Source organism: Chiloscyllium plagiosum, unplaced genomic scaffold (assembly GCF_037043375.1).
Source record: "Chiloscyllium plagiosum isolate Xiang-an unplaced genomic scaffold, Cpla_swu_hap1 HiC_scaffold_37, whole genome shotgun sequence".
NCBI lineage: Eukaryota > Metazoa > Chordata > Chondrichthyes > Orectolobiformes > Hemiscylliidae > Chiloscyllium > Chiloscyllium plagiosum.
Window position 1 is genome coordinate 94,838,084 of NW_028270175.1, and position 144,179 is coordinate 94,982,262.

Here is a 144,179-nt window from a genome sequence, read left to right on the forward strand (position 1 = left end):
CCTCACCGCCAACCACACACAGCCACCAGCCTGATACCCATTGCCATCAACACACCGCCCCCAGACAGACCCTCATTGATGTCGAACACAGCGACTCCAGCCTGACCCTCACTGCAGTTCACCGACCACAGCCAGCCTGACTTCACACCGTCCACACGCCGCCACCAGCCTGATCCTCACCTCTGACCACCACCCGCCCCCACCCTGACCCTCACCACATGCAATACTGCCCCAGCCGGACCCTCAACGCCGCCCACACACCGTCCTTAGCCTGACCCTCACCGCTATTCCCACACCAACCGCAGCCTGACCCGCACCACCGCATACACACCACCCACAGCCAGAACCTCAGCAATGCCCACACACCGCCCACAGCCTGAACCTCACTATCATCCACACACCGTCTCCAGACTGACTATCAATGACGTCCACACACCGCCCCCAGCCTGACTATCAATGCCGTCCACACACCGCCCCCAGCCTGATGCTCACCACTGTTCACGCACCAATCCCAGCCCGATCCTCAACGCCAACCAAAACTGACCCAGCCTGACTCTCATCCCCGTTCCCACACCGCACGGACCTTGACCCTCACCACCGTCCACACACCACCCCCAGCCTTACCCTCACCACCGTCCACGCACCACCCCCAGCCTGAGCCTCACCGCTGCCGACACACCGCCCCCAGCCTGATGCTCACCGCCCTCCAACACTGATACAACCCTGAACCTCATCTTCGTCTACACACCTTCCCCAGCCTGAGCCTCACTGTCGTCCACACACCGCACCAAGCCTTAATCTCACCGCCATCCACATGCTGCCCACAGCCTGAACCTCACCGCCCCCCACACACCGCACCCACCCTGACCCTCACCGCCGTCCCGAAACTGCACCCTGCCTGACCCTCACCGCTGTCTACACACCACTCCTACTCTGACACCCACCTCCCTCCACACACCACCGTCCACACACCGCCCCCAGCCTGAGCCTCAACGCCGTCCACGCACCACTCCCAGCCTGATCCCCACCATCGTCCACACACCGCCCCCAGCCTGACCCTCAACGCCATCCAACACTGACCCAAGCCTGACGCTCACCACCGTCCAACACTGACCCAAGCCTGACCCTCACTGCCGTCCACACACCGCACCCAGCCTGACCCTCACCACTGTCTACACACCGCTCCTAGCCTGACCCTCACCGCCGACCACACGCTGCCCCAGCCTGACCCTCACCACCATCCACACACCACCTCCAGCCTGACCCTCATCGACATCGAACACACTGCTCACAACCTGACTCCCACCGCCACCCACCAACCCCGCCGCCCACACACCAGCCCCAGATTGATCATCACTGCCAACCACACACCACCCCTAGCCCCTTAGTGGGCGGCACGGTGGCACAGTGGTTAGCACTGCTGCCTCACAGCGCCAGAGACCCGGGTTCAATTCCCGCCTCAGGCGACTGACTGTGTGGAGTTTGCACGTTCTCCCTATGTCTGCGTGGGTTTCCTCCGGGTGCTCCGGTTTTCTCCCACAGTCCAAAGATGTGCAGGTCAGGTGAATTGGCCATGCTAAATTGTCCATAGTGTTAGGTAAGGGGTAAATGTAGGGGTATGGGTTGGTTACGCTTCGGCGGGGCGGTGTGGACTTGTTGGGCCGAAGGGCCTGTTTCCATACTGTAAGTAATCTAATCTAATCTAATCTAATCTAATCTAATCTAATCTAATCTAATCTAATCTAATCTAATCTAATCTAGCCTGACCCTCACCGCTGCCCACACACCGCCCCCAGCTTGACACTCACCGCCTTTCAACACTGACCCAAACCTGGACCTCATCGCTGTCGACATACCGCCCCCAGCCTAACCCTCCCAGCCGTTCACACACCACCCCAAGCCTGACCCTCACTGCCGACCACACACCACCCATAGTCTGACCTCACTGGCGTCCACACACCACCCCCAGCCTGACCCTCACCGCCGACCACACACCACCCCCCGCCTGACCCTCGCCATCATCCACACACTGCTCCCAGCCTGACGTGCACCACCGTCCACACACCGCCCCCAGCCTGACCCTCAATGCCATCCAACACTGACCCACACTGACCATCACTGCCGTCCACACACTGCACCCTTGCCTGACCCTCACCGCTGTGCACACGCTGCCCCCAGCCAGACCCCCTCCATCGTCCACATACCGCCAGCAACTTCCCCCAGCCTGATCCTCACCGCCGACCACACACCACCCAGAACCTGAACCTCATCGCTGCCCACACACTGCGCCCAGCCTGACCCTCACTGCCGTCCACACACCACCCCCAGCCTGTCCCTCACTGCCGTCTACACACTGCACCCTGCCTGACCCTCACCGCTGTCCACACTCTGCCCCCAGCCTGACCCTCATCGACGTCAAACACACCGTCCACAGCGTCACCCTCACTGCCATCCACCACAGCCCACAGCCTGACAACCACCTCTGTCCACCAACTGCACCTTGCCTGACCCTCACCACCGTCTACACACCACCTCCAGCCTGACACCCACTGACGTCCACGCATCACCCACAGCCTGACCCTCACCGCCGTCCACGAACTGCACCCTGCCTGACCCTCACCGCTGTCTACACACCACCCCTAGCCTGATCCTCACCGCTGTCTACACACCACCCCTAGCCTAACACCCACCTCCCTCCACACACTACCCCCAGCTTGACCCTCACCGCTGTGCACACGCTGCCCCAAGCCAGACCCCCTCCATGATCCACTTACCGCCAGCAACTTCCCCCAGCCTGACCCTCTCCGCCGACCACACACCACCCATAACCTGAACCTCATCGCTGTCCACACACTGCGCCCATCCTGACCCTCACTGCCGTCCATACACCACCCCCAGCCTGACCCTTACTGCCGTCTACACACTGCACCCTGCCTGACCCTCACCGCTGTGCACACTCTGCCACCAGCCTGACCCTCATCGACGTCAAACATACCGTCCACAGCGTGACCCTCACCGCCATCCACCACACACTGCGCCCAGCCTGACCCTCACTGCCGTCCAGACACCACCCCCAGCCTGACCCTCACTGCCGTCTACACACTGCACCCTGCCTGACCCTCACCGCTGTCCACACTCTGCCCCCAGCCTGACCCTCATCGACGTCAAACACACCGTCCACAGCCATCCACCACAGCCCGCAGCCTGACAACCACCTCTGTCCACCAACTGCACCTTGCCTGACCCTCACCACCGTCCACACACCACCTCCAGCCTGACACCCACTGACGTCCACGCATCACCCACAGCCTGACCCTCACCGCCGTCCACGAACTGCTCCCTGCCTGACCCTCACCACTGTCTACACACCACCCCTAGCTTGACCCTCAGTGCTGTCTACACACCACCCCTCCACACACTAACCCCAGCTTGACCCTCAACGCCATCCAACACTGACTCAAGCCTGACGCTCACCACCACCCAACACTGACCCAAGACTGACCCTCACTGTCGTCCACACACCGCAGCCTACCTGACCCTCACCACTGTCTACACACCGCTCCTAGCCTGACCCTCACCGCTGACTACACGCTGCCCCAGTCTGACCCTCACCACCATCCACACAACACCTCCAGCCTGACCCCCATCGACATCGAACACACCGCCCACAGTCTGACCTTCACCGCCGACCACCAACTGCACACAGTCTGACGCCCACCGCTTTGCACATAGCGCCAGCAACTGCCCCCAGCTTGACCCTCACCGCCAACCACACACCACCAATAGCCTGAACCTCATCGCTTCCCACACACTGCACCCAGCCAAACCCTCACTGCCGTCCACACACCACCCCCCGCCTGACCCTCACCATCATCCACACACCGCTCCCAGCCTGACGCACACCACCGTCCACACATCACCTTAAGCCTGACACTCAACGCCATATAACACTGAGCCAGCCTGACCCTCACCTCCGTCCACAAACCCCACCCACCCTGACCCTCACTGCCGTCCACAAATTTCACCCTGCATGACCCTCACCACTGTCTACACACCGCTCCTAGCCTGACACTCACCGCTGTCCACACGCTGCCCCTAGCCTAACCCTCATCAACGTCAAACACACTGTTCACAGCGTGACCCTCACCGCCGTCCACCACAGCCCCCAGCCTGACAACCACCTCCCTCCACACACCAGCCCCAGCCTGACCCTCACCGCCGACCACACACCACCCCCAGCCTGACCCTCACTCACGTCCACACACCACCCCCAGCGCGACCCTCATCGACATCGAACACCGCTCACAGCATGACCCTCACCACTGTCCACAAACTGCCCCCAGGCTGACCCCACCACCGTCCACCCATCTCCCCCAGCCTGAACCCCAACCGCCGTCAAACACTACCACAAACCTGACCCTCACTGCCGTCTACACACTGACCCCAGCCTGACCCTGACCACCGTCCAACACCGCCCTCAGCCTGTCCCTCACTGCCGTCCACACACCGCACCAAGCCTGTCCCTCACTGCTATCCTCACAAGCCCCCAGCCTGACCCTCACAGCCATTCACAGCCCGTCCCAGCCTGTCCCTCACTGCCGTCCACAGCCCGTTCCCAGCCTGTCCCTCGCTGCTATCCTCACACGCCCCCAGCCTGTCCCTTACTGCCGTCCACACATCGCCCGCAGCCTGACACTCACTGACGTCCACACACCTTCCCCAGCGTGACTCTCATCGACGTTGAACACACCGCTCACAGCCTGACCCCCACCACCGTCCACCCATCGGCCCCAGCCGGACCTCAACCGCCGTCAAATACTACCACAAACCTGACCCACACCGCCCCCAGCCTGACTCCTACCGCCGTCCACACGCCACCCCCAGCCTGACCCTCACAGCCGTCCACACGCCACCCCCAGCCTGTCCCTCACTGCCGTCCACACGCCGCCCCCAGCCTGTCCCTCACTGCTATCCTCACACGCCCCCAGCCTGACGCTCACAGCCGTCCACACCCCATCCCCAGCCTAACTCTCATGGCCGACCAGCACTGCCCAATTCTGACCCTCACTGCCATCTACACACCACCTCAAGCCTGACCCTCACAGCCGACCACACACCACCCATATCCTGAAACTCTTCGCTGCACACACACTGCGCCCAGTCTGACCCTCACTGCCGTCCAAACACCACCCCAAGCCTGATCCTCACTGTCGCCCACACACTGTCCCCAGATTGTCCATCAATGCCGACCACACACCACCCATATCCTGAACCTCATCGCTGTCTACACACCGCCCCCGGCCTGAACCTCACTGCCGACCACACACCACCCATATCATGAAACTCATCGCTGCCCACACACTGCACCCAGCCTGAACCTCACAAACGCCCACACACCACCCCCAGACTGACCCTCACAGCCGTCCACCCACCACCCCCAGCCTGACCCTTACCGCCGACCACACTCCACCCATATCCTGAAACTCATCGCTGCCCACACACTGTCCACAGACTGACCATCAATGCCAACCATACACCGCTCCCAGCCTGATACTCACCACCGTCCACACACCACTCCCAGCCTGAATTCCACCGACGTCCACACACTGCCCCCAGCCTGACCCTTACGCCATCCAACACTGACCCAGCCTGATCCTCACCGCCGTCGGCACACCACACCCTGCCTGGCCCTCACCGCTGTCCACACGCTGCCCCCAGCCTGACCCCCTCCATCGTTCACATAGCGCCAGCAACTGCCCCCAGCCTGACCCTCATCACTGCCCACACACTGCGCCCAGCCTGACCCTCACTGCTGTCCACACACCACTCCCAGCCTGACCCTCACCATCATCCACACACCACTTCCAGCCTGACCCTCACCATCATCCACACACCACTCCCAGCCTGACGCACTCCATCGTCCACACACCACCTTAAGCCTGACACTCAACACCATATAACACTGACCCAGCCTGACCCTCATCACCATCTGCACAGTGCACCCACCCTGACCCTCATTGCCGTCCACACACTGCACCCTGCCTGACCCTCACCGTTGTGCACACGCTGCCCCCAGCCTGACCCCCTCCATTGTCCACATAGAGCCAACAACTGCCCCCAGCCTGACCCTCACCACCGACCAAACACCACCCTCGGCCTGACCCTCGCCATCATCCACACACCTTCCCCAGCCTGTCCCTCAACGCTGTCCACACATCACTCCCAGCCTGACCCCCATCATAGTCCACACATCGCCCCCGGACTGATCCTCAACGCCATCCAACACTGACCCAGCCTGACCCTCACTGACATCCACATACGGTACCTTGCCTGACCCTCACTGCTGTCCACACTGCCTCCAGCCTGACCCTCACCACCGTCCAACACTGACCCAAGCCTGAACCTCACCGCCGACCACACACCACCCATATCCTGAAACTCATCGCTGCCCACACACTGCGCCCAGCCTGACCCACCACCATCCGCACACCGCACCCACCCTGACCCTCACTGCCATCCACACACTGCACCCTGCCTGACCCTGACCCTGTCTACACGCTGAGGCCTGACCCCCTCCATCGTCCCCATACCGCCAGCAACTGCCTCTAGCCTGACCCTCACCGCCGACCACACACCACCCAGAGCCTGAACCTCATCGCTGCCCACACTCTGCGCCCAGCCTGACCCTCACCACCATCCACACACCACCCCCAGCCTGACCCTCACCGCCGTCCGCAAACCGCACCCACCCTGACCCTCCCTGCTGTCCACAAACTGCACCCTGCCTGACCCCCACCGCTGTCGACACACCGCTCCTAGCGTGACACTCAGCCGCTGTCCACACGCTGCCCTCAGCCTAACCCTCATCAAGGTCAAATACACCGTCCACAGCGTGACCCTAAACACCGTTCACCACGGCCCCCAGCCTGACAACCACCTTCGTCCACCAACTGCCCCCAGGCCTGTCCATCACCACCGTCCACGCATCACCCCCAGCCTGACCCTCACCACCGTCCACGCATCACCCCCAGCCTGACCCTCACCACCGTCCACCACCGCCCCCAGCCTCACAACCACCTTCGTCCACCAACTGCACCCAGCCTGACACCCACCTCCGTCCACGCACCACCCCCCGCCTGACACTCACTGACGTCCACGCACCACCCCCAGCCTGACACCCACCTCCGTTCACGAACCACCCCCAGCCTGACACTCACTCACGTCCACGCACCATCCCCAGCGTGACCCTCATCGACGTTGAACACACTGCTCACACCCTGACCCTCACCACCGTCCACCAACTGCCCCCAGGCTGACCCCCACCACCGTCCACCCATCGCCCCCAGCCTGAAACCCACCGCCGTCCATACACCGCCCCCAGCCTGACCCTCAATGCCATCCAACACTGACCCAAGACTGACTCTCACCGCCGACCACCAAATGCCCCCAGGCTGACCCCCACAACCGTCCACCCATCTCCCCCAGCCTGACTGCCACCGCCGTCAAACACTACCACAAACCCGACACTCCCATCCTGACCCCGACCGCAGTCCAACACCGCCCTCAGCCTGTCCTTCACTGCCGTGCACACACTGCACTAAGCCTGACCCTTACAGCCGACCACACCCTGTCCCCAGCCAACCTCTCACAGCCGTCCAGCACCGCCCCAGTCTGACCCTCACCGCCATCGACACATCGCCCCCAGCCTGACCCTCACCGCCATCTAAACTCCACCCTCAGTCTGACCCTCACCGCTGTCAACACACCACCCCCAGCCTGACCCTCACCACTGCTCACACACCGCCCCCGACTGACCCTCACTACCGCCTACACACTGTCCCCAGCCTGACACTCACTGACGTCCACACACCACCCCCAGCCTGACACTCACTGACGTCCACGCACCATCCCCAGCGTGACCCTCATTGACATCGAAGACACTGCTCACAGCCTGACCCTCACCGCCGTCCACCAACTGCCCCCAGCCTGACCCCTACCACAGTCCAACACCACCCCTAGCCTGACCCTTACTGCCGTCCAGACACCGCACCAAGCCTAACCCCTACCGCCGTCCAGATGCCGCCCCCAGCCTGTCGCTCACTGCTATCCTCACACGCCCCCAGCCTGCCGCTCACAGCCATCCACACCCCGCCCCCAGCCTAACACACACGGCCATCTACACCTCGACCCCAGCCTGACCCTCACCGCCATCTAAACACCACCACCAGCCTGACACTCACCGCTATCAACACACCGCCCCCAGCCTGACCCTCACCAACGTCCACACACGACTCCCAGCCTGAACCTCACCACTGCCCACATACCGCCCACAGCATGACCCTCACCACTGCCCACACACTGTCCCCAGACTGACCCTCACCACTGCCCACACACTGTCCACAGCCTGACCGTCACCGCCGTCCACACATGACCCACAGCCTGACCCTCACTGCTGTACACACACCATCCCCAGCCTGACACTCACCGCCGACCACACACCTCCCATATCCTGAAACTCATCGCTGCACACACAGCGCCCAGCCTGACCCCCTCCATCGTCCACATACCGCCAGCAACTGGCCCTAGCCTGAACCTCACTGCCGTCCACACACCACCCCCAGTCTGACCCTCACCGCCGACCACACACCACCAATAGCCTGAACCTCATCGCTGCCCCCACACTGCGCCCAGCCTGACCCTCACTGCTGTCCACACACCATCCCCCGCCTGACCGTCACCATCATCCACACACCACCCCCGCCTGACCCTCACCATCATCCACACACCGCTCCCAGCCTGACGTGCACCACCATCCACACACCGCCTTAAGCCTGACACTCAACGCCATATAAAACTGAGCCAGCCTGACCCTCACCGCCGTCCACAAATTGCACCCTGCCTGACCCTCCCCACTGCCACACACCACCCCTAGCCTGACCCTCACCGCTGTCCATACGCTGCCGCCAGCCTGACCTTCATCGACGGAAAACACACCGTCCACAGCGTGACCCTCACCACCATCCACCACCGCCCCCAGCCTTACAACCATCTTCGTCCACCAACTGCCCCCAGCCTGACCCTCACCACCGTCCACGCATCACCCCCAGCCTGTCCCTCACCACCATCCACCACCGCCCCCAGCCTGACACTCACTGATATCCACGCACCATCCCCAGCATGACCCTCATTGACGTCGAAGACACCGCTCACAGCCTGACCCTCACTGCCGTCCACCAACTGCCCCCAGCCTGACCCCCACCACCGTCCACCCATCGCCCCCAGCCTGACACCCACCTCCCTCCACACACCACTCCCAGCCTGAGCCTCACCACTGTCCACGCACCACCCCCCAGCCTGACGCTCACTGATGTCCACGCATCACCCCCAGCGTGACCCTCTTTCACATCAAACGCTCCGCTCACAGCCTGACCCTCACCACCGTCCACCAACTTTCCCCAGCCTGACCCCTACCGCCGTCAAACAGCGCCCCCAGCCCGTCCCTCACTGCAATCCACACACCGCCCCCAGCCTGTCCCTCACTGCCATCCACACACCGCCCCCAGCCTGTCCCTCACTGCCGTCCACTCCCCGTCCCCAGCCTGACTCTCACGACCGTCCAGCACCGCCCCAGTCAGACTCTCACCGCCATCTACACACTGCCCCCAGCCTGACCCTCACCACCATCTACTCACCACCCCCAGCCTGACCCTCACCGCTGTCAACACACGACCTCCAGCCTGACCCACACCACTGCCCACATACCGCCCACAGCATGAACCTCACCACCGTCCTACACGACCCCAGCCTGACCGTCACCACTGCCCACACACCGCCCACAGCGTGACCGTCACCACTGCCCACTCACTTTCCCCAGACTGACCCTCACAGCCGTCCACACACAACCCCCAGCCTGACCCTCATTGCGGACCACACACCACCCATAACCTGACTGCCACCGCCATCCACACACCACCCCCAGCCTGACCCTCACTGCCGTGCACACACAACACCCAGCCTGACCCTCAACGCCATCCAACACTGACGAAGCCTGACCCTCACTGTCGTCCGCACACTGCACCCACCCTGATCCTCACTGCCGTCCACACACCGCACCCGGCCTGACCCTCCCCACTGTCTACACACCGCCGCTAGCCTGACACTCACCGCTGTCCACACGCTGTCCCTAGCCTGACCCTCATCGACGTCAAACATACTGTCTACAGTGTGACCCTCACAGCCATCCACCACTGCCCCCAGCCTGACAACCACCTTCGTCTACCAACTGCCCCCAGCCTGACACCCACTTCCCTCCACACACCATCCCCAGCCTGACCCTCACCGCTGTCAACACACTTCCCCCAGCCTGACCCTCACCACCGTCCATACACTGCCCCCAGCCTGACGTCAACCGCTGCCCAACACCGCCGCCAACCTGAACGTCACCACCATCCACATACCGCACCCAGCCTGACACTCACCACCGCCCACACACCGTCCCCAGACTGACCCTCACCACCGCCCACACACCATCCCCAGACTGGCCCTCACCACCGTCCATACTACCGTCCACCAACTGCCCCCAGCCTGACCCTCACCACTGCCCACACACTGTCCCCAGACTGACCCCCACCGCCATCTATACAACACCCCCAGCCTGACACTCACTGACGTCCACGCATCACTCACAGCATGACCCTCATCGACGTCGAACACACCGTTCACAGCCTGACCCTCACCGCCAACCACCAATTGTCCCCAGGCTGACCCCCACCACCGTCCACCCATCGCCCCCAGCATGACCACCACCACCGTCAAACACTACCACAAACCTGACCCTCACCGCCGTTCATACACCGCACCCAGCCTGACCCCTCCCGCCGTCCAACACTGCCCCCAGCCTGTCCCTCACTGCCATCCACACACCGCACCAAGCCTAACCCCTACCACCGTACACAGGCCGCCCCCAGCCTGTTCCTCACTGCTATCCTCACACACCCCCAGCCTGATCCTCACAGCCGTCCACACCCCGTCCCCAGCCTAACTCTCACAGCTGTCCAGCACCGCCCCAGTCTGCCTCTCACTGCCATCTACACACCGCCCCCAGCCTGACCCTCACAGCCGTCCGGACCCCGTCCTTAGCCTAACTCTCACGGCCGTCCAGCACTGCCCCAGTCTGAATCTCACTGCTATCTACAAAACGCCCCCTGCCTGACCTTCACCGCCATCTACACACCACCCCCAGCTTGACCCTCACCACTATCAACACACCGCCCCAGGCTGACCCTCACCAATGTCAACACACCGCCCCCAGCCTGACCCTCACCACCATCCACACAAGACCCCCAGCCTGACCCCCAGCACTGCCCACACACCGCCCACAGCGTGACCCTCACCACCGCCCACATACCGTCCCCAGACTGACTCTCACATCGATCCACACACCACCCCCAGTCTGACGCTCACTGCCGACCACACACCACCCATAACCTGACCCTCACTGCCGTCCACACACCACCCCCAGCCTGACCCTTACTGCTGACCACACACCACCCATATCCTGAAAGTCATCGCTGCCCACACACCACCCCCAGCCTGATACTCACCGCCATGCGCACACCATCCCCAGCCTGACCCTCACTGCCATCCACACACCACCCCCAGCCTGTCCCGCACCACCGTCCACACACCACCCCCAGCCTGACCGTCATTGACATTGAACCCTGCGCCTCCAGCCTGACCCTCAATGCAGTCCACCGACTGCAGCCAGCCTGACCCTCACCACCCTCCATACACCATCTCCAACCTGACCCTCATTGACGTCGAACACATCACCCTCAGCCTGACTCTCACCGCCGTCCACGAACTGCACCCAGCCTGACCCCCACCGCCATCCAACACTGCCACAAGCCTGACCCTCACAGCCGTCCAATACCGTCCCAGCCTGACCTTCACTGCCGCCCACACACCGCCCCTAGCCTGACCCTCACCGCCGACCACACACCGCCTCCAGCCTGACCCTCACCACTGCCCAGACACCGTGCCCACGGTGGACGGTGGTAGGGGTCAGCCTGGGGGCAGTTGGTGGACGGCGGTGAGGGTCAGGGTGTGAGCAGTGTGTTCGACGTCGATGAGGGTCACGCTGGGGATGGTGCGTGGACGTGAGTGAGTGTCAGGCTGGGGGTGGATCGTGGACGGAGGTGGGTGACGTTGAACACACAGCCCCCAGCCTGTCCCTCACTGCTGGCCACCAACCGCCCCCAACCTGACCCACACCACCGCGCACACACTACCCTCAGCCTGACCGTCATTAACGTCAAACACACCGTCCACAGCCTGACCCTCACCGTCGTCCACCAACCGCCCCCAGCGTGACACCCACCTCCATCCAAACACCACCCCCAGCCTGACCATCTCCGCCAACCACACGACATGCCAGCCTGACCCTCATAACCACCCACACACCGCCCCAGCCTGACCTTCACCGCCGCCCACACACCATCCCTAAATTGACTCTCACTGCCATGCAACACCGCCCCCAGCCTGACCCTCACCACCGTTCACACACCACCCAGAGCCTGACCCCTACCATCATTCACACACAGATCCCAGCCTGACCGTCCCCTCCGAACACACACCGTCCCCAGCATGACCCCCACCGCTGGCCAACACCGCCCCCAACCTGAACGTCACCACCGCCCACGCACCGCCCCCATCTTGACCCTCATCGACGTCGAACACACCGTCCACAGCCTGACCCTTACCGCCATCCACACACCGTCCACAGCCTGACCCTTACCGCCATCCAAATACCGTCCACAGCCTGATCCTCACTGCCATCCACACACCGCCCACAGCCTGACACTCACCGCCATCCACACACCCACTCACAGCTTGACCCTCACTGCCGTCCACACGCCGCCCCCAGCCTGACCCTCACTCCCATCCACACACTGCAACAAGCCTGACCCTCACCGCCGTCACCAGGCCACCCCCAGCCTGACTGTCACTGCCGTCTACACATCACCCCCAGCCTGACACTCACCGCCTACCACACTCCACCCCCCGCTTGACCCTCATTGCCATCCACACACCGCCCACAGTCTGACCCTAACTGCCATCCACACACCGCCCCTGCCTGACCCTCCCATTGCTCACTTACCGACCCCAAATTGACCCTCAGTGCCATCCAACACCGCCCCCAACCTGACCCTCACCTCTGTCCACACAACACCCCCAGCCTGACCACTACTGTCGTTCTCACACCGACCCCAGCCTGACCCTCCCCTCCAAACACACACTGCCCCAGTCTGAACCCCACCATCAACCAACACCGCTCCAGCCTGAACCTCACCACCGCCCACACACCGCCCCCAGTGTGACCCTCCCCTCCGCCCACACACCACCCCCAGCCTGACACCCACTGTCGTCCACAATTTGCTCCCAGCTTGACCCCCACGGCCGTACACACACTGCACCCAACCTGACCCTAAATGCCGTCCACACACCGCCCCCAGCCTGACCCTCACCGCCAACTACACACTGCCCCCAGCCTGACCATCTCCACTGCCCACACACTGCTCCCAACCTGAACCTCACCGCTGCCCACACACTGCCCCCAGAATGACCCTCACCCCCGTCCACACACAACCCCCAGCCGGACCCTCACAGCCGTCAACACACTGCCCCCAGACTGACTCTGACCGCCGTTCACACACCACCCCCAGACTGACGCTCACCAACTGACCACACACCACCCCAGCCTGAACCTCACCACCTTACACACAGCGTCTCCAGCCTGACCCTCATCTTCGCCCACACAACGTCCCCAGACTGATCCTCACCGCCGTTCACACAACTCCCCAACCTGAACATCACCACCGTCCACACACCGCCCTCAGCCTGACCTTCATTACCATCCACACACCAACACCAAATTGACCCCCACTGCCGTCCACACACCGCCCTCAAGCTGACCCCCACCATCGTTCACACACCGTCCCCTGCCTGACCGTCCTCTCTGAACACACACCGTCCCCAGCCTGAACCCCTCCGCCGCCCACACACCACCCGCAGCCTGAACACCCCCCGCCATCCACACACCGCCCTCAGGCTGACACCCACCGCCAACCACACACCGCCCCCAGCCTGAACCTCACCGGCATCCACACACCTACCTCAGACTGACCCTAACTGCCGTCCACACACAGCCCACAGCCTGACAGTCACTGCCATCCATACACCACACCCAGCCTTACCTCAACGCCGTCCACACACCGCCCACAGCCTGACACACACCGCCATTCACTCACACACCCCAGCCTGACCCTCACCACCACCCACAAACCGCCCCCAGCCTGACCCCAAACACAGGTCACACACCGCCTTCAGCCTGACACTCACGCCGTCCACACAGGGCCCCCACCCTGAAAGCCACCGCCGTCCACATGCTGCATCCAGCCTGACCTTCTCCACCCCCATCCTGTCTCTCACTGCACTCAACCTGACCCTCTCCCACATAGCCTGACCCTCACCGTGTCCAACACTGCCCCAGCCTGACTCTCACCACTGCCCCAGCCTGACCCTCACCGCCGCCCACACACCATCCCCAGCCTGACACTCACTTCTGTCCACACACCATCCCCAGCCTGACCCTTAATGCCGTCCACACACCGCCCCCAGCCTGACCCTCACTCATCCACACACCGCCCACAGCCTTACCCTCGACACCATCTACACACCAACCCTAACCTGACCCTCACTGATGCCCACTCACCGCACCAGACTGACCCCACCACTGCACAACACTGCCCCCAGCCTGACCCTCACAGCTGCCGCACATCGCCCCCAACTTTGCCCTCACCACTGCCATCAACACACCTCCCCCAGCCTTGCCCTCACTGCCTTCCACACACCTCCCCCAGCCTGGCAGTCACCTCTGTCCATGCACCGCCCCCAAACTGGCCCTCACTGCCCTCCAACTCCGCACCAGCATGAACCTCACTGGCCCTCCACACACCGCCCCCAGCCTGACCCTCACCACTGTCCATCACTGCACCTCCAGCCTGACCATCACCACCATTCAAAACCGCCCCTAGCCTCGCCTTCACCGCTGTCCACACACTTCCCCAGCCTGACCCTTCCCTCTGCCATCCACACACACACTGCCCCCAAGCTGTCCCACCCCTCCGCCCAACACCACCCCAGTCTGACCCTCCCCGCCATCCTACATCACCCTCAGCCTGACCCTCACCGTCCACAACATAACCCACACTGCCGCTCACACACCGCACCCCAGCCTGACCCTCACCACCTCCCACACCACGCTCTCAGCCTGATCCCCATCACCGTCCAACACTGCAACCACAGCCTGACCATCGCCACCATTCAACACCACCCCAACCTGACCCTCACCGCCATCCTACACCACCCCCAGCCTGACCCTCACCGTCCCCAGCATGACCCACACTGCTGCTCACACACCGCCCCCCAGCCTGACCCTCACCACCGAACACACACCACCCCCAGCCTGACTCTCACTGCCATTCACACAACACCCCAGCCTGAAACTGACCACCGTCCAGACACCGCCCCAGCCTGACCTTCATTACCGCCCACACACCGACACCAAATTGACCCCCACTGCCATCCACACACCTCCCTCAAGCTGACCCCCACCATCGTTCACACACCGACCTCATGCTGACCGTCACGTCCGAACACACTGTCACCACTGTCAACACTGCCCTCAGTCTGACCCTCACAGCTGCCGCACACTGCCCCCAACTTTGCCCTCACTGCCATCAACACACCTCCCCCAGCCTTGCCCTCACCGCCTTCCACACACCTCCCCGAGCCTGGCACTCACCGCTGTCCATGCACCGCCCCCAAACTGACCCTCACTGCCCTCCACACATCGCCCCAGCCTGACCCCCACCACCGTCCGTCACTGCACCCCCAGCCTGAACATCACCACCATTCAAAACCACCTCTAGCCTGGCCCTCACTGCTGTCCACACACTGCCCCCAAGCTGACCCACCCCTCCGCCCAACACCACCCCAGCCTGACCCTCACCGCCATCCTACACCACCCCCAGACTGACCCTCACCGTCCCCAGCATGACCCACACTGCCGCTCACACACAGCCCCCCAGCCTGACCCTCACCACCGCGCACGCACTGCCCTCAGCCTGACCCCAACCACAGTCCACACACCGCCCTCAGCCTGACCCTCACCGCTATCCACACACCGCCCTCACCCTGAACTCCACCGCCATCCACACACCACCCCCAACCTGACCCACTCCCACTTAGCCTGACCCTCACCATGTCCAATACTGGCCCAGCCAGACTCTCACCACCGCCCCCAGCCTGACACTCACTGCTGTCCACCAACGCCCCCAGCCTGACCCCACCATCGTTCACACACCGACCTCAGCCTGACCGTCCCCTCCGAACACACACCGCGCCCAGCCTCAACCCCGCCGCCGCCACTCACCACTCACAGCCTGAACCCCATTGCCATCCACACACCGCCCTAAGTTTGACACCCACCACCAACCATACATCCACCCCAGCCTGAACCCCACCGCCATCCACACACCAACCTCCGCCTGACCCTCACTGCCGTCCACACACCGCCCACAGCCTGACAGTCACCGCCATCCACCCACACACCCCAGCCTGACCCTCACCATCGTCGAACAACGCCAGCAGCCTGACCGTCACCTCCGTTCAACACCACTACCAGCCTGACCCCCACTGCTATGCACACACTGCCCCCAGCCTGACCCACACTGCCGTCCACACACTGCCCCCAACCTGACCCTCCCCTCTGCCCAAAATCACCCCCTGCTTGACCCTCACCGCCATCCAACACCGCCTCCAGCCTGACCCTCACCACAACCCACAAACCGCCCCCAGCCTGACCCCAAACACAGTTCATACACCGCCCTCAGCCTGACCCTCACCGCCATCCACACGCTGCACCCAGACTGACCCTCACCGCCCCAAGCCTGTCTCTCACCGCACCCAAACTGACCCTCACCGACCCCAACCTGACCCTCTCCCACTTAGCCTGACCCTCACCATGTCCAACACTGGCCCAGCCTGACTCTCACCACCACCCCCAGTCTGACCCTCACTGCCGCCCACACACCATCCCCAGCCTGACACTCACTGCGCTCCACACATCGCCCCCAGCCTGACCCCCACCACCGTCCATTACTGCACCCCCAGCCTGAACATCACCACTATTCAAAACCACCTCTAGCCTGGCCCTCACTGCTGTCCACACACTGCCCCCAAGCTGACCCACCCATCCGCCCAACACCACCCCAGCCTGACCCTCACCGCCATCCTACACCACCCCCAGACTGACCCTCACCGTCCCCAGCATGACCCACACTGCCGCTCACACACAGCCCCCAGCCTGACCCTCACCACCGCCCACACACTGCCCTCAGCCTGACCCCAACCACAGTCCACACACCGCCCTCAGCCTGACCCTCACCGCTATCCACACACCGCCCTCACCCTGAACTCCACCGCCATCCACACACCACCGCCAGCCTAGCTTTCACAACTGCACACACATCGTCCCCAGCCTGACACTCACTGCTGTCCACACAACGCCCCCAGCCTGACCCACACCGCCCTCCAACAGTGAGCCCCAGCCTGACACTCACTGCCATCCGAATCCGCCTCCAGCCTGACCCTCACCGCCACAAAACACCGCCCCCAGCACGTCACTCACTGCCGTCCACACACCGGCTCCAGCAAGAACCTCACTGCCGTCCACACACCGCCCCCAGCCTGACCCTTACTGCTGTCCACACACCGTCCCCAGCCTGACCCTCACTGCTGCCCACACTTCTCCCCCATCCTGACCCTTACTGCCATCCACTCACCGCCTCCAGACTGAACCCACCACTGCACAACACCGCCCACAGCCTGGCCCTCACCACCGTTCAACACCATCCCCAGCCTGACCCTCACAACTGCCCACACACCGTCCCCAGCCTGACCGTCACCCCGCCCATACAGCACCCCAGCCTGACCCTCACCGCCCCAAACCTGACCTTCGCCACTGTTCAACAACGTCCGCAGCCTGACCCTCACCACCACCCGCGCACCGCCCCCAGCCTGATACTCATCGCCGTCCGCACAGCGCCCCCAGCCTGGCACTCACCGCCGTCCAAATCTGCCTCCAGCCTAACCCTCACCGCCACAAAACACCGCCCCCAGCCAGTCACTCACTGCCGTCCACACATCGCCCCTAGCAGGAACCTAACTGCCACCCACACACTGCCTCAGCCTGACCCTTACTGCCGTCCACACACCGTTAACAGCTTGCCCCTCACCGACGCCCACACACCGCCCCCAACCTGACCCTTACTACCGTCCACTCGCCCCCCCAGACTGACCCCACCACTGCACAACACCGCCCACAGCCTGACCCTCACCACTGTTCAACACCATCTCCAGCCTGACCCTCACCACCGCTCACACACTGCTCCCAATCTGACCCTCACTGCCGTTCAACAACGCCCCCAGCCTGACCCCCACCACCACAAACACCGCCCTCATCCTGACCCTCACTGCCTTCCAACAACGCCCACAGCATGACCCCCACCACCACCAAACACCGCCCCCAGCCTGACCCTCACTGCCGTTCACACACCGCCTCAGCATGAAACTCATCGCTGTCCACACACCGCCCGCAGCCTGTCCCTTACTGCCGTCCACACACTGCCCCCAGCCTGACTCTCACTGCCGTCCACACAGCGCCCCCAGCCAGACCCTCACTGCCGTCCACACACCACCCCCAGCCTGACCCTCACTGCCGTCCAAACACCACCCCCAGCATGTCCCTTACTGCCCTCCACACTACGTCCCAAGCCTGACCATCACCGACGCCCACTCACTGCCCCCAGACTGACCCCACCACCGCACAACACCGCCCACAACCTGACCCCAAACACAGTCCACACATCGCCCTCAGCCTGACTCTCACCGCCGTCCACACAGGGCCCCCACACTGAACGCCAGCACCATCCACACGCTGCACCCAGCCTGACCTTCACCGCCCACATCTTGTCTCTCACTCCACATAGCCTGATTCTCACCGTGTCCAACACTGCCACAGCCTGACTCTCATCACCGCCCACAGCCTGACCCTCACCGCTGACCACAGTCTACCCCCCGCTTGACCCTCATTGCAATCCCCACACTGCCCCAGCCTGAACCTCACTGCCATCCACACACCACCCCAGCCTGACCCTCACCGCCGTCCACACACCGCCCCCAGACTGACCCTCACTGCTGTCCAAAACCGTCCCAACCCTAACCCTCACTGCCGCCCACACTCTGCCCCCAGCCTGACCCTCACGGCAGCCCAAACACCGCCCCAGCCTGACCTTCACCGCCGTCCACACACCGCTCCCAGCTTGATTCTCACTGATGCACACTCACCGCCACTATCCTGACCCCACCACCGCACAACACCACCGCCAACCTGACCCTCACCACCGTACACACAACGCCCCGACCCTGACCTTCAAAGCCATCCAACACCGCCCACAGCATGAACCTCACTGCACCTCCACACACTGCCCCCAGCCTGACCCCCACCACAGCCCAAACCTGCACCCAGCCTGACCCTCACCAGCATCCAACACCGCCAGCTGTCTGACCCTCATCGCTGTCCACACACAGACCCCATCCTGATCTTCAACGCGGTCCAACACCTCCCACAGCATGAACCTCACTGCCCCTCCAAACACTGCCCCCAGCCTGACCCCACCACAGTCCAAACCAGCACCCAGCCTGACCCTCACCAGCATTCAACACCGCCACCTGCCTGACCTTCACCGCCATCCACACACTGCCCCAGCCTGACCCTCACTGCCGTCCACACAGCACCCCCAGCTTGACCCTCACCACCGTCCACACACCACCGCTGACCTGAACCTCTCCGCTGTCCACATACCGCCCCCAGCCTGACCCTCACCGCCGTCCAACATGAGCACCGCCTCCCGCATTCAACACCACACCCCACACCTAAACCCATGCCCGCTGCTCCCATCCAACACTACTACAGCACCACGAACCCACTCCCGAATCCCATTCAACACCGCCCCCCCATAACCCTGTCCAATACCGCACCCTCCCCAATCCCGTCCAACACCTCCCCCCCACACAACCCTGTCCAACACCGCCCCCTCCCCAATCCCGTCCAACACCGCCCCCGTACAACCTTGTCCAACACCGCCCCCTCCCCAAACCCGTCCAACACCGCCCCCACACAACCCTGTCCAACACCGCCCCCTCCCCAATCCCATACAATACCGCCCCACCACAACCCTTTCTAAATCCTACTCCCTCCCCATTCCGTCCAACACCGCCCCCCCCACAACCCTGTCCAACACCGCCCCTTCCCGAATCCCGTCCAACACCGCCTCCCCCACAACCCTGTCCCAACACGGCCCCCTCCCCAATCCCGTACAACACCGCCCCCTCCCACAGCCCTATCCAACACTGTAACATCCCCAAACCCGTCCAATACCGCCTCCTCCCACAGCCCTGTCCAACACTGTCCCCTGCCCAATCCCGTCCAACACCGCCTCCCCAACAACCCTGTCCAACACTGCCCCCTCCCCAATCCCGTCCAACACCGCCCCCTCCCACAACCCTGTCCAACACCGCCCCCTCCCAAATTCCGTCCAACACTGCCCCCTCCCAAATCCCGTCCAAAACTGCCCCCCCACAACCCCGTCGAACACCGCACCCTCCCACAATCCCGTCCAACACCGCACCCTCCCACAATCCCGTCCAACACCAACCCCTCCCACATCCCCGTCCAACACCACCCCCTCCCACAACCCCTCCAACGCTGCCCCATCGCCCAACTCTTTCCAACACCGCCCCCTCCCCCCAACCCCGTGAAACACTGCCCCCTCCCACAACCCCGTCCAACACCCCCTCCCACAACTCCGTCCAACACCACTCTCTCCCCCAACCCGTCCAACACCGCCCTTTTCCCCCAACCCTGTCCAACACCGCCCCCTCCCCAAATCCATCCAAAACCGCCCCCTTCACCCACCACGTACAACACCGCCCCTTCACCCAATCCCGTCCAACATCACACCCTCCCACAACCCAACCCAACACCGCACCCTCCCACAACCAAAACCAACACTGCACCCTCCCCAATCCCGTCCAACACCGCCCCCCACACAACCCTGTCCAACATTGCCCCCTCCCCAAACCCGTCCACCACCGCCTCGCCAACAACCCTGTCCAACACTGCCCTCTCCCAATCTCGTCCAACACTGACCCCCAATCCCGTCCAACAGCGCCACCGCCACAACAATTTCCAACACCGGACTCTCCCCAATCCCGTCCAACACCGCCCCCCCACAATCCTGTCCAACACCACTCCCTCCCCAATCCCGTCCAACACCGAGCCCCCACAACCCTGTCAAACACTGCCCCCTCCCCAATCTCGTGCAACACTGCCACCCCCACAACCATTTCCAACACCGCCCCCTCCCCAAACCCGTCCAACACCGGCCCCCCCACAACCCTGTCTCACACTGCCCCCTCCCCATTCCCGTCCAACACCGGCCCCCACAACCATTTCTAAATCCGACACCCTCCCCAATCCCGTCCAACACCGCCCCCCCACAACCCTGTCCAACACCGCCCCCTCGCCAACCCGTCCAAAACCGCCCCCAACACAACCCTGTCCAACACCGCCCCTCTCCAATCCCGTCCAACACCGCTCCCCACACAACCCTGTCCAACACCGCCCCCTCCACATTCCCGTCCAACACCGGCCCCCACAACCATTTCTAAATCCGACACCCTCCCCAATCCCGTCCAACACCACCCCCCCACAACCCTGTCCAACACCGCCCCCTCGCCAACCCGTCCAAAACTGCCCCCAACACAACCCTGTCCAACACCGCCCCTCTCCAATCCCGTCCAACACCGCCTCCCCCATAACCCAGTCCCAACAGTGCCCCCTCCCCAATCCCGTACAACACCGTCCCCCACAACATTGTCCAACACTAGCCCCTCCCCAATCCCGTCCAATACCTCCCCCTCCCACAGCCCTATCCAACACTGTCCCCTCCCCAATCCCGTCCAACACCGCCCCCTCCCCAATCCCGTCCAACACCGCCTCAACAACCCTGTCCAACACTGACCGCTCCCCAATATCGTCAAACACCGACCCCCCCAAACCTGTCCAACAGCGCCACGGCCACAAAAATTTCCAACACCGCATTCTCCCCAATCCCGTCCAACACCACACCCCACAACCCTGTCCAATACCGCCCCCTCCCACAACCCCGTCCAACACCACCCCGCCACAATCCTGTCCAACAAAGCCCCCTCCCCAATCCCATCCAACACCGCCCCCTCCCACAACCCTGTCCAACACGGTCCCCTCCCCAGTCCCGTTCAACACCGCCCATCCCACAACCCTGTCCAACACCACCCCCTCCCCAATCCCGTCCAACACCGGCCCCCGCCAACCCTGTCCAACACTGCCCCCTCTTCAATCCCGTCCAACACCGCCCCCCCACAACCCTGTCCAACACGGCCCCCTCCCCAATCCCGTACAACACCGCCTCCTCCCACAGCCCTGTCCAACACTGTCCCCTGCCCAATCCCGTCCAACACCGCCTCCCCAACAACCCTGTCCAACACTGCGCCCTCCCCAATCCCGTCCAACACCGCCCCCTCCCACAACCCTGTCCAACACCGCCCCCTCCCAAATCCCGTCCAACACTGCCCCCTCCCAAATCCCGTCCAAAACTGCCCCCCCACAACCCCGTCGAACACCGCACCCTCCCACAATCCCGTCCAACACCGCCCCCTCCCACAATCCCGTCCAACACCGCCCCCTCCCACATCCCCGTCCAACACCACCCCTTCCCACAACCCCTCCAACGGTGCCCCATCCCCCAACTCTATCCAACACCGCTCCCTCCCCCAACCCCGTGAAACACTGCCCCCTCCCACAACCCCGTCCAACACCCCCCTCCCACAACTTCGTCCAACACCACTCTCTCCCCCAACCCGTCCAACACCGCCCTTTTCCCCCAACCCTGTCCAACACCGCCCCCTCCCCAAATCCATCCAAAACCGCCCCCTTCACCCACTACGTACAACACCGCCCCCTTCACCCAATCCCGTCCAACATCACACCCTCCCAGAACCCAACCCAACACCGCACCCTCCCACAACCAAAACCAACACTGCACCCTCCCCAATCCCGTCCAACACCGCCCCCCACACAACCCTGTCCAACACTGCCCCCTCCCCAAACCCGTCCAACACCGCCTCCCCAACAACCCTGTCCAACACTGCCCCCTCCCAATCTCGTCCAACACTGACCCCCAATCCCGTCCAACAGCGCCACCGCCACAAAAATGTCCAACACCGGACTCTCCCCAATCCCGTCCAACACCGCCCCCCCACAATCCTGTCCAACACCACTCCCTCCCCAATCCCGTCCAACACCGAGCCCCCACAACCGTGTCAAACACTGCCCCCTCCCCAACCTCGTGCAACACTGTCACCCCCACAACCATTTCCAACACCGCCCCCTCCCCAAACCCGTCCAACACCGGCCCCCCACAACCCTGTCTAACACTGCCCCCTCCCCATTACCGTCCAACACCGGCCCCCACAACCATTTCTAAATCCGACACCCTCCCCAATCCCGTCCAACACCGCCCCCCCACAACCCTGTCCAACACCGCCCCCTCGCCAAAACGGTCCAAAACCTCCCCCCACAACCCTGTGCAACACCGCCCCCTCCCCAATCCCGTCCAACACCGCCTCCCCCACAACCCCGTCCAACACCACCCCGCCACAACCCTGTCCAACAAAGCCCCCTCCCCAATCCCATCCAACACCGCCCCCTCCCACAACCCTGTCCAACACGGTCCCCTCCCCAGTCCCGTTCAACACCGCCCCCCCACAACCCTGTCCAACACTGCCCCCTCCCAATCCCGTCCAATACCGCCCACCCCACAACCCTGTCCAACACCGCTCCCTGGCACAATCCCGTCCAACACCGCCCCCTCCCATAACCCTGTCCAACATTGCCCCCTCCCACAATCCCGTCCAATACCGCCCCCTCCCACAACCCCGTCCAACACAACTCGCTCCCCCAACCCATCCAACACTGCCCCCTTCCCCCAACCCCGTCCAACACCGCCCCCTCCCCAAATCCATCCAACACCGTCCCCTTCTCCCACCACGTCCAAAATCGCCCCCTTCCCCCAACCCCGTCCAAGACCGCCCCCTTCCCAACCCTGTCCAACACCGCACCCTCCGCCAACCGAATCCAAAATCGCCCCCTCCCACAACTCTGTCCAACACCGCCCCCTCCCAAAATCCCATCCAACGCAGCCCCCCCACAATCCCGTCCAACACCACCCCCTCCCCAAACCCATCCAAGACCGCCCCCTTCCCCCAACCCTGTCCAACACCGCCCCTTCACCCAACCCCGTCCAACACCACTCTCTCTCCCAACTAGTCCAACACCGCCCCTCCCGCCAACCCCGTCCAACACCGCCCCCTTCGCGCACCACGTCCACCACCACCCCCTCCCCAATCCCGTCCAACACCGTCCCCTCCCACAACCCTGTCCAACACTGCCCCCTCCCCAATCCCGTCCAACACCGCAACCCGCACAACCCTGTCCAACACTGCCCCCTCCCCAATCCTGTCCAACATCGTCCCCTCACACAACCCTGTCCAACACTGCCCCCTCCCCAATTCCGTCCAACACCGGCCCCCCACAATCCTGTCCATGCCTGCCCCCTCCCCAATCCCGTCCAACACCGCACCATTCCGCAACCCCGTCCAACACCGCCCCCTCCCACAATCCCGTCCAACACCGCCCCCTACCAGAATCCCGTCCAACACCGCCCCCTCCCCAATCTCGTCCAACACCACCACCCCCACAACCCTGTCAAACACCGCCCCCTCCCCAATCCCGTCCAACACCGCACCCCCAACAAACCAGCCCAACACTGCCCCCTCCCCAATCCTGTCCAACACCGCATCCCCAACAACCCTGTCGAACACTGCCCCCTCCCCAATCCCATCCAACACGGCCCCCCCACAACGCGGTCTAAAACTGCCCCTCCCCAATCCCGTCCAACACTGCCATCCCACAACCCTGTCCAACACTGCCCCCTCCCCAATACCGTGGAACACCGAACCCCCCACAACTCTGTCCAACACTGCCCCCTTCCCAATCCCGTCCAACACCGCCCCCCCACAACCCTGTCCAACACCACCCCTCCCCAATCCCGTCCAACACCGCGCCCCCACAACCCTGTCCAACACTGCCCCCTCCCCAATCCCGTCCAACACCGCCCACTCCAACAACCCTGTCCAACACCATCCCCTCCCCAATCCCGGCCAACACTTTCCCCTTCCACAATCTCGTCCAACACCACCCCCTCCCACAACCCTATCCATCACCGACCCGTCCCCAATCCCGTCCACCACCGCTCCCTCCCACAACCCCGTCCAACACAGCCCCCACTACAATCCCATCCAACACCGTCCCCTCCCAAGATCCCGTCCAACACTGCCTCCTCACCAAACTCGTCCAACTCCGCCCCCTTCCCCCAACCCCGTCCAACAACGCCCCCTTCCCACAAACACGTCCGACACCGCCCCCTTCCCCCAACCCCGTCCAACACCATAGTCTCCCCCAACCCAATCCAACAGTGACACCTACCCAATCCCGTCCAACACCGCCCCCCGCACAACCCTGTCCAACATCGCCCCCTCCCCAATCCCGTGCAACGCCGTCCACCCAACAACCCTGTCCAAAACCGCCCCCTCCCCAATTCCCGTCCAACACCGCCCCATTCCACAACCCTGTCCATCACTGCTCCCTCCCCAATCCCGTCCAACACGGCCTCACCCACAACCCTGTCTAAAACAGCCCCCTCCCCACTCCCGTCCAAGACCGCCCTCCGCACAACCCTGTCCATCCCCGCCCCCTCCCCAATCCCGTCCAACACCGCCCCCTCCCACAAATCTGTCCAACACTTGCCCCACCCCAATCCCGTCCAACAGCGCCCCCCACAACCCTGTCCGACACTGCCCCCTCCCCAATCCCGTCCAACATCGCCCGCCGACATCCCTGTCCAACACTGCCCCCTCCCCAATCCCGTCCAACACCGCACCCCCCACAACCCTGTTCAACACCGCCCCCTCCCCAATCCTGTCCAACACCACACCCCCCACAACCCTGTCCAACACTGCCCCCTTCCCAATACAGTCCAACACCGTCCTCCCACAACCCTGTCCAACACCGCCCCCTCCCCAATCCCGTCCAACACCGCCCCCTCCCACAACCCTGTTCAACACTGCCCCCTCCCCAATCCCGTCCAACACCGTCCCCTCCCACAACCCTGTCCAACACTGTCCCCTCCCACAACCCCGTCCAACACCGCACCCTCCCACGACCCTGTCCAACACCGCCCCCCCACAACCCTGTCCAACACTGCCCCCTCCCCAATCCTGTCCAACACCGCACCCTCCCACAACCCCGTCCAACACCGCCCCCTACCCAATCCGGTCCAACACCGCTCCCACCCACTGCCCCGTCCAACGCCGCCCCCTCCCACGACACCGTCCAACACTTCCCCCTTCCACAATCCCGTCCAACACCGCACCTCCCACAACCCCGTCCAACACTGCTCCCTCCCACAACGCCGTCCAACACCCACTTCACACAACCCCGTCCAACACCGCCCCCTCCCACAACCCCGTCCAACACTGCTCCCTCCCACAATCCCGTCCAACACCCCCTTCACACAACCCCGTCCAACACCGCCCCCTCCCACAATCCCGTCCAACACCGCCCATTCCCACAATACCGTCCAACACCCGCCTCCCACAACCCCGTCCAACACCGTCCCCCCCACAACCCTGTCCAACACCGCCCCCTCCCCAATCCGGTCTAACACCGCTCCCACCCACTGCCCCGTCCAACACCGCCCCCTCCCCAATCCCGTCCAACGCCGCCCCCTCCCACAACCCCGTCCAACACCGCCCCCTCCCACAACCCCGTCCAACACCGCCCCCTCCCGCAACCCCGTCCAACACCGACCCTCCCACAACCCCGTCCAACACCGCCCCCTCCCGCAACCCCGTCCAACACCGCCCCCTCCCACAACCCCGTCCAACACCGCCCCCTCCCGCAACCCCGTCCAACACCGACCCCTCCCACAACCCCGTCCAACCCCGCCCCCTCCCGCAACCCCGTCCAACACCGCCCCCTCCCGCAACCCCGTCCAACCCTGCCCCCTCACAGAATCCCGTCCAACACCGCCACCTCCCACAATCCTGTCCAACACCGCCCCATCCCCAACACTGTCCAACACTGCCCCCTCCCACATCGCCGTCTAACACCACCCCCTCCCACAACCCCGTCCATCACCGCCCCCTCCCACAACCCCGTCCATCACCGCCCCCTCCCACAACCCCGTCCAACACCGCCCCCTCCCGCAACCCCGTCCAACCCCGCCCCCTCCCGCAACCCCGTCCAACCCTGCCCCCTCCCACAATCCTGTCCAACACCGCCCCATCCCCAACACTGTCCAACACTGCCCCACAAACCCGCCCAAGAGCACCTTCTCCCACAACCCTGTCCGACACTGCCCCCTCACCCAACATTGTCCAACACCGCCCCATCCCACAACCCCGTCCAACAAACCCCCCCACAACCCCGTCCAACACAGCCCCCTCCCACAACACCGTCCAACACTGCCTCATCCCCCAACCCCGTCCAACACCACTCTCTACCCCAACCCGTCCAACACTGTCCCATCCCCCAACCCCGTCCAAAACCACCCCCTCCCCAAACCCATCCAACACTGTCCCATCCCCCAACCCCGTCCAGCACCAACCCCTCCCCAAATCCATCCAACACCGCCCCCTTCCCGCACCACGTCCAACACCGCCCCCACCCCATTCCCGTCCAACACTGCCCCCCCACAACCCTGTCCAACCCCACACCCTCCCCATTCCCATCCAACACCGAACCCCCACAACCCTGCCCAACACCGCCCCCTCCCAAATCCCGTCCAACACCTACCCCCCCACAACCCTGTCCAACACCGCCTCCTCCCCAATCCCGTCCCACACCGCCTCCACCACAATCCTGTCGAACACTGCCCACTCCTCAATACCGTCCAATACTGCCCCCTCCCGAATCCCGTCCACCACCGCCCCCCCACAAACATGTCCAACACCGACCACTCCCCAATCCCGTACAACACCGCCCCCCACAAGCCCGTCCAACACTGCCTCCTTCCACAACCCCGTCTAACACTGCCCCCTTCCACAACCCCGTCCAACACTGCCCCCGCCCACAACACTGTCCAACACCGCCTCATCCCACAACCCCGTCCAACACCACTCACTCCCACAACCCAGTCCAACACCGCCCCCTCCCACAATTCCTTCCAATGCCGCCGCCTCCCAAAGCCCCGTCCACCACCGCCCCCTCCCACAACCCCGTCCAACACCGCCCCCTCCCACAATCCCGTCCAACACCTCAACCTCCCACAATCCTGTCCAACACCGCCCCATCCCCCAACACTGTCCAACACTGCCACCTCCCACATCGCCGTCTAATACCACACCCTCCCACAACCCTGTCCACAACCGCCCCCTCCCACAACCCCGTCCAAAACCGCCCCCTCCCACAAACCTGTCCATCCCCGCCCCTCCCCAATCCCGTCCAACACCGACCCCTCCCACAACCCTGTCCAACAATGCCCCCTCCTCAATCCCATCAAACACCACACCCCCACAACCCTGTCTAACACTGCCCCCTCCCCAATCCCGTCCAACACCGCCCCCGCAACAACCCTGTCCAACACTGCCCCTTCCTAATCTCATCCAACACCGGCCCCCACAACCCTGTCCAACACTGCCCCCTCCCCACCCGTCCAACATCGCCCCCTTCCACAACCCTGTCCAACACGGCTCCCTCCCCAATCCCGTCCAACATCGCCCCCTTCCACAACCCTGTCCAACACCGCTCCCTCCCCAATCCTGTCCAACATCGCCCCCTTCCACAACCCTGTCCAACACCGCCCCCTCCCCATCCCGTCCAACATCGCCCCCTTCCACAACCCTGTCCAACACCGCTCCCTCCCCAATCCCGTCCAACACCGCCGCCCAACAACCCCGTCCAACACTGCCTCCCTCCACAACCCCGTCTAACACTGCCCCCTTCCACAAACCCGTCCAACACTGCCCCCTCCCACAACCCTGTCCAACACCGCCCCATCCGACAACCCCGTCCAACACCACTCACTCCCACAACCCCGTCCAACACCGCCCCCTCCCACAACCCCGTCCAACACCGCCCCCTCCCACAATCCCGTCCAACACCGCCGCCTTCCAAAACCCCGTCCAACACCGCCCCCTCCTACAACCCCGTCCAACACCGCCCCCTCCCACAACCCCGTCCAACACCGCCCACTCCCACAACCGCGTCCGACACTAACCCCTCCCACAATCCCGTCCAACACCGCCCCATCCCACAACCCTGTCCGACAATGCCCCCTCCCCCAACATTGTCCAACACCGCCCCCTCCCACAACCCCGTCCAACAACCCCCTCCCACAACCCTGTCCAACACCGCCCCCTTCCACAACACCGTCCAACACCGCCTCATCCCCCAACCCCGTCCAACAGCACTCTCTCCCCCAACCCGTCCAACACCGTCCCATCCCCCAACCCTGTCCAACACCACCCCCTCCTCAAACCCATCCAACACCGACCCCTTCCCCTACCCCGTCCAACACCGCCCTCTTCACCCACACCCGTCCAACACCACGCCCTCCCACAACCCCGTCCAACATCGCCCCCTTCACCCAAACCCGTCCAACACCGCCTCATCCCCCAACCCCGTCCAACACCACTCTCTCCCCCAACCCCGTCCAACACCACCCCCTCCCCAAACCCATCAAACACCGCTCCCTTCCCGCACCACGTCCAACACTGCCCCCTTACCATTCCCATACAACACCGAACCCCCACAAACCCGTCCAACACCGCCCCCTCCCAAATCCCGTCCAACAGCGCCCCCCCAACAACCCTGTCCAACACTGCCCCCTTCCTAATCTCATCCAACACCGGCCCCCACAACCCTGTCCTACACTGCCCCCTCCCCACCCGTCCAACACCGCCCCGTCCCACAACCCTGTCCAACACTGCCCCCTCCCCAATCCCGTCCAACACCGCTACTTCCAACAACCCTGCCCAACACCACACCCTCCCCAATCCCGTCCACCACCGCCGCCTCCCACAACCCTGTCCAACACCGGCCCCTACCCCATCCCGTCCAACACCGCCCCCTTCCACAACCCTGTCCAACACCACCCCCTCCCCAAACCCATCCAACACCGCACCCTCCCACAACCCCGTCCAACATCGCCCCCTCCCAAAACCCCCGTCCATCACTGCCCCCTCCCACAGTCCCGTCCCACACCGCCCCTCCCAAAACCCCGTCCAACACCGCCCACTTCCAGATTCCCATCCAACACTGCCCCCTCCAACAACCCTGTCCAACAGCGCCCCCTCCCATAATCCCGTCCAACACCGTTCCCCCCACAACCCTGTCCAATACTGCCACCTTCCCAATCCCGTTCAACACCGCCCCCCCACAATCCTGTACAACACTGCCCCTGCCCAATCCAGTTCAACACGCCCCCCGACAACCCCATCCAACATCGCACCCTCCCCCAACCCCATCCAACATCGCACCCTCCCACAACCCCGTCCAACATCACCCCCTCCAACAATCCCCGTCCAACACCGCCCCCTCCTACAACCCCGTCCAACAGGGCCCCCTCCCCAACCCCGTCAAACACCGAACCCCACAACCCCGTCCAACACCGCCCCCTCCCACAACCCCGTCCAACACTGCCCCCTCCGACAATCCAGTCCAACACTGCCCCCTCCCACAATCCCATCCAACACTGACCCCTCCCAAAATCCCGTCCAACACCGCCCCTCCCACAACCCCGTCCAACACTAACCCCTCCTACAATCCCGTCCAACAGCGCCCCATCATCCAAACCCGTCCAAAACCGCCCCCTTCCTCCAACCCCGTCCAACACCACACCCGACCCAACCCAATCCAACACAGCTCCCTCCCCCAATTCCGTACAAAACTGCCCCCTCCCACAACCCCGTCCAACACCGCCCCCTGCCCCCAACCCCGTCCAACACCACACCCTCCCACAATCCAAACCAACACCGCCCCCTCCCACAACCGTGTCCAACACCGCCCCCTCCCAAAATCCTGTCCAACACTGTCCGCTCCACAATCCCGTCCCACACCGCCCCCCCACAACACTGTCCAACACCGCCCCGTCCCCAGTCCTGTCCAACACCGCCCCCACACAACCCTGTCCAACACCAACCCCTCCCCAATCCCGTCCAACACCGCCCCCTCCCACAATCCTGTCCAACACTGCCCGCTCCACAATCCCGTCCAACAGCGCCCCTCCCACGACCCTGTCCAACACTGCCCCCACCCCAATCCCGTCCAACACCGCTCCCCCACAACCCTGTCTAAAACTGCCCCCTCCCCAATCCCGTCCAACACCGCCCCCCCACAACCCCGTGCAACGCCGCCTCCTCCCACAACCCTGTCCAACACTGCCGCCTCCCCAATCCCGTCCAACACCGCGCCCCCACAACCCTGTCCAACACTGCACACAACCCTGTCCAACACCGTCCCTCCCCAATCCCGTCCAACATCGACCCACGCCACAACCCATCACAACCCCGTCCAACAACCCCCTCCCATAACCCAGTCCAACACCGCCCCATCCCACAACACCGTACAACACCGCCTCATCCCCCAACCCCGTCCAACACCACTCTCTCCCCAACCCGTCCAACACCGACCCATCCCCAACCCCGTCCAACACCACCCCCTCCCCAAACCCATCCAACACCGCCCCCTTCCCGCACCAAGTCCAACAACGCCCCCACCCCAATCCCGTCCAACACCGCCCCCCACAACCCGGTCCAACACCACACCCTCCCCAATCCCATCCAACACCAGCCCACCCACAACACTGTACAACACTGCCCCCTCACCATTCCCATCCAACACCGAACGCCCACAACCCTGTCCAACACCGCCCCCTCCCAAATCTCGTCCAAAACCGATACCCCCACAACCCTGTCCAACACTGCCTCCTCCCCAATCCCGTCCCACACCGCCTCCCCCACAATCCTGTCCAACACTGCCCCCTCCCCAATCCCGTCCAATACTGCCCCCTCCCACAAACCCGTCCAACAACGCCCTCGTCACCCACACCCGTCCAACACCGCCTCATCCCCCAATCCCGTCCAACACCACTCTCTCCCTCAACCCCGTCCAACACCACCCCGTCCCCAAACCCATCTAACACCGCCCCCTTCCCGCACCACGTCCAACACCTCCCCCACCCCAATCCCGTCCAACACCGCACCCCACAACCCTGTCCAACACCACACCCTCCACAATCCCATCCAACACCGGCCCACCCACAACACTGTCCAAAACTGCCCCCTCTCCATTCCCATCCAACACCGAACCCCTACAACCCTGTCCAACTCCGCACTCTCCCAAATCCCGACCAACACCTACACCCCCACAACCCTGTCCAACACCGCCTCCTCCCCAATCCCGTCCCACACCGCCTCCCCCACAATCCTGTCCAACACTGCCCCCTCCCCAATCCCGTCCAATACTGCCCCCTCCACAATCCCGTCCAACACCGCCACCCATCAACACTGTCCAACACCGCCCCCTCCCCAATCCCGTCCAACACCGCCCCCTACAACCTCGTTCAACACTGCCTCCTTCCACAACCCCGTCTAACACTGCCCCCTTCCACAACCCCGTCCAACACTGCCCCCTCCCACAACCCTGTTCAACACCGCCCCATCCGACAACCCCGTCCAACACCACTCACTCCCACAACCCAGTCCAACAACGCCCCCTCCCACAATCCCGTCCAACACCGCCCCCTCCCACAATCCCGTCCAACACCGCCACCTCCCACAATCCTGTCCAACACCGCCCCATCCCCCAACATTGTCCAACACTGCCCCCGCCCACATCGCCGTCTAACACCACACCCTCCCACAACTCTGTCCACAACCGCCACCTCCCACAACGCCGTCCAACACCGCCCCCTCCCACAACCCCGGCCATCACCGCCCCCTCCCACAACCACGTCCAACACCGCCCCTTCCCACAAACCTGTCCATCCACGCCCCTCCCCAATCCCGTCCAACACCGCCCCATTTCCCAACTCTGTCCAACACTGCCCCCTCCCCAATCCCGTCCAACACCGACCCCTCCCACAACCCTGTCCAATACTGCCCCCTCCCCAATCCCATCAAACACCACACCCCACAACCCTGTCTAACACTGCCCCCTTCCCAACCCTGTCCAACGCTGCCCCCTCCCCAATCTCATCCAACACCGGACCCACAACCCTGTCCAACACTGCCCCCTGACAATCCCGACCAACACCGCCCCGTCCCACAACCCTGTCCAACACCACACCCTCCCCAATCCCGTCCACCACCGCCGCCTCCCACAACCCCGTCCAACACCGCCCCCTCCCACAACCCCGTCCAACACCGCCCCCTCCCACAACCCCGTCTGACACTAACCCCTCCCACAATCCCGTCCAACACCGCGCCATCCCACAACCCTGTCCGACACTGACCCCTCCCCCAACATTGTCCAACATCGCCCCCTCCCACAACCCCGTCCAACAACCCCCTCCCACAACCCCGTCCAACACCGCTCCCTCCCACAACACCGTCCAACACAGCGTCATCCCCCAACCCCGTCCAACACCACTCTCTCCCCCAACCCGTCCAACACCGTCCCATCCCCCAACCACGTCCAATACCACCCCCTCCCCAAACCCATCCAACACCGCCCCCTTCGCCCTACCCCGTCCAACGCCACGCCCTCCCACAACCCCGTCCAACATCGCCCCCTTCACCCAAACCCGTCCAACACCGCCTCATCGCCCAACCCCGTCCAACACCACTCTCTCCCCCAAACCCGTCCAACACCACACCCAATCCAATCCCGTCCAACACCGCCCCCCCACAAACCGGTCCAACACCACACCCTCCCCAATCCCATCCAACACCGGCCCACCCACAACACTGCCCAACACTGCCCCCTCACCATTCCCATCCAACACCGAACCCCCACAACCCTGTCCAAAACCGTCCCCTCCCAAATCCCATCCAACACCGAACCCGCCACAACACTGTCCAACACCACCTCCTCCCCAATCCCGTCGCACACCGCCTCCCCCACGATCCAGTCCAACACTGCCACCTCCCCCATCCCGTCCAATACTGCCCCCTCCCCAATCCCGTCCAACACCGCCCCCCCACACAACCCTGTCCAACACCGCCCCCTCCCAATCCCGTCCAACAACGCCCCCCCACAACCCCGTCCAACACTGCCCCCTTCCACAACCCCGTCTAACACTGCCCCCTTCCACAACCCTGTCCAACACTGCCCCCTCCCACAACCCTGTCCAACACCGCCCCATCCGACAACCCCGTCCAACACCACTCAATCCCACAACCCAGTCCAACACCGCCCCCTCGCACAACCCCGTCCAACAGCGCACCCTCCCAAAACCCCGTCCAACATCGCCCCCTCCCACAACCCCGTCCAACACCGCCCCCTCCCACAACCCCGTCCAACACCGCCCCCTCCCACAACCCCGTCCAACACCGCCCCCTCCCACAATCCCGTCCAACACCGCCACCTCCCACAATCCTGTCCAACACCGCCCCATCCCCCAACACTGTCCAACACTGCCCCCTTCCCCATCGCCGTCTAACACCGGCCCCTCCCACAACCCTGTCCACAACCACCACCTCCCACAACCCCGTCCATCACCGCCCCATCCCACACACCCGTCCAACACCGCCCCCTCCAACAAACCTGTCCATCCCCGCCCCCTCCTCAATCCCGTCCAACACCGCCCCATTTCCAAACTCTGTCCAACACTGCCCCCTCCCCAATCCCGTCCAACACCGACCCCTCCCACAACCCTGTCCAACACTGCCCCCTCCCCAATCCCATCAAACACCACACCCCCACAACCCGTCTAACATTGCCCCCTCCCCAACCCTGTCCAACGCTGCCCCCTCCCCAATCCCGTCCAACAAAGCCCCCCCAACAACCCTGTCCAACACTGCCCCCTTCCTAATCTCATCCAACACCAGCCCCCACAACCCTGTCCAACACTGCCCCCTCCCCACCCGTCCAACACCGCCCCGTCCCACAACCCTGTCCAACACCGCCCCCTCCCCAATCCCGTCCAACACCGCTACTTCCCACAACCCTGCCCAACACCATACCCTCCCTAATCCCGTCCACCACCGCCGCCACCCACAACCCTGTCCAACACCGCCCCCTCCCCCATCCCGTCCAACACCGCCCCCTTCCACAACCCTGTCCAACACCACCCTCTCCCCAAATTCATCCAACACCGCACCCTCCCACAACCCCGTCCAACATCGCCCCCTCCCACAACCCCCGTCCATCACTGCCCCCTCCCACAGTCCCGTCCCACACCCCCCTCCCACAACCCCGTCCAACATCGCCCCTTCCACATTCCCGTCCAACACTGCCCCCTCCCACAACCCTGTCCAACAGCGCCCCCTACAATAATCCCGTCCAACACCGTTCCCCCCACAACCCTGTCCAATACTGCCCACTTCCCAATCCCGTCCAACACCGCCCCCCACAATCCTGTCCAACACTGCCCCTGCCCAATCCAGTTCAACACCGCCCCCCGACAACCCCATCCAACACCGCACCCTCCCCCAACCCCATCCAACATCGCACCCTCCCACAACCCCGTCCAATATCACCCCCTCCCACAACCCCCGTCCAACACCGCCCCCTCCTACAACCCCGTCCAACAGGGCCCCCTCCCCAACCCCGTCAAACACCGAACCCCACAACCCCGTCCAACACCGCCCCCTCCCACAACCCCGTCCAACACTGCCCCCTCCGACAATCCAGTCCAACACTGCCCCCTCCCACAATACCATCCAACACTGACCCCTCCCAAAATCCCGTCCAACACCGCCCCTCCCACAACCCCGTCCAACACTAACCCCTCCTACCATCCCGTCCAACAGCGCCCCATCATCCAAACCCGTCCAAAACCGCCCCTTCCTCCAACCCCGTCCAACACCACACCCGACCCAACCCAATCCAACACAGCTCCCTCCCCCAATTCCGTACAAAACTGCCCCCTCCCACAACCCCGTCCAACACCGCCCCCTGCCCCCAACCCCGTCCAACACCACACCCTCCCACAATCCAAACCAACACCGCCCCCTCCCACAACCGTGTCCAACACCGCCCCCTCCCAAAATCCTGTCCAACACTGTCCGCTCCACAATCCCGCCCAACACCGCCCCCCCACAACACTGTCCAACACCGCCCCCTCCCCAATCCTGTCCAACACCGACCCCACACAACCCTGTCCAACACCAACCCCTCCCCAATCCCGTCCAACACCGCCCCCTCCCACAATCCTGTCCAACACTGCCCGCTCCACTATCCAGTCCAACAGCACCCCTCCCAGGACCCTGTCCAACACTGCCCCCTCCCCAATCCCGTCCAACACCGCCCCCCACACAACCCTGTCCAATACTGCCCCTTCCTAATCCCATCCAACACCGCCACCCCACAATCCTGTCCAACACCGCCCCTGCCCAATCCCGTTCAACACCGTCCCCCGACAACCCCATCCAACACCGCACCCTACCCCAACCCCGTCCAACATCGCCCCCGCCCACAACCCTGTCCAACACCACCACCTCCCAAACCCCATCCAACACCGCACCCTCCCACAACCCCGTCCAACATCACCCCCTCCTACAATCCCGTCCAACAGGGCCACCTCCCCAACCCCGTCAAACACCGAACCTCTCAACCCCGTCCAACACCGCCCCCTCCCACAACCCCGTCCAACACTGCCCCCTCCGACAATCCAGTCCAACACTGCCCCCTCCCACAATCCCATCCAACACTGACCCCTCCCAAAATCCCGTCCAACACCTCCCCTCCCACAACCCCGTCCAACACTAACCCCTCCTACAATCCCGTCCAACAGCGCCCCATCATCCAAACCCGTCCAACACCCCCTTCCTCGAACCCCGTACAACACCACACCCGACCCAACCCAATCCAACACAGCTCCCTCCCACAATTCCATCCAAAACTGCCCCCTCCCACAACCCCGTCCAACACCGCCCCCTGCCCCCAACCCCTTCCAACACCACACCCTCCCACAATCCAAACCAACACCGCCCCCTCCCACAACCGTGTCCAACACCGCCCCCTCCCACAATCCTGTCAAACATCGCACCCTCCCCAATCCTGTCCAACACCGCCCCCCACACAACCCTGTCCAACACCAACCGCTCCCCAATCCCGTCCAACACCGCCCCCTCCCACGACCCTGTCCAACACTGCCCCCTCCCCAATCCCGTCCAACACCGCCCCCCCACAACCCTGTCTAAAACTGCCCCCTCCCAATCCCTTCCAACACCGCCCCCCGACAACCCTGTCCAACACAGCCCACTCCCCAATCCCATGCAACGCCGGCCCCCCACAACCCTGTTCAACACCACACTCTCCCCAACCTCGTCCAAAACCGCCCCCCGCACAGCCCTGTCCAACACCGCCCCTCCCCAATCACGTCCAACACCGACCCACGCCACATCCCTGTCCAACACCGCCCCCTCCCACAACCCCGTCCAACAACCCCCTCCCAGAACCCCGTCCAACACCGCTCCCACCCAATCCCGTCCAACACCCACCTCCACAACCCTGTCCAACACTGCCCACAACCCTGTCCAACACCGCCCCCTCCCCAATCCCGTCCAACACCGACCCACGCCACAACCCTGTCCAACACAGCCCCCTCCCCAATCCCGTGCAACGCCGCCCCCCACAACCCTGTCCAACGCCGCCCCTTCCCCAATCCCGTCCAACACCGCCCCCTCCCCAATCCTGTCCAACACCGCTACCCCCACAACCCTGTCCAACAACGCCTCCACCCCCAATCCGGTCCAACACTTCCCCCTCCCACAACCCCGTCCAACACCACCCCCCGCAAACCAGTCCATCCCCGCCCCTTCCCCAATCCCGTTCAACACCGCCCCCTCCCCAATATCGTCCAACACCGACCCCCACATCCGTGTCCAACACTGCCACCTCCCAAATCGCGTCCGACACCGCCCCACCCCACAACCCTATCCAACACTGCCCCATTCCCAATTCCGTCCAACACCGCCCCCCACAACCCTGTCCAAAACCGCCCCTCCCCAATCCCGTCCAACAACACCCCCCTACAACCCTGTCCAACACCGCCCCCTCCCCAATCCCGTCCAACACCGACCCCTCCCCAACCCGGTCCAACACCGTCCCCTCCCACAACCCCGTCCAACACCGCCCCCTCCCCCAACCGCATCCAACACCGCCCACTCCCACAACCGTGTCCAACATCGCCCCTTCCACAAGCCCGTGCAACGCTGCCCAATCCCACAACGCCGTCCAACACTGCCCCCTCCCACAATCCCGTCCAACATCGCCCCCTCCCACAATCCCGTCCAACTGCGTCCCCTCCCACAACCCCGTCCAACACCACTCTCTCACCCAACCGGAACAACACCTCCCCATTTCCCCAACCCCGTCCAAGACCGCCCCCTCCCCAAATCCATCAAACACCGCCCGTTTCCTCCACCACGTCCAGCACCGCCCCCTCCCCAAATCCATCAAACACCGCCCACTTCCCCCACCACGTCCAACACCGCCGCCTCCCCAAACCGATCCAACACCCCCCCTTCCCCCACCACGTCCAACACTGCCCCCTCACCAAACCCAGCCAACACCGCCCCTTCCCCCAACCCCGTCCAAAAACCCCCCCTTCCCCCAACCCCGTCCAACACCGCCCCCTTCCCCCAATCCCGGCCAACACCACACCCTCCGCCACCCAATCCAACACTGCACCCTCCGACAATCCCGTCCAACACCACACCATCCCAAAAACCCGTCCAACACCGCCCCCTTCCCCCAATCCCGTCCAACAGCACACCCTCCCACAATCCACACCAACACCGCCCCCTCCCCCAACCCTGGCCAACACTGACCCCTCCAACAATCCTGTACAACACTGCCTGCTCCCCAGTCCCGTCCGACACCGCCCCACCCCACAACCCTATCCAACACTGCCCCATTCCCAATTCCGTCCAACATCGCCTGCCCATAATCCTGTCCAACACCGCCCCTCCCCAATCCCGTCCAACACCACCCCCCCACAACCCTGTCCAACACCGCCCCCTCCCCAATCCCGTCCAACACCGCCCCCTCCCCAAACCCCATCCAACACCGCCCACTCCCACAACCGTGTCTAACATCGCCCCTTCCACAATCCCGTCCAACGCTGCCCCCTCCCCAACCCCGTCCAACACCGCCCCCGCCCACAACCCCGTCCAACACTAACCCCTCCCACAATCCCGTCCAACAATGCCCCTCCCACAATCCCGTCCAACATTGCCCCCTCCCACAACCCCGACCAACATTAACCCCTCCCACAATCCCGTCCAACAACCCCCTCACACAACCCCGTCCAAAAGCGCCCCCTCCCCAAATCCATCCAACACCGCCCGCTTCCTCTACCACGTCCAGCACCGTCCCCTCCCCAAATCCATCCAACACCGCCCACTTTCCCCACCACGTCCAACACCGCCGCCTCCCCAAACCGATCCAACACCGCCCCCTTCCCCCAACCCCGTCCAACACCGCCGCCTTCCCCCAACCCCGTCCAACACCGCCCCCTTCTCCCACCCCCGTCCAACACCGCCGCCTTCCCCCAACCCCGTCCAACACCGCCGCCTTCCCCAACCCCGTCCAACACCGCCGCCTTCCCCCAACCCCGTCCAACACCGCCCCCTTCTCCCACCCCCGTCCAACACCGCACCCTCCCCCAAGCCAATCCATCACTGCCCCCTCCGTCAATCCCGTCCAACACTGCCCCTTCCCACACCCGTCCAACAGCACTCCATCCCACAAACCCGTCCAACACCGCCTCCTGCCCCCAATCCCGTCCAACACCACACCCTCCCACAATCCAAACCAACAGCGCCCCCTCCCCCAACCCTGGCCAACACCGCCCCTCCCACAATCCTGTACAACACTGCCCGCTCCCCAATCCCGTCCAACGCCACCCCCCACTACCCTGTCCAACACCACCCCCTCCCCAATCCCGACTAACACCGCCTCCCGCACAGCCCTGTCCAATACCGCCCACTCCTCAATCCCGTCCAATACCACCACCCCCACAAACCTGTCCATCCCCGCTCCCTTCCCCCAATCCCGTCCAACACCACACCCTCCCACAATCCAAACCAACAGCGCCCCCTTCCCCAACCCTGGCCAACACCGCCCCCTCCCACAATCCTGTACAACACTGCCCGCTCCCCAATCCCGTCCAACGCCAGCCCCCACTACCCTGTCCAACACCACCCCCTCCCCAATCCCGACCAACACCGCCTCCCGCACAGCCCTGTCCAATACCGCCCACTCCTCAATCCCGTCCAATACCACCACCCCCACAAACCTGTCCATCCCCGCTCCCTTCCCCCAATCCCGTCCAACACCACACCCTCCCACAATCCAAACCAACACCGCTCCCTCCCCCAACCCTGGCCAACACCGCCCCCTCCCACAATCCTGTACAACACTGCCCGCTCCCCAATCCCGTTCAACACCGCACCGCCACAATCCCTGTCCAACACAGCCCCCTCCCCAATCCCGTGCAACGCCGCCCCCCCAACAACCCTGTCAAACACCACCCCCTCCCCAATCCCGTCCAACACCGCCCCCCGCACCACCCTGTCCAATACCGCCCCCTCCCCAAACCTGTCCAACACCGCTCCCCCCACAAACCTCTCCATCCCCGTCCCTTCCCCAATCCCATCCAACACCGCCCCCTCCCCAATACCGTCCAACACCGCCCCCTCCCACAGCCCCGTCCAACACTGCCCCCTCCCACAACCCCGTCCAACACCGCCCCCTCCCCAAACCCCGTCCAACACCACCCCCGCACACAACCCCGTCCAACACTGCGCCCTCCCACAACCCCGTCCAACACTAACCCCTCCCACAATCCCGTCCAACAACCCCCCTCTCACAACCCCGTCCAAAAACGCCCCCTCACACAACCCCGTCCAACAGCGCCCCCACCCACAATCCCGTCCAACATCGCCCCCTCCCCAATCCCATCCAACACCGACCCACGCCACAACCCTGTTCAACACAGCCCCCTCCCCAATCCCGTGCAACGCCGCGCCCCAACAACCCTGTCAAACACCACCCCCTCCACAATCCCGTCCAACACCGCCCCCCCACAACTCTGTCCAACACAGCCCCCTCCCCAATCCCGTGCAACGCCGCCCCCCCAACAACCCTGTCCAATACCGCCCCCTCCCCAATCCTGTCCAACACCGCTTCCCCCACAAACATCTCCATCCCCGTCCCTTCCCCAATCCCATCCAACACCGCCCCCTCCCCAATCCCGTCCAACACCGCCCCCTCCCACAACCCCGTCCAACACCACCCCCCACAAACCTGTCCATCCCCGCCCCTTCCCCAATCCCGTCCAACACCGCCCCTCCCACAACCCCGCCCAACACCGCCCCCTCCCCCAACCCCGTCCAACACCGCCCACTCCCACAACCCAGTCCAACATCGCCCCTTCCACAATCCTGACCAACACCGTCACCTCCCACAATCCTGTCCAACACCGCCTCCTCCCACAACCCCGTCCAACACCACCCCCTCCCACAACCCCGTCCAACACTTCCCCCTCCCCAACCTGGTCAAATACCCCCCCCCAACACAACGCTGTCCAACACCGCCCCCTCCCACAACCCCGTCCAACACTTCCCCCTTCCACAATCCCGTCCAACACTGCTCCCTCCCACAATACCGTCCAATACACCCCACCCACAAACCCGTCCAACAGCGCCACCTCCCACAACCCTGTCCAACAGCGCCCCCACCCACAACCACGTCGAACAGCGCCCCCTCCCACAATCCCGTCCAACACCGCCCCCTCCCACAACGTCGTCCAACACAGCACCCTCCCACAACCCCGTCCAACACTGCGCCCTCCCACAACCCCGTCCATCACCGCCCCCTCCCTAAACCCCGTCCAACACCGCCCCCGCACACAACCCCGTCCAACACTGCGCCCTCCCACAACCCTGTCCAACGCTAACCCTTCCCACAATCCCGTCCAACAACCCGACTCTCACAACCCCGTCCAAAAACGCCCCCTCACACAACCCCGTCCAACAGCGCCCCTACCCACAATCCGGTCCAACACCGCCCCCTCCCACAAACCAGTCCAAAAGCGGCCCCTCCCACAATCCCGTCCATCACCGCCCACTCCCACAACCCCGTCCAACACCGCCCCCTCCCACAATTCCGTCCAACATTGCCCCCCCCACAACTCCGTCCAACACCACTATCTTCCCCAACCCCGTCCAACACCAGCGCCTTGCCCCAACCCCGTCCAAGACCGCTCCCTCCCCAAATCCATCAACCCCTGCTCCCTCCCCCAACCCCGTCCAACACTGCTCCCACCCACAACCCCGTCCAACACCGCCCCCTCCCACAACCCCGAAGGACACCGGCACCCTCCCACAACCCTGTCCAACACCGCCTCCTCCCACAACCCCGTCCAACACCACCCCCTCCCACAACCCCGTCCAACACTTCCCCCTCCCCAACCTGGTCAAATACCCCCCCCACCACAGCGCTGTCCAACACCGCCCCCTCCCACAACCCCGTCCAACACTTCCCCCTTCCACAATCCCGTCCAACACTGCTCCCTCCCACAATACCGTCAAATACACCCCACCCACAACCCCGTCCAACAGCGCCACCTCCCACAACCCTGTCCAACAGCGCCCCCTCCCACAACCACGTCGAACAGCGCCCCCTTCCACAATCCCGTCCAACACCGCCCCCTCCCACAACGCCGTCCAACACAGCACCCTCCCACAACCCCGTCCAACACTGCGCCCTCCCACAACCCCGTCCAACACCGCCCCCTCCCTAAACCCCGTCCAACACCGCCCCCGCACACAACCCCGTCCAACACTGCGCCCTCCCACAACCCTGTCCAACCCCATCCCCTCCCACAATCCCGTCAAACAACCCGACTCTCAACCCCGTACAACAGCGCGCCCACCCACAATCCCGTCCAACACCGCCCCCTCCCACAAACAGGTCAAAAAGCGGCCCCTCCCACAATCCCGTCCATCACCGCCCACTCCCACAACCACGTCCAACACCGCCCCCTCCCACAAACCAGTCCAACATTGCCCCCTCCCACAATCCCGTCCAACACTGCCCCCTACCACAATCCCGTCCAACACTGCTCCCACCCACAACCCCGTCCAACACCGCCCCCTCCCACAACCCCGTCGGACACCGGCACCCTCCCACAACGCCGTCCAACACCACTATCTTCCCCAACCCCGTCCAACACCAGCGCCTTGACCCAACCCCGTCCAAGACCGCCCCCTCCCCAAATCCATCAACCACTGCTCCCTCCCCCAACCCCGTCCAACACTGCCCCTCCCACAATCCTGTCCAACACTGCCCGCTCCCACAATCCCGTCCAACACTGCCCTCTCCCCAACCCCGTCCAACACCGCCCCCTCCCACAACCCCGTCCAACTCCGCCCCCTCCAACAACCCCGTCCAACACCACTCTCTCACCCAACCCGTACAACACCTCCCCATTGCCCCCACACCGTCAAAGACCGCCCCCTCCCCAAATCCATCCAATACCGACCGCTTCCTCCACCACGTCCAGCACCGCCCCCTCCCCAAATCCATCCAACACCGCCGACTTCCCCCACCAGGTCCAACACCACCCCCTTCCCCCACCACGTCCAACGCTGCCCCCTCACCAAATCCATCCAACACCGCCCCTTCCCCCAACCCCGTCCAACACCGCCCCTTCCCCCAACCCCGTCCAACACCGCCCCCTTTACCCAACCCCGTCCAACACAACACCCTCCCCCAACCCAATCCAACACTGCCCCCTCCGACAATCCCGTCCAACACTGCCCCTTCCCACAATCCCGTCCAACACCTCACCCTCCCACAAAGACGTCCAACACCGCCCCTTCCCCCAATCCCGTCCAACACCACACTCTCCCACAATCCAAACCAACACTGCCCCCTCCCCCAACCCTGGCCAACACCGCCCCCTCCCACAATCCTGTATAACACTGCCCGCTCCCCAATCCCGTCAAACACCGCACCGCCACAACCCTGTCCAACACCGACCCCTCCCCAATCCCGTCCTACACCGCCCCCCACAACTCTGTCCAACACAGCCCCCTCCCCAATCCCGTGCAAACACCCCCCAACAACCCTGTCAAACACCACCCCCTCCCCAATCCCGTCCAACACCGCCTCCCGCACAGCCCTGTCCAACACCGCCCCCTCCCCAATCCCGTCCAACACTGCCCCCCCACAAACCTGTCCAACACTGCCCCCTCCCCAATCCCGTCCAACACTGCGCCGCCACAACCCTGTCCAACACTGCCCACAACCCTGTCCAACATCGCCCCCTCCCCAATCCCGTCCAACACCGACCCACGCCACAACCCTGTTCAACACAGCCCCCTCCCCAATCCCGTGCAACGCCGCCCCCCAACAACCCTGTCAAACACAGACCCCTACCCAATCCAGTCGAACACCGCCCCCGCACAGCCCTGTCCAACACCGCCCCCTCCCCAATCCCGTCCAACACCGCACCCCACAACTCTGTCCAACATCGCCCCCTCCCCAATCCCATCCAACACAGACCCACGCCACAACCCTGTTCAACACAGCCCCCTCCCCAATCCCGTGCAACGCCGCGCCCCAACAACCCTGTCAAACACCGCCCCCTCCCCAATCCTGTCCAACACCGCTCCCCCCACAAACCTGTCCATCCCCGTGCCTTCCCCAATCCCATCCAACACCGCCCCCTCCCCAATCCCGTCCAACACCGCCCCCTCCCACAACCCCGTCCAACACCACACCCACAAACCTGTCCATCCCCGCCCCTCCCACAACCCCGTCCAACACCGCCCATTCCCACAACCCTGTCCAACATCGCCCCTTCCACAATCCTGTCCTAACTGCCCCCTCCCCAACTTGGTCAAATACCGCCCCCTTACAACGCGGTCCAACGATGTCTCCTCCCACAACTCCGTCCAACAACACCCCCTCCCACAACCCCGTCCTAACTGCCCCCTCCCCAACCTGGTCAAATACCGCCCCCCCCACAACGCTGTCCAACGCCGCCCCCTCCCACAACCCCGTCCAACACTTCCCCCTTCCACAATCCCGTTCAACACCGCTCCCTCCCACAATACCGTCCAATACACCCCACCCACAACCCCGTCCAACAGCGCCACCTCCCACAACCCTGTCCAACAGCGCCCCCTCCCACAACCACGTCGAACAGCGCCCCCTCCCACATTCCCGTCCAACACCGCCCCCTCCCACAACGCCGTCCAACACAGCACCCTCCCACAACCCCGTCCAACACTGCCCCCTCCCACAACCCCGTCCAACACCGCCCCCTCCCTAAACCCCGTCCAACACCGCCCCCGCACACAACTTCGTCCACCACTGCGCCCTCCCACAACCCCGTCCAACACTAACCCCTCCCACAATCCCGTCCAACAAACCCCCTCTCACAACCCTGTCCAAAAACACGCCCTCCCACAAAACGTCCAACAGCGCCCCCACCCACAATCCCGTCCAACACCGCCCCCTCCCACAAACCCGTCCAACAGCGGCCCCTCCCACAATCCCGTCCAACACCGCCCACTCCCACAACCCCGTCCAACACCGCCTCCTCCCACAATCCCGTCCAACATTGCCCCCTCCCACAATCCCGTCCAACACTGCCCCCTCCCACAATCCCATCCAACACTGCCCCCTCCCACAACCCCGTCCAACACCGCCCCCTCCCACAACCCCGTCCAACACCGGCCCCCTCCCACAAACCCGTCTAACACCACTATCTTCCCCAACCCGTCCAACACCAGCCCCGTGCCCCAACCCCGTCCAAGACCGCCCCCTCCCCAAATCCATCAACCACTGCCCCCTCCCCCAACCCCGTCCAACACTGCCCCATCCCACAATCCTGTCCAACACTGCCCGCTCCCATAACCCCGTCCAACACTGCCCTCTCCCCCAACCCCGTCCAACACCGCCCCCTCCCAGAACCCCGTCCAACTCCGCCCCCTCCCACAACCCCGTCCAACACCACTCTCTCCCCCAACCCGTACAACACCTCCCCATTGCCCCAACACCGTCAAAAACAGCCCCCTTCCCAAATCCATTCAATACCGCCCGCTTCCTCCACCACGTCCAGCACCGCCCCCTCCCCAAATCCATCCAACACCGCCCACTTCCCCCACCAGGTCCAAAACCGCCCCCTTCCCCCACCACGTCCAACACTGCCCCCTCACCAAACCCATCCAACACCGCCCCTTCCCCCAACCCCGTCCAACACCGCCCCCTTCGCCCAACCCCGTCCAACACCGCCCCTTCCCCCAACCCCGTCCAACACCACACCCTCCCCCAACCCAATCCAACACTGCCCCCTCCGACAATCCCGTCCAACACTGCCCCTTCCCACAATCCCGTCCATCACCTCACCCTCCCGCAAAGCCGTCCAACACCGCCCCCTTCCCCCAATCCCGTCCAACACCACACTCTCCCACAATCCAAACCAACACTGCCCCCTCCCCCAACCCTGGCCAACACCGCCCCCTCCCACAATCCTGTACAACACTGCCCGCTCCTCAATCCCGTTCAACACCGCACCGCCACAACCCTGTCCAACAACGCCCCCCACAACTCTGTCCAAAACAGCCCCCTCCCCAATTCCGTGCAACGCCGCCCTCCCAACAGCCCTGTCCAAAACCACCACCCCCAATCCCGTTCAACACCGCCTCCCGCACAGCCCTGTCCAACACCGCCCTCTCCCCAATCCCATCAAACACCGCCCCCCCACAACCCTGTATAATACTGCCCCCTCCCAATCCCGTCCAAAACCGTCCCCTCCCCAATCCCGTCCAACACCGACCCCTCCCACAACCCTGTCCAACACCGCCCACTCCCCAACCCCATCCAACACCGCACCCTCCCACAACGCCGTCCAACACTGCCCCCCCCACAATCTCGTCCAACAGCGTCCCTGCCCACAACCCCGTCCAACACCGTTCTTTTCCCACAATTCCTTCCAACACCGCCCCCTCCCACAATCCCGTCCATCACCGCCCCCTCCCACAACCCTGTCCAACACCGCTCCCTCCCACAATCCCTTCCAACACCGTCCCCTCCCACAATGCCGTCCAACACCGCCCCCTCCCGCAACCCCGTCCAACACCGCCCCCTCCCACAACCCCGTCCAACACCGACCCCTCCCACTATCCCGTCCAACACCGCCCCCTCCCACAATCCCGTCCAAGACCGCCCCCTCCCACAACCCCGTCCAACACTAACCCCTTCTACAACCCTATCCAACACCAAACCCTCCGCAAACCCAATCCAACACCGCCCCCTTCCTCCAACCCTGTCCAACACCGCCCCCTCCCCATCCCATCCAACACCGCCCCCTTCCCCCACCACATCCAAAACCGCCCCCTCCCCAAACCCATCCAACACCGCCCCCTGCCTCAACCCCTTCTCTCACACTCCCTCTCCCCTCTCTCCACACCGTCTCTCCCCCTTTCGCTCTCCCATTTCTCTCTTCCCCTCTCTCTCCCCCTCACTCTCTCACCCACCTCTCTCGCCCCCCTCGCTCCCCTCTCTCTCTCAACTCCCTCTCTATCTCCACCCCTTCTCTCCCTCTCTCACAAGTCCCTCTCTCTCTCGCCCTCACTCTCTCTCTCACTCGCCCCCCATTTTCGCCCCCCTTTTGACCCCTCTTTCGTCCCCCTCTTTTGCCCCTCCTTTCGCCCCCTCCCTTTCACCACACCCTGTTTTGCCCCTCCTTTCGCCCACTCTCTCTTTCACTCCCCCTCTCTTTCGCCCCCTCTCTCTTTCACTCCCCCTCTCTTTCGCCCCACTCTTTCACTCCCCTCTCTTTTCCCATCCCCTCTTTTGCCCCTCTCTTTCTCCCCGTCTCTTTCGTTATTCCTCGCCCCCGCTCTCTCGCCCCCGCTTTCTCGCCCCCGCTCTCTTGCCGCCGCTCTCTCGCCCCCTCTCTCTCGCCCCCTCTCTCTTTCGCCCCCTCTCTGTCACACCCCTCTCTCTCTGCCCCCTCTCTCTTGTGCCCCTCTCTCTCCCGCCCACCCTATCTCTCCCTGCTCATTCACACTCCCTGCACTTTCTCTCCCTCTCGCCCACTCTCGCTCTGTTGCACTCTAACCACCATCTCGTCCCTCTGTCTGTCTGTCTGTCTCTCTCTCTCTCTCTCTCTTTCTCTCTCTGTCACTCTCTCTCTCTTTCTCTCTCAATTTCTCTCTCTGGGCCCATCTCCCCCCTTGCTCACTCACTCTCTCTCAAGTCACTATCGCCTCATCTCTCTCTCTCCCCTTCTCTCTCTCATTATCGCCCCCGTCTCACTTTCTCTTGCCACCATCCCCTCCCTCCCTTGCCCCCTCTCTCTCTGTATTGCTCAGCTCCTCTCTTTCTCTCGCTCAGCCTCTCTCTCTCAATATCTCTCTCTCATCCTCTCTCTCACCCTGTCTCTCTCTACTGCTCGCCCTCTGTCTGTCCTTCTCTGTCTCTCTCCTCATATGTCTCTCTCTCTCACTATCTCCCTCTCTCACCCCCCTCTCTCTCGCCCCCTCTTTCGATCCCTCGCTCTCATACTCTCTCTTCTGCTGCCCCCCTTGTCCCTTCTCGCTCACTCTCAACAACCCTTTCACAGCCTTCTCTCCTTCTCACCCATCCTCTCTCTTTCCTCTCTCTCACCCTCGCTCCATCGGTCTCTCACTCGCCCTGTCTCTTTATCTCTCCCCTACCTCTCTTACTCTCTACCTAGCTCTCGCTGACTCCCTTCGGTCCCCTTATTCTCTCTCTCCAGTTTCTTTTCTCGCTCCCTCTCACTCTCTCTCTCTCTATCTCTTTCTCTCTTTCTGTCTCGCCCTGTCTTGTCCCTGCGCTCTCACTGTCACCCTTTCTCTCTTCCCACCCCCTCTCTGTCAAACCCCCTCTCACGGAGCCCTCTCTCCTTCTTGATCTTCCTCTCTCTCTCTCGTCTCTCTCGCCCTCGCTCTCCCAACACAACACTCTCTCTCATCCTTTCTCTCTCGCCCTCACTCTCATTCTTGCCCTTGCGCTCTCTCTCTCGACCCCTTTCTCTCTCCCTCGCCCCCTCTCTCTCAACTCCTCTATCTCTCTTTTGCCTCCATCTCTCTCGAACCCCGTTTCTCTCTCTCTTGCTCCTTCTGTCTCTCTTGCTCCCTCTCCCTCTCTCGCTCCTCAATCTCTCCTACCCATTTCTCTTTCTTGCTCTCTTAACGCCTCCCTCTCTCGCTTCTTCTTTCTCTCACCCCCCTCTCCTTGCCCCTCCTCTCTGTCTTGCCCTCCCCTCTCTCACTCCCCCTCTCTCACCTCTGTCTATCTCATCCCGTTTTTCTCTCTCTCTCACCTCATCACTCTCTCACCCACTCTAACTCTCTCTTGCCCAGTCTCTCTCGCCCTCACAAACTCTCTCTCACTCGCCCTCTCACTCACTGTCCCGCCTGCCTCCTTGCCCCTCTCTCTCTCGATCCCCCGCTCGCTCGCTCTCTCTCTCTCTCGAACACCTCTCTCTCGACCCTCTCTCTCTTGCCGCCTCTATCTCTCTAGACCTCCCGCTTTTTTGCCCCCTCTCTATCTCTCACCCCTGCCTCTCTCTCATTCTCTCAACCCTCATTCTCTCTCTCTCTTCCCTCTCTCCTCTTCTCTCTCTTTCTCTCTCGCCTCCCCATCTCTCTCGTCCACTTTCTCTCTCCTGTTCCCTCTCTCTCTAAGACTTGCCCCCTTTCTCTCTCGCTCCCTCCCTCGTACCTCTCTGTCTCTCTTTCTCTCTCTTGCCTCTGTCTCTCATTATCTTCTCCCCTGTTTCTCTCTCTCTCCCTACTTCACCAAATCTCTCTCTTGCCCCCTGCTCTCTCTCTGTCTGCTCCTTCACTCTCTCTCCACCTTCTCTCACTCTCGATCCCCTTCCCTCGGTGTCTCTCTCTCCCCACCTCCCTCCGTTTCTCTCTGACTGAATCTCTCTTCCTCCTGTCCCTCCCTCTCTCTCTGACACTCTCTGTCTCCCTGGTCCTTCCCTCTCCCTCTAACCCAGAGACTGGGAATTGGTAGTGAGTCTGCGTGTGGGGGTGTGGGGTGAGATGATAGAGATATGGGAATTGGGAGGAGGGGAAAATGGGGTGGAGATGGAATTGCGGGAGGGAGACAGAGACGGCAGGAGAGACAGAGAGAGATTAAGGGTGAGAGGGAGAAACAATAGTGGAGGCAGGTGGAGAAATCGGTGTTGCGGGGTGTCTGAGAGGGGACGAGAGCGTGAAAGGGAGAGGTGGTGAGAAAGAGACAGTGTGCAGAAAGAGAGGGAGAGGGGAAAAAGTGATGAGAAAGAGTAGGGGAGAGGAAATGGGGAGACCAGGTTGTAGTGGTGGGGACAGACGGAGTTAAACCCAGCTCCTGAGCTCAGGGCCCGGTACCTTTCCCTTCCCTGAGGACCAGGACTTGGGGCTGAGTCTGTCTCTCTCCAGCTCAGCTTCTCCAACACAAAGACACACAACAACATCGGTCACTCTGCTGCTCGGCACGCTTTAATCAACATTTTTATTGTTTACAAATGGAAGTGATGGATACAGTCAGTGGGATGGTGCCTTTTCTCACTGGCCCCTGAGTTGTGAGAAACATTGAAATGTTTCCCTGTAACCCCCCTGTGGGATAAGGATGGACAACCCAGCGCTACCCTCAGTCTGTTACCATAGCGACAGGCTGCTCCATCGCTGAAACACTGAACTGAAATGAGAAAATCCCGGATGGTGTGATTAATGAGGGGATTTGATGGATGGATGGATTTTGGTGAAGGGATATTTCAGCACATTCTTTAGCTGCTGCCTGAACTTAGTCTGGGTCACGGCATAAGTCGCGGTGTTTGTGCTGCAACTGAGGAGCTGCAGCATGAAGCCCAATTCCTGCACAAAGTAATGGAGATACACAGCCCCATACCCAATATCATCCATCCGGTACCATATAGAATACAACATGAACATTGACCATAACAGGATGAAATTGGCCGAGATCACAAACAGTAAAATGATGGATTTTTTTCGGTTTCTGATTTCAGTGTCAGACTGAGCGTCCCCATTGGTGTGAGCGCGGAGTCTCCTGCGGGCTCTGCTGGTCACTACAATGTGTCTGACGGTGAGAACATTGAGCAGCAGAATCAGGAGAAATGGGACACACGGGGTTAGAATGTGGTGGAGGAGCTCGATTGTGACCCAGACAATGGAGAATTGAACAGCGCCTGTTACATCACAAAACCAGGGGGCGTTCCCCAGCCAATACCGAGCCGTGAGCATAAAATACCAGGAAATGTTCTTTAAACAGCTCAGCACAGTCACTGCTCCCAGAACCACAGCCGCCGTTTTCTCACTGCAATATTTACTTTTCAGCTTCTGGCAACAAATGGCCACAAACCGATCAAAGGTGAAAGTGACGGTGAACCAGACAGAGCAGTCAGTGGCTGCATAAAGCAGGACGGCGTGGATATTACACACGGGGACGGAGTCCTTCAGGAAATAAAACTATCCCCGATGAACAATGGGAATGTGTCTCAGTATCAGGTCGAGGATAATGACCAGGAGATCCGCCGCTGCCATGGCCCCCAGGTAACGTCTGACACATGGAGACAATCCACAATCTGTATAAAGCAGGACATAGATGGTCACTACGTTAACTGTGAGGAAGGAAAAAAAACCCATTTTCCATCATCCTGGAGGCAAAGGGACCCGTTTGATCGGGGACCCAGTGAGATTTTCAAATGTGTCCCTATATTCAGGGATTTATTAAAATAATTGGAGCTGGAATAACAAATGGGAAGATCTGAATTACAGACAAAAAAGTGACATAAACCACAAGAAACCCTCCCTCCCCAAACACGCAGAGACACATCCATAAGGACAGATGGTTTCTAGAACATTCCCACACACTCGATCACTCGAGAGCAGACACAGGTCACTCCTTCTCAGTTCCTAATACGGAGGGTGGAAACGTCGCTGTCCTGAAGGATTCTCTCCCAGTTTTCCTGAAGACAAACAGAGTTTGGGAATTCCTGTATTTTGGTCTAAATTGTGGTCGATCCTGTGTCGTGGAGAAATGAAAACGTAGGGAAAAAGTATTCACCCCTTTAACTGCCTGAGGGGCTTTCGGAACAGTGTCTCCTTCTCTCTGGAACGGGATCTCTTCCCTCGGGATCTTATCGTTTGTTCAATTCACTGACGTCTGGCCGTTCACAAACAATGTCAGGGAATGTGGTGGAGGAACGCGATTGTGACCCAGACAATGGAGAACGTTCCGGGGAATGTCAATTATAGAATGTCGGGGACAGAACGTTCCGGGGAATGTCAGTTATAGAATGTCAGGGACAGAACGTTCCGGGGAACGTCAGTTATAGAATGGCGGGTCAGAACGTTCCGGGGAATGTCAGTTATAGAATGGCGGGTCAGAACGTTCTGGGGAACTCCTTGGCCTGTCCATGACCTTCCCCCCCCCCCCCCATTCACCCCACCCTCCTCTTTGATCTATCACCTCTCTCCCACCTCCAACTCCCGATCACATTCCCAGCTCCCTTACCCCCAGTCCCAGCCCCCTCCCATTTATCTCTCAGCCCCCCGGCCCACAAGCCTCATTCCAGATGAAGTGTTTATGCCTGAAACGTTCATTCCCTGCTCCTTGGATGCTGCCTGACCTGCTGTGCTTTTCCAGCACCACACTCCCAGTCAGGAAACAGTCCGACACCGTCGTACTCACAAGATCAGGCCTGATGGCTAATTTAGATTTGATTAGATTACTTACAGTGTGGAAACAGGCCCTTCAGCCCAATTGTCCACACCGACCCGCCGAAGAGCAACCCACCCAGACCCATTCCCCTACGTTTACCCCTTCACCTAACACTACGGACAATTTCCCATGGCCAATTTACCTAACCTGCACATTTATTTTGGACTGTGGGAGGAAACGGGAGCACCCGGAGGAAACCCACCCAGACACAGGGAGAACGTGCAAACTCCACAGTCAGTCGCCTGATTCGGGAATTGAACCCGGGTCTCTGGCGCTGTGAGGCAGCAGTGCTAACCACTGTGCTACCGTGCCACCCAAAATGTTTCCTGAAGCCCCATCACCATCCCTGGGTATATCCTGTCCCACCGGCAGGACAGACCCACCAGTGGTGGGGACACTCTGGGGTACAGTCAGGAAACGAGTTACCCTGCACTTCCCCAACATTGATTCCAGAACCCAGGAAATCTCATAGTAACAGATCACACATGGTCAAGGAAATCGCCTGAGGGTGGTTATCTCCTGCCTCCCACCCCTCATCTCGGTGATAACTCAGTTCCCCTCGATGTTGGAAACAAAACAGAGGCAGCACTGCGGGTGACAAGGACACAGACCGTCCTCTGGGTGTGGGACTTCAATGTCCATCACCAGGATGTCCCCACAGGCCCCCCACTGTCTGAGCAGGGACAGGTTCAATACACAACAGCCAGACTGGGGGAAACTCCTTGTCCCAGAGGGATCTGTCCCTGACAGCATCTGTAGGAGCAGCCAGCACACAGTCCTGGTGGAGGCACAGTCTCAGCCTCATATTTGACATACTCAAGATTAGTGTGTTGCTGGAAAAGCACAGCAGGTCAGGCAGCATCCGAGGAGCAGGAAAATCTCCGTTTGGGCCAGAAGACCTTCATCACGAATGAGACTGAGAGACTCCGGGATGGAGAGATAAATCATATTAGGCGTACTGCTCACTGTGTGATGTGGCACTCACTCCTGTGAAGTAGGACATACTTCTAAAGGGCTGAGCACATGGAAACTGGCCATCCATGAGGCACTGTGGGCTAGTAACAGCCGCAGCATCAATGGCCTTCCCTCCATCATAAAGTCAGAAGTGGGCTATTCACTGCTGGTTTCAAAATAGTCAGCACCATTCACAACTGCACCGATGCTGAAGCAGGCTATTCAGCCCATCAAGAGTTTTAAATAGGAACAGAATGAGGCCATTCAGCCATTGGAGGCTGTTACTCAGCGATTGGAGCAGATGTTTTAATCTCTCAGACTGCTCACACAGGAAATGGAAGGGAACATTCAGCATTTCAAAGCTGCTACACAGGAATACAGGGAGCTGTGTAGACCAAAGCAGTGCATTGATCTATAAACCCAGACTAGATATCTGTCCAGGAATGGGAGCTGTGCAGAAATCAGCAGTGCACTAATGTGTAAACCTGAAAGAAATATCCATCCAGCACAGAGCTGCACCAACCACATCATGGCATTATCGATAAACCTCAACCAGATAGTCTGACCAGCACAGTGACCTGTGCAGTGATCACCCGGGAATTAATCTGTAAAAGAGGAGCAGTTACCCTCCCAGCATGTGGGACTGTGTACACCAAACCAGGGCATTGATCTGTAACCCAGGAGCAGTTACCCTCCCAGCATGTAGGACTGTGTACACCAAACCAGGGCATTCATCTGTAAACCAGGAGCAGTTACCCTCCCAGCATGTAGGACTGTGTACAAACCCCCAGTGCGTTGATCTGTAAACCAGGAATGGTTATTCTCCCAGCATGTAGGACTGTGTACCCCACCCCAGTATATTGCTCTGTAAACCAGGAGCAGTTACCCTCCCAGCATGTAGGACTGTGTACACCACCCCAGTACATTGATCTGTAACCCAGGAGCAGTTACCCTCCCAGCATATAGGACTGTGTACACCATCCCAGTGCATTGCTCAGTAACACTTGTTAGATCCCTGCGCAGTATGGGGAAACTTGCAGCCCATGCTGGAAGTGACAGGATGTACAGCTTCCACCCATTTACAGCTCCGAATCTCCATTGTGCCATGACAAGGGTGTGCTGTGGGTGTGAAAATCACTGCCAGAGAGAGATGGCAGGGGAATCAGTTTAAATATCACCGCATGGGAGTGGGTTGGGAAGTAGACAGAGAGGGGGAGACTGAGAGACAGTGTCATGGAAGGTTGTGTTCCCAGGTTTCAGAATGCTGAAATGTCAGCAATTCGAGAGCATCTTGTAACATGAGCCAGTCTTCCCAGGAAAGATGGGAAAAAGGGATATTGATGTAAAGTCAGATGAGCATTTGTTCTGCATCTTTGTAACTGGAATTGGTTTCAACAGAATGTATGATTCATTGGGCAGATTCTAATAATAATTCATCTTTGTTTAATTTTCCTTGAGTGTGACAGAGGGACCGTCTGCACGAGGCTGAGCTATCTCCTGGTGCTATCACTTCAAACTTACCTCATTAACTACCCACCCCACCCCAGGATGTCCCTCTCATTCAATACTAGCCTGATTCTCCCATCCATCATGACTGGAGGTACTCGCCATCGCCCGGATGCCCCTGGATATTCCGTGATCGCTGGCGCTGGTGCCATCTTTAAAAGGCCAAGGGGCACACGGTTGAGCTTTCTGAGTTTGGAGCTGCCCTGCAGAGTTTACCTCGAGCATGGCAGATAAGAGGCACTTACATCACGGTTTGTCACAGGGGCATGGAAGTCCTGGTGGAGGGGCTAGTATAGAGGGGGGGCATACCACCAGACACACCGAGCATGGTCTGAGCTCACCACCCGGTTCAGTGCAGTATCTGAGGTCTGAAGAAACGTCCAGCAATACAGGATAAGCAGCAATAACCTTCCCCGCTCTGTCAGGATACAGCTCACCATATTCTCTCTGCTCCCTCACACTCACTGTATATCTGTTGTAGCACCTACTCCCCAAACAAGATTCATGCTCCACCACTCTCACTGCTGCGTGCAGCACTTTCTCTCTGTCTCTGTCTCTGTCTCTGTCTCTGACTCTGTCTGTCTGTCTGTCTGTCTGTCTGTCTCTCTCTCTCTCTCTCCCTCCACGTTACCCCCCTTCACTAAAAACACTGCATGGATACAACAAAGTGGACTGACTGCCTCCGGACACCACACCATGACCCCGTCCCCCACCTACACCGGCACTAACAGCAGGGCCACCCACTCCCACCCTCCCTCTCTCCCTCCTTTTCTCCCATTTCAGGAGAAACAGCCTGGAATAGGACAAAAAGGGCCAAGCCGGGTGGTGGAGTGCCGGATATCCATTCCCTCACGTTCCCCCTCCCCCCCCCCCACCATGTTGGGAGGACCCTGGTACGAGCCGGAGAGGACCGGGATGCCTCGTGTGGAGATTCTGAAACATCCACGTCCCACAAACCGAGTAAGGAGCAATGTTCAGTGAAGGGAAATTCTCACTTTAAACCCACTGGCAGCTCCGGTTCCCCCCCGGCACAACTTAGAAGCCGTGGCCCTGATACCATCTCCCTTTTGTGTCGAGCTGGTACAAATGGAATCCCCACGGTCTCGGTGGGCAGGAGGGTGGGCTCACAACGCATCGTCACCACCACCTCCCAGGAAGGGAGCACGGAGACTCCCTCTTACTCCTCCCCCTGTAAACAGCTCAGATACTGAAACTAATCTGTGATAGTTACTGCTCTCCCCACTTGTCCTGACATCTTCAACAATCTGTGCTCATATACACCCAGGGCTCTCTGCTCCTGCAGCCCCATTGTAATGGCACAGCCTGTTTTAAACTGTCTTTCATTGTCTTTCCTACCAAAGCGCATCACCTACACTGCTCTGCACTGATCCCCATCTGCCTTACACCTGAACACTACACCAACGTGTCACTGTCCTGTTAGAGTTCCACATTGTCCTCCATAGACTTCACAATTCTTCCAGGTTTGGTGCCATCTACAAACACTGAGATTGCCATAGCTTCACAGTTCCCATGAAACAACTGAAATCCTGCCCCACTCATGAGTGTGAGCAAGTGAAATACTGCTATATTCCCAATACTGCTATGTTTAGTTTAAATTACCAGATGAGCTCAATGTTGTGTCCTAACAATTGCTGTGTGTGTATCTGTGTGTCTCTGTGTGGGGCAGGTCTGGCAGTCTCTGTGGTACTTAAAGTGATGCAATGTCACTCTCTGCTGGCCTCCCCACGCCACTGCACAGGCATTTTCAGAGGGTGAAAACCAACAGGGATTTATTCAGAGAGGGGGAGGGGGAGGGCAGCTGCTCACAGCACCATCCAAACTGATGTCTTATCCATGGACAGATCTAAATGTCCTTCAAACATTGTAACTGTCCCTGTTTTCACCACTTCCTCTGGAAGTTCATTCCACACCCAAGCCAGCTTCTGTCTAAAATAATTACCGCTCATGACTTTTGTAAATCTTTTTCCTCGCACCTTAAAATATCCCTCAGTTTTGAATCCCCAACTCTAGGGAAAAGACATCAGCCCTTCAGCTTATCTGTACCCCTCATTATTTTGTAAACTTCTGTGAAGTTACCCCTTAATCTCATCCTCTCCAGTGAAAAAAGTCTCAGCCTATCCAGCCACTCCTTATCGATCACTTCCTCCATTCCCAGCAACATCCAGATTAATTTCCTCTGAACCCTCTCCAGTTTAATAATATCAAGGTCAATAATATTAACGTGAAAAGTCAATGTATTTTATAAGTGTAGGGGAGACCAAAACTAGAGGGCATAGTATTAAGGTGAGAGGGAAACATTGAAAAGTTACCTAAGGGGCACATGAGAGGTGGGTAATACTGATCCGTATTTTGAGGCCAAAAATTATGGTCTTTCTCTGTCTCTGTCTATTAAAGACCCTTCATTATGCAGAGTGTGCCTGCAGGATTTCTTTCCCTAATATTGCAGATTACAGATAATAAGCGATTAAAGATGGTCATAGTTAATTTCTAGGGCACAGCACGTGTACTCAACATCCTACAGTTAAGACAAATACCTTGCATTTGTTTAACAACACAAAGTGTTTTGTGTCGTTCAATAATGGTAACCTAATTATAATAAATCCATACAAAGCTGAACGCTGTTACATAAAATTTGTGTATGGTAGTGTAGTGGGTAGTGTCTCTGCCTCTGAGCCAGAGCTCGGCATTTTATTCCAGTACCTAAACTTGTATGGTACTGTTCCTCGCTCTGAACTAGAAGATCTGGATTCAAGTCCTGCCTGTTGCAGAGGTATGTCATATCATGTCAGAACAGGCTGATGAACAAATACACAGGAGAATAATGTTACAGCTTTATGGGTTTTGCTGAGTGATGCTAGTATCCCTACCTCCAGGCACAAAAGTCAAGGTGTAAATCCCACAGAAGTGCCTCATGATACATCTGAACAAACTGATTAAAATGGATTTAGAATTGTGACCTGATGGAGAAGGAAGAGGTGTCAGTATTGCATTTCAGAATTTAGGCCCGGGATGACTGAAAGTACAGCCATTCGTGTTGATTGGGGTCACATTTCGCAGCAGTAGCGGTTTATAAAATGCGAACGGTTATGGATAGGGTGAGTAGTCAGGGTTTTCCCCTGGTTAGGGGCGTCCAATACGAGAGGGCATTGTTTGAAAGTGAGAGGGGAAAGGTTTTGATGAGGCCTAAAGGGCACCATTTCACACAGAGAGTGGTGTGCGTATGGAATGAGCTGCCAGAGGAAGTGGTGGAGGCTGGTACAACTACAGCATCTGGGAACTGACAGGCCTGCCGAGCTTTTCCAGCAATTTCTGCATTTCTTTAAAAATGCATTCATTTTAACACAGGTATTCTGAGTAAATTAAACATTTTATTTTTTAATGACGCAGAGCCATGTAAACATATTTCAAATTGACCGAGACCATTTTCTGCTCAGGGTATGGCTCTGTGTATGACAGCAGCAATGTTGCACCTACATGGAACAGGGAATGTGATGGAGACATCGTTTGGACAATGTACAAGGGACCTCACATGGTCCAGTTTGGGAGAGGATGACATTACTGTGTGATTCAACTCAGAGAGGGAGAAAATGTAATCTGTCCGAGAAGGAATGACCTATTGCACTCTCTCTCCTTCATTGTTCCTCATCACAACAATGTGTGCGAGCTAAAAAAAAAAACCTCTAAAGTCATCGTTACCATTCGTATTTTTATAGAATCCCTGCAGTGTTGAAACAGGCCCTTCGGCCCAACAAGTCCACACCAACCTTCCCAACCCATTCCCCTATATTTACCCCTGACGAATGCACCTAACCTAGAAATCCCTGGACACTATACTCAATTTAGCATGACCAATTCACCTAACCTACACAGTTTGAGCTGTGGTAGGAAACGGGATCACCCGTTAGAAGCTCACACAGACAAGGGGAGAATGTGCAAACTCCACGGAGACAGTCACCCAAGGTTGGAATCGAACCCAAGTCCATGGTTCTGTGAGACAGCAGTGCTACCCTTTGGGTGCTCCCTGACCAGAATTCACTGGAATCTACTCACTGCCTAAAGCAAAGGGAATTCAGCCAAATCCAACTCTCCCGGGATGGAACCCCATTGCTAGCAGCTATGTGAGTGCAATATCTTCAGAAACAGAATAATGTTTTGGACAATCTCAATTTTTACTTTTGTCATGAATTCCAGTAAGATCTGGACAAAGTTCTTTCAAGTTAAAAATGCAGAGATTTTGTTAACCTGTTTGTTTGTGTGTATGTGTATGTGTGTCGCAGTGTTCTAAACAGGGAAATATCGATTATATATTTGCAATACCCAAACACTTTTCCATTCATCTTTCCATCATAGCTTGAGTAACATTGCTGTGGATCTTAAACGTGTTAAAGGAACTAGCCTGAGTTGTTGCTAAAACTGACCCTGACCCAGTCTGAGATGGATATCATCGACCATATCACCAACCTGGTTCCATTTGATATTTTTTGTGAGCAGTGGAGGAATGGGACTAGAAAGGAAACAGTGACCCCAAAAGCCATGGAACTATAGACCGGTGAGCCTGATGTCAGTGGCGGGTAAGTTGTTGGAGGGGATTCTGAAGGACAGGATTGACATACATTTGGGAAGGCAAGGGCTGATCAGGATAGTCAACGTGGCTTTCTGCATGGGAAATCATGGGTCATTAATTTGGTTTAGTGTTATGAAGTTGTGACAAAGAAGATTGATGAAGCTGTGTGTTAGATATTGTCTACATGGACCTCAGCCAGGTGTACATAACATTCCGATTAGCAGACAGCTTAGTAAGGTTCAGTCACTTGGGATACAGGGGAATGTAGTCACAATTGGCTTGAAGGAAGAGGGGTATTTTTCAGATTGGAGGCTTCCGAGAAGCAGTGTGCTGCAAGAATCAACACTGAGTTCACTACATTTTATCATTTATATCAATGATTTGGATGTCAACACTGGGGCCATAGTTAGTAAGTTTACAGATTGCATCAGAAAGGTGGTCGAGAAGATTATCTCAGAGTACAACGAGACCACAATTAGATGGGGCAAAGAAGCAAGGCGTGAGAGATGAAGTTTAATTTAGATAAATACGAGGTTTTGCAGTTTGGGAAGGTAAATCATGCAGAAATTATATACTTAATGGTAAGGTCCTGGGACGTGTTGTGGAACAAAGGGACCTCGGGCTGCAGGTACATTGTTCCTTGAAAGTGGAGTCGCAGGTAGACAGTGGTGCTGAACACATTTGGCACATTTGACTAATCAAACAGAGCATTGAGTATAGGAGCTGTGGTGGCATGTTGCATCTGTAGTAGGAAAGTGGAGCACGCATGAGAAGCTCACACAGACAAGGGAAGAATGTGCAAACTCCACACAGACAATCACCCAAGGCTGGAATCGAACCCAAGTCCCTGGTGCTGCGAGGCAGCAGTGCTAACCGCCGTGCTACCCTTTGGATGATCCCTGACCAGCATCCATTGGAATCTACTCACTGCCTAAAGCAAAGGGAATTCAGCCAAATCCAACTCTCCCAGGGTGTTGGTGAGGCCACTTTAAGAATACTGCGTACAACTCGGTTGTCTGCAGAAAAGATTTACCTGGATGTTCCAGGACTGGAGGTTTGAGCTTCGAGGAGAGGTTGATTAGGTTGAAGTGCTTCCTGGAGTGTCAGAGACTGAGGGGTGACATTATAGCGGTTTTTAAAATCATCAGGGGTATGGATACTCTAAATAGGCATGGTCTGATCCCAGGATAGGGGAGGCCAGAATAAGACAGCACAGGTTGAAGGGGAGAGTGCGAATGATTTAGAAGGAACATGAAGATAAATGGTTCACACAGAGAGTGGTGTGTGTACAGAAAGTGGTGTCAGAGGAAGTGGTTAAGGCGGGTACAGTCATAGGAGGAATATTGGGCAAATGCTGGCAAATGGGACTAATGGGTTTTGGTATCTGATCGGAGAGAATATATTGGACTAACGGGTCTCTTTCCATTCTGCATGACTCTTTGATTCTATAAGAGGGATGGAGAAAAATTCTTAAAGGACCTTTCAAGTGTGAATTCTCTTCACTGGAAGTTTTTATTGCGCTTCTATGTTCACGTGGACTGAAAGCTGTGTTAGTTAATTATTTGATAGGGAAGTGAGTCACAGATAATTGGACGCAGACAGGAAAGTGGGGCTGAGACCATAACCTGATCAGCCACAATTTTAGTGCCTTGTGGAGAAGGATCAAAGTATCTAATGCCCCCCTCCTGCTCCTCAGTCCCATGTTTCTGTGTTCCATTCAGCCCATCAAACCTGCTCGACAGGAGCAGTTGGAGGCTACTTACATCTATAACCTGATGCACAGAAACAGAGGAGACCATTCAGCCCTTTAAGGCTATCACACGCTTTGATGTGATTTGGGAAATGTAATTGGAAAACCCTGGTTGGGTATGAAAGAGGCACCTCATCTCTTTTTACAGAGATACCCGTCTCTGAAACTTGTGTTTCATTTATTGATCATGTTATAAACCCAGATTCACTGTGAATACAGCCCATATACCTCACCCAGACATGGCTCACAAACTCCTCTGGTCTCCCTGACTGCAATATTCAGTAATTTGCACATTCATGAAAATAACACCCCCTAACTTTCCAATACCAGAATGTGAGAACATCAGAAACAAGGGCAGGTCGTTCACTCCCCAAGCCTGCCTTGCCTTTCACTAAGATTATGGCTGATCTGCTCTTGGTCTCAAATCCTCTTTCATTCCCAATTCTTCATCGCCCTCAACTCTCTGTCAGGTCAATATCCATCTACCCCCTCTTCAAATCCTTTCAGTCATCTAGCTCCCCGAAAAGTCCTGAGAACAGAAATCCTGATATTCAATCCCACCTGTTTGAAGAAAACACTTGCTGCTCCTGTACCATCGCTTATTGATATGAACAAAAGAGGCTGATACAAGGGTTCAGGTAAAAATGACTGACCCCGATATCAAGGCAGTGTTTGCCTTCTGTTGACATCAAGAAGTTCATTCAGCAGCTCACGCTGGTTTCACAGGAATATGAGGAAGCCATTCAGCCAATTGACATTATTGGAGAAGAACAGGGACAGCCCATTCAGTGCCTCCCGCCTATTACTCAGGAAGGGAAGGAGTCCAGTGTGATGGACCACGCCAGAGCCCCTCAAAAGTTTTTGAGGGCGGTAGCCTAGACTCTAATATTTTTATATTTAAAAGGAAACGTAAACTGTCTGTTCCAGATGCAACGTGAATGGTCAAACTACTTGGTGTGAAGCAAAACACCATTTATTTAAACACGGAAGATAAAATGAAACCAAAGAAAGGGGAAATTAGAATAACTTAATTCTATTGGACAAGTTAACAGAATAATAGATCTAGGAACTATTACTGATGAACTGTTCCAGTATAGGGAAATCCCATAAACACAGTCCATGGCAAAAAGAAATATTTAGACACAGATAGTCACAAACATTTCTCCAATCCAGAAATTAAAAACAGCATCAAGAGAAAATTCAGAGAGAGTAGCAACCAGGAGATAGTCACTGAAGATTCCAACTCTGTGTAGACCCCAATAGTTTCTGATGTTACTGAGAAACCAAAACCCAGAGATCCTAATCTGAGAGAGCTGGCCACACCCATTCAGGCTGCATTAAAATAAACCCAAGCCCTCCCTAGCTGTTACGCAAGTGGTCTTAACTAGCCAGCTTGACAACTATCGCTCAATCTCTCTCTTTAAAGAAACCAGGACAAATAACCTCTTAAAGCTGCAGCATTGTCACACTTGCCAGCATATCGAACCGTCAAACAGGAACCAGGGGTAACCCAGTCAGGCCCTTGGCCCTGTCCAATCGGACGAGGAAGAAGCCAGTCAGTCTGTTGAGTCACTGACACAACAATAGGATGAGGCTATTCAGCCCCTTGAGCCACTTATACAGGAACAGCAGGAGGCCATTCCCCCTCAACGCACTTACACAGGGACAGAATGAGGTAATTGATGCTGATTCCTGATGAATGGCTTATGCCCGAAACATCAATTCTCCTGCTTCTCGGATGCTGCCTGACCTGCTGTGTTTTTCCAGCAATCAATTCTCTATTCCAATCTCCAGCATCGGCAGTCCTCGCTGTCTCCGATGCAGAGGCTGCACAGACAGACTACTCCACATTGTTCCTCTTGGCTCTGTTGCTTAGGATACACAAATGGGACTTTAACATGGTTTTCTAGTAGTCAGCAGGGAAGCCTTATGTCTTGTGTGAAGTCTCAAGAAGGCATCTTTCATCTCAGAAAAGACAGCCTGGTGTTCTCTATGTAGGGCGGAATCTGGTGGGAATGGCTACCTGTTTCAGATGGAAGGTATTGTGGTTGCTGTTGGGGATTGTGAATAACCTGACGTTCAGTACAGGGTTCACACGCCGACTGCACAATAACGTGGGGAGAGTTAATTTAGGCATATAAACGATTAGGAAAGTCACATTACACTGATGAATGGACTCTCTAAGTTCAAATAATGATGATATTATTCATGTTGATCTTGTTTAGTGCTTGTCCTGTTCAGTGTGTCCTGTATGCCTTACTCTGTCCAAGCCTATTTCCACCCTATGTTCTGTCTGACCATGCTTACTATGACCTGCCTTCAATGCTTATAAATAAAGTGTTTCCCTGTACTGAGATACACGTGACAATATATCAAACCAATTAATCCTGTGTAAAGTATGGAATTTCTCTCCCTGTCAATGTCTCTTTTGGAAATAAGTGATCGCTGCCACTCCTCGTGTTTCAGCATCACCATTTCTTCGTCTCTCACAGCTCTACAGATTAAACACTCAGCTTATTCACTCTATCCTCATGTTACCATCACCCATGTCTGTGGTCAGGAGATCATTCCTTACAAAGGAGATCAACTCTGTAGAGAGTGCCCCAAATGCTCTCTCAGCAAGGCTCTACAACAACAGGAAGATGGCTTTACTTATGTACTCGAATCATCTTACAGTGAAGGACAGCATACCATTGACTGCACCCATTACTTACACAGGGTTTGATTCAAAGCAGAAGCGCATAGACTTGTGAGTGGGCGATCATGCTTCCCAAATTTGTTAGAGTTCTTTGATGAAGTGACCAAGAAAGTTGACGAGGGCAGAGCGGCAGGCGTAGTCTCCATGGATTTCAGTAAGACTTTGATAAGGTTCCACATGGCAGGCTGGTCAGGAAGGTGACATCACGTAGAATGTGGGGGGAACTGGCCAATTGGATACACAGTTGGCTTGATGGTAGGAAGCAGAGGGTTTAGTGGAAGGATGTTTGTCAGACCGGAGGCTTGGTCCATTGCTGTTTGTTATCTATGATTTGGTTGAGAATGTACAAGGCATGATTAGTAAGTTTGCAGATGACTCTAAAGTAATTCGGAGCATGATCATGAACAAGTTTATCAGAAATTGCAGCAGGACCTTAATCAGGTGGGGAAGTGGACCGAGAAATGACAAATGGAATTTAATATAGATGTGTGAGGTCTTGCATTTTGGAAACACAAAACAAGTTAGGAGTTTCATGGTGAATGGGAGGGTCTTAAGGGGTGCAGTGGGCAGAGAGACCTTGGTGTTTAGGTGTACACGATTCTCTATGAGTGGAGTAAAACGTAAACAGGGCAGTGAAGAAGGCTTTTGGCACATTGGCCTTCATCAGGCAGGATATAAAGTATACAAGTTGGGAATTTATTTTGCAGTTACCCAGGACTTTGTAAAGGCCGCACATGGAGTATTGTGTTCAGTTTTGTCACCTTGTTATAGGGAGGATGTTATTAAATTTGAAGGAGTGCAGAAGAAATTTACAAAGGCGTTGCCAGGACCCAATGGTCTGAGTTACAGGGAGAGGTTGGACAAGCTAGGAAATTTTCTTTAGCGTGCAGGAGACTAAGAGAGTCCTTATAGAGCTGTATAAGATTACGAGGACTATGGATAGGGTGAATACTCTCAGTCTTTTTCCAAAGTGTAGAGAATCGACGGCTGGATGGGATCAGTTTATGGTTAAAGGGGAAGGAATAAAAGGGAACCTGAGGGGCCATTTCTTTACACAGAGGATGGTACGTGGATGAGCTGCCAACAGATGTGGTTGTGGGGTGGGGGGGGGGGGGGTACATTAACAACATTTCAAAAAGCATTTGGATAAACATGTGGATAGGAAAGGACTGGAAGGATATGGGCCAACTGCAGGGAATTGGGGTTAGCGTGGATGACATTTACAAGGTGGAGTCGAAACCCCTCTGTTAATTAAAACCAAACACCCAGAAAAGCTCGCCTCACCTTGTAATCTGTTAAAATATGAGTGACACAGATCTCCTACATTCCACTATTTAAACAAAAAATGTCAAGTTATTTTTCTAACTTTAATAGTGAAACCTAAACAACAACTATTCACAAATACAAGTCCCTCTTGTCTTAGCTACTTACTATCAGACTCTGTAAATATATGCTAGTCCAACAACCCACATATTAAACATTACAATCTCAAGACCACACAGAATCCATCTTCCCCGCTACGTTCACTCTTCCAGCTGCTGATCTCCCAAGGTCATGTTTTTTTTATTGCAAGTAGCTTTTAAATGGACATGTATCTTTGATAGAAAATGTCTGAGATGGCCAGTTAGCACTCCTGCTCTACAGCAGTTACTCTGCTGTTGTGTGGCAGGAGCTATCACTCTCGTTTCAAAATGCTGGGTTTCTTTACTTTCCAGGTGTCCAAACAATAATGTTCAAATTCTGTTGGCTTCTGGTATCCTGAGCGTTATTTAAACTCTTTGGCGGTATTTGAATTGTTGTCAAACAGCAACCAAATCTCAGGTATTCATTTCCCAGCTAATGGTGACATGTGGAACAGGCTGACCTTTAGCAGGCATCTGTGGTTGTACTTTCTATTCAGCAAAACCCATTCTGTTTTAAAGTGACCGGACATGCTTTCGGCTTCATAAGACCTCCCCCCTTCAGAAAACAAAAACATGGACCAGCAGAATGAAAAGATGGCTTCATTTCTTTTCCTCTAATTCTTAATCCCATTATTATGAATTACGAAAGTTTTATTCTCAGCTATACCATGCATATTAATTCTGCACACATATATAACACTGCAATAAGTCAAATCTTATCCAAACTTTTTCTTTTAAATCTGCGATAACACATCTTTTAGGACCCACAGCATGTACATTTTGTAAATTTAAAGTCGGTAAGATAAGACTCCAATTAAATATTCTCATATTCTGGCCTTTAAATATTCAAAAAATGCGAGAGTTTGTCGTTATACACAACCATCTCTGACAATTTGTTTGTCACATAAACATTAAAGTATTGTCAGGCCAGTGCGAAACTTCATCATTCTTTTCCAATAATTGACACTTCATATTTTTTAGTGGTGAATATTGAGTTTTTTCGACAAGTAGCTAATTGGCCATTCAATTCCATTATCATCTTTCTGCATCAATACATCTCCGACCCCTATATCCCGAGCATCAAACACAATTTTCAAAGGGTTTCAAAATATTTGGTATAGCTAAAACTGGTGCGGTGATTAATCCTTCTTTAAAATTTTCAAATGCCTCTTGGCATTGTTCTGTCCTCCACCATTCTGTGTTCTTCTTTAATAAATCCGTCAGTGGTGCCAATACGCTGCTGAGGTTTGCAACAAACTTCCGATAGAATCCACTCAGTTCCAAAAACCGAAACACCTCTTACTTCGAGGATGGTTGTGGAAATTCCTCAAAGCCCTTAGTTTTTATGTTCCATGGGGTCAACCTTCCATGGCCAATGTAATGTCCCAAGAACGTCACCTCTGCTTTCGTGAATTGTGTTTTCTTTAAGTTTATTACCAAGTTTGCTTCTTGTAATCGTTCAACATGCTCTGCCAGCTGTAACACGTGAGCTTTCACTCACTTGCGAAAGATCACTACATCATACAGATAAACTGCACAATTTGTTCATCTGGTCACAACTCTGTTCCTGAGTCTTCAATGTATCTCGAGCACTATTCATTCACACGACATTCTCTAACATTTTTTATCATATCCTGTATCTTTGCCAAATAGTTTAACTGATTCAACGTTTTTTTTTAATTTGAAAGGGGCCACTAAACCTGGCTTTGAAGGGGTTTTCTACCACTGGTAGCAATAATAATACTTCATCCCCACGGGAAATCGTCAAAGTTTCAGAGTTTTTAATCTGCCACTTGCATTACTCTATACTCTGCCTCTTCAGGTGCTGTTTAGCTAACTCACCTACAGCATCTAGTTTCTCCCTCATCTCAGATACATAATCCAAGTGTGAGATCTCCGACTTTGGTCCTGCCAATTTATATTTAATTAATTTCAAAGGACCTCTCACTTCATGTACTAATATTAACTCAAAGGATGGAAAGTGAGTAGTTTTGTTTGGGGCATCTCTAATGACAAACAATATAATGAGACGCCTTTATTCGAATCATTCAGGTAATTCTGACAGTACGCTGTTAATATTATCTTCAGCATCTGATGCCAACTTTCCAAGGCTCCCTGGGATTAGGGATGCACTTGACATAAACTGCTGTATGCCAAAGCTATCCATGACTTCCTTAAACAGCTGAGCGGTAAAATGAGATTCTTGGTCTGACTGAATCACACTGTGTAGCCCACAGCGATTAAAGACAGCTACCAACTCCTCTACATCCCTTTTTGCCTTAAGACCCCATAATGGAATTATCCCTGGAAATCAGGTAGACACATCCATTATGATCAGCAGATATTGGTTTCCACTTCTATTTCAGAAAGGGGAGCTACACAACTAATCATAACCCACATGAAAGGTTCTTCGAATACAGGAATTGGCAACAAAGGTGCTAATTTTATTACTGCCTGTGACGTACCTACTATTTGGTATGTATGACATGTACAACAAAAACTAACCACGTCCTTGTGCATTCCAGACACTAGAAATGCTTTAGCCTGAGTCTGGAGTGCATTAACTCCTTTGGCTTTTTCCTTTGGTTTTCCTTCCTGTTGTAACGTATGACAGTGGGATCTTGTTACTACACAGTCTGGGAAAATCCCTGGGTATTTTTATTTTAATTCTCCAGTTCCCTGAACTTACCTTTGCTTCTCCACCACAAGGGGTGCCTCTCCCACCTTGGATCCGGCTAAATCATTCCCAAGAACAAACTGTATTCCTGGAAATGACAATCTGTCACTCAATCTCACTGTTACTTCCCCAACCTTGATTTGGCACTCCACCTAATGTTACACAAGGGAATGCTTAATTTCTGTCCCCATTTCACAAATTATCAGACTGTTGAGTGACATGTCAGAAAAAGTGAAAATACTTCCATCTCTTACTATTCGAGGCCGAGGGAAATTGAGGATTGCAGATGCTGGAGACCAAAGTTGAAAAGTGTGGGCTGGAAAAGCACAGCAGATCGGCAGCATCCGAGGGGCAGGAGAGTTGACATTTCAGGCATTAGTCCTTCATCAGGAAAGTGGGAGGCAAGGAAGGCGGACGGGGCTGAGAATTAAATAGGAGGGTGGGGGTGGAGCTAGGTGGAAGATAGCTTGGAAGGCGATAGGTCGATGTAGGTGGGGTCTGATGGTGATAGGTCGGAGAGGAGGGTGAAGTGGATAGGTGGTAGGACAGCTGAAACCCTCAAACTATACAGCATCAACGTTGACTTCACCAATTTCCAAATCGCCCCTCCCCCAACCTCATCACAGATCCAACCGTTTAAATTAGCACTGCCCTCTTGAGCTGTTCTAACTGTCCATCTTCCTTCCCATCTATACACTCCACCCTCCCCGCTGACATATCACTAACACTCCTACCTACATCTTCCTGTCACCCTCCCAGTGACCCTCCTGCTAGCCCAGCTCTTACCCTTCTATTTATCTTTCAGCCCTCTTGTCCAACCGCCACATTCCTGACGATGAGTTTATGCCTGATATGTCGATTAACCTGGTCTTCGGATGCTGCCTGATCTGTTGTGCCTTTCCAGCTCCTTGCTTCTCAACTATTAGATACTGAACAGATCCCATTTCTTGCAATTTTATAGCTTCTTGTCCTCCCCCCACACCCCATTTTTTCTTAGTAAGGTTTACCTACAGAGGCAAATTCTTTATAGAGATCAGGCACTGACTCCACACACAGCTCCTGTCTAGGCTGTGCACTCTCCTGCAGCTCCTCGGCTCTACTTGGGGTCTCCTGTACCAGGTTCACTAATACCACTGGCTTAAACTCTTTTACAGCATCTTTTCCCAAAGGGTCTTCCAGCACGGTGTGTCCCAGTTTCCTGCAGTGAAAACAGTTTTCCCAGTGCCCTTCTTAAACCATCGGTACTGTAATTTTATGTGTTCCACTGCGTTATAATGAGACTTGAGGCCTTTCACTTCCTTTCAACCACTTTGGGCTTTTCTCCACCCGTGTTAAACCATTGCCAGTGTTCTTTTCTCTATGTTTTGTAGTGTAGGATCTCCCCTTCTCCCAATTTCTTTCCCTCACAGGATGAAAAACCTCCCAGAAGCTAAATTTCATCTCATGCACCAATGCATACGTAACTGCCATTTCTGCTGCGCTTCTCACTTCGTGAACTTCCTGTTCATTCACATGAAATCTTACGTCTCTGGAAGTGAGTCTTTAAACTTGTCCAACAGAATAATCTCCCATCGGGCCTCACAGGTCTTATCTATTTTTAAAATTATCATTTATCAAAATGACTGTGATTAATTCTTTGAAACTCAATATAAGTCTGACCTGGTTCCGTCTCTATATTTCTGAACCACTGTCTATATTCTTCTAGTACCAATTCATAAGCACTCAAAATGGCCCGTTTGACATCTGCGTAATCTCTTGCTCCCTCATGTGACAGAACTGCACATACCTCTCATGCTGTGCCAACCATCTTAGTCTGAACTAGCATTACCCACAGGTTCACTGGACACGCCATCTGCCCAGCCAATTTTGCAAATGAAATATAAAGGTTTTGGCATTTTTCTCACCGAAATATGGCAATGTATTAACTTAGTTGTATACATCCCGACGTTCTCCCTTCATCTTCATCCTGCTAATTTAACTTTCTTATCTAATTCCAAACTTCTGAATTTCAAATTCTCCCTCTCTTCCTTTTTCCCCTCTTTCTCTTTCTATATCTTCTCCCTCTCTTTCTGTCTCTCTTTAGCTTCTAACTCCAGTTACCCCGCTTGCAATTTAAGTTTATTTCCAATTCGACTGCAGTTTCCTGCTTCTCTGATACACCAAAAGTGCTTGCCCAACTCCATTATGATTACAATTTTCCTTATGTCTCTGGTGAAACCCAATTCTAATCTACATGTTAATTCTGAAAGTGTGCCCTTCCTTTGTCTTTCTACACTTTCTTAGCAAACTTGTGAATCATCTTCAAACCTCAGAACCTCCTTAGTAATGTTAAAAACCATTACTTTTCATTTAACCAACCACAAGGAAACAAAATTAAATGAATTTTGTCACCTGTTTTATTTGAAGATCTAGGTCACTAACTGCCAAGTGATTGAATCTGCTGGACCTTTTATAGCCAAAATCTGTTCAAATCCCATACGACAAGCCCTCAAACCGTTATGATGTCGATGTCTAATCCTTCTGTTAATTAAGACCACACACCCAGAAAAGCTCACCTCGTCTCGTAATCTGTTAAAAGATGAATGACAGAGAAGTCCCAAATTCCAGTATTAAGAGAAAAATAACCATTTATAAATATGTAAGTGAGCTCGCTGAGCTTGAAGGTTTGTTTTCAGATGTTTCGTCACAATGACTAGGTAACATCATCAGGGAGAGTCTCTGGGGACGCAGTGGTGGTATGTCCCACCTCTCTATTTATAAGTCTTGGTTTCTTAAGGTGCGTGATGTTATTTCCAGTTTTTTTCAAGGGAAGGTAGATAGGATCTAAATTGATGTGTTTATTGATGGACTTCTGGCTAGAATGTCATGCCTCTCAGACGTTTCGTGCCTGGCTTTGTCCTAGGAAGTGTGTGTTGTCACAGTCAACGTGGTGTCCTTCTTTGTGATTGTGGGTCATGTCTTTTGGTGGCCAGTTAGTGTTCATATGTCCTGCTAGCACGACAACAGGACAGTTTGAAATGGAGGAAAAAATATTTTATATACACTGTTTAATCAGTGTGTGTTCAGATAAATAACATTTTTCATATGTGTACAACACATTCTGAATGAGCAACGGAGACACAGTTAATGAAAAATGATGCACATGATGTATAAAATTTATAAAGCATTAAAACATTATTTAATCCTCATCTGAAGTGATAACTTCCCTTTCTCTCAACGTTCCCCCTTTTTTGGGATTCCCAACTCTAGTCTCATTCTTATCAGGATGTGTGTTATAAATTCTTGCTTCTCGTGTCCCAACTTATTTTAGTTAATCCCCTTTCTACCGGGAGTTCAATACATTGGCCTGCTGGGTTCTTTCCAAAGTTAATGTCTATCATATTATTGGAGGAAAGGTTCTGGCATTTGAACATATTACTCTGTTGTACGTGCACTAACAAAGGACCACAACACACAGGCATTGCCAAGCATTGAGGGATATACATTTACTTCTTTCGATAATGTAGTTTTCTCATTTTCCATATCTCCATATCTATATCCTCTCTCTCGTTCTCCCTTTGCATCTAGGTAAGAAATCCATCAATTATTCTTCGTGGCCCATCTCTCAAAACTCCTCCTTCCAGTTTATATCTAATGTTCTCTTCAAGATGTAATGTGGTTATAATTAAGCAATGTAACTACAACGACATGCGGAAGGAGCTGTCCAGAGTTAATTGGAAGGTGGAGCTGAGCAGGAAAGGCCATGGAGCAGCAATGGCAGGAGTTTCTGGGGATAATTCGGAAGATGATACCAGAAATGCAATCCCAAGAAGATGAAACATACTCATGGGAGGACAAGGCAGCCATGAGTGATAAGGCCTCAGACCAAAAGAGAAAACATACAATGTGGTGAAGATGATTGGGAATCCAGAGAATTCATTGGCTCTGAAATTACATAAGGCTTGCATCACTGACTCTACAGGGTCCAAGGAAGTTCCTGTGGAGTGCAGAGTGAGGCTTTTGCTCAGAAGTCTTTGACAAGGAGGTTGAGTGAAGTGATTACGCCACAGTTGAAGAGGGTGAAGACATGACTGCCCAGCTGGTTCAGTGCGCTACGTGCTTGATGTGGGAGGTCAACGACTCTGGTGTGTCTGGCTCGTATATGTGTGGAAAGTGTGTGCACGTTCAGCTACTGACCGAGCATGTTGCAGCGCTGATGAAAGAACTCGAGGGCCTCAGGCTCATCCGAGAGAACGATATCTTTCTGGGCAAGACCTTCAGTGAGGTTATTATACCGACCATACCAGAAGAGAGCAGAAGAGAGCAGACGATGAGGAAGGCAGAGAGGAGACAGGCGCAAGAGAATCCGGGGGAAGTACCTGTCAGGAACAAGTTGAATCGTTTGGAAATAGTAGAGACAGATGACACTGCCATTCCGCGAGGTGGCCAGGTCTGTCAATCAAAGGTTGGCGTGGTGACAGAGCGGTAGAGTCGGACATCGCACAGAGCCGTGGTAATACGGGACTCCACAGTGAGAGGAACTGACGGGGTTTTGTGGCAGCAGGCGGGACTTAAGGATAGTGTGTTGCCTTCCTGGTGCCAGGGTTAAAGACATCACAGACAGAGTACAGGAAATCCTCAAGGACTAAGGTGAAGAGCCAAACATGGTGCTACATGTCGGCACAAATGATGTTGGGAAGAAGAGGAGGAACATACTACAGCGGGACTTCGGCGAACTAGGAAGAAGGCTGAAAAGCAGGATGTCCAGGGTGGTTGTCTCCGATTTGTTTCCAGTTCCTCAGTCTAATGAGGGCAGAAACAGTGAGATAATGGACTTGAACGTGTGGCTGGGGAACTGGTGCAGGAAGCAAGGATTTAAATTCTTGGATCACTGGGGTATGTTTTGTGGTAAGCATAAATTATACAAGAGAGACGGTTTGCACCTTAATAGGTTGGAGACCAGCATTTTGACAGGCAGGTTTGCTACTGCCACACAGCTGCGTTTAAACTAAGTGGGGTGAGGGGAGGGTGGAGGGGACAAACTGGATGTTTAAGAAGGAAATTGAAGGGAAAGTTAGAACAAGGGAAGTCAAGAAAGGCAACTGTATCAATGAAGCAGAAAACGCAAAAAGGGATCATACTGTCAGGTTGCGTGAAATAGGAGTTGATGAGAAGAGTGAGGGCAGTAACAAATTTTAAAAAATGCTTTAAATATGAATGCACGAAGTATGATAAATAAGATGGATGAGATTGAGGCTCTTTTGAAAATTGGAAGATACCATATTCTGGTGATAACTGAGACGTGGCTTCAAGTAGACAGTGCTTGCAAAATGAATATTCAAGGACAGACTGACTGGCAGAGGGGGTGGGATGGCCCTGTTGGTAAGAGGTGGTATTCAGTCCCTTGTGCAGAGGGAACCTAGAGTCACGGGATGTAGAGTCAGTGTGGATAGAGCTGAGAAATTCTAAGCGTAAAAAGATCCTCTTGGGGGTTATCTACAGACCCCCAAACAGTAGTCTGAATGTCGGATATAAGTGAAATCAGGAGTTGAAATTGGCCTGTCCCAAATATATTACTACAGTTGTTATTGGGGATTTCAACATGCAGGTAGACTGGGAGAATCAGGATTGTATTGGACCCCAAGAAAGAGACTTTGTGGAGTGCCTCCGAGGTGGATTCTTAGAACAGCTGGTGCTGGAGCCGACCAGGGAGAAGGCAATGCTGGATCTGGTATTGTGCAACGAACCAGAATTGATCAGGGACCTCGAATTGAAGGAGCCATTGGGAAGTAGTGACCATAATCCAATAAATTTCAATCTGCAATATGAGAGGGAGAGGGTAGAATCGGAAGTGACAATATTTCTGTTGAATAAAGGGAATAATGGAGCTATGAGGGAGGAGCTCCAAAGTTCAATGATGCAATACCTTAGCAGAAATGACAGTGGAAAAACAATGGCAGATACTTCAGTGTATAATGCAGAAGATGCAGGATCAGTTCATTCCAAAAAGGAAGAAAGACCCTAGGAGGAGTCATGGGTGGCCGTGGCTGACGAGGGAAGTTAAGAAACATATAAACTTAAAACAGAAAAAGTATAACACAGCAAAGATAAGTGGGAAAACTGAGGACTGGGAAGCTTTTAAAGAACAACAGAGGATTACTAAAAAGGAAACATGCAGAGAAAAAAAAGAGGTACGAAGTTAACTGGCCAAAAATATAAAGGAGGATAGTAAAAGCTTTTTTAGGTATGTGAAAGGCAAAAAACGAAATGGTTTAGACTAAAATTGGGCCATTGAAGACAGAAACAGGGGAATATATTACGGGGAACAAAGAAATGGCAGAAGAATTGAATTGGTACTTCGGATCTGTGTTCACTGGGCAAGACACAAACAATCCCTGAGGTAACAGTGGCTGAAGGACCTGAACTGAAGGGAATTTATATTTGCCAGGAATTGGTATTGGAGAGACTGTTAGGTCTGAAGGTTGATAAGTCCCCGGGGCCTGATGGTCCAGAACCCGGGTACTGAAGGAGGTGGCTCGAGAAATCGTGGATGCGTTGGTAATTGTTTTCCAGAGTTCGATAGATTCGGGATCAGTTCCTGTGGATTGAAGTGTGACTAATGTTGGACCACTTTTTAAGAAAGGTGGGAGAGAGAAAGCAGGAAATTATAAACCAGTTAGTCTGACATCAGTGGTGGGAAAGGTGCTGGAGTCGATTATAAAGGATGAATATACGACACATCTGGATAGTAGTAATAGGATAGGTCAGAGTCAGCATAGATTTATGAAGGGGAAATCATGCTTAACTAATCTTCTGGATTTTTTTGAGGATGTAACTCTGAAGATGGACATGGGAGATCCAGTAGATGTAGTGTACCTGGACTTTCAGAAAGCTTTTGATGAAGTCCCACATAGGAGGTTAGTGAGCAAAATTAGGGCGCATGGTATTGGGGGCAAAGTACTAACTTGGACTGAAAGTTGGTTGGCTGACAGGAAACAAAGAGTAGTGATAAACAGCTCTATTTTGGAATGGCAGGCAGTGACCAGTGGGTATCGCAGGGATCAGTGCTGGGACCGCAGCTTTTTACAATATATATTAATGATATAAAAGATGGTATTAGTAATAACATTAGCAAATTTGCTTAGATACTAAGCTGTGTGGCAGGGTGAAATGTGAGGAGGATGTTAGGAGATTACAGGGTGACCTGAACAGGTTAGTTGAGTGGGCAGACGCATGGCAGATGCAGTTTAATTTGGATAAATGTATGGTTATCCACTTTGGTGGCAAGAACAGGAAGGCAGACTACTACCTCAATGAAATCAATTTAGGTAAAGGGGCAGTACAAAGAAACCTGGGTGTTCATGTACACCAATCAATGAAGGTAAGCATGGAGGTACAGCAGGTAGTGAAGAAGGCTAATACATTGCTGGCCTTCATAACAAGAGGGATTGAGTATAAAAGCAAAGAGGTTCTTCTGCAGCTGTACAGGGCCCTGGTGAGACCACACCTGGAGTATTGTGTGCAGTTCTGGTCTACAAATTTGAGGAAATACATTCTGGCTATTGAGGGAGTACAGCGTACGTTCACAAGGTCAATTCCTGGAATGCAGGACTACCTTACGCTGAAAGACTGGAGAGACTGGGCTTGTATACGCTTGAGTTTAGAAGACTGAGAGGGGATCTGATTGAGACATATAAGATTACTAAAGGATTGGACACTCTGGAGGCAGGACACAGCTTAAAAATATGGGGTAGACCATTTAGGACAGAGATGAGGAGAGACTTCTTCACCCAGAGAGTGGTGGCTGTGTGAAATGCTCTGCCCCAGAGGGCAGTGGTGGCCCAGTCTCCAGATTCATTTAATAAAGAGTTGGATAGAGTTCTTAGGGATAGTGGAATCAAGGGTTATGAAAATAAGGCAGGAACAGGATACTGATTAAGGATGATCAACCATGATCATATTGAATGGTGGTGCAGGCTCGAAGGGCAGAATGGCCTACTCCTGCACATATGGTCTATTGTCTCCAGAGATCTTAATCATGGTCAGGGAGAGAAACAGAGGAAACACATTCACTTTCAACACAGAAGATGGCATTTCGCAAGGAAAAAGATTCAGCTGCATTAAACATTTGAATTAAACATTTAAATTAAGATCAGTTAAATGTTTTTGTGGAATGTGTCAGATTGGAAGCAAGACCCGGGGAGACAGACCCCCAGCAGAATGAGAATTTGAAAATTGAAGTATTTCCACATCAGAAACCAGGCTAGGTCACTGAGTGCAGGGCTGATGGGTGAATGGGTCTCAGTGAGAATTGGGTAACAGACAGCAGAATTGCATTGCAGATATTGCAGCTCGAAACTGCGTATTTATGTAGTGCTGTAGACCACAGCAGCAGGAGAAGCAGACTTGCATTCAACCACAACCTGTAACTTTTTGCCAGGGTAACACCTCAGTCTGTCATTACCATCTATGACTAATTACTACCCCCTCAGTCCCATCATAACAGCCAAATTGGTGGGAGTTCTTTTTGACAGAGATGTCAAGCAGCACAGAAGTAACCTGTTCAGTGTAGTTTCCGATAGATCCCCATGTGGAGATGGTGCTGTGGAAATGTCACTGGATTATTAATCCAGACCAGGCTAATACTCTGGCAGCGGGTGGAAGTTAAAAGCAATTAATAAAATATCGAGATCTAAAATCTGGTGTCAGTAACAGTGACCTTGAAGCCAATATGGATACAGAATTTCCTTCTCCAATGTACTTTTAGGAAGTGAATCTCCCGTGATTTTCTGGGCTGGCCTAAAACTGACTCCAAAGACCCTGACATGTGATAAACATTTCAATGGTCTCTGAAACGGCCAATAAAGGCACTCATTTGTATCAAACTACTCCGAGGTCTGAAAGGATGAAACCGGACAGAACATCCGGCCTCAGCATCAGTGTCGGAAAAGGAAATGGGAACACACTCCTGTCGACCATGCAGATTCCCCCTTCCTAACATCTGAGAACTTGTGACAACATTTATCGAGCTTTCCCACAGACTGCACAGAAACATTGGGAAAGGAGTTGGTCATACAACACTTTGAGCCTCCCCATTCTAGTTCATGAAAAAAATCTCCGCAATGCACTTACCCCTCACGATATCCATATCCGTTAATGTGAGTAACCTTGGGACGCTATAAAATAGGCGGTGCAGTAGTACGTTTGGTCCATCGAGTTTGCTACTCAACTCAATGTCATGATTGCTGGCCCTTCATTTCCACATCGTACTCCTGCTCTCCCACCATCCCTTTACTGTCTCTAAATCCTTATTTATAATTAGTGTCTTGGTTTCCAGGTGCAAGCGAATTCCCCACGTTCCCCAGTCAGTGAGTACAGGCATTTATTCTCATCTCAATGCAGAGTGACCTGCCTGTAGCAGCCAGGGGAATTATCATTCCTGCTTCCAATCTGTCTCACCCTGTCAGACTTTTGTATATTTCACTGATTTCTCCACTCATTTTCCCAAACCCCATGGAATACTGGCTCAGTCACCACAAACTCTGTTCCCACAACAAGCTCGCCATCCCAGATATCAGTCTGGTCATCCTTCACTGCTCTCTGTCAATGTCAGGTTTGTCCTTTATTAGGTATGGAGATGAGAACTGTCCACAATACTGCACAATGTTTGAGATGATGTCTCACCAAGGCCCGGTACAGCTACAGTAAGACACCATTTCTCCTGGACTCACATCCCCCTGAAATGAAGGCCAGCACACCATTTATCTTCTTTCCTGCTTTCTTTCCTGCAATATTGCTTTCAGTGACTGGTGTACAAGGAGATCCAGATCATTTTCAATATTATAGCTCCCCACTTGCTGGTTGTACATACACTGGGCAGCGTGCCAATGCCATGCCCAGTATTGACTTCTGGATACAGAACTCACTGCGCTGAAGGGACCTCAGAGGTTTATGTAGAAGGAAACAACAAAAAGGAGCATACGTCCCTTTGTAAATCAACATGTTTCAACCAATCCCTTTCAAATGGTAGGCTGCCAATTTATCGTTTCCACCAAAGGGCACACCGTCACTTCTATCCACATTGTTCTCTCTCTGTCACGTATTTACCCATTCACTCCACTTGTCTTAGTCTTCTCGGTGCTTTTTTACAACCTCCTCACCCACTCACAATCCCACATCCGTTAGTGCTGTCAGCAGGCTGGGATATATTGTATCTGATTCCAGCAACACAATGTTTAATGGGTATTGTGAACACCTGGGCACGAAGCACTGATCCCTGCGACACCTCAGCAACCTTCCTCTGTTAATTTCTATTTATTTATTTCGTGAATCTGGGTGTCACTGGCTGGGCCAGCATTTATTACCTGACCCTAGTTGCCCTTGAGAAGGTGGTGGTGAGCTGCTTTGTTGAACGCTGCAGTCCACCTGCTGCTGTTGACCTCCAAGCCATTATGGAGGGAATTCCGGGATTCTGACCCAGCGACTATGAAGGAGCGGTGATGTATTTCCAAGTCAGGATGGTGAATGGCTTGGAGGGAACCTAAAGGTGATAGTACTTTCATACATCTGCAGCCCTTGTCCTTCTAGATAGACGTGGTCGTGTGTTGGGAAGATGGTCTCTGAGGATCTTTGATGAATCATTTCACTGCAGCATATAGATAGTAAAACACTGCTGCTGCTGAGCGTTGATGGTGGAGCATTGTGGATATAGGGACAATCGAACTGGTTGCCTTGTCCTGGATGGTATAAAGCTTCTTGAGTGTTGTTGGGGCTGCACTCATCAAGGCAAATTGGGAGTCTTCTATCACACTTCTGACTTATGCATTGTAGATGATGGACAGACTTTTGGAAATCAGGATGCGAGTTACTTGCCACAGTATTCCTCGCTCCTGACTTGCTCTTGTAGTTATTGTGTTTATGTGGTGAGACCAGTGAGTTTCTGAGAAATGATTACCCACCAGGACTTTGATACTGGGGGATTCAGTGATAGGAACACCATTGAATACCAAGGGGCAGGTTAGATTGTACTTTATTGGTGATGGTCACGGTCTAGCATTTGTGTGGCCTGAATATTACTTGCCATTTGTCAGCCTGGATACTGTCCAGATCTTGTCGCAATTGAACATGGACTGCTTCAGTATCTGACGAGCCACAAATGTTGCAGAATATTGTACAATCATTGGCGAACATCCTCACTTCTGACCTTAAAATGGAAGGAAGATCATTGATGAAGCAGTCCTGAAGAAGTTTTCGGCCACTGCTCGAGGGACTCCTGCAGACTTGGAGCTGGGTTGACTGACCTTTATCAACCATGACCATCTTCCTACGTGTCAGATACGATTCTAACCAGCAGGGAGTTTACCTCTGATACCCATTGATTCCAGTTTTGTTGAGGCCCCTTGATACTACACTTGGTAGAAGGCAGTCTTGACTTAAAGGGCTGTCACTATCACCCCACCTCTGTAATTCAGCTCTTTTGTCCATGTGTGAACCACGGTAATGAGGTCAGGAGCTGAGTGGCCCTGGTGGAGCCCAAACTGGTCGTCATTGAGCAGGTTATTGCTGAGCAAGTGCTGCTTAAAAGCAATGAGATCTTCCACCACTTTACTGATGATCGAGAATAGACTGATGAAGTGGTAATTGGCCGAATTGGATTTGTTTTGCTTTTTATATACAGGAGAGACTTTGGTAATTTTCTACATAATCGGGGAAAGCTATTGTTGTAACTGTATTGAAACAGTTTGGCTAGGGGAGTGGCAAGTTATGGAGCACAAGTATTCAGTACTATTGCCAGAATGTTGTCAGATTATGGACCCTATGGAGTATCCAGTATCTCCAATCATTTCTGGATATCGCGTGGACTGAATCAAATTGGCTGATGACTGGTAACTGAATCGCTGTGGACAACTGGAGGATCATCCACTCAGCACTTCTGACTGAAGATTGTTGCGAATGCATCAGCCTTATCTTATACACTGAAGTGCTGGGCTCTTTCATCATGGAGGAAGGGGTTATTTGTGGAATCTCTTCCTCCAGTGAATTGTTTAATTGTCCCCAATGTTTCTCGACTAGATGTGGAAGAACTGCAGAGCTTAGATCTGAACCGTTGCTTGTGGGATCACTTAGCTCTGTTTATCACTTACTGCGTATGCTGTTTGGCGCACAAGTAGTCCTGTTTGGTGGCTTCACCAGGCTGACACATTGTCAGGTATGCCTGGTGCTGCTCCTGCCATCCTGCACACTCCATTGAACCAATGTTGATCCTCTGGATTTATGGTAATTGTTGCGAGGGGGATATGCCAGGCCATGAGTTATGCGGGAGTACAATTCCACTGCTATTGATGACCCACAACACCTTATGGGCATCCAGATTTGAGCTGCTAAATCTGTTCGAAGTCTGCCCTATTAGGCACCGTGATAGTACCACCCAAAATGGTTGAGGCTATTCTCAATGTGCCGGTGTAACTTTATCTCCACAATGACTATGCGTGGTCACTCTTATCGATACTGTCATGGACAGATACTTCTGCAACTGGCAGATTAGTAAGGCTGTGGTCAAGTATGTATTTTCCTCTTGTTGGTTCCTTCACCACCTGCCGCCAGTTATATCCTTTCGGACCCAGCCAGCTCGATCAGTAATGCTGCAGCTGAGACACTGTTGGTGGTGAACATTGAAATCCCCCACCCAGAGTACATCTTGCGTACGTGCTACCCTCAATGCTTCCTCCAAGTATTGGTCAGCATGGAGAAGTACTGAGTCATCAGTTGAGAGAGCCTGGTACATGGTAATCAGCAGGAGGTTTCCTTTCCCATGTGCAAACTAATGCCATGAGACTTCATGGGATACGGAGTCACTGTTGAGGACTCCAAGAGCAATTCCCTTCCAACTATATCCCACTGTGCCGCCACTTCTGCTATGTCCGTCCTGCTGATGAGACAGGAGATATCTGGGGAAGGTAATGGGGAGTCTGGGACATCGTCATACTCACCGAATCATACCTTTCAGAAAATGTCAGGCTATTACTTGTCGAGTCCGTTTTTTTTCGATTCACTGTTTCCTGCCAGCTGTCCCATTCTAGAAACATGTCCATATATTAGCCCCAATCCACTCAGATTTGATTTTGCAAATTCGGCTTGGAGCTTTACCAACATTTTTCTAAAAATCAAAGTGTTTTACATCCATTGCTTCTCTTTCATTTGTCTCCCAGTTTGTTTCTCAAACATAATTTCCATTTCATAAATCTATGTTGGTGTTGTCTATGACCATTACATTCAGCAACAATAATTTCTGCTAAGCCATTTACTTACTATGTTTATTGTTCCATGTACTCTACCATTTTCCCACACCAGACTCGGTTTTCCTTGTATTGTTAGAAAGTTCTGTGAAGACAGAACTGAAGTAGTGGCTTCATAGTTCTACCATTTCCCTGTTCCCCATTCTCCATTCTCTGGTTTCAAACTGTAAGGAAATTGCACTTGTTTTCTCATATGTCTCACATTGACATAATTTACCAGGCTAACACAGTTCACTCTGATAACCCTTATGAATATAACTCTGCAGAAATCCATCAATTCCTGCCTTAAACTGCTCAATAATTGACCTTCCACACCATATACTCACAGGGAGATAGACTCTGTGCCAACAGAAATACAGCACGATCTATACTCGTTCCACTTTCCTACAGCAGGCCCATAGCATGGAATGTTATGACACTTCCAATTGCTCGTCCAAGTACTTTTTAACAATTGTGAGTTGATCATTACCCCTCTCAGGAAGTAATCCCCGAACCCCAGACCTCGAGGTGAAAAAATGTTTAAATCATCTCTGAACCCAAACTCTTCACTTTAGATTACATTACAGTGTGGAAACAGGCCCTTCAGCCCAACAAGTCCACACCGACCCGCCCAAGCGCAACCCACCGATACCCCTAACCTAACACTATGGGCAATTTAGCATGGCCAATTCACCTGACCTGCACATCTTTAGACTGTGGGAGGAAACCCACACAGCCACGGGGAAAATGTGCAAACTCCACACAGTCAGTCGCCTGAGGCGGGAATTGAACCCGGGTCTCTGGTGCTGTGAGGCAGCCATGCTAACCACTGTGCCACCGTGCCGCCCACACTTTAAAAGTGTGCTCCTTTGTACTTGACCCTCTCACTGAAAGGAACAGCTGCTGCCTATCCACCCTGTCCGTGTCGCTTATAATCTTATCCTTCTGAATCACTGACTCCTCAGCTTTCGCTGCTCCAGAGTAAACAACCCAAGCTTATCCAGCCTCTCTCCATAGCTGATATGATCCATTCCAGGGAACATCCTGGTGAATCACCTCTGCACCCTCTCCAGTACAATCACATGCTTCCTGGAATGTGGTTCCCAGAACTACATACAGTACTCCATATTGGCCGAACCAAAGCCCTGTATTGCTCTTATAATCTACACCCTGATTAGGAAACGCTACACCCAAGGTCCAATTCTTAACTAGTCCATTAACCTGTCCAGGAGAAAGTGAGGAATGCAGATGCTGGAGATCAGAGCTTAAAAAATGTGTTGCTGGAAAAGCGCAGCAGGTCAGGCAGCATCAAAGAAGCAGCAGAATCAACGTTTCGGGCATAAGCCTTCTTCAGGAATCTGCCCGAAACATTGATTTTCCTGTTTCTTCGATGCTGCCTGACCTACTGCGCTTTTCCAGCAACACATTTTTAAGCATTAACCTGTCCAGTCACATTCAGGGATGTGTGGAGAAGCACAATCTTAGCTTCCCAGTGTGCTGCCATTCATTGAGTCCTCCCCTGCCTGGTTCCATCTCCCAAAGTGCATCACCTCATATTTATCAGGGTTACATTCCATCTGCCATTGATGCGCCCATCTGACCATTCCATCTGGATCTTCCTGCAAACTTAAGGCCTTCCCCCTCACTGCTAACCACTCAGCCAATCTTTATGTCAAACATACACTAACTTATCACACCTTCCCCACTCTCCACCTCGCCCCCCTCCACATTCAGATCTATATTTTGTTATGAATAACACAAACAATAAGGGACACAGCACTGATCTCTGTGGTACACCAGGGGACACTGGTCTCCAGTCACACAAACAGCCTTCTCCCACCACCCTCTGTCGCCTGCTACTAAGACAATCTGCGTTGTAACTTGCCAAGTTATCCATCATATTGTGAGATTTTACTTTATTTTTCAGTTTCCCAGGTGGAAATTTGTCAAAGGCCTTCCTACAAAACTAAATAATCTACCTCCTCAAACTAATTCAATCAAATCCATTGGATGTGACTTCCTCCTGATAAAGTCATGATACTTATCCTTGATCAAACCTTGCATCTCTGATTGGAGTTCGATTTTCTCCCTCCCTATTTTATCGAGTAGTTTCCTTAATAGTGATCTGGGCGGCACGGTGGCACAGTGGTTAGCACAGTAGTGGCACAGCGCCAGAGACCCGGGTTCAATTCCCGCCTCAGGCGACTGACTGTGTGGAGTTTGCACGTTCTCCCCGTGTCTGCGTGGGTTTCCTCCGGGTGCTCCGGTTTCCTCCCACAGTCCAAAGATGTGCAGGGTCAGGTGAATTGGCCATGCTAAATTGCCCGTAGTGTTAGGTAAGGGGTAAATGTAGGGGTATGGGTGGGTTTCGCTTCGGCGGCTCGGTGTGGACTTGTTGGGCCGAAGGGCCTGTTTCCACACTGTAATATAATCTAATCTAATCTAATACTCGCTCGTCTATAGTTCCCTGGTCTATCTCCCCCACCCTTACTGGAATTGTATTAGCAGTTCTCTGGTACCTCCCCTATGGTCAGATTCTAATTAAAATATTCAGTCAGTGTCTTTCCTCCTTTGACCCCAACAGCCGCCTGCAATACAACTCATTCAGATATGGAGATTGGTCCAAATTTGTACAGAACAAACCTCAAATCACTGCTCGTATTTTAAATCAATCTGTTCAAGAGCTTCCTAGTCCATCTTCTTGAATTCTGTACCTGCATCCTCCTTCTCCCAAGTAAAATAGATGTGAAGGTCTCATGTAACAATCCATCAATGTTCTCCGGCTTGGCACACAGATTGCCCCTTTGGTTTCTAATGGACTCTAACTGTTTGATGATTATTCTCTTCTACTTGTCCGTGTATAATATCGTGGGATTCTCCCAGATCTCGCCTACTTGTACTTCTTCATGTTCCTCTGTTATTCAGTTCTTTCGATGTTTCTAAGATTCACTACAATCAACTCTCATGTTTGAAACTCGAGATTACAGGCTGAGGTTCCTCATCAGACAATTTTGCCATTTAACGGATTAATCTGGATAATACCTTTTCAAGTTCCTCTGTAGTCAATATATTCTTTCTTAGATTGGGACTCCGAACGATACACAATATTTTACGTTTAGTCTCACCAACGCTCGATGCAACTGATGCACGACATCCTCTATCTTCCAATTACATTCACATGAATGTAAACTTAATTTTTACTTTCCCATTTGCATATGTTCTTCCCAATACCTCTCGCTTTAATTTTCATTATGAACTTGCTGTGTAAGTTCTTTAAAAAAAGATCCTGAATATCCAACTATCCGTTATACATTGGTTCTTCATTGCCTATGTCCACAAGAATCATCTTCAAACCATTCCAAAACAATGTTTGCCAGTTCTGGTTTTCCTTTCATCGGTACATTCTCACACTCCCCAGTTATGTTATTACCTTCTAAATATCTAGTAGCATGTTCTTTGTAATCGAGTCCAACAGATACCTGACTGCCGATGACAAGATAACTGGTCTGCAGTTCACCATTCTCCAAATTCGTACTTTCTTAAACTATTGTATAATATTTATAACCTTTGCCTTATCCAGATTGGCTAAATGACTTTCGGGAATGTGTCGGAAAATAAAGTGAAAATCCTCGATGCAATCAACATGTCTATTGCTGCTTCCTCTGAAATTCTTGTATGATGTGCATCTAGTCTGTCAGATTTATAAATATTCAATCCAGCTTTCTTTTCAAAGATAACCTCAACATTAATAAGAATGATCTTAGACATTAATTACACAAGTCTCATGGTCACTTGGCATTTCTGGAAGAATTTCTGGACATTCTTCCATGAAGATAGACGCAAAGAAACTGTTTCTTTTCCCTGCAATTTCTTTGTTCTCTGCAATAAATTATCCTGAACGCACATCCACTGTTCCACATTTGACCTTGTTTTTATTTTGTTTTCATACATTGATAGATGCCTTTTAGCAGTCTTTATGGTTTTCTTTCGTTTGCATGCTTTTTCTCATTTTGATTGTTTTCTCAGTTTCTTGATCATCCTTTGCTGGGTCCTACATTTCTCTGAATCCACTGGCTCACTGCAACACTTGGGATTTTTCTGAGCTGCCTCCTTTTATCTAATAGGAAGATGAAGGTGGGGTTCAATGTTATAGTCGGTGAGGAGGGTGGACCAGATTGATAGGAAGGAAGGTGGACACATAGGAACATTCAAAAGAGCGGTGCTCATTTGGAAGTTTTGAGTAGGATAATGTGGGATTAGGGGAAATAGAGAAATCAACTATGAGCCCCTGTGGTTGGAAGGTTCCAAGACAGAAGATGAGGTTTTCTTCCTCCAGGCTTCTGGTGGCTTGGGCTTGGCGATTGAGCAGACCCAGTGCCCTCATGTCCTTGGCAGAGTGGGAAGGGGATTTAAAGTTCTCAGCCAAAAGGCGATGGAGTTGTTCAGTGTGGCTGTCCCAGAGATGTTCGCTGGAATGATCCACAAGTTCACCTCCTGCCTCGCCAATGTAGAGAAGACCACTTGGGTTTAATGGTTGCAGCAGATGAGGCGTTCTCTCTCCCTTAATCACCTATCACTTTCATCCTCACCTTCATCTATCTATCGCAATCCCAGCTACCTCCCCCGTCACACCCCCTTCTCATTTATCTCTCATCCCCCTTGGCCCATAAGCTTCTTTCCTGATGAAGGGCTTAAGCCCGAAACATCGATTTATCTACTCTTAGTATGCTGCCTGACTGTGCTTTTCCAGCACCACACTCTTCGACTCTGATCTCCAGCATCTGTCGTCCCTATTTTCTCCTCACACCTTGATGGCTTGCATGACTCAGATTTATAACGGTTACTTCAAATAAAACAAAATCTGTCGTGTACTCAAACAGCATAAAAGAAAACCAATACATTGTGGTCACTGTTCCCAAAAGGTCCTTTCCAGTTTCAATTAGCACTTCTGATCACTCAGCACCAATTCCTAAATAACCTGATCTTGAGCTCAGTGTTCGACATAATGTTAACGCAAACCACCTCACACGTGCTCATGAGATCCATTTTTCACAGCATCAGCATTCAATTGGGTTAACACAGTTTAGATATAATGTAAACATTACATTTTTACTGCAGTAGCCACCAATGTGTAAACCTCATTTCCTGTTTTATAACATGTCCAGCATTTGTACTGCAGCTTTCACTTTGATATATAACTCCCATCAATGTTTGCTCCTCCTTGCTGTTTTTGTGCTCCACTTTACTAGATTAGATTACAGTGTGGAAGCAGGCCCTTCGGCCCAACAAGTCCACACCGACCCGCCAAAGTGTAACCCACCAATACCCCTACATTTACCCCTTACCTCACACTACGGGCAATTTAGTATGGCCAATTCACCTGATCTGCACATCTTTGTGACTGTGGCAGGAAACCGGAGCACCCGGAGAAAACCCACGCAGACACGGGGAGACCGTGCAAACTCCACACAGTCAGTCGCCTGAGGCAGGAATTGAACCCGGGTCTCGGGCGCTGTGAGGCAGCAGTGCTAACTGCTGTGCCACCGTGCCACCCACAGGATGCATTGGAATGTGAGCGACGTGGGCTCTGGGGAGATGAATGGTAGAGATCATCTCACCACATCATTTATGATCTTCTCAAACTTTAATTTCTACATATCTCCCGTTATGCTGATGGAGTAGAGAAGGACAATGATCTTCCAACAATGCTCTGTATTCTCCCAGAGAGCTGAGACAGCTCTAAGCTGGGTGGGAACCTTAAAGCATGCTGGTAAAATGTTGCTGCTGCTGTACGGGGTCTTAGTGAGATCACATCTGGAGTAGTGTGTACAGATTTAATCTCTTCAATGAAGAACTGATGTTTTAAATTGGACCCAGCTCAGAGATGGTTCCCTCAACTCATTCCTGCATTGAAGGTGCTAACTTATAATGAAAGGATGAGTAGCCATTGGAGTTTACAAACTCCCAGTAGCCATTGGAGTTTACAAAAATTGAAGATGATCTTATTTGAACATAGATGACAGAAGGATTCAACATGTGAAGTGAATTACACAGATAGTGGAGGAATCCATTCCGTTCTCCAGCCTGTTACACAGGTACTACAGGAGGATATTCAGGCCTTCTAACCTGTTACACCAAAACAGGATGAGGCTATTCAGCCTGGAGCCTGATATAGACTAACAGAAGGAGGCCAATCAGCCACTCGAGCCTATGCTGTACCAGTATCCTGTTAAACAGCAACAGGATCAGTCCATTCAGCCTCCTCAAGTCTGTAACATAGGAACTGGAAGAGGTCACACTTTGACTGGAGATTGTTACACTGGGATAACAGGAGGCCATTCAGACCCGCCGAGCCTATTGCAAGGGAATTGGATGAGGATAAAAACTATCTGAGACTTCTTTCATGAGAAAGGAAGAGGTAATTTAGACACGTGTCTGTTGTATGGGAACAAGAGAAAACCAATCAATCCCTCGGTCCCATCTCCGGGATACATGAGGAGACCGTTCAGTATACCCACCTGTTATGGCGAAGTATGAGAAGACCCATCAGCCCCTCAAAATGTTACACAGCAACAGGAAGATTCCATAATCTCCCAATCCTCTAAAGCATCAACAGGATGAGGCTATCCTGGCCTTGGAGATGACAACATGGGAACACCAGAAAGACGTCAGCCCATCGATTTTGTACACCAGCAGGATGATGACTCCATTCAGTGACACAGCAATTGGAGCAGATCTCTTAAAGCCTTGTGCACATTAACCAGCAATTAAAAAAAAACGTAAAGGTTTTCGAAAGGGAAGAACATGTTATAATGGCATACATTAGGGACTAAAGTGCAACAATAAACTATTTTAATTTAAGGCAAATTATTAGAATCCATTGTTCAGGACATTTGCAAACTTAAACCACAATTCGTCAGAGTCAACATGGTTTTATGAAGGCTAAATCGTAGCCTTCAATTATTTGCTTGAGTTATTTGAAGATGTCACAAACAAGGCGGATCGTGGGAATTCTGGAGACAAAACATATCTGGTCTTCCTGCAGGCATCGGATATGTCGCTTCTCCAAAGAGTAAGTGGTAAGATGAGACAACATGGGTCTAGGAGTAATTAGTTCGCTTGGATGGAGGATTGGTTATCCAACAAAATGTAGTCAAATGGAATAAATGCATCATTTTCTTTTGGCAAATGCAATTTATGGGGTGCCATTGATTTCAGTACTCATGCCTCAACCATTTCCTATCGATGTTATTCCTGTACTCGGTTGACAGGATAGAAAATACGATGCCACATTTTCAGATGACACTAACATTGGTGGGAAATTACTTCGGAATGATGATGCAAGAGATTTTAAACTATATGGATAGGTTGGGTGAATGGGCCAACATTTGGCAAGGAAAATTAAAGTGAATAAATATGGAGCTATTCAAGTTGGCCAGTGTAATAGAAAGACAAATTATTATCTAAATGGAGAGAAAGTTCAAAGTGCTTAGGTGCAGAGGGATCTGGGTGTCTGCTTGCATATCATAGGAAACCTGCATGCGGGTACTGCTAGTAATGAGAAATGCAAGCATAATTTCAGTGGTGATTTATAAAAGGATAGAGTAGAAAGGTAGGGAGTGTTGGTGTAGCTGTGCAAGGCATTAGTGAGGATGCAACTGGAGTACAGTTTGGGTGTCCTGCAGAATGAGCTATTTCCATTGGAGGCAATTCAGAAGAGCTTCATTAGATTGATTCTATATTTGAAGTGTTTGTCTTATGAAGAGAAATTGAACAGATATACAGATGCTGAGTTTGGTGATGTCGCTGTGGTAAGCAAGAGATTAAATTACCAAGAGAGGGTGGAAAGTCTGCAAATAGATTCAGAGGAATAACGATAATAGATAATAGTTTGGCAGGTGGAATTTAACATGATATAACCTGTCATTTCATTTACAGGAATAATGGAAAGCAATATGTTACTAAAATGGAGAGAGATTACAGGACTTAATGATAATGTGTACTGGGGGCGGGGGGGGGGGGGATTCACTCAGATCCGTTCAGACATGGGAGGTTTTGCTCCATCCCTGATCGTCAGCTCCCAGACACTCCAAGTGACCCCATTGCTCTCCGAACACATGGAATTCTTTGATGTGGTTGATTGGTGGTGGGGACAGTGTTTTGAAACGTGCATCAAGGGGACGGCCTTTATCCAAGATATATTCATTTCTTTCTACGTGGAGACCTGATGACGATGGGAATGGCTGACTGCTTCTGAATGAAGAGGCCATGACTGCTGCCAGGACAGTGGGTATTCACCAATATGATGCACTGTGATGGGCACACTGTAACATTAATAGAGAGAGAACACCTTCAGTTCCTCTACCTCTCCCCATTGACATGGATACCCTGCAGATGCCATGTCTGTTGAGGGAGAAACAATCTATATACCTCATCCACCACATATATCCTCCTTCACCGAATGGTGGCATTGATGTTGAGATACTGGGAAATGATAGATATGTCACCTAGTCCTGCCTGGAAAGTTATGGATCATAGAAGCTGAATGAAACAGTGACCCTCACAGCCACTGGCAGCATCATCCTCCCCCTGGTGTGAAGCTGCAGGTCGTGTTGAAGGAGGTGACACCATTCTATGACCAGCTCCTTGTTCAGTCAGGGCCCCTCACACTCTGCTCCTTGGTTAAGTGGAGCTTGGGAAGCTGTTCCTGGAAAACCCGGGATGGATATAGTAGATCCCTTTCCCCGCACACACACTCACTCCGTGGTTTCAGAGCTTCCTCTCTCTGCAGCTTCTGCTCCATTTGTTGTTCGTGTAACACACCCATATGCTGTAACTACATTCCCCATGCTCCATCCAGAGTTGGGTCACCAAATCCTCAGGTCTCCCTGAATGTCTGAAGAAGCTCACAGCACAACTTCCAGCAAACCATCCCCAGCACCTCCACTAACTATTCAAATACAGGAGCCAGTCAGAAACCCCTCGGTCCAAGTGTTGTGGACCAGTCCAGATCCCCCCAAAATATTTTAGGAATGCCGTTTAGCTCCAAACCTTTCCTTATTTTGAATATAGATGTGAAGTGTGCCTTACAGATATGTTACGACTGGTCAGACCACTCGACATTAAGCAAAATATAATCTTTTCAAATGCTTAGTTAAAATACAATCAATGAAAATAAAATTTTGGGATAGCTTATATGTTGGAACACTTACACAAACAATAGATACCATACCTTCTTGGTTTACACCGCTTGGCACAAAGATATACTCAAATACAGATCCTTACAGCAGTTTTCCAATCCAGGGGGAAACAACATCAACAAAGATCTCAGAGAGAAAAGCAGCTGGGGATCATGTATTGAAACTTGCAACCCTTCTGGGATCCCCAGCAGCTTCTGAATGCTGCAGCTAAAAACAAAATGAGGAAAGCTGGTCTGGGAGAGCTGGCCACTGCCCTTCCATTGTTACCACCACTTTAATGAAACCCGAAGGCTTTCTCAGTTATTTGCTTTAACTGTTTTCAGACAACAGTTGTGCACCTCTGCATTTAAAACCTCTATTTAAAAAAATCCAAGAGAAAATAACCTTTTTACAGTGATAGTATCCTCACGACTCCACCTTTAATAAAATAATCGATCAATATACAACCGTAGATTAATTTGAGACCTCCGAGACTTCCTCTGTTGGTAGTCTGTAATGCATGTATATATAATATATATATTATATATATATATATATATATATATATATATATATATATATAACATTGACTTTGAGCATACAAATGTTCACAACTAGATTCGATTTCAATCATTTTACTCCTGCCACAGAATGCCTTTGTCTTTCTTCATCCAAGTCTCAAAACGTGTCAAAATTTCGGTATTCTCACCTTGTCTCCTGGAAATTTGAAATTGAATGGCAGTAATAATAAGCTCTATCGAAACAGACTGGTCTTTCCTTCCCTAAACTTCTCCAAAATTATAAGGGTTCATGATCAGTGATAAAAATTTGGCTCATGTATGTTATTCGCAACTTAAATGCTGAAACGCTGTAACGCCAACACGAAGCTCAAGGCTTCCTTCCCATTGTGGAATAAATCTATTGATGTTTCCAACGGACACTCCAACCACACGTTACATTATGGAGCACTTCTCATCTCTCCAAAAGTTCTTCTGAATGACATAGCTCCTCATGTCTCAGCATAAAAGAATTAATGCTTCTGTACCTCTTAATGCTATAACCTCTTTCCCTGCTACTCCTGGCCTATGCCAGTAAAGCTTACTTTCACAGGTATATATTTTAAGATCTCGTGCATTCTTCTCCATGACTCACAGAAACCAAACTTTGATTTCTGAACCAAATCATCATCATCAGCCATTTCAGCGTCTAATCTTGCCATTGTAACTGCTCTTCCACACGTGTTCTCACGACTGCAGGAAGTGAATTGTTGAACTTCTCCAACATAAGAATCTCTCTAACAGTGTCATAGCTTTGCTCTGTTTTAATACCCTTACCCACTATTCAAAATTACTTTGTTTTATCCTTTCAAACTCAATGTGAGTTTAACCAGGGACCGTTTTCTAGATTCCTGAAACGCTGTCTGTCGGCTTCTAGCACAGGCTCATATGCACTTCAGATGGCTTTCTTCACCACCCCATACTCCCCAGATACCTCCTCCGATAGGGATGCAAATACCTATCAGCTTTGTGTGGATCAACTAAATCCACATGGTCACTGGCCACTGCATTAGTTTAGCCACTTTCTCAAATGAAATTCAAAAGGCTTCCCCATCCTTCTCATCAAATTTAGATAATGCCTGGGTGCATTTAAACAGAACCTCATCAGGCCATTGGCTACTACAGGGTTGCTCAACCTCACAATCCTCCTCATCCAGCCTACCATCTACCTTGATCTCCGCCTTCTATGTCAACCTTCCTCTCTAATTGCTAACTGTTTAAGTTGGAACTCTTTGCTTTTCTTCTCTCCTTTCCTCTCTTTCTTCTTCATTTCCTTTTCTTTTATTTCTACTTTTCATCATAATTCAAACTGTTTCAATTCCTTCTCATGTTCAAAGTGACTCATTTGAAATTGAATTCTAGCCATTTAGAAAGCGTCTGATGGCGGTTCCGTCCAATGTAATTCTGGAACTATAGCTGGAATTATCTCTCATTTTCTCACAGACAAAAGCAAACCCAACTCCAGCTTGTCTGTCAATTCCTACAGCTTTGCCTTCATTACCTTTTGTAAAACCCCCAAGTTTACTTCTTCCACACCCAGAGAACTCTTAGTGGCTGAAAGAATCTTTATACACAAAACATTGTTTAAACCAACCGAATTCAACATCCGGAACAAAAGACACTAACAACTACCATATGCGACCTTTGAACCGAATAGTCTCCCGGTGCATAATCTCCAGTGTCTGCATGAGCTTATTCTGGATTCTCTGGTTTCCTCACACAATCCAAAGATGTGCATGTCAGGTGAACAGGTCATGCTAAATTGTTCATAGTTTTCAGGGATGTATGTGGGTTAGGATCCTTTTCGGTGTAAACATTAGGGTAGAGGAATGGGTCTGGGTAGGTTACTCCTCGGAGGGTCGGTGTGGACTTGTTGGGTCGAATGGCCTGTTTGCAGACTGTAGGGATTGGAATTCTAAACCCAATTTGGTGTTATCGATTTAGAACCAGACAAGAGTCCCCAGTTTGCTATCGACCAACTAGACTGCCTCAAACCAGTTTAAGAGGGTAACTTGGATGCCACCCTTTTCTTATTTTAAAGGTAGATGTGAATTGGGTGTTCCAGATGTAATGCTACTAGTCAAACCCACCCACCATTAAGCAAAACACAATATATTTAAACACTCTAATGAAAATCCATACACAATGAAGAGAAATTTAGAATAATTTAACTATTGGAAACCTTAACCGAATAATTGGTATATAATACCTTCTACAAATGAACTGTTCCAATATACTAACATTCCATAAACACACCCCTTGGTAAAAAGGAACATTCAGACATGCATACTTCATACATTTCTCCAATTCAGGAGGAAACAGCATCAAGTCAGTTTTCAGAGAGAGTAGCAGCTTGGGATAAGTTACGAGGCCGTTGTTACTGCTATTTATTATAAACTCTAAAAGCGTCATAAGTTATTTACTTGAGCCGTTTTCAGTAGGCAGTTTGGCCTTTAAGATCTCTTATTTTATAAAGGAGAAAATCATCTTTTTTTTAAAAAAAGTGACAGCATTGTCACACAATTTAGATGCCTGTTCCTTTACTTAAGGGACTGCCTCGTGTTACTGATCGCAAGGTCACCGCAGAGGGACAAATTCAGGTACAGACCAAGCTACAAGGATGTGTCTCATAACTTCTAAAACACCGCTGTCCATGGACCATCACATGGGACATATCGCGAAGTGAACAACAGCCTGAAACACACCATTTCAATCTTTCTGAACTACGCAATGCCAGCACTTGATACACTAGGGAGCCAAAAGCTAAGCCCAGGGAAAGACACAGAGGGACAGAAAGATTCACATAAAAGATAGAAACAGACAGTTAATTAATGGAAAAGATATTATGGAAATATGGGGAATCAGACAGGGCAGTGGGACGAACTGGAGAAGTGAGAACTTCGAGAGTAAAATTACAAGAATGAGAACATTGAATAAAGGCATTGTCAGATCAGCTGGAATGGTTTGTTACATCAAATTCTCAATCTGCTTCACAGGACATCACAAACAACATAAACTGGGACAAGATGACAGCCCAGCATGGAGAGCTGTGCAGACCATGCTAGTGTGTTGCTCAGTAAACTGCACTATCTGCCCAGCATAGAGAGTATTGCAAACTTTACTATCATATGCTAACCATACTCGCATCAGGTTACCGCCTACAATGGGAAGTTTTGCTGCGTGTGTGTGTGTGCTCATCAGAAACTGAGAGAGAGTGCATGTGTGCGCATGCGCGATTGGCGTGGTTGAATGCGAAACTCATTGTTTGAGAAGGAACGCACATGGAGGAAACTATTTTAAATACGAACAACTGGCAGGCTTTTTGTTAATCAACAGAAAGGGAACGAGAGAAGTTTCATGGACAGATGAGGTAAAATGTTTGAGAATGTTAAAATAAAGGCATTGCCAGTCACAATAGCAATTTACATCGGCATGCACATGAATGACAGATGGATGGGAGTTTGGCGTGAGTTCGAAGCAGATTTGCTTTGGCAGGTTTCAAGCTGGGAGCGGCAGCAGCAGATTATTGGCTTCATTAAGACTGTATTTCATAGCTCAAGATTCAAACAGCAGATGGAATAAACCAGTGCGATATATTCTGGAGTGGTGAGTATTTCCAGTTAGAAAAGGCCAGGGAATGGCGTGAAGAATGAGCTCATAGTCAAAGGGATCACACACAGTTGTGACTTGTCTGCTTCAGCTGCAGATATTGGCCAGGGATGGGATGGAAACAGTGGAAGGAAGTGAAGTTTGTAACCAGAACAGTACAGAGTGACCTCTATGCTGTTAATATTTAAATAACAAAGGCCATGATACAATAAGTTGTAGTTCTACGCTGGAGCTGAGTAGGTCAACATAGAGACCCATGAGTAACACTGCCAGAGCAGAGAGTGAGACAGTAATTTAACACGTTCATTGATGTAGTTAGTAGTATTCTGTAGAGTGAATATCTGGATTGAGAGTTTCAGCAGGAACAATAATAGCGACAAGAAGTGTAGACTATATGAAAGACCAGTAATACAGTCATAACTAGTTTGTAGAGAAAAAAAAAGCTTGACAGTGACACTTACCAGGAACGCCAAACATACCTAGGAAAGGATAATAAAAATATTGAACAATCAGAAGAGCGTAATTGATCCGCAATGATAATGACCACCAATAAAATGCAGAAAGATACCAAATATAATTGGATAAACTCCTATCTATTGTTGGAACATGCCAGTCCAATGATTCATCCATTGATTCATTCATCTGATCCATTTTTGAACATTCCAGTCTAATGTTTTCAGATTCTGATCTCTCCACCCCCTCTCTCTGGATCTGCTGATCCCTATCAGTGCTGTCGGTGATGCTCCCGCTCATGTTATGGGATAACACATTGAACGACGCCCATTTATCCTTAAAACCCTCCACTGGGATAATTAGAATCAATGGAGATTGGCATTAATCACAGTCACTGAACAAACACTGGGAAACCGAGCAAAGGCTACGACAACAGATGAATGGGCACCACACAACAATCAACAGACAGGAGTGTTCCCTCCCAGTTGAAGACCTCGGACTTCCTGGTGACCATCCTCCAAGGCGGACTTCAGGACAGGCAGCAGCGAAAAGTGGCCGAGCAGAGGCTGACAGCTAATTTCGGTACCCATAGGGAGGGCCTCAACCGGGATCTTGGGGTCATGTCACATTACAGGTGACCACCATTGCACAATACACACACAGACACAGACACAGACACCACTACACGCATGCATACACAGACACTCCTATACACACACATACACACGGGCACACATGTACACAGACACGCACACAGACAGTCCCACACACCCTTACAGACACCCACACTCACACAGGCATCCGCTCAGAGACTTAGACCACGCTACACTCATGCACACACATTTACACTCTCTCTTACATACACTCACAGCCCCCACCCAGACACGCACACAGACTGCCACACTCACATATGCACCCCCTCACAGACTTAAGACACTACATCACAACACATACATATACACTCCCTCTCACACTCACGACCCTCAACCCAGAAAAACACACATACACAAACACACAAACAGACGAACTTTCATGCACACATATGTTTTGTGGGGTGTATTTGTACTTGCAGAGTTACTTTGTACTTTGCTCAAAAATTGCATGAATTCATGTAAAACTCTGAGCTCAAAAACTGCAGGAATTCATGTAAAACTGTATTCTCACTTTTCAGATTAGAATCAATCTAAACATCATGGCATAGACAAGAGAACACAGGGGGCTAACACTTTCAACATTTTATCTAGGTAACAGTCAATGTTACAGTTAACCTGAAAATGCAACTTTTTTTAAAAAAAGGTTTTGTGATTTACACAAGAAATAAGTGAAACGATCATGGTATTCGAGCAGATGAAAGACTGAACAGACAATCAAGGTATTTTTCAATGGATAATTTCAGTTACATCACACTGTAAATTTTTGCTATAAATTCTGTGCCTTAGAATTGTGTCCTCCACTATCACCTGATGAAGGAGCGTCGCTCCGAAAGCACGTGTGCTTCCAATTAAACCTGTTGGACTATAACCTGGTGTTGTGTGATTTTTAACTTTGTACACCCCCAGTCCAACACTGGCATCTCCAAATCATGACTGAACAAACAGCTCAGTTAACCAGTTCCACACATCACTTTTCATATCAGTATAAAAGTGAACATTTACTGGGTTTGGATGGAATGGGTGAGGATTGCTGAGGGATAGACCATAAATCTTTATAATCTTTTTGTAACTTGTATATGAGAGTATTAACAGAACACTGCAGGGGTCTATATATATTCCACTCTGTTTATGAAAGGTGGCAGTTATAAAACAATAGATTGGCTGCATAAAAAAATGTCGAGTGGGCAAGTTTCTAGATACCTTAACACAAAGTATGATATTATTTACCAGTGTGAGGCTACTCCTGATTTTAAGTGCCCTGCTACCAAATCCTTTCATAACCTTGAGACGGACCATTGAGATTGCTGCTCAGCAACAGGCCGAAGCAATTCTGTCCCTATGGGCCTCGTACAGAGGGATAAGAGAAGACCATTTAGCCCATATTAGCCTGTTGCTACTTGAAAAGGTGGAAATTTAGAATATTGGTACATTTTGCCAACAGAATCATTCAAAACAAAGAGATGCGTCGCTGCAGCTGTATGAAGTATTACTGAGAAGGCACCTGGAGTACATTGTGTTGTTTGTGTTTCTGTAACTAAGAAGGGATGGACCTCAATCAGATACACTTTAACGGCTGCTCGCAATCCACGGGTTGCTGTGTCATTTAATGTCTCGGATCTGTTATATAAGGATAGGAGGAGGCCATTCTGCCTTTCCAGTCTATTACAGAGGGCCACGAGGAGCCCATTCAGCCTCTCGAGCCTGTTACAGAGGGGCAGGAAGTGTTTATTTCACTTTCAAGTCTGTAACACATATACATTAATTTTAAATTAGTTTTGGAATAGGAAAGACCTGATGTTAACATTAAAGTTCTAACCTTGAATAAGGCAAATGTTGAAAGTGTTAGGCGAGCCCTGTGAAAGGCTGATTGGGATACCCTGTTCGCAGGTAAAGAGATGGTTGGAAAATGCAAGGCCATGAAAACTTGGTTTCAGAGAGTCCAGAGCCAACGTGTTCCTATTAGTGAGAGGGGCAAGTCTGGTGGGTGCAGGGAGTGCTGGATGGCTAGATATATTGATCCTCTGGTCAAGGTAAGGAAGGAGGCATATGTAAGGTAAACAGAGTTGTTATCAAGTGAGTCCCGAGAGGTGTATAAGGGCAATAAGTGTATAGTTAACGGGGAAATCGGGCCAGAAAAATGTGGACATGAGATGGCTTTGGAAATAGGGTTAACAAGGTATTGAAGAAACTCTACAAATCCTTTAATGGCAAAAGATTAACTAGGGAGAGAATAGGGCTCCTTTTCGATCAGTAAGGCTACTTTATGTGTAGAACCACAGGAGATTGGAGGGATGCGAAACAAGTTTTTCTCCTCAGTATTTAATGTGGAGGAGATTACAAGAGCGAGAGAATGAAGACATACATAGTGATATCTTGAAAAATGCCTATATTACAAGGAGGTGTTGGACATTTTAAAACATATAAAGGTGAACAAATCCCTAGGACCTGATCAGTTGTATCCCAGATGTTTGTGGGAAGTTATGAAAGAAATTGCTGTGCATTTTGCTTATATATTTGTATCATTGATTTTAACAGGTGAGGTGTGAAAAGACTAGAGGACTGCTAACATAGGGTCATTATTTAAGAAAGTAAGGAAAAACCAAGTAACTATAGATTGGTGAGCCTGACGTCATTGGTGACTCAATTGTTGGAGGGGAATTTGAGGGAAAGGAAGTATATGCATTTGGAAGGTCAAGGACTGAAGAGGGCTTTGTACATTGGAGATCACATCCTACTGGCTCGGTGGAATTTTTTGTATAAGTGATGAAGATGATTGATGAAGGCAGGACAGTGGATGTTGTCTTTATGGAATTCAGTAAGAAAACCAAAATGTTCTACATGGTAGACTGGTTAGCAACGTCAGACTGCCTGGAATCCAGGGAGAGTTCGCCATTTAGATCCCAAATTTTCTTGGATATTGGAGAGAGGGCGTGACAGTGGACATTTGTTCATTAAACTTGGAGACATGTGACAAGTGGCGTGCCAAATAGACCAATAGGGGTCCACTGCTTTTAGTCACTTATACAAATCATTTGCATTTGAGTATATGAAGTACAGTCAGTAAGTTTGCAGATAATACCAAATTTGTTGGTGTAGTCGACAGTGAAGAATGATCTCTCAGACTATAATGGGACCTTGCTTAGGTGAACCGAGGAGTGGCACTTGGGATTTATTTTAGTTAAATGTGAGGTGTAGCATTTTGGCAAGACAAATCAAGGCAAGACATGTAGGTAGGGTCCTGTCGAAAGCTGCCAATCAAGGAGAACTCCATTGAAATTATCGAATCCCTACAGTGAGGAAACAGGCTATTCGGCCCATCGAGGCCACACCGTCCCTCTAAACAGTATTCCATTGGATAAACTCCTACCCTATCCCTCTGAGCCTGCGTTTCCCATGGCTAATCCACCTCGCCTACACATCCCTGGGGACTATACACAATTGAGCATGGCCAATCTATCCTTATCTGTATATCTTTATACTGTCAGAGGAAAACATAACATCCGGAGGAAAATCACACAGACACGGGGAGAATGTGCAAACACCACACAGGCAGTCATTCAAGGATGGAATTAAACCCAGATCGCTGCGCTTTGAAGCAGCAGTACTAGTCACTGAGCTACAGTGTCACCATGTGGTGCAGGTTCTCCGTTCGTTGAAAGTGCCATCACAGGTAGACAGCGCAGTGAAGAAGGCACTTGGTGATCTTTCCTTTTTTGGTGAGTGCTTTGAGTCTAAACATTTGCATGACATGTTGCATCTGTACAGGACATTGGTTTGGCTACTTTTGTAATATTGCCTTTAATTCTGGTCTCCCTGCTGTCGGAAAGGTGTTGTCAAACTTGAAAGGGTGCAGAAGAGACTTAAAATAATGTTGCAGGTGTTGGAGGGTTAGAGTTACAGGGAGAATTTGAATAGGCTGGGACTATTTTCAAGTGTTGAGGCTGAGGGGGGAACTTAAAGAGTATTATAAAATCATGAGGGGCATAGTCAATGTCTTTTCCCCAGGATTGGCAAGTCCAAAATTAGAAGACAAAGATTTAAGATGAGAGGGGAAAGGTTTAAATAGAGACATTTTCACACAGAGACTGCTGCGTGTATGGATTGAACAGCCAAAAGAGGCATTGGAGGCAGGTAAAGTTACACCATTTAAAAGGAATTTGGACGGATACATGCATGGGAAGTGTTTATAGGGAAATGGGCCAAGTGCTGGCAAGGGGGACGAGATGTATTTAGGATATTTGGTCGGTATGGACGATCAGACTGAAAGGTCTTTTTCCGTGCTGTACTTCTCTGAAACTCTATTGCCTTTTGAGTGTATAACACAGGAACAGGAGGAGGCTATTCAGCTTCTGAATTCTGTCAGTCAGCTTGTTTGCTCAATTGCTGAGAGTAAAATACAAAAGTACATCATTCAGATTTTGATAGTGTTTTACAGAAACAGGAGAAAGGCTTTTAGTCTAGAGAAGCTGTAAGGAATGTGAAGAAGCCATTCAGCCCCTCAATTCCATTCCACAGGAGCAGCAGGTGAGCACAGAGCTATTGGAGCCTGTTAGTCAGTAGCAGGAGCAGGTCATCTACTTTCGCAAACCTTGGATCAGGAGGCAGTCACTCAGTTGCTCAAGATTGGGACACAGAAACAGGAGGGTGTTATTCAACTGCTTGAGACTGTGACACAGGGACAGGAGGGAGTCACTCAGTGCTCGAAACTGGGGCACAGGGAAATCTGGAGGTTAGTGAGGCCCCAGGATCCTGTTACACAAGGACAGCAGGAGGTGACTCACTCCCCACCAGTATGGGGCATTAGGAGAGAAGGGACGTTTGCTTGGAACAAACAGGAATTTGTTAATGAATAAATTGCATTAGTGGTCCATTCAATCCTTCCACAACATTCATTAAGACTACGGCTGATCTGACGGTGATTCCATCATTCTATTTTACGGAGACTGTCCTCTCTGCAGCCTGTACACCGTTTGTTGGTCATGTTGCAGACCCAGATACTGTAACAACAGTCGCCATGACTCATCCAGAGGGATGGGTCTAACCGGATGAGTCAAGATTTGAAGAGTCCAATCACAAGAAGTAAAACACAAAATAAAGGCATTGCCAGATGTCTAATACTCTCACATTCGCAACCCAACTCACATAACCAACCCATCCATTACATATTCAGGATGGAGCACTTTGTAGATCCGGCTCGTGTACAGCTGTATGCAAGCCAACAATGTACAGAGTGAAACACTGTGCAGCCCGCACTAATGCTGGGTCTATAATCCTGGGCTAAATGTCCAGCATGTAGAGCTGTGCAGTCCGCACTGGTTTATCCATATATAAACCCAGGCTGTTGCATTGTTCGGTAACACTGTGTTAGATCACTGCCCAGTGTGGAGAAACATGTAACCAATGCTGGAAGTGACAGGATGTACAGCTCCCATCCATTTACTGCTCTATATCTCCACTGTGCCTTGAAAAGGGATGCTGCGAATGTGCAAGTCACTGCGAGGAAGAGATGTAAATAGGAACAATTTAAATGCCAATAGTTCTGATTAAGGCACGTATAACTGTGATAATATCCAATGAGGTTTTGTGAATCATGCAAAGAAGTAAGGGGGGGGGGTGGTAATGTTATAGTGGTTGCACAATAAGTCTTCAAATAATCAATAGGAATTAGAGAAACAAATATTCAGGGAGACTGGCGAGACTTGCAGGAGCAATAGGGTTGTCATAATAGGTGATTTTAATTATCCTAACAGAGACTGGAACTTCCAGAGTGTTAAGAAATTAGATAGAACGTAATTTGTTAAGCGTGTTCAGGAAAGCTTCCACGTGCAGCATGTAGATGATCCTACTCGGGATGGGAAAAACTCGACCTACTGTTGGGAAATAGGGTAGGATAGGTGATGGAGGTAAAGTGGGGGAGCATTCTGGGAAAAGTGACTAGAACTGTATTAATTTTATAATAGTTATGGTAGGGACAAAAGTGGTCCACAGATTCAAGTTCTAAATTGGGGCAAGGCGTATTTTGTTGGACTTAGTCAGAGGATTGCAGGAGTTGATGGAGTAGTTTATTTCCAGGTAAAAGGATCCCGGGCAAGTGGGAGGGCTTCAAAAGTGAGATAGCTCGAGTTCAAGGTCTATATGTTCATGTAAGGGTGAAGGGAAAGTGAGGCTGGAAGAGAGAACCCTGGATGACAAGAGATATTGAGGTTCTGATCAACAAAAAAAGGAGACATCACTCAGGTACAGGCAGCTGGGATCAAGGGAATCCCTGGAGTAACACAGGGATACAGGAGTTTACTGAAGAAGGAAATCAGCAGGGCGAAAGTAGGATATGAGATAGCCTTGGCTGAGCAGATTAGGGTGAATCCAAATTCAGTATAGTAAAGAATGCAACCACTATAACATTACTAGAGAGAGAAAATAGGACGTCTTAAAATCCAAAATAGACACGCATGTGTAAAACCTCAAGAGATCGTTGAGGTCCTCAATTTCTCTTCTGTATTTACCATGAAGAAATATACGAAGACCTATGACCTTTGGGAGGTGAATTGTCATATCTTGGCACAGTCCATATCACAGTAGAGGTGCTGTTGGACACATTAGAATGCACAAAGTCAGATAAATCTCTTGGTCCTGATCAGATATATCTAAGAGCACTGCACGAGGCGAGATAAGACAGTTCAGGGGCCAAGGACCCGGAAGACTGGGCAGTAGCAAATGTTGTGCACTTATTCAGAAGGGCTGCAAAGAAAAGCCTGGGAAATATAAGCTTCACATCTGTTTCCGGAAACCACTTGGGAAGGTTTGGAGATATAAGATATGCATGCATTTGGAAAGACAGAGGTTGATTTGGAACAGTCAGCATAGCTTTGTGCGTGGAGATCATGCCTTCCAAATTTTGATAGAGTGTTTTGAGGAAGTGAACAGGAGGTTTGACGACGGCAGGGTGGTGGACATAATCTATATGGATTTCAGTAAGGCGTTTGATAAGATTCCACATGGTGGGCCGCTCTAGAAGCTTAGATTGCATGGACTCCAAGGTAAACTGGCAAATTGGCGACACAATTGGCTTGACGTTATGAAGCAAATGGCTATGGTGTAGGTATGCTTGTTGGACTGGAGGCCTGTGACTTGTGGAGTGTCTCAGGGGTCGGTGTTGTGCCCATTGCTGTTTGCCATCTATATCAATGATTTGGACCAGGGTGAACAATGCAAAGTTCGTAAGTTTGCAGGTGACACTAAAATAGGAGGCATCGTTTACAGTGAGGAACGTTATCAGAAATTGCAGCAGGACCTTGATCAGCTGGGAATGTGGGCTGAGAAATAGCAAATGGAATTTAATATAGATAAGTGCGACATCTTGCATTTTGGAAAGTCAAATCTAGGTAGGAGTTTAATCAAGAATGAGAGGGCCTTAAGGAGTGTAGTGGAACAAAAGGACGTTGGCGATCAGGTGCACGGTTGTCTGAAATTTGATTCACAGATACACAGGACAGTGAAGAAGGCTGTTGGCACACTGGCCTGGACTCCCTGGGGTCGGGGAGTCCAGAACGAGAGAGCATAGGTTTAGGGTGAGAGGGGAAAGATATAAAAGAGACCTACGGGATAACTATTTCACACAGAGGGTGGTACCAGGTGAATGAGCTGCCAGTTGAAGTGGGAGAGGCTGATACAAGTGCAACATTTAAGAGGCATTTGGATGGGTAAATGAATAGGTAGGGTTTGGAAGGTTATGGGTCAGGTGCTGGCAGGTAGGACTAGATTGGTTTGGGACATGTGGTCGGCAAGGATGGATTGGAGCGAAGGGTCAGTTTCCATGCTTTATATCTCCATGACTCTATGACTTATACTAATCTCTGTTTTCTGGTGCACCATACTGGTGAGAAAGTCCAAAGGGATATTTTCCATGAGGAGCTTACAAAGACCCAAAAGACCCGAGGAGTTTTCAGACATCCAACACAACATTTTTCCTAGCACAGAAAGTAAGGATTTTTTCCCCATGTGCATCTGTGTAAGATACTCTGTGCAGGCCAAGGAAAAGAGAAACCGGGTCCATCTCCAATTCTGTCCCCAAGACCCACTCTACTACACCTAACACAGTGCTCCAATATATACGAAGCTTGCAGCAGGACCACATGCAATGAGCAAGAGTGCCTGTAGTCATTCTGCATTTAGTACATGCTGAAGATAATCCCACATTGAATTTTGAGAGAAACTCTGGTGTCAGACAGACCCTATGAAGATTTTTCAACTGCATGGAATATGTGCTATTACATATCAAAATCCTTCGAGCATTTTCACAAATATCCTCCCATTTCTCCGAAGAGATCTAAACCCCCAACTCTCTCGCACAGACGTCACGACGCTGCACAGTCTTGTGTGAGGGGACACTATCCAACTCATGATAAAGGATGCTGACAGAGAGGGTATTCGTAGCAAAAAGAACCCACTTATCTGTATCGGATCTATAAGTGTCTGTTAAAAGTCTTTTTTAATCAAATCTCTAATCTGGAAAAAAAAACAGAAGTCTCTGCTAAGTAGTCCATACTTACGAGTTATTTGACCAAATGATATCATTGTTTCTCCCTCAAGTAAGACATGGTGGCTCAGTGGTGTGTACTGCTAACTCACAGCACCAGGGTCACGGGTTTGGTTCCAGCCTTGGGTGACTGGCTGTGTGGAGTTAGTATATTCTCAACTGTGTCTGCGTTGGTTTCCTTCCCCAGTCACAAAGATGTACAGGTTAGATGAATTGGCCATTGCTAAATCGCTCATAGTGTTCAAGAATCTGTAAGTTGGGCCATTAGTCAGGGTAAATATAGGATGGTAGGGGAATGGGTTTGGGTGGGTTACTCTTCAGAGGGTCAAAGTGGACTTGCTGGGCCCAAGGACCTGTTTCCACACGGTTGGGATTCTACTAATTCTAAATCACCCAAGCAAGGTACCCCCCTCGCTGCCCACAGTTTAAATCTGGAATCCATCATCCCCGGTTGACAACACGGTATACCAATTATAGGGGTAAGAAATATGGTTATGGCTGTGTTGCCCTCGATCTGACGCATTGTCCTTCAACTTTTGACCGTATTGATCATCATTAGATTATGACAATACTCCATAAATGTTGTCATTTTATGTAAGAATAACAGACTAAGACGGGTTCACTTTGTCTGAGAGGGCTCAATGCCATATTGATGCCGAGACATCAGCGGCCCAGGCACTCACATACGATGAAAAAAAACTGAATTGATTGCTTTTAATCGGGGAAATCAACTCCTCACATTCCGTGGGGCAGTTGCAATTTTGTTAGCTTGATAAAGAATCGCTTATGGTGCCAAATAAAAGAGCTAAACCAGCCATTATGTTTCTTAGAAACATCTTAGATTAGCTTCCTTACAGTGTGGAAACAGGTCCTTCAGCTCAACGAGTCCACACCGACCCACCACCCACTCCCCTATATTTACCACTACACCTAACATTACAGGCAATTTAGCATGGCCCATTCACTTAACCTGCACACTTTTGGACTGTGGAAGGAAAGCGTAGCACCCGGAGAATGTGCAAAGTCCACGCAGTCAGTCGCCTGAGGTGGGAAGTGAACCCGGGTCACTGGCATTGTGAGGCAGCAGTGCTAACCACTGTGCCGCCCACATGACTCTGTTCTCTGGGAAACATCAAAGAAAGCATTCACACAAGGTGTAGGAAATGAGGAAGGACATTCATTTTAATAACAGCTATCTGAATTATGTAATTTTGTCAAACAAATGGATATAATTCACGTTAAATAAATGATCAAAGACAAATGCAATGAATATACTGAAATAGGGAAACCACCCCGTGGCCATTTAAAAGGAAACCAGGATTTGCCCTCAGTATCAGGTATTTCCCTAAGACCTCCCATAGGCATGTCCTCCAACTTTGTAAAATTAATCTTATCGTCCAGAAAGGCAACAAGCGAATTAATGCATTGCATCACATGATCTACCGAAATTGCGGAATTTGACAAAAGAATTTAAGACCCTCATCTGCATCCAATATAATCTTACGTGACTTCTATCCCACTTCTGGGGCAGATATGTTGGTATCCCTACAGATGGCCTCCGCCAGTGGCTCAATCACCAACGTAAACAACAATGGTGAAAGGTGTCAACCTGGTCGGCTGCCTGGAGAAATATTAATATTACTGGTTGGCACACCATTAGTGAGAACCGCAACTAGAGGATCACGGTAAAGGACCCTCAACCACTTGATAAAAACTTTGCGTAGACCAAACCGTTCTAATGTACAGAAGAGATCCGGCCACTCAACCCAATCAAATACCTTCTCTCATCTAAAGAGATCAGTAATCCCTGGACAGATTGTTATTGACACTCTTGGATCATATTGAGTAACCTCTTTACATTGTAGGAACATCTGCGTCCCTTTATAAAGCCTGTTTGGTCCTCTTTGGCAACGGAAGGCAGCAAAGTTTCCAGCTTTCATGCACGGGTCCCAGACAGGATTTTGAAACCAACATTTAAATGTGAGATTGTCGTGTAAGAAGCACAATCCTTCAGGGTCTTCCTCCTTCGGCATCAGAGAGATATGGAGGGAGGGGTTCGTGACTGTATGAGTGACAGAACGTGCTAAACATCAGCCCTGACAATAGGTTTATACATTATGTATAAAATTCACGAGGAAATCCATCAGGAACATGCGCCTTTACATTCTGAAGCTGCTTCACACTCTCCTGCGCTGACAATGGTCCTTTAAGGCACAACACTTATTCAGGGATTACTCCTGGAAGACCCAGGTTCTTGAAACATGACTCCATTAAAATCCATCTATCCTCACAATGTTCAGTCTGAAATAATTCGGTGAAAAATCTGGGACAGGAGACATTAATCTTTTTGGAATTGAAGGTAAGGATGCCAGTACCTTCCCTAATTGAGGTAATGGCTTAAGAGGGGCGATCGTTTTCCTGGCAAGATAGAATAAATACCTGCCTGGCTTATCACCATGTTCAAACAGCCTTTGTTTTGCAAAACTAAGTTCCTTCTTGGCTGTCTGTGTGAGCGTGGAATTCACTGTCGACCGAAGCGTTGTAATCCTCTGCAGCTTAGCCACTGAGGGACAATCACAGTATCCACTGTCGGCTGCCCTCAGCTTTGCCTCAAACCAGCATTCCTGCACCCCCTTCTGCTACATCATAAGGAATAATTATTCCCTTGGCATAAGCCTTAGCAATTTCCCATAGAATGGATGAGTTATTGGTTGAATCTGAATTAATGGCAAAGAAAGATCAGTATTCATGGCAGTGGTCAGCACATTGGCACAATTGTTAGCACTGCTGCCTCACAGCGCCAGAGACCCGGGTTCAATTCCTGCCTCAGGTGACTGTCTGTGTGGAGTTTACACATTCTCCTGTGTCTGCATGGATTTTCTCCCACAGTCCAAAAATGTGCAGGTTAGGTAAATTGGCTATGCTAAATTGCCTGTAGTGTTAGGTGAAGGGGTCAATGTCAGCGGGTGGGTTGGTGTGGACGTTTTGGGCCAAAGGGCCTGTTTCTACACTGTAAGTAATCTAATATAACTACTCAATTAACCAACTATTCTTAAGAATAAAGGGATGCATTCGCTAGTGTCTCGAATCTATTATATTGCGCTTCATGGTCAGAAATGGTAATATTTCCAATTGTGCAGGATGCCACCGAATCTAAGATTGTTGCAGGAATGGGGAAGATATCAACCCTCGTGTGGCAATTATGCCGGTTAAAGAAGAAAATAAAATCCCTACTTGTGATGTGGATCTGCCACCAGACATCCACCAGCTCTCGTTCTGCACAGATATCCACAAATTGCTTACATTATAACGAGGGTATTGGGGCACCTTTGGACATTCTGTCCACCGTGGAGTCCATAAGACATGAAAACTTATACAATAATGTGCCACGATGCACGATAACTGAATTTGGAAAATGCATCTGCCAGGAATGTAAGAGGGTACGCTGGGAGTTGGGGGTGGGGGGCAGCAATAAACATTCAAAATACTATATTTTTTACTGTAGTTCAAGGCTGTGGGTATTATGAGCCTCCCGTGAGTGTCAAATACAATCTAATGGGTTAAATGGAAGATTCTTTTTATCCATTATGGCTTCTCCCCTCCGCATAATATTAAAAGACGAGAAATAAATCCGACCAAGCTCGACCTGCTGTAATGTCAAATGTTCCTTGTCCTCAAGGTGCATCTCCTGCAATAGGACAACATCCACCTTCTCTTTTTAATACTAGAAAGTAATTTTTTCCTCTCTTCTGGCAAATGGCTCACCTTAATGCACCAGGTAGACCATTTAAGCACATCATTACCCAGAACACACTGTAGCAACATTTGAACTCGAGAGAGGAAGAACTCGAATTACTGATCATTAATAAACAATGTCTCATAGAGCTTAAAAATTACACAATTAAGGCTACTACAACTACCAACTCTCAAAACATTCAAAAACTAAGCATTTTAAATAAATGGCTGGGATGGAGTGAGTTAGGGAACCACTTTGCCCGTTCTGTGATGCAGTGTCCAACAAAGCAGACCTTCCAGATCGCCACCATCTTGGATTTCCCCTTAAAATTTTATTGATATTATCATTTCATTTTGCATTATATTCTTGGATGTGCTGGAGCAGTGTGATTTTTTTTTCCACTGTCAGCATTTCCCCAACACTGCTCATTCCTGCAATTCCCCGATAATCCTTGACTCCGTTATTCTTTATGAACCTTCTGTCTGTGCCTCAAACATATTCAATATCTCTACCTCCAATGCTCTGCAGGGAAGAGAGTTCCAAATACTCTCACCATTGAGAAAACAAAAAATAACTTCATCTGTGTGAGAGATTATTTTTGTCTCCTTACCTGAGAAAGGATATAATTAAATTGGAAGCAGTTCGGAGATGTTTCACTTCATGTATTCCAGGAATGATGGTCTTATATTATGGAGGCTTTAACGGGTTACTCTTGGAATGAGAGGGGATCTTATTGAAACATACAAAACCTAGAGGAGAGTGATCAGATAGATACACCACTGGGTGTTTGTATCGTCCAAACTTCTTGTTGTTTTTATAGAATCTCTACAGTGTGGAAGGAAGACATTCCGTCTATCAAGTCCACATTAACCCTCGTAACAGTATTCCCCCCGGACCTGCCCCCTACTCTATCCATGTAACCCTGCATTTCCCATGACTAACCTATCTAACCTACACATCCCTGGGCACTATGGACAATTTAGCATGGCCAATCCGCTCTAAGCTGCATATCTATGGACGATGGGAGGAAACTAGAACACTGGGAGAAAATCCACATAGACATGGGAAGAATGTTCAAAGTCCACATAGAGGGTTGCCCGAGGTTGGAACTGAACGCAGCTACTTGGTGACGGGAGGTATCAGTGCTAACCACAGATCCACCATGTACATCCGTTAGTTTTGTTAGTTACTTGTGGCTAACTAAAGAAATCTTCCTGACTTGTTCCAGTCACTGAACCTGACTCAGTTTGAGAACTTTATCATCGGCCATATCACCAACCTGGTTACATTTAAAATTTGGTGTCAGCAGTGGAGGAATGGGATGAGAAAAGGAAACAGTGATACCTCCAACATCCGTCAGAGCAGGAATTAGGATAAATCCACAAAGTGGGATTTCAGTCAAGTGGGAATTCACTTTCGCAGACGTTTGGGGTGGCTGGACCTTTATATTACATCGAAGCTGGCTTTGTCTGATTTTCCATGGACAGGTGAATCAGGGATAATGGTGTATGGAAAGAAAAGTGCAGCTGGGACCACAATGAGATGAGCCATGACCTTATTTACTGGTGGAGTAATGTGAAATGGCTGAATGGCTCACTTGTGTCCCTCAGCCCTTGTTCTGATGTTCCATTCAGCCCTCGGACATGCTAAACAGGGGCAGATCGAGGCCACTCCGATGATTCGGTGTAGTTTTTGAAATGTACTTGGAAAATCCAGGCTGGATCAGGAAGTGTCCACCACCCCCACCCCCAGTCCCTGTTTCCAGGCTTACCCTCTCTGTAACTTCTGCCCCATAACTTCAGCCACATATCCCACCCAGGGTTAAAACAACAAATCCTCTGCTCTCCCTGAATGCAACATTGCACAACACGATTTCCAGCAAAATAACCCGTTACTTTCCAAAAGCATAACACGTGAAATTAATACATCGGCCGCTCAAGCGAACGCTGTCATTTAATAAGAACATGGCTGATCTACTACAGGGCTCAACTCCACTCTCTTGCCGACTCCTTGCATCCCTCCACACCTCTCTGAGTTAGGGAATTCCAGACATTCACTACTTTCGGAGAGAATACATTACTCTGCATCTCAGATTGAAATCGATGTTCCTTATTCGGTATCTATATCATCGAGTTCGATACTTTGCACAAGAATGGAAAAAAACTTCTCAACATCTACCTTCTCCAACCCCTTCCGTGTCTTGTCGGTTTCAGCAGTATCATTCCTCATTCATTTAAATCCCAATGAATTATTGCCTCACCATCTTAGAGATTCTCAGTAACACAACCCTTTCTTCCCAGGAAACCGCCTAATGTACCAACCAAGTTACTTGCTGCATCAGCATGCTGACCTTATGTTTCATGCACAGGAAAACTCCAATGCCTTTACTGTTCCTTTTCTGGAAGTCCTCTCCATTCAGTAACAGCCTACCTTTTGATTCTCAGTGTCATCCTCAAACTCGGATGTATATTGCATTCAACTCCGTCCTTCAGGCCGTCAGCATAGTTTGCAAATAACTGATGCCGTCAGGCTGATATTTGTGGTACTCCAGCAGATAAACCTTTACCATAAAGATCCATTAATCCCGACTCTCCGATTTCTGTGTTAACTAATCATCATCCCATGTTAATACAGTATCCGACGTCCTGGAGCTTCTGTTTTGTGTAAGAACTTTTGTTTTGTAATACCTTTTGGAAAATCTCTGGAAAGCCTCGTGTCCACCAGATCCCCTTTATCAAGTCCGTTGTTACATTTTCAGGCATCTCCTGAAATACGTTGCATGATTTTACAGGGCAAAATATAATTTCCCTTTCACAAAACTACCTTGACTCTGCGTGCAGCTTTTCTAAATGTCCATGCTTGCCAGGTTTTCCAAACTATACTTGTCCTATCTGTTTTCATTAAGTCCATGTGCTTCTAAATGTTACCCATTCATATGTTTGTCAAATAAGTTTTAAATGTTGCAGCTGTCCTTGCACCTCCCACTTTTTCTCTGGAAGCTCATTCCATACCCACACCGCCCTCTGTGTAAAAACGCTGCCCCTTAGTCCCTTTTAAATCTACCTCTTTCACCTTAAACCTATTCCCTCTATGTTTGGATTCCCCTATCCCGTGGAAAAGACCTTGGCTATTCACCCTATCCATACCTCTCATGATTTTATAAGTTTCGATAATGTCACTCCTCAACATCCTACACTCTATTTGATGCTAACTTCAAGAACAAGGGTTTAAAGATAAGCACTGCAAATTTGAAACTATAGTAAACATGACAGGTAAACAATACTCAGCCCAAACTTCATACTGTGATTTCCTTTTTCTCTCTATTACAATACTAAGGCAGCATGAAACGCTTACTAGTGCCAATAAGAAGTCAAGCATCTGAATTCCTTTATCTGAAGGGGGTAATGATCACGACAGTGAAAACGTATCTGTGGCCAGATCTATATAATACCAGATGATCAACATTCTCCCTCCTGGCCTCCGTATAACTTTTTGTGGTTGTGTCTTTTTTATCTTGCATTCAATAGAGAGAACCTCTTTCACCCATTCACACCTTAAATTCGAGCCGTTATACAGAATATTTTCGTTCACCATTACTAAAAGTCCGTTTTTCTTTTGCCACACCCTCTTTTCCCTGCCACCCATCCTCCACATCTGCCAAGTGATTAAAAGGCCATTTTGCAATTGTATTCAGTTTTGAAGAATTGTCACACTGGAGTGGAAACGCTAACTCTATTTCTCTTTTTCTGCAGATGTTGAAAGACCTGCTGAGTTTCTCCAGAAATGAATAGGCGCAAAACAAGTTTTCAATTAAATCAATAATAATGGATACTGGAAATAAAAATAAAAAACCTTTATAGAAGGTTCATTGGACCTGAAAGTTTAACTTTGCATTCAGTCCAGAAAATTCTGCAACATCTTTAGCAATTTCTTCAGCAATTTCTGTTTATGAACAACGACATATTGTTAAAGATGCCCAAAAACCCTGTCCAACATGGAGCGTCATACACTGGGAGCTGAACAGTAACGCATGGTGACAAGTTCCTTGACTCTGAAACTGCATAAGGCTGGCACCACTGATGCTGCAAAACTCTGAATCATGGTCAGGGAGAAAAACAGAAGGAAACACATTCACTTCAAATACAGAAGATGACATTACTGAAAGGAAAAGATTCAGATTAGTACCTTAAATGGATATTGTTTATGTAACAAATTGGAAGCGTGACACAAAGGAAAGACTTCCAACAGAATGAGAATATAAAAATGGAAGTATTTCCGCGTCATAAACCAGAGTAGGTCACTGAATACAGGGCTGATGGGTGAATGGGTCTCGGTGTGAACTTGGGGGGGGGGGTGGGGGGGGGTGTCAGTCAGTAGAATTGAATTGTAGATACTGCAGCTAAAACTGGGTTATCATCTGATGCTGTAGATTTCAATGACAATCTGTAACTTTTCCCCCAGGATAGTCCATCCATCTACTATTTCCATCAAGCCGATCCATGGATCAGTGACGAGTGTGGGTGAACATGGTCGGGTCGGAATCACGTGTACCTAAACCTGATGACAATCCATTAAAGCTACCGCACTTGACTGGTTGCACGAGAACAGCAGGACCAACATCTGATACAGAGAGAGATGATCCTAAGACTAACAAATCAGATATAAGCTCTCTCGTCCTGTTAAATCCATGCGTAAAAGTCGATGGACCATTAAACAACTTACTGGAGGAGAGGACTCCACAAATATCCCCATCCTAAATAATGGTACCGCCCTGTGCATCCATGTAAAATATACAGTATCTGCACCATCCTCAGCCAGACGTGTTGAGTCGATTACCCACCTCACCCTCACTGTGATACCTTCAGAATTACAGATGCCCGTCTTCAACCAATTCAATTCACTGCAACAGCTGGACAAAGTAGATACGACAAAGGCATTTGGCCCTGACACCATTCCTGCAATAGGACTGAGGACTTTTGCTACAAAACAAGCCGTGTACCTGAGGAAGCTGTTTCTTTCCAGCTCCAACTCTGACAACTCCCTGGCAATGTGGGTAATTAGCAACTGCAGTTCTCACTTTCTCCTAATGTGGGTAATTACTCAACTATGTCCCATCCCCTAAGAAGGGAATAATTACAATCGGAACAATTACCACCCCTCAGTCCCATCACGATAGTCATATTGGATGGGGTTATTTTTGGTAGAGCTGTCAAACAGCACAGAAATAATTGGTTCAGTGTGGTTTCCGATAGGCCCGCATGTGGAGATGGTGCTGTTGTGGAATTGACATTGGATTGCTAATCCAGACCAGGATAATTCTCTGGCAACTGGTGCAATTTAAAAACAATTTTTTCAAATATCGAGATCTAATACCTGGTGTCAGTAATACTGATCGTGTGTTCAAAATCGATTATAGACGTCGATCTCCTTCCCCAGTGTACTTTCAGGAAGTGAATCTCCCGTGCTTTCCTGGTCTGGCCTAAAAGTGACTCCAGACACGCAGACGTGTGATACACTCTTCAATGGTCTCTGAAATGAGCAAGCAAAGCACTCAATTCCTGAAGAAGGGCTTATGCCCGAAGCGTCGATTCTCCTGTTCCCTGGATGCTGCCTGACCTGCTGCACTTTTCCAGCAACACATTTCCAGCTCTGATCTCCAGCATCTGCAGACCTCACTTTCTCCTCAATTGTATCAAACTGCTTCGAGGTCTTAAACGATAAAGCCGGAGAGAACACCCGTCACCAGCCTCGTTATCAGAAAAGGGAATAGGAAACACAATCCTGACGACCCTGCAGAGACTTCCTTCCTAACAGCTGAGAGCTTGTGACAACATCTACAGAGCTTTCCCACACAGTGCACAGAAGCATCGGGAAAGGAATACGTCATACAACTCATTGAGCTTTCCTTATTCTAGTTAATGGCCGAACATCTCCTCAACGCAGTTTTCCCCATACAATATTCATATCCCTTAATATGTTTAAACGTTGTGAAACATAAAATGAGAACTGCTGTAGTGCATTCAGCCCATCAGGTTTGCGCCTCCATTCAATGTACAGACAGTTCACTGATAACGCGTATTGATTAAATACAATTTGGCTGCAATGCAATTCATGAACCTTTTTCTATAAAGTGAACTGGCGTTCACTGTGACGCGATTCCTTGCCTGGCACCAGCTGAACAGCAAATCCTGCCTCAGAAACCCTCTCTCTACAAAAGGTACAATCAATGTGTTCAGCAAAAACAGGAATGCAATCGGCTCTGCAGGCCTTGAAACTGAGCCTGAAACTGGGAATTGTAGTCTATATTTAGAAAGCACTTTATTTCAAACTGTGGGGAGAATCTTGGGGAGAACTGGAATTCGGCATCGGCATCAGATGGTCAGTCAGCCCCCGCGCGCTTTCTGGTGAAGATTGTGGTGAAAGATACAGTGCTCCAGTGAGGGACTGTATTGTGAAAGCGTTACATTTACAGCACTGTTCCATTACAACATGTAATTTAAAGATTTATTTCGACTTTCCTATTGTGTGTTAGATCAAATTTAATTTTTGGTTTTTACTGATATTTTGGGGGGTTCGCCACTTACTCTCTTTTTTCCATAGACCCCATTATTAATATTGCACGATTTTGTACAACACAGTGTTGCACAGGAACACAGTTATTGCGTTATTGGAGAACAACCTGGAATGATAGCTGATTTTCTATCTTCACACCATACTCCTGCTCTCTCCCTATCCCTGTAGTTTCCAGAAATCCTTATTTATAATCAGCCCCTTGACTTCCACAGCCTGATCTGGGAGAGAGTACCACTCGTTCGCCAGTCTCCGAGTGCAGACATTTATTCTCATCTCAATGCAAAGTGGCCTGTCTGTATCTAATATTGTGGCCCTTTGTTTTAGACATCCCAGCCAGGGGAATTACCATCCCTGCTTCTAATCTGTCTCGCCCTGTCAGAGTGTTATATATTTCACTGAGATTTCCATTCATTTTCCTAAACGCCATTGAATACTGGTCCAGTTGCCCCAAACTCTGATCCCACAACAAGTCTGTCATCCCAGAAATCAGTCTAATCATCCTTTGCTGCTCTCCCACAATGTCAGGTTGGTCGTCTGTTAGGAAAAGAGACCAAAGCTGCACACAATACTGCACAATGTTCGAGATGGGGTCTCACCAAGGCCCTGTACAGCTGCAGTAAGATACATTTACTCCTGTACTCAAATGACCCTGAAATGAAGGTGAATACAGCATTTATCTTCCTTCCTGCTTTCTGCTCCTGCAATATTGCTTTAAGTGATTGGTGTACATGGCGATCCAGATTCCTTTCAAAGTTACAGTTCCCCACGTGCTGGGCCTACATACAATGGTCAGCGTGCCAATACCATTCCCAGTATTGACTTCTGGCTTCAGAACCCAATGCCACACAGGAGGGCTACGCAGAAATTAACAAAAATGCAGCTTAAGTTCATTTATAGTGCAACATTTTTCAACCACTCCTTTTTCAAATGAGAGGCTGCCAGTGCATTGTTCACATCAAAGTACATAACATCTCATCTCCCCATTACTCTCCACCTCCCACATATTTGCCCAGTCACTCCACCTGTCTCAATCACCTTGGAACATTTTTATATCCTCCTCATCCACTCACAGGCTGACATCGTTTGTGCTGTCAGCAGACTTGGGAATATTGCATTTGCGCCCCTCACCCAAAGATATGATGTGTATTGGGAATAGCTGGAGCCCAAGACATGATCCTTTCAATATCCTCCAAGCCTTCCATTTAAAAATAAAACATTCTTTTATTCCTACTCACTGTTTCCTGCCAGCTCTCCCATTCTAAATCTATGACCATATGTTAGCCCGAGTCCCATAGGATTCGAATTTGCACAATAGGCTTGGGGCTTTATCAAAAATCTTTCAGATAGTCCACTCGCATGGCATTGATACCTCCTACATAATTTTACTAAAAGCCACTTTCTCAAATATGATTCCCATTTCATAATTCTCTGTTGACTTTGTCTATACCCATTAATTTCAATCCAATACTTTTTCTAAACTGTTTAGTTGCTATTTTCATTCTATTCCTTTTTCCTCACAAGACTAAAGTTCCCTGGTATTGCTAGGAAGCTTTCTTTTTTGTTTTGTTTTCTTCTGTGAAGGCATAATTAAACTATTTGCTCCATAGTTCAGCTATTTTCCGGTCCTCAATTATTTGGTATCAGACTGTAAGAAATCTGCAACTTTTTTCTCTTAATTTTGCCATTGACATATTTCCAGAAAATATTACAAGTTCTCTCTTATCAACTTTGTTAAGATAATCTTCAGAAACCCATCAATTCCTACCTTAAGCTACTCAATGATTGACCTTCCACAGCCATACAATCACAGAAGCACAGACTCTGTACTACCAGAAATACAGCACAGTCTACATTCGGCCCACTTTCCGACACAAGACCTTAGCCGTGAATCTTAAAGCATTTGAAGTGCACAACCATGTCGTTTCTAATGGTTTGAGGTTACCATGACAACTCCACTCTCAAGAAGTGCATTCCAGACCCCAACACGCTCTGGTTGAAAAACAATTCTCAAATCTTCACTAAACCGCAAATCCTTCACTTTTAAAGTGTGGCCCTTTGAGTAACAGCAACAACTGCTGTTTATCCTCCCTGTCCATGTACCTCGTAATCCTGTCTTTCTGAATCACAGACCTCGCAGCCTTCTCTCCTCCAAACTAAACAACTTGAGGTTAGCTAGCCTCTCTCCATAGCTGATATGCTCCATCGCTGGGAACATCTCTGCACCCCCTCCACTACAATCACATCCTTCCTGTAATGATGTTCCCAGAACTACGCACAGTATTCCATCTTGCCCTCACCAATGTTCTGCATAGTTCTTATAATCTATGGCTCGATTAATAAAGGCTATGTTTACATTCCCCCAGCCTTTCCAAGATTGTGTATTAATCTGTGCAGTCACATTCAGCGATGTGTGGAGAAGACCCTCTGAGCTTTCTAGTGTGCTGCCATTCATTGAGTACTCCCCTGACTGGTTCCTTCTTCCAAAGTGCATTACCTCATAGTTATCAGGGTTACATTCCATCTGCCATTGATCCACCCATTTGACCATTCTATCAGTATGTACCTGTAACATAAAGCCTTCCTCCTCACTACCAACCACCCGACCAATCTTTGTATCAAATACAAACTTATTTATTACACACCCACCCCTCGTCCATATTCACAGCTGCATCATTTATGAATATCACAAATAATAAAGTTAAAGATCTCTCAACATCAGTTACATCACGTGTTTGTGCACTTTGATGAAGAAGCAGCGTTTCGAAAGCTAGTGCTACTGAATAAACCTGTTAGACTATTGTCTGGTGTTATGCTATTTTTAGATTTGTCCACCCCAGCCCAACACTAGCACCTCCGAATCACAAATAATAAGGGACCCAGCACTGATGCCCGCGGTACACTAGCCTCCAATCACAAAAACAGCCTTCTATCACTCCCCTCTTTCTCCTGCTACTAAAGTTGATTTAGATGCAACTTGGCAAGTCGCTGAGTCTTACGTGTTCAGTGGTTATTCTGTTCCGCTTGACACACTTGTAGGTTATCTGGGGATTCTCTGTAATCTTGCCCTGCCTTGCCCCTGTGTTAGGCAGTCCCCTCCACGCGCAGAATTTCCTCTTTATTGCAGTCTTAAATGGTCTGTCCCTTATCCTGCCTTTATTTGCTTTGAAGGTGGATCAGACAGCCTGATAAATTTCCTGTTAATTTCCAACTTGTCGTATGTTTTGTGAGTTTTATAAAGTTCACAGTGACCCACCGCTGATTCGTTGAAACTTTACAGAACACCGGCCGAGTTTCCTCATCACGCAATCTCGCCATCTGAGGGATTTATCTGGATATTGTCCATTACACTTCCTCTGTGGTCAGTATATTCTTTCTCAGATTTGGTCACCAAAACTGTTCTCAATACTCCAGGTACAGTGTCACCAACACTCTGTGAAACTGCTTCAACATGCCTTTACATCTATATTCTGACTCCCTTAAAGGAAGGCAAACCAAACTTTAAGTTTCCACTTACATATATTCCTTCAAATACCCTTCACATCATTGCATTTTCGAACTCACTGTGTGAGTTCTTATAGAAAGCCTTCTGATAATTTAAGATATTTCAATTCTTATGGATCCCCATTATCTATGCTGTAAGAATCAAAATCAAACAATTCCAAAGTTTGTCAAGTATGATTTCCCTTTCAGAAATGCATACTGAGTCTCTCAAAGTTTGCTGTTAATGTCTAAATATCCAATATCACATCCTATATAATAGATTCCAACAGTTTCCCGACAAATGTCAAATTAATTTGTCAGCAATTCTCCACACTATCTCTTTTTCCCTTTGTAGATGCTTGGATCCCTACTATGCGTCTATAGTGCTTGGATTACGTTTACTAATGTACATTTATCTACACCAGCTTCCAGACTCTGCAGAATGTACGGGAAAATAGAACGTGGTCATCGACAATGCAATCAATACTTCTGTTTGTGATTTATTTCTGAAGAGTTTGGTACGAAGTACATCTGGTTTGTCAAGCTTCGCAATGCTCAATCCAGCTGCATGTTCAATATTGCCTTGTTACTGATATGAATTGACTTTATGTCTTTACTTCCACAAGTCCTAAACGATCACTTCGTATTTCTGGGTGATTTTCTGGATCTTACTCCATTAAGACCAACGTAAAGTAACTGGTCATTTGCTTTGCCATTTCCCTGTTATGCACCATAAACTCGTCTCTCCCGATTGCAAATTTCCACATTTGACTATGTTTTTTTTTTCTTTTGAAATATAGATCATATATTTTTGCAGTCTTTTTGCTTGCATGAATGTTCGCTTTTTGATTTCCCGATCAGTTTCATGGACTTCCCTTTTCTGGATTGCAATTTTTTGAGAATTCTTAGGATTGCACAATGTCTGGAATTCTTCTGAAGTCACATCCTGTGATTAATATATTCTTTAATTTGTTATGTTAATCATCATTAGGTCACTTTCCCACGCTTTCGTGTTTTCACCTGAATAAGTAGACATATCTTTCAGACTATGCAGTAATTCTATAAATCTCCTGGTCCTGACCAGATATATTCAGAAACACTGCAGGAGGACAGAGAAGTAATAGTGGGGGCCCTGGTTGGTACTTTTGTATCATCAGTGGCCAAAGGATGAGGTCCCGGAGGACTGGAAGGTAGTGAATGCTGTGACCTTATTCAAGAAGAGCTACAACAAAAAACCTGGGACCTATAGACCAGTAAACCTGACATCTCTAGTAGACAGGTTTCTTGAGAAGACGATATACATGCATTTGGAAAGGCTGGGTGTGATTATGTGCAGTCAGCACGTCCTTGTGCATGGTGGATCATGGTTCAAAGATTTGTGAGAGTGCTATGGCGAAATGACCAGTAACTTTGACAAGGGCATGGTGGTATACGTAGAGTATATGGATTTCAGTAAGGCCTTCGGTAAGGTTCCACATGGTAGGCTGCTCTGGAAGCTTAGATCATATGGAATTGAGGGGGAGCTTGCAAATCAGATCCAAAATTTGCTTGATGGTAGGAAACATAGAGTTATAGTGGAAGGATGCTTGTTGGACTGAAGGCCTGGGATGAGTGGAATGCCTCAGGGATCGGTTCTGGGACGATTACTGTTTGATTTATACATGTATATTGTATATATATTTACATATTACACACACCTATGATTTAGATGTGAATGTACAGGCATGAATTATAAGTTTCAAGGTGGCACTAAAATAGTCAGTATCGTGGACAGTGAGGAAGATTATCAGAAATTTCAGAAATTACAGCAGTGCCTTAATTAGGTGAGGAAGTTTGCCGAGAAATAGCAAGTGGAGTTTAATACAGATAGGTGTCAGTTCTTGCATTTTAGAAAGTCAAATCAAGATGGGAGTTTCATGGTGAATGGCAGGGTCTTAAGGAGTGTATTGAGACAAAGTGACTTTGGAATTCTGGTTCAAGGTTCTCTGAAAGTGGAGTCGCAGGGAGATAGGGCAGTGAAAAATGGCATTTGGCACGCTGACCTTCATCAGTCAGAGTAATGAGTATCGAAATTCGGGAGTTATGTTGCAGTTATACAGGATGCTGGTGAGGCAATACTGGTAGTGTTATGTTCAGTGTTGTTCACTTTGCGATAGGAAGGATATTATTAAACTGGAAATAGTGCAGAACAAATATAGAAGGATGTTGCCCGGACTCAATGGTCTGGGATACAGTGAGGGGTTGGGCAAGATAGGAGTTTTTACTTTAGAGTGTATGAGACTAAGGGGGATCTGATAGCAGTTTATAAGATCATGGGAAGCATGGATAGAGTGAATGCACTCAGTTTTTTTTTTCCCACAGGATTGAGCAACCCACCGACGAGAGGGCATCAAGTTAAGATCCGAGGGGAAAGAGTTATAGGGGACCTGAGGGGCAACTTCTTTTACACACAGAGTGGTATGCACATGGAATGAGATGCCAGCAGAAGTGGTTAAATTCACAAAATTTAAAATGCATTTGGACAAATACACGGATAGGAAAGAAAAAGAAGGACATGGGGCAAGGGCAGGGAAATTGGATTAATGTGAATGGACATTATGTTTGGAATGGAACAGTTTGGGCTGAAGGGCCTTTCTCCGGACTGTCGGACTCTTTGACTCTCACAATCATTGCTTCTCCCATTGAATGTTATATTATACTTCCCTAATTCAGTGGAGTGTACTTGACCCTCTAGCCTCCGGGCTTCCATGGTGTTTGACCAGAATGTTCATACATTCGATACTGTATTCAGACGCCCGTGTAAAAATGCAACATATTGATGTCACTATTCCTCAAAAGCTGCTTCAGAGCAAGGCTATTAGTTAATCCTCCTGACAAAGCAACACCAAATCTGAAATAACCTGCTCTCCAGTTTGGTTCACAACGTACTGTTCAACCTACCCAATACACACTTACGGAAGTTTTTTCTTCACAGTATTAGTAGTCACTGCAGTTTCAGTGCAATTTGAGACCATCTATTGTTACTGCAGCACCACGATTATTTATTACTCATTCACAGGATGAGGGCGTCGCTGGATTACCAGCATTTATTGCCCATGCCAGAGGGCAGTTAAGAGTCAGCAGCGTTGTCTTGAGTCTGGAGTCACATGCAGGTCACACCAGGTAAGGACAGCAGTATCCTTCACTCATGGACATCAGTGAACCAGATGAGTTTTTCCAACAATCGACAATGGATTCCTGGTCATCATAAACGCTTGATTCCAGATACATATTGAATTCAAATTTCACCATCCGCCATGGCAGGATTTGAATTCATGTCCCCAGAATATTACCTGGGTCTCTGGATTAAGAGCCCAGCGATAATATCACTGTGTCATTGATCCCCCTTGCATATACTTGCATACTTAATTTCCATAGCATATGTTGTAAAGTATTTACGTGACAGATTTAGTTTTGATATGTAACACACTAATGTTTGCTTCATCTTGCTATTTGTAAGATCCACCCAAACTGATTCTGTGGGAAGTGAGGGAAAGGGTCTGTGGCGTTATTAGCGATAGACTTGGACAAGACTTTCCGGGAGACTCACCTCAACGCTGAGATGATCTGAAGAATTGGTCAGCAATACAGGACAAGCATCAATATTCTTCCCTCCCACTTTGCCAGGATAAGTGTCACCATATTCTTCTGCTCCCTCGCACTCGCTGTATATCTTTTGTAACACATACCTCCGAACAAGGCTCACACTTTATCTTCAAATAAGGCTCAAGCACGACCACACTCACTGTTGACTTCAGCAACTTTCTTCCCCCACTTTTTCTGTCACTGACGCAATAGCGCCGCACACTAATACCACTGCATGGATACAACACTGTGGTCAGACTCCCTCTGGACATCTCACACTTCTCCCCTTCCCCTATACCAGCATTGACAGCAGGGACACCCACTCCCACCCTCACTACGTCCGTTCTCTTCTCCCATTCCAGGAGAAACATCCTGGAATATGACATAAAGGGCCAAGCCGGGTTTTAGAGTGCCCGATATCCGTTCCCTCACCCTCTACCTCGAGATGTGGGGAAGATCCTGGAAAGAGCCAGAGAGGACCAGGACACCTTGTGTGGAGATTCTGAAACATCGACGTCCCACCAACCAAGTAAGCAGCAATGTTCAGTAAAGAGCAATTCTCAATTTAAACTCGCTGGTATTCCCAATCTCATCTCTCTCACTTTTCAGGCTTAGTTAAAAGCATTAATGAAAGACTAAAAATACAAATAATGTTTATTCTCTTCAGTAAAAATGTTAAAAAGAAAAAAAATAAACGATATAAGTTCATTACGAAATATCTAAAACATGACGTTCATTCCAAATTATGGGCAATCCCTAGTAAATACTCGACATCATTTCTCTCACTAAATCTTCTTACGAGTGTTTGTATTCTAGCATCTGCTTCTTTAATTTCAACGGAATATCGTGCCCTGCTATCAAATGCTCATAGCAAATGTCCCCTCCTGTCTGAACTTTTCGTAAACTGTCAATATATTTCCAAATAACTGGATGTTCCACATCAAGTTCGCATTGTCATCTCCTGTGGCAGCTTCTGCATTATTGTTTATTTTGTCCTCATTGTTTAAAGTTCTTTCATATAAATTCCTCATTCCAAATGGTAAAAGCAGTGAACGCCGACCATTTCCTCTGTGTAATCTTCTACCTGCATTGTTATCCTCGAACCAGTCCAGCAGCGGTTGCAATTGATCTGGAAGCGCATCAGACAAATGTTGAATAGCTGCATGATTTTTTTCAATCGGAATAAATGCAAGGCCAATTATCATTTTAGCTCTGAAATAAAACTCTGAGTCAATGTTGTACTTACTCAAAAGTGTCTTTTCAATATTTTTACTAAAGCGAATAAACATTATTTTTATTTTTATTGCTTTGATTAATGCTTTTATCTAAGCCTGAAAAGGAATAAATATGAGCTGTGCTGAAATAGTTCTGCGGCAAAATGAGCTGCACCAAACAGGCCGCACCAAACAGAATGAAGTACTCGGTAAATTACAAAGCACAGGGGGACGCCATATAACCATCCCAGGCTGTTATGCAGAAGCAGGGATGTTCTGGGTAGCTGACAGGAAATGCAGAGTAGAGATCATTTCTCATTTTGTGTTTGGAAAGCTGCAACGAGTGGAATTCTTCAGGGATCTGTATGAGGTCATCAACAAGTTGCAATCTATTCTAATGAACCGGATGAAGGAGACGGAGCTCAGTTTCATCATGCACCAGGATAGTCATTCAATAAGATGTCAAATGGCGACATAGCGTCTGCAATGGATACAGACAGGGGACGGCACAGCGTCTGCAATGGAATAATACAGAGGGGGGCGCAGAGCATCTGCAATGGGATACAGACAGTGGAGGGAGTACTGTCTGCAGTGGGATGCAGACAGGGGGAGAGCAGAGCGTCTGCAATGGTACTGACGGGGATGGCAGGGCGTCTACAATGGGATACAGACAAGGGAGGACATAGCATCTGCAATGGGATAGGGACAGGAGGAGGGCAGAGCGTCTGCAATGGGATACTGACAGGGGAGGGCAGAGCACCTGCAATGAGATACAGACAGGGAGAGGGCATAGGGTATGCAATGGGATAGGGACAGGAGGCGGGCAGAGCGTCTTCAATGGGATACATACAGGGGAGGGCAATGCGTCTACAATGGGATACAGACAGGGGAAGGGCAGAGCGTCTGCAATGGGATACAGACAAGGGAGGGGAGAGCATCTACAATGGGATATAAACGGCTGAGGCACGTGCATCTGCAATTGAATACAGGCAGGGGAGGCATAGCGTCTGCAGTGAGGTACAGACGGGGAAGGCAAAGCATCTGCAATTGGATACAAACGGAGGGGGTGGGGGCAGAGCGTCTGCAGTGGGATATAGACGGGCAGGGCAGAGCGTCTGCAATGGGATACAGACAAGGGAGGGGAGAGCATCTACAATGTGATACAGACGGCTGAAGGCAGTGCGTCTGTAATGGAATACAGACGGGGGGAGGGCAGAGCGTCTGCAATGGGATACGGACAGGAGGAGGGCAGAGCGTCTGCAATGGGATACAGACAGGGGGAGGGCAGCGCGTCTGCAATGTGATACAGACAGGGGGAGGGCAGAGCGTCTGCAATGGGATACAGACAAGGGGAGGGCAGAGCGTCTGCAATGTGATACAAACAGCGGAGGGCAGAGCGAGGGCAGCGCATCTACAATGGGATACAGACAGGGGAGGGCAGAGCGTCTGCAATGTAATACAGATTGGGGAGGGCAGAGCGTCTGCAATGGGATACAGACAGTGGGAGTGCAGAACGTCTGCAATGGGACACAGACTGGGGAGGGCACAGCATTAAGCAATGGCATACAGACAGAGGATGGCTGTGAGCAAAGCTTCAGCAGATAAAAAAGCTGTACAATATATATGTGATGGAAATTTTCTGTTTTGGGGAAAAGACGAAACAGCAGAAATTTATTTAAATGCAAGGAGAATGCAGAACTCAGTGTTCCAGAGGGATTTGTGTGTCTTAGTACATGAATCACATCAAATTAACCTGAAGATGAAGAAAGTGATTTGGAAGGTAAATGTGATTCTGTTTCGTGCAAGGGATGTTGGGTATGATCTTAGCGATGTTGTCTGCATCAGTACAGGGCATTGCTGAGATTACATCTGTTGTATTCTGTGTAGTTATAACTGTCTAAACTGAAAATAAAAAAAAAACAAAATTGGTTTCGAAACGTCTCAAAGATGTTTCTCTTTACTCATTCTTGGGATGTAGGCATTACGTTATGAAGAATTAACAGTTCGGCCTGAAAATGAGGGTTGTTTTATTGACCATATAGGATCTTGAGAAGAGTGTAGTTGGTGAATACCGGATGGATATTTCTTCTTGTGTGGGAGTATAAAACTGGGGAAATACTTTAAGAATAAATCAGGTTTAAAGGAAAGGTCATTGGACAGAAACATTGAACTGTGAATTCTCTTCCTACATGCTGACAGACAGGCGGAGCTTTTCCAGCAATTACTGTATATATTTAAGAATATTCATTTTAACACAGATATTGTGAAGACATGAAACGCTTATTGTTACATTATGCAAGCACATATTAACACATCTTCAAAACAAGTATGACCATTTATTATTAATAAATTGATTCTACAATAACGCACTGACCTGGAGTCGAGAATGCGATGGAGTCATACAGTTCAGACAATGTTCAAGAAGAGCTCACAGAGTCCAGTGTGGGACTGATAACGTTACTGATTTAACTTACAGATGGAAAATGTAGCCTATCTGTAGAGGAACATTCTATTGCTCCATTTCTGTTTCCCTGTCGCTCATCGCAGCAATGAGTGGGAGTGAAAAAAAAGCCCAGTCGTCTTTCCCACTAATGGGGAATTCCTGATGAGGATTCATTGGAATCTCCCCATTGCCTGAAGCAAAACAATTCAGCCAAATTCAACTGTTTCATGAAGAAATCCCATTGCCAGAGGTTGTGCAAGCAGAATAAAAACAGAAGTAATTATCCGACTCGATAGTGAGGGGAACAGATAGGAGATTCTGTGGTTGCAAATGGGAATCCGGAATGGTGTGTAGCCTCCCACATGCCAGGGTCCTGGTTGTCTGAGAGCGGCGGCAGAAAGTTCTCACCAGTGGTGCGGGTGGGGGTGGGGGGCGCGGCAGGAAGCAGCCAGAAGTCATTTTGCACATTGGTACAAAGAACAGTGACACAGGTAGAAATCGTGATGACATCCGACATAGTGATTGTAGAGAGTTAGGGAAAAGGATAAAATAAAGGACCATGACAGTGGTAATATTCAGTTTACTTCCTCTGCTCCGTGCTAGTGAGTGTAAGAAGAGGAGAATATGGCAGATGAAGGGGTGGCTAAAGAATTGGTGCAGGGGGCAGAGATTTTTGGATCACTGGGATCTTTTGTGGGGCAAGGTGACGTGTTCAGGAAGGACGGGTTGTACCTGAACTGGAATGGGACCAATATCCTAGCAGGCGGATTTGCAACTGCTGCAAGAGGGTTTCAACTAGATTGGCTGGGGTTGGGGAGGGGTGGGATGCTCAACAGCATGGAGGCAGGTGCGAGGCTGGAAGGAGATACAGTAATCAGAAACTGTAAAATGAAGAGACAAGTCAGGCTAGACAACGACAGGGAGCAAAGAATGCCTGTTCGATTAAATTGCAACTGTTTCAATGCAAAATGGCTGACAGGTAAGGCCGATGAACTCAGGGCATTGATCGGTCGGTGGGACTGGGATATTATAGCCATTACTGAAACATGGCTAAGAGAGGGACAGCACTGGCAGCTTAATGTACCAGGGTACAGGTGCTTTATGCGGGACAGAGATGGTGGAAAGAGGGGACCAGGAGTTTCATTTTTGATTAAGGCGAATATCACAGCAGTAATCAGAGATAAAATAACTGATGGATCATCCTGTGAGGATTGTCTGGGGAGCTAAGAAATAAGAAGGGAATGCTGATAGTATTTGGATTGTACTATAGGCCCCCAAATAATAAATGAGGAATTAGGGGAACAAAAATATGGAGACAGACTAGGGAGACTTGCAGGGCCAATAGGATTGCATTAGTAGGAGATTTTAATTTTCCTAATATGACATAGAATTAAGGACGGGACGAAACTTGACCTACTCTAAGTTCTAGGGCAGGACAGGCGACTGAGGTGACGGTGGGGGAGCACTCTGGGACCAGTGACCATAGCTCTATTAATTTTTAAATAGTTATGGAGAAGGACAAACCTGTTCCACATGTTCAAGTTCAAACTTGGGGCAAGTTGAATTTTGGTGGAATTAGACAGGAGCTTGGAGGAGTTGGTTGGAGGCGTTTGTTGGAGGCGAAGGGACCTCCAGCAAGTGGGAGGCCTTTAAAAGTGACATGTCTGCAGTTCAAGGTCTATATGTTCCTGTGAGGGTAAAAGGCAAGGTTGGTAGGAAGAGGGAACCTCCGATGTCAGGAAATATTGAAGCTTTGACCAGCAAAAAGGAGGCGTGGCTCTGGTCCAGGCAGCTGGAATCGAGGGAATACCTGGAGGTGTACAGGGGATACAGTACTTTACTAAAGGAGGAAATCAGGAGTGCAAAAGGGGGTCACACGATTGTTTTGGCTGAGAAGATTAGGGTGAATTCAAAGAGTTTCTTTAAGTATATTAAAGTAAAAAGAATAACTAAATGAGAATATGACCCCTCAAAGTCCAAAGTGGACATGCATGCCGAGAACCGTAGGAGATTTGCGAGATTCTTAATGAATATTTCTCGTCTGCCTTTACCGTGGAGAAAAACATGAAGAGTAGGGAGGTTAACAAAGGTAGTAGCGTTATCTTGGGGTGAGTCAATATCACAGGAGAAGACGTGTTGAATGCATTAGAATGTATAAAGGTGAATAAATCTCCTGGTCCTAAACAGGTGCATCCAAGAACACTGCAAGAGACTACAGAAGAAACTACGGGGACCCTGGCTGGTATTTTTGCATCATCGTCAGCTACTGTTTAAGTTCCAGAATATTGGAGATTAGCAAATGTTGTGCCATTATTCAAGAAGGGAATCAAAGAAAAATCTGGCATCTATAGATTAGGAAACCTAACATCTGTGGTCGGTAGGTTACTTGAGAAGTCTCTGAGGGATGTGATACACATGCATTTGGAAAGATAAGGTTTGTATAGAAATAGTTTTTTTTTGACAAGATTCAGTATGGAAACAGGCTATTTGGCCCAACAAGATCACACCAGTATTTACACATAACACGATGGGTAACTTAGCATGGCCAATTCACCTGACCTATACATGTTTGAATTGTGGAAGGAAAATGGTGCACCCAGAGGAAACCCACACAATCACAGTGAGAATGTGCAAACTCCACACAGAGAGTCACCCGAAGCTGGAAACAAATCCGGATCCATGACACTATGAGGCAGCAGTACAAAACACGGAACCACCATGCCACCCTTGCTTTTTTCAACACAGTTCAATGACACAGGGACAAAATCTATTCTGCCCTTCACCCATGATGCACATTCCAATATCACATACCATGGATGATTTATTATCCATTAAAAATGTCATCTTATTATTATTTATTAGTTTGTTATTATTCATTTTAATAATTATTATTAATAGTTGTTTTTAGACTGGAAAGATTGCATGGCTTTGTGAGTGGGAGATCATGCCTCTCAAATTTGTTTGAATTCATTGATGAAATGACCAGGAATGTTGATCAGGGGAGGGCGGTAGATGTCGTCTGTATAGTTTTCAGAACGGTCTTTGGCAAGGTTACCATTGATAGGCTGGTCTGGAAGGTTAGAATCGCATAGAATCCAGAGGGAGCTGGAAAATTGGACACACAATTGCCTTCATGGTAGTAAGCAATGGGTACTAGTGGAAGGATGCTCTCGGACTGGAGGCCTGTGACACTGAAGTGCCTCAGGGGTCGCTGCTGGGCCCATTGCTGTTTGTTATCTGTAAGAATGATATTCTGGCGAGTATTCATGGGCGGCAAGGTGGCACAGCAGTTAGCACTGCTGCCTCGCAGCGCCAGAGACCCGGGTTCAATTCCCACCTCAGGCGACTGACTGTGTGGAGTTTGCACATTCTCCCCGTGTCTGCGTGGGTTTCCTCCGGGTGCTCCGGTTTCCTCCCACAGTCCAAAGATGTGCAGGCCAGGTGAATTGGCCATGCTAAATTACCCGTAGTGTTAGGTAAGGGGTAAATGTAGGGGTATTGGTGGGTTACACTTTGGCGGGTCGGTGTGGACTTGTTGGGCCGAAGGGCCTGTTTCCACACTGTAATGTAATCTAAAAATCTAATCTAATCGAATCTACAAGGCATGATTAGGAAACTTGGGACACAAAAATAGGTGGTATCACGGACAGTGAGGAAGTATATCAGAAATTGCAGCAGGGCCTCAATCAAACTGTAGAAGTGGGCCGAGGAATATATTGGCAACGTTAGATCAAGGTCGGAGATTCATGATGCTTGGTAGGACTTTAAGGAGTGTACTTGAGCAGAGTTTATGTCCACCGTTCTCTGAAATTGGGGTCATATTTAGACATGGTAGTGAAGAAGATTTTTGCCACACTAGCAAGCATCGGTCAGGGCATGGAGGCAAGCAGAAGGGAAGTTATGTTGAAGTTATTCAGGAAGTTAGTGAGGCTGCACTTGTGTTCAGTTTTAGCAACATTGCGATCGGAAGGATATTTTTAATTTGGAATGTGTGCAGAGAGAATTTACAAAAATGTTGCCAGAACTCAACAGTATGAATTATAGGGAGAAGTTGGACAAGGGAGGACTTTTTTCTTTAGAGAATAGAAGACTGAGAGGGATCTTATAGAAGTTTACATGGATAGGGAAAATGGATCCAGTTTTTTTTTTCCTAGAGTTGGGGAATCGAGGAGGAGAGGGCATTAGTTTAAGGTGAGAGGGGAAGGAATGAAAGGAAACTGGTGGAAACTGCTGGACACAGAGAGTAGTACACAAAGGGAATGAGCTGCCAAGGGAAGTGGTTGAAGCATTTGTATTAACGATATTTAATGGGCATTTGGGCAAGTACATGGACAGGAAAGGACGAGAATGCTATGGGCCAAGTGCTGGGAAATGAGGTTAGTGTGGTTGGATATTTGGGTCAGCATGGACGAGTTTGGGCCAAAGGGCCTCTCTGCCTCTCTCCATGCTGTAGGACTTGATGACTCTACAAATAGAACAGCATTTGGATCAAACTCTCATGTTTCCTTTGGTCATGAGTTCGAATCATTTTTGGACAATGTTCTTTCAAGTTAACTTTGCAGATATTTTGCTTTTCAGTTTGTTATCGACACTACGTGTGTGTGTCTGTGTGTGCGTGTGTGTGCATGTGTGTGTGTGTGTGCCTGTGTATATATGTGTGTGTGTGTGTGTGTGTTTCTCAGTATTTTTCAAAGGGAAATATCAATGTACGTATTTGCAATATCTTCTCGTCATTCCTCTTTCCATCATAGTTTGAGCAACTTTGTTTTGTCATAAACGTGTTGGTTTAGTAGATTAAAGAAATGTGCCTGACTTGTTCCTAACACTGACCCTGACACACTCTGAGAACTATATCATTTGGCCACATCACCAACCTAGTTGTATTTTTTTTGTGGCCACTGGAAGCTTGGGGCTAGAAAAGGGAGCAATAAGCCAAAAAAAACACATGGAATTATCGACTCAATCAGCCAACGTCAGTGTCGAGGGGTTCGTTGGATGGGATTCTGAGGGATAGGATTTACATGTATCTAGAAAGACAAGGAGTGATTAGGGGTAGTCAATATGGGTTTGTGTGATGGAAATCATGTCTAATTAATGCGATTGAGTATTATGAAGAGGTGGCAAAGAAGATTGAAGAAGACACTGTGGTGTACATTGTTTACACAGACTTGAGCAAGGCATTTAATAAGGTTCCCCATCGTAGACAGATTACTAAAATTAGGTTATATGTAATCTAGGAAAAGCTAACCAATTGGATACAAAATTGTATTGAAGGTTATAGAATGTTTTCCAGACTGAAGACCTGTGGCCAGCGGTGTGCTGAAGAATCAGTGCTGAGCTCACTACTTTTCATCATGGCTATAAACAACTTTGATGCGATTATCGGAGGCATGGTTAGTAAGTTTACAGATAACATCACCAAATTGGTGCAGTGGACAGTGAAGAAGATTATCTCAAAATATAAAGGGATCCTTGACCATCAATAAACCAAGAACTGGCAGATGGAGTTTAATTATATATTTGTGAGGTTTTGCATTTTGGTAAGTTAAAGCGGGATAGTGCCCTGGGGAATGTTGCTGAACAAAGAGACCTACGGGCGAAGATTCATAGTTCGTTGAAAGTGGAGTTTAGGTCGGTAGAGTGCTGAGGAACGTGGTTGGCATGCTTGCCTTAATCGGTCAGAACATTGAGTACAGGAGTTGGGATAGCGTGTTGCGCTTGTACAGGACGTATGTGAGGCCACTTTAAGAATACTGCATACATGTCAGTTCACTCTGCTAAAGGATGGATGTTGTTAAGCTTGAAAGGCTTCATAAAAGGTTTACGAGATTTTCTGGAACCTGAGGGTTTGAGCTACAGGGAGATGATGAACAGGATGGGGCTTTTCCCCCTGGCCTGTCAGAGGCTGAATGGTGACATAATAGAGGTTTAGAAAAGTCCTGAGAGGCATGGATAGTCTGAATGGGCAAGATCTTTTTCCCAGAACTAGATGGCATAGGGTAAAGGTGACAGGGCAAAGATTTAGAAGGGACCTAAGGTGAAACTTTTTTATACAGAGGCTGGTGGGTGTACTGTCAGAGGAAGTGGTGAAAGTGGGTACAATTACACGTTTAAACTGTAACTGGTATATCTGGTATCTGTAAAAGGTACATAAGTAGGAATGGTTCAGGGGGATGTGGCAAGTGGGACGAGATCTGATTAAGATGCTTGATTGGCCTGGACAATTTGGACAAAACGATCTGTTTCCACTCTGTCTGGCTCTCTTATTCTCACAGCGATATGAGGAAAAATTCTAAAAGGGCCATTCGAATGGGAATTCTCTTCGCCAGAAGTTTGTGGTGCCTCTCTGATTACAAGTATTCACAGCTGAGTTAGTTAAAGATTTGACAGAGAAGTCAATCACGGACAAAGGGGGACAGACAGGAAGATGAGGCTGAGACCGCAATCTGATCAGCCACAATCTTAATGCTTGGTGGAGAAGGCTCAACTTCTGTAATGACCCACTCCTGCTCCTCAGTCCCATGTTTCTGTGTTCCATTCAACCCCTCTATCCTGCTAGACAGGAGCAGTTGGAGGCCACTTACTGTTATAGCATGGTGCACAGAAACAGAGGAGACCATTTCGTCCCTCAAAACTGTCCCACACGGTTTGGGACATTTGGAAAATGTAATTGGAAGGCCCAGTTTAGGTATGAAAGAGGTCGCTCATCTCTTTTTACAGAGCTCCCCCTCTGTGTAACTTGTGCTTCATTTGTTGATCATGTTTGAGACCCAGATTCACTGTGAATATCAAATCTCATACAGCAATGGCTCATAAAATCAGCTGTTCTCCCTGATTGCAACATTACATAAAAGACCTTCCAGTAAAATAACACCAACTAACTTTCCAATAACAGAATGGGAGAACATCAGGAGCAGGGGCAGGTCATTCCCATCCCAAGCCTGTCTTGGCCTTCACTAAGATCAAGGCTGACCTGCTCCAAGTCTCAAATCTTCTTGAGCACTCCCATAAAACACAGAACAAAGAACAGGACTGATTTGGAGATGCCGGTGTTGGGACTGGGGTTTACAAAGTTAAAAAACACACAACACCAGGTTATAGTCCAACAGGTTTAATTGGAAGCACACTAGCTTTCGGAGCGACGCTCCTTCATCAGGCGATAGTAGAGGGCTGAATCCTAACACAGAATTTATAGCAGAAATTTACAGTGTGATTTATACATTGAAACTTATACATTGAAAAATTGATTGTCTGTTAAGCCTTTCATCTGTTAGAATACCATGATAGTTTCATTTCTTTCATATGTAAAACAGAAAACTTTTCTTTAAAAAGTTGTAATCTCAGGTTAACTGTTAACAATGATGATAGCTCGACAATATGTTGAAAGTGTTGCCCCCCTGTGTTCTCTGCCTACGCCATGATTTTTAGATTGATTCTAATCTAAAAAGTGAGATATCGGCGTTTTACATGAATTCATGCAGTTTTTGAGCTCAGAGTTTTCCATGAATGCATGCAGTTAGGACCTTCAGCCTTCGATGTTGCACCGTTTGTCCAACTTTAAGATCAGACTCACCTTCATGCTTCCATTAACTTTGTTTCATGTGCCTTTCCAAGAGTCTCTTAAGTTTCCCTCACGCATTTGACTCTACTACCACCACTGGCAGTGCATTCGACACAACCACCACTCTCTGTGTAAAGAATCTACCTCTGATATCTCCCCTAAACCTTCTTCCAATTACCTTAAAATTATGCCACCTCGTGACAGACATTTCTGGGAAAATGTTTCTGGCTATTCACTCTCTCTATGCCTCTCATTATCTTGTACACCCCTATCAAGTTACCTCTCATCTATTTTTCCTCCAGTGAGAAAAGCCCTCGCTCCCTCACGGTTTCTTCATAAGACATGTCCTTCGGTACAGGCAGCATCCTGGTAAATATCCTCTTTACCCTATCGAAAGCTTCTTATCCTTCCGAAAATTAGGAGACCAGAACTGAACACAATATTCCCTGTGCGGTCAGAGCAGGGCTCTATCGAGCTGCAGCATAACCTCGTGGCTCTTAAACTCAATCCCCTTGCAACTGATAGCCAACACACCATACGCCTTCTTAACAACCTGATCAACTTGGGTAGCAACTTTGAGGGATCTGTGGACACGGACCCCAAGATCACCCTGTTCCTCCTCACTGCCAAGAATCCTCCCTTTAACCATGTATTCTACATTGACTTTCGAGCTTGCAAGTTGAATTACTTCAGTTGGAACTCCATCTGCCGCTTCTCAGCCCAGCTCTGCATCCTGTCCATGTTCCGTTGCAACCTACAATAGCCCTCCACATTCTGTACCACTCCAATCACCTTTGTGTCATCGGCAGACTTACTAGCCCACTCTTCAACACCCATATCCAAGTCATCTATAAAAGTAACAAAGAGCAGAGGTCCCAGGACTGATCTCTGCGGGTCACCACTGGTCTCTTTCAGTGATTTAACTCCCCCAACTCTCTGCGTAAGAGAAATCCTGACATTCACGACCCTCTGTTTGAAGATATTGTTCTCTGCTTCTTCACCATGACCTATTGATATGAACAAAAGAGGCAACGCAGGGGCTCAGGTAAGAGAGACTGGCCCTGAACTCAAGGCAGTATTTGCCTGAGGATTACATCAAGGAGCCTGAACAAGATCGCACTTAATGAGAATTAATTATGACGTCTACACTGCTTGGAGTCATTCATGGCACAAGGGAAGATGGTTATCATTGGTGGGAATCAATCATCTCAGCCGTGGGAAACATCTGCAGGAGATCCTCAGCGTCGCTTCTTCAGCCCAGGCATCTCCAGTTTGTCATCATAGAATCCCACCAGTGTGGAAGGAGGCTATTCAGCCCATTGAGTCTAAACTGAGCAGATTGGATTCCCTACAGTGTGGCAACAGGCCCTTCGGCATAGCCAGCCCACACCGACCCTCCAAAGTGTAACCCACCCAGACACAATTCCCTCTGACTAACATAATGGACAATTTAGGATTGCCAATTCACCTGGCCTGCATATCTTCGGACTGTAGGAGGAAACCGGAGCACTCGGGGGAAACTCTGCAGACTAGTGGGGAATGTGCAAACTCCACACAGACAGTTGCCTACGGCCGGAATCGATCTTGGGACCTTGGTGCTGTGAGGCAACAGTGTTAGCTACTGAGCTACCCTGCCAGTAGAAGAGGGGGCATTCACTGAAGTTTACAAAATTTTCAGAATACGTTGTCCCTCTTCAGCTCTTGAAACAGTCTGTGACCATGTGCAGTAAGACCTGGACAACATTCAAGATCGTGCTGTTAATGTCTGGGTAACATTTATATAACAGCACAGCACATTTCCACAGTAAAAGGAGGAGTTCATTCAGCACCTTAATCTGGTTTCACAAGAATGTGGGAAGCCATTCATCCCATCAAAACTACTGGGCAAGAAGAGGGATAGCCCATTCAGTCCCTGTTGCCTGTTGCACAGGAAGGTGGGAGTCTGCTCCTTCCACATGTCACATACAAAACAGAAAGAACCATTTCACACCCGGAGTCACTTACAAAGGAACAGGAAGAGGTTATTCAGCTTGTCAAGCCACTAACGCAGGAACAGGAAAGTGTCAGAGATGCTCCAACATCACAAACAAATGGAGCAGGGGCTGCACAGACAAACTGCTCCAAATTGATCCACATGGCTTAATTACTCATGGTACATCTGTGTTACTTTAACATGGTTTTCTGGCAGTCGGAATGCAGCCAACATTTTTTAGCCATTCTCCAAGTTTTCTTCCATCTCCAAGAAGGCAGACCCATAGTCTCCGTGGAGGTCAGAAGCCGTTGGGAAATAACTAACTGTTTCAGAATGAAGGTAATATGGCTGCTGTCAGGATTGTGTACAAGGTGACATTCAATGCAGTGTCACACAGTAACTGTGCATTCAAGTGTTTAGAGTTCAATCAGAGCCTGTACCTCGCTGTCAATCGACATGGCGGCTCTGCAGATGCATGTAAATGTCATGAATCAAACATCCAATGAAAAATATGACATTTTCACCCCATTCAGCTGTTTGGGTCCTAATGAGTTTCTGGCCAGACCCATCAAGCTTCAACTTCTTATTCTCTCACAGCGCTCCAGATTAAGCACATAGTTACTGCACGCTCTCCTCATGGTAACATCATGCCAGTGTTTAGTCTGGTCAAACTACTTTGCACTCTCTCAGTGACAAAAGGATCGTTATTTATAAAGCAGACCAAACCTTTACACAATGCACCAAATGCTCTCTCAACAAATCGCGATCAGTGGGAAAGATAGTCTAACTTTTGTACTTCAATAATTTTGCACGAAGGGCAACATATCATTTACTTACTGCCCCGTATGAATTCTGTCAGTGACGTATGACCAAAGACATCCAGGTCCTTTTCAACAAAAGCACTCGCCAACCTCTCTACCATTTAATAAATATAAATGTACATGATGGTATTTGTTGTTCACATCTGAATCATTTTTATACCTTGTGAACAGCTATTGTCCAAACACTGATCCTGCTGCCACCCATCAATCCTTCAGTCCAGAGAAAAACACTACTCTTCGCCTACCTCCATTACCCATTTTTTAATCCATGTGGTATACATTCCACCCCTACCTACCCATGGACTCTATCATTCCCCATTCTCCTGTACTCAAACATGTCAAGCGTCTTCTAAAAATACAAATACTCCACTCCCATTGGTCCTCAACTGTCGATGTCACAACGGGTAATCTCCACAAACAGGTTTATCAAAGATCATTTCCCTTTCCTGAATCTAGGCCGAACGTACCAAATCATATCATTATTCTCCAAGTAACTATTTGTCACGTTGCTTATAAAACGTTCCAATATTTTGTTCTCACAGCTGACATCAAGCTATTTAGTATTCTGTTTTCCCTCTCCATCCTGTTTTAAATATTTAAGTTTACAATAGTTGTTTCGCAGTCTGCAGCGTCCTTTCCAGAATCTAACTAGCTTTGAAGAATAATTAGTAATACTTTCATTAGCTCTGTTCTCATCTCCATCACTCTGGGATATAACTCATCAGATGCAATTTATGAAACTTCAACTCAATTAGATTTTCAATAACATACTCTTCAGTAATTCTGATTTCCAGCAGTTTCCCATTTTTACCAGTCACTCTGTTCCCTAATATTTCTGGAAATTAGTTTCTGTACCTTCCTCTGTGGAGATGGAACCAATGCATTAATCTCAGCTGGCAGATGATTTCAGTCAGCTCGTGAATACATTGGAGAATTGCACTTCGGAGATGGTAGATATATTACCCAATACTGCCTGCAAAGTTCCAGAATCAATCCAGTTTATTTCATCGTGAGTGTCAGCACAATCCTGTCCCTGGTGTGAGACTGCAGGTTATAATGAAGGAGGGGATACAGCTCAGTGACCACCTCAATTTTGAGACAAGCTGGTTTTACACTTTACACCAGAATGGGTGCTGCTTAGACAAATGTTCCTGGAAATCCCAGAGAGTATAGTACAGTGCCCTGCTCCTCCCTGTTCACACAGCTTCCCTTCTTTGGAGTCTCAGCTCCATTTGTTTCCCATGGACCCAGACACACAGTAAATGCAGTATTCAGAGTGGGGTCCACAGACCCTCAGGGCTCCCTGAATGAACCAAGTAGCTGACATCAGAATCCTGAGAACACCATCCACAGAGCCTCCACTGTCTTTCTAGATGACAGCAGCAAGTCAATTCTCCACACCCATAGTGCGTCCATTCAGTGTTGAAAATGCCTCGGTCTCCTCAGTTTCTCTTCCTGGCTGAGAAAGCTGTTACATCTCCACACAGTCACACAGTAACAGTTCTCTCTCCAAAGAAGCAGTTGACAATGTAACATTATGTTTCTCTATATCTCAGCAACTATAAGTATTGCTGAAGGAATTGATCACCACACTCAGAGACGACAGATAGAGGGAACGTCACTCACCTGAAGCACGAACATCCGGTAATAGCTATAATATTCAGGAATATGTGAAAAAGGGAAATGTTAGAATAACTTCCCATTCTATTTTCCTTCCAGTCCATCATCAGCAATCCTTTTGCTTGCTTTTCTTTTCTCTCCCTCTCTCTCTTTGTCTCTCTCTTGCTGCACATGATCCACTCACCACAAATCTCCCGCTCTCCCTTCCAACCATCCCTGATATAATAATATTATTTCCCAGTTGCATTCAGTTTTGATAGGGTCACTGAACTCGAAACGTTCAGTCCCAACAGACTGCCATACCTGCTGAGATTCTCCAACATTCTTTCAGACGGTGGAGAATTGTATTTCAGATCTCCATCATCGACATTTCCTTGGTTATTTCACCTTTAATGTTGTTGTTTCCCGGGACGCCAGCATCACTGGCAAGGGCAGCATTTGTTGTCCATCCTAACTGCCCTTGACCATGCGACCTTTTTTCAAGGAAATATGGAGCCAACCACATTGCTGTGGGTCTGACAGGACTCTTAGTCCAAATAGGGCAAAAATGTTAGGTTTCTTTACCAAAAGTTACCTATAAAATAATAAAAGAAATTCTGATGGATTATGGTTGCTATGAGTGAAATTCGGTTTCATTCCAATTTTTGTCACTGGAATTAAAATTTAGTCATCAACATAGGTAAGATTTCAAACAATGCTTCTCGAGTCATAACCTGTGCCTCTGAGTTACACGGTCAGTGACGTTATTACTCTGATACAGAGTCCCTATTGTGAAGTAACTACAGAGCAAGTTTGTAATCAAACTCTTTGTAACTGGAAGAGAAGTCAGATGAGAACTGGAGCCACATAATCTGTCGTTAATTAAAGGATAGATGATGGCGAAGTCAGCAACAGAACTCAGGCAGAGCTGGAGATTGGGGATATTATGTTGGTGGGTGTCAGTAGGTTTGATGACAGAGGGAATATGGAGACATAAAACAGCTCACAGTAAAAAGGAGACTCAAGGTTCCAAACAGTCTTTTTCCTTCTCAGATGTTTACGAGTAAGTAGGTTGGAAATACATGAAAAGGTTGTGACGTTTGTGACTGAAAGTTTATGTATTTGTTAAATATAATTAACCAGAATAACAATAACAGTCAGCATCATTTATAGAATTGACAGAGATAAGCTTACCAGGAACACCAAAAATAGCGAGAATGGGATAGTCCCCAGCTTGAATAATCATCAGTCCGGCTCGTATCCGCCATTCTAACCATGCCCAATCCCGTGAAAGATAATAAAGACCCCAAGATAAACTCCTGTCCATTGTTGTAACATTCCAGTCTAATTATCTCAGATTCTGATCCATTGCTGGAATATTCCAGTCTAATTTTCTCAGATTCTGATCCATTGTTGGAACATTCTAATGTTCTCACATTCAGGTCTCTCTCTCTTTCTCTGTAGCTGCTGATCCAAGTTCTGTTGAGGATGACGCTGCCCCTGATACATGGCGAAACAGGTTGAAAAAAGCCCCTAATAATGGAAGAGGGAAACCCTCCAGTGACCCAGTTAGGCCCAGGGAGACTGGTATTAATCACAGTCACTGAACAAACAGTTTCAATTAACCCCTTTCACGGGAACTCTGACATATCACAATAATACTTGGTGTGGGTGGGATTTTGATATCACTGATTATTGGGCTAATGGCATATCTCCAGCTGTAAATGTAGAGGTGAAGCAGAGAGATAATGCTTTTCTTCAGAAGTTCGAAGATTCTACTGTGTTTTGGCAGGGTAGGAATTGCTGAGCTCCCGAGGCCATTTGTTGTCTGATCACCAGGCCTGCTGCATCTTTTCGTTTTATTTATTTATGTTTAACTTTGACATTTATCTGTCGAGCATTAAACGGCTGAGGTGGGTTGAGGCATTTTTCAGAGACACTTACAGTGCCATAGACGGTGCAGATACAGTCATTTCCTTGCGGCCTGTTCCTGTGGAGTGATGGTCAAACTCTCACAGAACCAGGATTCTTAGTTTTACCTTTTGCCAGTTATTGCTCGGGTTTCAGCAGGGTTGGAAGGCAGGAAAACTATCGCAGGTGCTACACACTCTCTCTGTGATTTCTCTCGGAACTGTCTTTTGATGTTCTTTCCTCCTGGATTGGAGAATTGCATGTCAGACAATCTGTTTCCTGAATTTGTTTTTTGACATTTGTGATCTTATTGTATGATACCATATTGGAAAAGTTATTGTATAGTAGTTAAATAAACTATTATTCTGCTAGGTTTTCCAACAGAATTACGTTATTGCAAGTTCGTCTTCCTTTTGTTGTCTTTTGTGTTTGAATAAATTGTGTTTTGCTTAATGTCGAATATTTTGACCAAGTAAATTCTGTCTGAAACACAACTCCCCCTATTTATCAGCGGAACGGGCTGAGCTGGAGGAATGATATCGGATACTCAATCCACCTCACAGATCTAGCCCAGACACGTATACGCCCAGACGAGATACCTGCTCAGCATGAAGCATTGCGTAGACCAGACTAGTGTACTGCTCAGCAATCCGTCCATGATCGAACACTGGTTAAAGCTCACCAGTTCACTACTTATCTGTCCAACAGTGCACTGTTTCAAGGAATGATAGATGAACAGGATATTGGTGTAAGTTAAGATGATGGAGAGGTTTGAATAAGCATTTGTCCTGCAGATTTGTAAATGGGAGTACAGTCAGCAGAGTCTTCGCCTCATTGGGCTGAAGCTAACAATAATTTGTCTCAGTGCCATTTTCATTGACTGTGACAGAGGGAATGTCTGCACGAGGCAGAGCTAGTTTCCTGGTGCTATCTTATTGAACTCACCTCATTAACTACCCACTCCACTCCATGGTGTCGCTCTCATTCAATGCCAATCCAATTCTCTCACCCATCATGGCTGGAGGTACTCGCCATCGTCCGTATGCCCATGGATATTCCGTGATCCCTGGCACTGCTGCCATCTTGAAAAGGCCAATGGATATACGGTTGAGCTTTCTCAGTTTGGAGCTGCCCTGCACAGTTTACCCGAGCATGGCAGATAAGGGGAAATTTCACCACAGCTTGCCGACAGGGGCATGGAGATCCTGGTGAATGAGCTAGTACAGAGCGGAACCATTCTCTTCCCAGAGGGGCCGCACCACCAGTCCCACCGAGCATGGTCTGAGCTCACCATCCAGCTTAGTGCAGTATCTGCGGTCTGAAGAAATTTCCAGCAATATAGGACTAGCATCAATAACTATCTATCAGGATAAGGGAGGCTGTATTCTCTCTGCTCCCTCATGCTCACCGTATATCTGTAATAGCACCTATCCACCAAATAAGGCTCCATCACTCTCACTGCTGCATGCAGCACCTTCTCTCACTGTCACCTATGCAATACCCCCACATGGTGATGAAATGTTCTCATGAGTGCTATTTCTAGAAATCTCTGGATGATGTCATTTGTACAATGTTCCAGATAATTTTCAAAATAATTCCCAACTTTAGCAAATCCCAGTATGTTCGGCATCAGAGGAAGGAGCAGAGTTTTACTTTTTTTAAATCACTCAGGATGAAAGTGCATCAAGAGGCCATTAATCTTCAAAAATATGCTCCACTGTTCAGACAAAGGGAGCACCGAAACACTTGAAGAGTAATTCTGTTCTTGAAGACAGGTGCCATATATGTGGGTCTCCAGTTTCGCTGGAACACTCCTGTAATCCAGAGAGTTATAGAATATTTCACACAGTGCCACCAAAACACTCTGTAACCACTTCTATTAAGACCAGTTTACTATTGCTAATGACCTGTTTACCCTTGATCTTTTCTGTTTTAGGAAATCTTTGTTCGTTTTGTTAGAGACAATGCAAGAACTTTCATCCGACTACAATTTTGTTTATATTATTGAACGATTTTGCGCCTTCCTCTGTGAGGAACGATGTAAATTACTGTGTTAAATTCTTTGCCTGTTCCCTGAAACCAAATCCCCAGTCACATCCTCCAGGTGTCCCACATATACACTCCTGCCTTTCTTCCAAGGGTCACACACACATCATAAACGTGTTTTATTCGATAGGGGAAAACTCTTGCGGTTAGTTATTTTTTATATTTCTTGCCAGTTTTGGAATATTTTTCTTTGTATTTTGTTTTAAACAATCTGCTTCTGGTTCCAAAAATAAACTTCCCAAATGTGGCCGACGCAAGTGCTCGCCAATCTGAAACCTTCAGTTTGTGAGTGATTAGTATCCTTCACAGCCTTTGTGCATCATGGGTGGTTCGTCTTCACATCTTCACATCATCTTCTTGTTGACCAGAGACCATCATTGCTGAGCGTTATTAAGCAGTATATGCTTAAATATCTCCCCCACACATCTACTGACCTTCACCTGAGTCTAGTTTCACATTCTGTTTTACACCAAATATAAGACATAAATCGGCAATTGAAATACCTGGCTCTTTTCAACCATTTGGGGGAACCTCCGTATGTGGATGCGCACATGATCAGCTGAGAGTGACTCCATTCTCCCAGTTTCTCTGGCTCTGTGATTTCTGTTTGATGATGCCACATTCCAGTGGGAAGCTTCCTACGTGACCACCTTTTCTCTCAAACAAGAAATCCTCTAACTCTGATGGACTGAGCCTTCAGCTGTTACTGTCCCGTCTCCCTCATTTATGCCCTCACTCCGTCCCCTCCTTCCCAGAACAATGACATATCTCCCCTTGTCCTCACTTCCTACTGCACTAGAATCTGCATTTACAGAATCGTCGTCCGCCACTTCCACCACCTCCAGCAGGACAGCACCATCAAACACATCTTCCCCTCCCGTTCACTGTCAGTATTTCACAGGGACCATTCCCTCTGTGACACCCTCCACCACCCGAACACTTCCACACTGCCCCCCATGGCCCATTCCCATGCAATTACAGAAGCTGCAACACTTGCTCATTGACTTCATCCTTCCTCACAGTCCAAGGCCGCAACCCAACTTCCAAGTGAAGCAGCATTTCACTTGTACTCTTTCAATCCAGTCTTTGCTGCTCACAATGCAGTCTCCTTCACATTAGCAGGCCAATCAGAAACTGCTTTGAGGAACATCTCCACTCTGTATGAATGACCCCAACCTTCTGATTATTCGCCATTACAATAATCTACCTTGCTCTGAAGCTAATGAGAATTCTTTGAAGAGGTAACAAGCAGGTTAGATAAAGGAGAGCCAATGGGAGTTAACTATGTGGACTTGCAGTAGGCATCTGATAATGTACCACACAGGAGGCTGCAGAGTTAGGCAAGGGCCAGTGGTGTAATTGGCCAGGTACTAACATGGATAAAAGGTTGGCTGTCTGGCAGGAGGCACAGTGGAGATAAAATGGTCCTTCTCAACGTAGTAGCCGGTGACTAGTAGTGTTCCACAAGGGTCAGTGTTAGGTCCACAACATTTCACTTTAGAGGTTAATGATCTGGATGGCAGAACTGAGGGCATTCTGGCTACATTTGCAGATGATGCAAAGATAGTGGAGGACCGTGTATTATTCAGGAGGCAGGGAGACTGCAGAAATATTTCGAAAGTTCAGGTGAGTGTGAAAAGGAGTGGCAGATGAAATACAATGTGGGAGAGTGCGAGGTCATGCATTTTGTTATGAAGAATGCAGGCATGGAATATTTGCTAAATGGGAAGAAAATTCCGAAATCTGAAGTGTAAAGGGACTTGAGATTCCAAGTCCCTTCGCTTAAGAGAAACTTTCAGGTTGAGTCAATAGTTAAGAAGGAGAAAGTGAGGTCTGCAGATGCTGGAGAGTAGAGCTGGAAATGTGTTGCTGGAAAAGCGCAGCAGGTCAGGCAGCATCCAGGGAACTGGAACTGGAGATTCGACGTTTCGGGCATAAACCCTTCTTCAGGAATGAGGAAAGTTTGTCCAGCAGGCTAAGATAAAAGGTAGGGAGGAGGGACTTGGGGGAGGGGCGTCGGAAATGTGATAGGTGGAAAGAGGTCAAGGTGAGGGTGATAGGTCAGACTGGGGTGGGGGCGGAGAGGTCGGGAAGAAGATTGCAGGTTAGGAAGGCGGTGCTGAATTCGATGGATTTGACTGAGACAGGGT